We start from the raw sequence: 142,461 nt of genomic DNA on the forward strand, positions 1-142,461 counted from the left end.
ACTGTAAAGCAGTTGGTAAACATTTCTTGCTTTTGATACTTTGTTTCTTCCTTCTCCCTATAGCCTCACCATCGAGGCACGCATAGGAATGAGGACAGAGAAAACTGCTCAGATGCTGCTGTTGCTTGACTGCACCAGCCGTGAGATTGGTGTGACACTGCAGAAAAATGCTGCTGTTTGTTGTTGACAGAATCTGCCAGAGAGTGATTGCTTCTGCTTAGGGATTTGTGAGGGACGGCAGTAAGGGTAGACACACTCCTTTTATCAGCTTCAAGTAAGATAAGAGTGGAGCCAACCAAAGCTCGGGTCCTGAGCGTTTCAATCAAGCCCTGCATACACAGGAGATGGCTAACCATTAATTAGGGGTGTTCAGCACAGTTAGTTCTGACAACAGATCGGGCAGCCTGCATGGGTGCGTGCGGTAGGAAAATGTGGTGCTACTTCATTGGTGTACAGTATTCCTCTTGTGCTCATGCCAGGAGCTGTAGGTCTGTGGCCTGCATCTTCTGGCACTCTCCCAAAATGTAAGTGAACCACTACACTGGGAGCTGAAGTGTGGGTAATACATGCTGGATTTTGGTATAATAGTGTTTCATACCAGCTGTATTGCTGTGTAGATACTCTGTATTTCTGAAAACTTTGGGATAAATAGATGCCTAAAGACTGGAGGTAGCATTGGAACAGTCAGAAGTAAGGATGAAGAAAATGTGAGTGTCTCTGCTTTCCTGGGAGCACTTTGAAAACCTGCTCAGAGTCTGCCCAACTCTGGTCAGTGCAGCCAAAATATCTGCTGACTGGAAATTTTTGGATTCCAAAATTCCAGTTTTGGGTTAGGATTAGTTCTCTAACCACATTGGGCAATGTTAAATCATCTGTGCAGGATATTACGGAAAATAATGAAAACCAATTAAACTCCATGCACATTTATTGAAGTATTGGAATTATAGACTTCCGTGAAGCAAAACTCTCAGTCAGGGTGACGTACAGTCCTTTGAAGAAAGGGCAGACCCTTGGCAACCTAGACTGGGATGTCTCAGAGTGTGTTTAACTCATTAAATGTTGGAAAGACCTAATACTAGCCAGCCTGAGAGTTATTTGTTTATTTTTTTTAATGATCTTTGGCTTGCTACTAAGGCTTTTGACATCTACCATATATATATATATATATATATATATATATATATATATATATATATATATATATATATATATATATATATAAAATTTTCCTCTTCTAAAGGCTATGTAAAATTTCAACACAGTTGAACTGAACGAATTTTACAATATCACAGAACTTTCTTAATAAAGGCTGGTCAGACCAGCTCTTACTACTGTCATGAATTTCTTATAGGATCATGTAGAGGTTGCTGTTGTTGCCTCTGCATTTCTGTGTATGCATGCACAGTGTGAATGAACAGTATAAATTACCCAAACAGCTTTTTTCACTCCATGTTAAGAATGGCTTAGTTGGAATTGGCCACTAATTGACTTGAGAAAGTAATATGCAGGAAAGTTAGATAATCCATACTGTGACTGGCACCACTTAACTAGTGCCACAGGTCTGTGATGAACTTAAGCAGGATAAATGGCTGCTGCTGCTAAAAGGGTGAGCCCCACTTTGTCTTACACTATGGGCTGTTTGTACTGCCTCCCTCATGCCATCACTGCTGTTTGTGCAGCCATGAATGAGCTGAAGTCAGGAGTTTATCTGAAGGAAAACTCAACTCTGGGAAAAAAAAAAAAGAAAAAAAAGTTTTCTGCTGGATTTGTTCCCTGATGTGATTTGCCTGATGAACACGTGGACTGGCAGAAACAGAAGGCAGGGAGAAGCAGCTATTGCTGTGTGACAAGCAGCCCTTTTCTGTAGCTGTGCTGATTTATAGCAGCTTAAATTGACTATGGAATGTGTAAATAGATTTCAGTTCCTATATTTAAATTGTTCTTTCCTTCTCTAGGAAATAAATCATAGGTAATATATCCACTGATACCATGCTGCCTTCAATACTCTCATCCTATTAGCATTATATACAGAGGAGTAGAGCAGTCATCCCACGTTTCTTTGACAACATATGGATGAAGTTTAGTACAAATGAGATGGGAGCAATATTACCAAATGAAAGGAAACATCTACAGCTCTTCCTTGGAAAGGGAACCTTATACAGATTTCATGCAAAGATGTAATGCAATGTCACAGATTGACACTAAATTTATGGAATAAATCAAGTCTCAGAGCATTATGTAGCTTTTCCTTCCTTTGAGTCCAATGGTTAGTCATTTAAAAACACAATATGATTTTGTAAAGATTTTGTAATGAAAATAAATCTTGTTCATGTGTTCTGTGTAGAGAAAAAAAAAAAATAAAAGAAAATTTGCCAGTACACGTGGGGAGAGATTTAGAAGATCTGAGTTGTCCTCCTCAAAGGGAGAAGTTCTTTGGCAAATAAATCAACACCAACACTACGATACTGGAGACTGTTTGATGAGATGGTGCTTTTAGCCATCACAGGCTCTTCAGAGAAACAGAGTTTTTTTGTTGAATTCGTAGTGTTGTGCTCTAATTTCTGGCTGAGTACAATTCTCTCCTATATGCTGTCTGGTGCGTATCTCTTCTTGTTATCCGTTCAGGAGAATGTCTCAATATTTCAGTTTAAGAATGGGCTCTTTCTGTCTGACTTACAAGTCTTGTGGTATCTTGTTATGAGGCCATGTAGGGATACAGTTATTAGTGCAATCATGCACTTAAGCTATATTTATCTTGCAAAATTACCTGAAAATCTATCTTTATCATAGACAAAATACAATTGCTTAAGTTTAATGGCATATTTGACCTGGGTCTGCAGTCTTGTTTGGTGCTGTCAGCTGAAACTAGAGTGAAATTTTTACCTAGTGAATTGATTTACCCCAGAAAGTAAAGACAGAAACAATTTGAAGGTTGAGTATCAGTCAGTTTTCTCCCACTGTTTTCACTTGGAAGTATTTCCCTGTGGCTTAGCCTGCTGTTAACAGTGTTGCAGTAGGATATAACCCCAGAAAGCTTTCTGGGTTTATGGAGCAAGATACAAACTATGAATTTCATGGCAGCCTTGAAAGAATCCCTGAGGAAGTAGTGATCCCATAGCCTAATTCAGGGATGGAGATGCACCTCCCAGGCAGCCAATAGAAATCCCTGCATAGGTCTTGCATTTGTTCTTTAAACTAGTCAAATATGCTGGCATTTCTTTAAGATGAAGCTAACATTAAAGCTGAAACAATGTTAGACAGCTAATTTGCAAGTCAAGCATACACTGAGATTTGCATTAGCATTAGTGGCATTTGAGCTCTTATGGAGATTAATCAATTCGTTTATCTGGAATAAACCGATCTATCTCTCTCTTTTTTTTTTTTTTTTTTTTTTTTTTTTCCCCTGAGCCAGTTTTCTGGCTTACGAATTGAAGCATCTCAGCAAGAGATCCAGTGAGGAAATGGGGGATGAAGGAACAAGTGGCTGAGAGCTAGACATTGAAGGAAGGAGGTGGGCAGGACATATTTTCAGGTGTTATAAACTATCAGATTAGTCTAAAAAAATCCCCAGTGCCTTGCTTCATCCTTCTTTTTCCCTCTTTCTTGAATTCAAATCCAAAGTAGAAAACACCTTGTATGCATAGAGATACAAAAGCCACCTTGCATAAATGGGTATTGCTGATGTGATATGTGTAAGGAACAGGTGTGACAATTCTTGGACTTAGCCTTGTAACCAGGGCTAGCAGGCAAAAATGAGAGCTTCAGCAGTTACTTTAATCTATGATAACAGCACCTGAATGTTAGTGTCAATTTAAATGGAAACAAACCACTATATCATAATCCGTATGATATATGGAAGGCCAGCCCTTCCTTTTGTCTCCAGTCTATTGCTACACTCGAGAGATCCTGTCCTTTTGTGCTAGCTCTGGGTTCCAGCTTGGCCTTGGCCCAACAATCCAAAATGTGCTCTGCGTGACACTGTTTGCAGATGGCTCATGCTTGAAGTGAGAGGTGTGTGTTGAAGCTGAACTTCTGCCACTACAATGGCTTCATTTCTGCTCCATAATAGCTGAGGAACTGCAGGAATTGAACTGGAGCTGTGGAGGCCAACATCTCTAAACCCCATTTGTATGCAGCAGGCAGAGTACATATATAATATGTTTGGGAAAGTCTGCAAACCCAAATTTTAATATCTTCATCCAGGCATTCAGAATGGGCTCCTGTCTCGAAGTGCAATTTCAAAAGTTTCTAGGCTGTGGGTGTTAGGCACAGTCTGCAAACTGCTTCTGAGAACAAAAAAAATCCTATGGTAAAGAAAAAGCTATAAACCCCATGAGTGAAACCTAGAATATAAGGGCTGTTTTAAGGAATTAGATTATACATGGAGCTCCAAAAGGAAACAAGCTCTCTCTCTTTCAGCAATTGTTGACTCCAGCATGCCGGAGGACTCTATATTGGCAGTGGGATCAGTGTGGGAGAAAGCAAATACAAATGTGGGATCTGCTCAGATAGAGTCATGCTCTTAAGCATGGAGCACATCTCAACTACTGTTGGCTTGAGGATTAGTCTTCTGGCATCACTTTTCCCTTTTGGTTTGGGGAGAGTAATTACAGATTAAAAAAAAAAGTGAATGGTGTTCTCTCCATATGGTGAGAGAAAACAGCTATGAGTAACGTAACTAAGACAAACTCTGCCTGATGGCATTTGTTGGTTGAGTAAGGATAGATGGATGGTGAAAACCCAATTTTCTAGGTACTCTTCAGGTTAGGAACGTAAGATTGCCACTGTAAGCAGTCACTCTACCACAGAAACCAATGTTTTTGGCATGAACATTGTTAATACGATTCTCTGAAGACTGTAGGGTAGAAAAAGTCTGAGTCACCTAACATTGGTATATTGTGAACAGTTATGTTAATAATGTGATTGCTATAACATTAAACATTCTGAGGAGGTATTTCTTTAACCCAGGCATGGTAAATTAAGAAAACACAACTACTCTTGGTAATGAGGACTATAAAAGGCACAAGACAGGAAGCCCGCTGCAGTTTTACACTGTGATGTACACATATATTAGTGCAATTTTTTTTTTTTTTTCACACAGAAAAGCTGATTTTTATGAGCTCTCTGACTTACTTTTCCTCTCATAAACCCTGTCTCCTCAGCTGTCCTGCCAGATCAACATAGTCATCATTCACAGCAGAGTAAAGTTTCCAATTACATAATTTAAATTTGGTCCTTTTACAGGTCAAGCACAGAGGGCAGCACAAAAAATTTGAATTGACATGACTGTATTTAAAGGAATTCTTAGTCCATGTGCTCAGCTTGTTTGCTGAATGACTGAAGAGGAAAACACGACTACAGGAAATATGGTAACTTTCCAGTAGTGTTCACCTTAATCATCTTTATGGTTAAAACAAACAAACAAAAAAAAATTAAACATTGAGCCAGTTTAATAGATTACTTCAGTGTCCTGAGTCTCCAAGAGACATAGAGTCCTGAAATGAGAACTCAGAGAACTCAGTGTGTGTGCAGATAATGTAGTTTTGTGTGTCTGAAAATGAAAAAGAAATACCTGGGGAATTCTAGTGAGCAATAAAGTTTATCTTAGGCAATGACAGCTAGAAAGTATCTGCAAATTTGGGATGACTTGACAGTTTGAGTTGAGTGTGTGTTTAACATTTATGGTGAACCTTGGTCTGGCTTAATTCATTTCAACTGGTGCATAATGGTTGCTCTGGGAAGCGTTATGAATTTCATTTTAAAGTGAAAATCAAAATTTTCTCTGTTAAATCTTCCTGTGTTTTCAGAGACACAGGAAGATTTCCGGGAGGCTGTGGCAGTTCATCATTTGGAAAACTGCCCTTTATTTCTGCACATAAAAATTGACAAGACAAAAAAGGCTTTCTTTTTTTAGTAAATTGTGCTGATATTTATCTAGTGATATAAAATCTCTTTCTTGGCCCTTTCTCTGGTTATGTGTTAATTTGTAATAGATTAAATCTATTCAGTGGAACAGATTCTGCTCACAAGAGTAAAGTCACAAGCACTTGTGGGAGAGAAACACAATCCCTGATGTAGGTGAAGGAATCATATCATCATGATACACCCTCTGATATATGAAAGTGTTGTATTAGCTGGAGCTAATCTCACTGAAGCACTCCTGCCCACCAATTCCACACTGATAGATCTGTACTTGCATACATGTGTCTTGTGTGCTGTTGTCAAAATTATGGCTGCCTTCTATAAACTACTGCAAAACATTTGGCAAGAGAATTAGCAAATTAGATGCAGAGCTACATTAACAAATCTTTAGTCTAGCACTGCTTTCTGGGTCCTTTTAGCACCGCATCTGATCCAGTGCCTATATATTCATGCCTGACCTTGAGTGATTACGTCATGATAATTTTTATGTGTCTTGTCTTCACTGTCATTTTATTCTGGGGGATCTCTCTCCAGTTTTGCTTGTGTTTTCCCTAAAAATACCACAGCTGAGTACATAGATGCCTGCTGAGGTGAAGCCACATTGCTATGTTAACTATTTAGGCACTGGCTGGAGTTTTTCATTTTTCTGGGTGAAATCCTGAAGATAGGCCATTCCTCTTCTTTTGCCCTGTGTTAGGATTGGAGGCTAGTGTGTCTTCCTGCACACACTAAGGATCAAAGTGAGTAGTTTTGCTTTTTTTAACCCCTTCCTACACTGACTGTGCTGGCAGATTGGTCAACATTTATCACAGAGGCTGAAGGTTCATCAGGATGTCCTGAGGTCAACCTCTCAGCAGTCAATATAGTTTGCATTTTACATTTCTGCTGGGCATTACCACTTCTTCAGTTTGGCTGCTGTCAGCCAGGGCCCTGTCATTATCTAGGACCCTGTTGGTATAGATGCAGCCAGCTGTTGACAAGTAAGAAATTCTCTGCTCTATAAATGCTTATAGATCACTAGGTACTCAGAGCAACACCTAGCATCATGGTTTTAAGATGACAAGAGAGAATAATGTAAATAAATAGCTACTTTTCTAAACAATGATCTACCTGCTGATCCCAGTTCTTGATCTTCAGTTGTCTTGTTTTTCTTTCTCTTGGACTGAGTTCTCTCTATTCTCTCCCTCCAAAACTTGCCCCAGAGTGAACATTTTAGTGTAGCGGTGTGTATCCCTCACAGGCTTGTGCATGGGAAGATGCTGGTGAGTGCCTGTGCTTGCTGTCCTTCAGGCTGTGCAGAGGAGCACAGCCAAGCAGGGATCAGCAGAAGGTCTCAGAAGTGTACAGAGTTACTCTGTACAAAGTCAGTCCAGCTCTTCATTAGTGACTGAGAGTTTTGCAGCATTAGGAGCTTTGGGGAAGCATCTACAACCTTCTGCAGATCAAAGGACCAGAACAATATCTCGTTTTATATGAAACAGCTCTTTCAATGAGCCATGCGACTTCTGTTCCCCTACGTCCACTTTGTCACATTCCTGCTAACAAGAGACTTTTATATATATTTATGCTAACAAGACAAAAAGTAATTTGAGAGATTTGGTTTCACAGGGTTCCCCTTTACAGACTTTGAATATCTCCCTTCTCCAGCTATGAAATGCCTCTCTGTGCATAAGCTGACATCTCAGGAGGTCTCAGTCTAGCAATGCCTAGTACTAGGTAGCAATATTAGGCAAAACCCATCATCTAATGAAGAAATTACACTTAAAAAAAAAAAATAATGAATCATAGGGACTACTGGATTACTTCAGTGATACACAGAAAGAAAAGGGAAAATAATATATATTTCAAGGTGACAAAACCTGAAGTTTGTATGCTATGCTACTATATACACTGCATATAGTTAATTTGCCTGTTTTGTGTGAGTGATGCTTGAGGCTCAGACGACACAAGGCAATGCCAGTGGGTGTGGCATTAATGCTGCAGGCTTGCTTTTGCCACAGGATTCCACTATGCTTCAGTACAGTTCTGAGAAGCTAGGTTTGCAGGCCAGAGATCAGTGAAATCGTGAGCAGGAACTTCCTTGTTTCTATTCAACTTCATGTCTTGGAGAGAGTGACTTGTCTGTGAATTTTTTAGTGAAAAGAGTGAGGTAGATTGACAAAAGATTTTGGAACAGTTAATTTTCCAGTCTGATCACTTTCTCCCCTCTGGTTTACAATACAGATTCCCAAACACTTTGGTAGCCTGAGAGGAAGGTGAAGCATGCGGTGGAGATTGGAGGAAGGAGGAGAGGAAATGGGAATATTCATCTTTGTTATTGTTCCTGAAAGGGAAAATGAACCTCTAGTGGGGAGTAAGAGACAGAAAAATCACAACCAATTTGAAAACAGTCTGTTGCCAAAAATTCAAGTAAAGGTTTTGTTTTTTTAAAAACAGGGTCCTGCTGTCAATATAGCTTATTTTCTCTAAAGTTTTCATTCTGTGAGAAGTCATGTCCATTCCCAAGTGTCCATTTAACAAAAAGAAAACTCATCTTTGAAGGGAAAGATAAAAAACAAAATGCTCTGTGTTTATGACTGGTAGAATTTCTGGGCTTGCATAGAGGTATCTTTGGGCAGCCATTCCAAGAGTCTGACAATAAACATGCAGTCTGTAACTATGGTTGTTTGGAAAGGTGACAAATTGGAGAGAGCTTGTTTTCTAAATGAGATGCTGTGGAAATGTGTTGTTTTGACAGAGTATTGTTCAGGAAGAAGGACTCACCCTCAATAAAAGGAAAATAACCTGACAGTTGAAGTTCTCAGTTGGGATTTGTGAGGCCTAGGTTTGAATTCTTACTTTTTCTGATTTAGTCTAAGGAATGGACTCAGACTTTTCTAAAATCTAGTTTTAGTGACCTCTTTAATTTAAAGACTATCAGCTATTTCAAAACCTGTTTCTGTTTTCCTCTGTATTTTTTTTTCCAGATTTTTTTTCCATTTTACAATAATAATAGTAATTTTAAAAAGGAAGTAAATTGTTGGCTTTGTCCTGATGCAAGACAGGAACATGTTTTAAGTCTCAACATTTGCAGGACAGAGAATCAATTTTCTGCCCAGCTCTGTCTGGAATATAATTATGGCAATTTTAATATCTTTAATTCTTTTTATTGATCCTGTTATTGACCTGTGTCTACTTGTTACTGTGTAAATACTGGCAAAGAAACTGGTAAAAATGAACAGTTACCAGGTGGCATCAATTAATTTTTAAAATTTTTCAGGATGGAGGAGGAAAAAATGTTTTTTTTAGTGAAAATCCAAACCTTTCCTGTCCTCTTCAGTGTAATCTTCAATCTCCAGTGTAATTGTACCCTTTCTTAGTTGCAAGTACATTTTAACTCTACTCTCAGATTCACAATGGTGTCTAAAATTGTCTGTCATGGCCGAAAGAGTGAGAACTGGGGACATCATACAGAAAAAAAAAAAAAAATTCTATGTCCATTTTGAAATCATAGTATAGGGGAAAAAAGCCAGTAAAGGACACTGCACTGACTGCAGTGATTCCTATAGTGAGGTTTTTTGTTTGTTTGTTTGTTTGTTTGTTTTTTTCCAAATATTACAACAGAATTAACTGTTTTGCTGAAAGGCTGCAGAAATCAGGGGTGGAAAATAGAAAGGATATCCTCACTATGACTGTGAGTTTACACCAGATATAAGCTCTTGACTGCATCTGGACTATTTCTGAGCTTCCTCATTTCAGATGTCAGAGCATGTCTTGTATCCAGGCCATACACACCACAGTCCTTGGATTCCACCTGTTTAAGTATGCTTTGCGCATAGTTAAATGGGTTAAGGGTAGATTGTCTTTGTCAAGCAGCTTGGCAGATTGCTTCTCTTGCATGGTCAACACATGGAAAAATTTCTATGCCTATGTATGCAGTCATACAGACTGGCAGAAATGCACAGCTCAGCTTTTTTTATGAGATAGTCAAAGCCAGCTCTTCCCACAAAAACTACCACTGAACTGTTGGTTTTGAGCAGGATTATTTTTTATTAATTTTATTCTACTAGAATTCCCTCATGCAGGCAAAATGTATTATCTCTTTAATAACTTACAAGCCAACCTGTTTGTTTTCGTGATGGAAGTGAATGGCTTTGATACAAGCAGTGTGTTGCAATTACAAATGAATTAAACAAGTGAAGGCTAAATCATATCCAGGGACAAATCTTCAGAAGAGGTCTTTTTGTTTGTTGCTCTGAGCTTTTGTTGCTACTGCCAGTACTTTCTTCTGATTCCCATGCGCAGATGTAGGAAGGTGGAGGGAGGCAACTGCAGTGCAACATCGTATTTAAAGGATGTGCAGTTCTATCGTGTACTTGGTATGCATTAAGATGGCCAGGACTGTGCCCTCTGCATCTGGCCTTGGAGTTGTATTAGGCGGTGCTTTTGGGGAAAGCCAAGACCAATGCCTCAGCTGCGGGTAGTGGGACAGTCACGGGTCACAGCTCTAACGTGTGTCTGTAGTCAGTACAGGTCCAGCCTTCACTCACTGTACCAGGCAGGACACGGCAAATAGTAAAAACCAAAAAAAGGCTCTGAAATTTTGTGGTTAGAAATGTGGTTTTTCTGAGACCATGTGACAAAATGTAAGATAAAATAATAATGAAAACCAATGAAGCCTTCAGAGGAAACAAGGGATTAGGTTTGGTTGGAAGTTTAATAAAAGAAAGGCTAAAAGTAAAGCCTACAGACAATGAAATTAAATTTAATCTGTTTGCCTCTTTGCAGGACCTCTGGACTAGAGTGTAACCTCTGTTAACACCATGTTACTTTTCAAGGATGCAATTTTAAAATTAACCCTTGTTACTTATTTTGTTTATTTTACAAATATATTTTCCATTCTTTGCTCCCACTATGAAAAATTTGTGAGTTGTGCAGTTTGGTGTTTTTGCACATATGTTGTATTAGTTTTGTCATTATGGACAGTAAAAAGAAATTTTTGAAATCCAGATTCAGCTTACTTTTGCATTTAGATATTTGGAAAAGAGTGGGAGAGAAGAAAAAGGGCTTTCTTTAGGTTAGTTTTGTTTGTTTGTTTGTTTGTTTACATTTTGAAATTGTTGTTGGGACAAACCAAAACATGACAAATATAATGAAGAGAGGGGTAGGTAGAAAATTTAAGTATCTTAGAAATTTGAAAGGTTAAGTTTGAACACAGTAATGTAACTTTACCTTCACATTGTACAGATTACTTGGATATGTCCAGTGATATTTTGAGCCTGGTTTGTCCCACCAAACTTTATCCATAGAACTTGTCTTTTATAGTACTAATTTTCACACTCAATTTAAAAACCTGAATTCAGCAGGTTGTCTGATTCTGCACCCATGCAGCTCAATACAGACAATGACTTATAAAGCATTTTGCTCTAAGCAATGCTTTTTCTGAAAGTAGGAGCACCAAAATCTTCAGAGTTGATTAATAGTCTCTTCTTTTCCTGAGTTCAAATTAAATAGATATAAAATGCACACGGCCTTGGATATCTTAGTACATTTTGTGAAGCAGAGGCAGGGTCACATGAAAATATTACCTTATGGAATTGAAAATATCTCTTTTTTTCCATTGGAGGGCAGTGGACTTAATAATCTCTACATAAACAGAACAAGTATCTGTTCAATTACTGTGAAAGGGCTACCATGTGAATACTTACTTCAAGGCTTTCAGGACATTCCCACATCTTGGTGTGGGAAATTACTGTAAAAAATGTAACCACACTGAGTATAAAATGTGTGGGATGTGCTGATCAATCTATGTGAGGAGTGGAAAGTATAAGGAACAGAATTTCCCTACATCACACACAAATAAAAGAAAATGGATTTGAGGATATCCTGGATTTCCATAACTCATGGAATCCTGTCAATGCTTTGTCTCCAGCTGAGGTAACTATTAAGTATTGAACAAAAAGCTTGATGACTGTGACATCAGTTTATCCCTTCACAGACAAAGGTTCTCTTTGAATGTCTCTTGCATCCAATATCCCCTCAGCAGCTCACCTGTTGGGGCTATGAAGGTAGCTCCTGCCAGAGCCAGAGCTAATGCCCTGGCTAGTGACATGCTTAAAATTTCCTTGGTGCATGAAAAACTTAAATGGATTTCCGTAAATATTTGTGTAAAAAAAATCTGTGCTAACAATGAAAAAAACAAAAAACCCCACAAACAAACAAACAAACAAACCCCAAAACCACCCCAAACCAACCAACGAACCAAAAAACCCCCCCAAAACACCCCCCCCCCCAAAAAAAACCCACGAAAACAAAACAACAACAACAACCCAAAACACCAAAACCCAAAAACCAACCCAAAAATAAACCACTGGGTCTGAGATATGCCAGGGCTGGAAGAAGCAGAAGCTGTAGTAACAATATTTAAAGCTGCAGAAAAGTGAAATGTCTGTTTTCAAATTTTCTTTCTAGCCAGTGTTAGGCCATGATTGGGTTCTTTCTATTTCTGTGGGAATAGGATGAGACATTGAACAACTGTGAGACCAAAGGGTGAATAACTGTCTGTTCAAAATAATTGAGGATGATGAGGGACTTCCAATACTCTTCATCTTTATTTGCTCTTTTAAGTGACACAGCTTGAGAGTGCTTTCCTATCTTGACTCTGTTAGTGTCTCATGAGCTGTTGGCTTCAACATACTGTGTTGAACATGCACAATCTGTGGGACTTTTGTGCTCCTTTCATGACATTTTATTGATAAGAGTTATACCAGAATTTTGAACAGTAAGTGACTGGAGACATGTATTCCAGCCCAAGGCAATTTAAGCTCATGTCTCCTAGATCTGGTGAGAATCACCTTAACGCCTAACTAAACTCATAGCAGGGTGGATTATACTTGTAACCAATCCTTTGAAGCTATGTTCCTATGTATCAAAAAGCCCTATGAGCTATTAAGAACTGGAAGGATTAGTCTGTAGTCCTTGTGTGGTGACAAATGTAAGTATTTTTATCACAACTGTCTCTATGTAAATCAGGAAGAAATCTATAAATGAATACAGGCAACCCAGACCTCTGCTTTGAAAATGAGTGCACTTAGCACCAGAGTAAATCAAAAGTATAACTTCCTAGTTTCTCTCTCATCCAATGAGCTTGTGTTCTGGCACAGCTTCAGCAGCTGCAGTAAAGGATGCCCCTACTGATAACCTCTAACATGGTGCTTACAGCCCTCAGCTTGGGAATGAGAGAGAGGGACATGGGTTGCTCAGCTAAGAAACAGATTTTTCATTTCTCGATGAGCAGCAGTTTGTATAAAGAAAGATCAGGATAATAAAATCATTTAAATGCAATCAGCTGAGGAGGTATGATGACTCGATTCCCTGAAGAATGTTGTGCATTTTTGTTGGATGTGCGCGCCAGTGTACCAGAAAGAGAGGGAGAACCTCATTTTGACACAGATCTAGGCAATGTTTGCCTATGAATAATGACAAGGAAGTCAAGAACAGGTAGTCTACATTTTGAATTATAGCTCTTCTTTACACCTGTTTGATTTTTCAGAAGCACTATCTAATACCCAGGATGGATTATCTACAATTTCATTGTGGATAAATCTTTGTAGAAAGGAGTCTGTCTTCAGCTGGAGAGGCTAGCCATTTTTAACTAAAGTCTCTCGTGGTCTCAGCTCACTTGACTAACTTCTGAAGAAATGATTTAATTTCAAGCAGAGGTAAATACGTGGAATTACCCTTCCATTACCCGTGCACCTGATGAAACCTAGCCGGTACAAAAATACTTTTATCCTAATGATCAAAATGGATGGAAATACAGAATGAATTATTATTTTCACTCCTCGAAGAGGCTGGCTGAATCATACTGACATAACAGTACCAGTGGAAGCAGGTATTTGAGAGTGAATTTTTCACTAGTGGCCAGAGTGAAATAAAATTCTGCAGTAAGACTTTAATATGGCTTCATACAACATTTTTTAGAAAGTCTAAGAACAGATCAGGTATTACTGTAAATCTGGAATGTTCTTTCTGTATTGAATTCTGACACACACTCTGGGCTTAGTAAAACAGCACAAAATGTGTTGCTCTTTAATTCTGTACAAATTTTGCTGCTGAGGCAGACAATAGGTGCATCCACCTTCCGCTTCCCCCAGGCCTAAGCTGTGTGAATGACCTTAGGGAAAAACAAAAACAAACACAAACAAACAAACAAACAACCAACCAAACCAAACCAAAACAAAAAAACCCAAAAAACCCCAATCCCCAAACCAAAACACATCAATGGGTTCGTACCAGCCTCAGTAGGAGGGGTGTAGCATCTTCACACTGGGGTTGTCACTGCACGAGCTAATGCCTGGTGAATCCTAATTCCTTTATGTAGGTAGCTACCCAGTAGAAGTCTGCAGTCCTTGAGAAAACCTTGCTGCAGAGAAAAAATGTATGAGATATCTCAGCAAGATAATTAAACTGACCCAAACTTTAAAGTTGCAATTATTTTGGTGAAGGTTGTGATCACCCTATATAAATCCTTATGTACTTTTCACTTACAGTGCAGTTAAAATATTCAAATTATGGAATTGTTCAGGAATAATTATAAACACTTTTTTACTGCTATAATCTACTTTATGTTATTGGTACAGATTTAGTGTACCAGATTAGGTAACACATAAATATTAACAATGTAGGTAATATGGCACCTCTCTCAAAATCGGAGGATAAATTCTAATGACTTTCATGAGAAAGATTCATTTTTTGGAAAGGCTGAACCAATCCATAGAGAGGTATTTAGAGTGCTATAACTTGCAAAATCTCAGCATATATATTTTTTTCTCATTCTGAAGCAAAGGGTGAAAGGGGGGGGAAGCTTTCACTCCACTTACAAAAAATGTCAAGCAAACAATTTATGTTAAGTCTTTACACCAGCATCAGCAGCTCAAGATGATCACAGTCTTTTCGAAGAGACAATAAACTAATGAGATGGAAGTATTATCTGTAGGTGGATTCTGGGAAAAGTGCCACTCATCAACAAAACCCCTGAGACCCAAAAATAATAATAATAATTAAAAAACCCCAACAAATCAGACAAAACCCCAACCAAATAAAAAAAGGTAACTGCCCAGTTGAAAGAAAGATAACATGTTATTACATCAGCATATTATTCAGTTACAATGAAAAATTCAAAATTATGAAGCCAGTTGCCAAGATTTTGCAGAGAGCGAGTTAATTTTAAACATATGGGGAAAAAACAGACTTTGTCACAAAATATGTTGTGAGCTTGCAGCCTGGAACCAGCTCCTGCTGTGCACAGCAGGAATTTCCCCTGCAAACTAGAGCATATACTCACAAGACACTAAAGAGGATCAGAATTCCTCCTGATCCCTCCTTGAGGAAAACTTATTACCTCTGGCTTTGTCAAGAGGATATAGATCTATCCTGAAATAGGATTGAGAAAAACATTTATAAACAACAAGATACACATAGATTCAGTATTAAAGTTGCTTCTCCTGAGTTTTGCTAGCAAAAAAATTCACCCAAGCAATTTAAGTGAGGACAAATCAAAACATTCAAAGTTCTGTAAAGTCCTTCCTTCCTTCCTTCCTGCCTGCCTACCTGCCTGCCATAAATACTGCTGATACAGAGGTTTTCTGCAGAAATGTTGAAAAATCTACCATAGGTATAATCATATCTGCAAAATACCTTTTCTTTCCCCTTCAGAATCAGCAAAATCCATACTTATATTTTCAGCTACCTCGGAGGGAGATAAACCAGTAGAGTATGCATGTCATGGCTAGAGTTGCAGTGAAAAAGTTGATAGATACTGCTGAAGGTAATTTTGTCAGGCAACAAAAGTCACAGATCACAATGAGAAATGTATGAAAGGGTTGCTTCAGTGAGATCTGTGCTACCAAAATCCATCTAAGATCAGCTTTTTATTAGTGTAGAGGGTCTTTGCAGTCACTTATTGATGCTGGTGCTGCTGTATTTCTTGCTCGTTCTAGGTGTTTGTTTATATTATGTGTCTCTGTGATACTTTTTGGAGAAGCATAAATAGAATGGTTTTGATTTGGCCAGAACTTTGGCTTTAAACCTCTTTCGTACTGTTTTGTTTGTACCCTCACAAAGGGGTAGATTTGGTGTGAAGTGTTTTTGCTCCTCCAGGTTTTCCTCTAGTTTATCACAATGTAAGGAAGACGCTTCTGAAGTACATCTCCTGCTAAAGCTATATGTCCTTGAAGAAACGGCCAAAGAGAGGCTTACCTTGTCAGAGGAAGCTTCTTTGTCTTGGTTTATATCATGGATGCTATTAATTATCAGGTCGTTTCAGACAAGGCTCTCACATACCTCAATATTCATCAGTGTAAGCTGCTTGCTTAACTGTTGCTGTTTTCCACCTGCTACTATTGTACATCTGGAAGCCAAATCTAAACCTACAGTAATAATTGAATGCCTTGGTGTCAGTCTGTATGCTCCTTTTTTAGGGATGCCCACCATAAAAAAGGTGTCTAGGTATAAGAGGGGCAGCAAAGCCCCTTTTGTTTTCAAATTTCTGGCCTACTGTATTCTTTTACATGATTGTGGGATTACCCAAAGGCATGAACATGTTTTACTTTTTCTCCTGAACTGAAAGGAGACCAATGCCAAATCACCAAGGAGAACTGGGACCCAGTTATCCATGTGATGCATAGCTCATTGGACCTTTCAGTTCACCTACTGAAAAGATTAGGTCTGACATTAATTTAATCACTGGTGATTATTTCTATTTAACATAACTTTACTTGATTTTTTTTTTTTCGCTGTTCAAAACTCTTGGAAAAAAATGAGACTCTTGGAAAAAAATGAGAAACTCCCATTTCTGGATGCATGTGAAGCATGATATTGGAACAGCTCAGAAAAGAGCCACAAACCATGACCCTATATTCAGTTTGTCCCACTGGATAAAGGTACTTGGACCTAACGTTCTGATTCAGGCCCCATCTTTAAAGATTCACTTGACTGCTTTAAACAGAAAACTGATTGCCTAGATGGATTTTCAGCGCTCCACAGCAGCAGTCTATTAACCTATTTAGATGGTATCTAAAGTAGTAATGAGATTAGAAACGAGAAGGGAAACTGGGAAGGAGGGAGGAAAGGAGGGAGGGAGGGAAGAAAGGAGGGAGGGAGGGAGGAAGGGAAGTCAAGAAACTCAAAAGCAGGTTAAAATTTTGGTACTTTTTGATGAAAGCACCAGAAATAAGGGTCAAATTGTCTTGCAAGTGAGAGTGTTCAGTTGATAAGAGGTAATCCTTTAAAGACAGTCATGTACTAGCTATAATTCTGAAAGAGGCTAACGCCAAGATAACACAGAATTATTAGGAGATCTTATGCATTTCTCCCCAATGGCTTCTCAGAGACTAACTACAGCTCTTGGGACCACTCTGCAATAAAACAAGTTTTTCTGGATTACAAATCTGTATTTTCCAAACTTTCACTAAGGACATTAAGTGCAAAATTGCTTCAGCAATTAAAGTTTCATCAAACTCCCAATCTGACAGGCACTGCCCTAAGGCAGAGCCACCATTTTGGACTTCAGACAATCAAGAGCTACTTTCTCCAAGAGCAGGTTTTGTTTCAGAGCTATGTTGTCTTTGGATCCAGGTTTTACACCTTTAAAGCAGTAGTGAATTTTTATTAATACCTAATTTACCTGTATTGCCCAATAAAGGTTGCCATCTTCACAACAATAGGATCTAATTCTCCCTTTCTTTGTATTGGACACGTCTTTGTGAGATCTTGATGTTGTTTGTAAGTAAATGAGATGTTATTGTAAAGCAAGTTTAAACTTGTAGCTGCTAATTTTCAGAGAATACCTTCAGGTCAGCAGTTTGGGACCATACTGGAAGCTGGGGATCAGAGGCTTTCCACAATAGGTCATTGTAGCTATATTTTGCCACTGCTTTGCTTAAAACAAAGGCCAACCATTCTACAGCCCTGCAGCAGGAGGCAATTTTTTTTTTTTTTTTCATGGAAAACCGCAGCCTATTAGCAGTTGTGAGCACAAGCTATTGCCCATTATAGCCATTCTTAGAGAAGATTGCATGTATACACACATGGAAAATTCTTCTGTTTCACTTGGGCTATACAAATCAGGGAATGGCCATACTGAGATCGAAATCCATCTTGTTTAAAAATCCGCCACTCAGCAAAAAGTCCAGCAAGTGTTATGCTGTAAAAATAGTTTTACAGAGAAGATGCCCTTAAAGAACAATACCTGAAAACTAATACCGATAAGTAAGTATCAATTACAGAAAAATGAGAAGTTTGAAAACTGTAAACAATTCAAGGAGTAGCAGGGGAAACTTAACACTCCAAAACCACTCTTTTTAAATTTTATTTATTTATTTATTTATTTATTTATTTATTTAAAGTATAAGCTTCTAGTGAGAGGAAAATGATTTAAGGGAGGCCCTGGGACAGTATTATGAGCTTTGCTTATTTTGTCATGACTGAAGTACAGACTTTGAGATGTCTGAAACAACAGGTTACACAATTACATTTGTAAAGCTTCACGGAATTGGCACATGCATGGCAGGAACTGTTTCTGACCACAGAAGGAAACATGTATACACATAAAAGTCTAAAGTAAGCATGGCATTCAAATGAAACTTCCAGATGAGGCAGGAGAAGCAAAATTTTCAGAGTATGAGAAATAGTCACCTCAGTTATCTGGTGAAGATTCATATGAAAAGTAATCTTGTTGCCTAGGAAAATAGAGATTCAACAATGTTTTAAATGAGGAGACATACTTCTTTATTCAATTTCAAAATAAGCAATTTATTAATTTTGTGTTGGGCAAAAAGCCAGCAAGCCAGTGCTGGGGTATGTGGGGAGTCTGCACTCCACCAACACGTATGCCAAAATGTTAATTTTGCATGTATTTATACATGTTCATATTAGTAATTCCCTTCCAGTTTCTATTCTTCGTTGTGATGTCTAATCTCCATTCTTCGTGGTGATGTCTAGTTTCTATTTTTCATTGTTTCTGGTGGCCACTGGGGGAAGGCGGGGTTCTTAATTTATTTTTGCTGATTTTTAGATTCCCAGGCAATTTTGCTTGCATAAGCAGTTTATATGTTTGCACCATTTTCCACCTAATGTTTATTTTATTATTTATATCCTGTCCAGTTGTTTTCTCTCTAGCCTTATCTGGTAGTTTCTCAAAATTCATCTTGCCACAATACAATCTTATCAATGTATGTATTTTTATTTAACACAAATCATAGCTTATTTTTTCACAACAAGTAGTTTAAACTATGTAAGTGGGTACTCGTTGTTTAATTTACTATTTTAACTTTTGTATCAGTCATTGAAACCAATATATATCAAGCATAAATTCTTTCCTAAAAAAATATCTTTCAGTTCTTGTGAGGAAAAAACACTGCTTAGGAAATTTGATTCCTTTCAAGGAAGATAATTTGGGGAATTAGAGAGATATTAACAATCTTCTTAGATGTCCATGAAAAAAAACTGTAGATATTTAAGGGAACAACTATGTTCTCTACACACTGTGGAAAATGACATCCTGTGTAAAAATCTCAGTTTGTCAATCTCCCCATCCCCCTTCCCTGTTTGTTTTCCCCCCTCACAAAAGAGTGTGAAGATCCCCGGATAGCGACTTGAGGTATACTGACAATCAGCTTGATTTTTCTGTTACATCTTTCACGCTGGTAGAGGAACATCCCTGCAGGTACAGAAAAACACGGCTTTAGAAGAGATTTCTCATTTAATTTCTCAGGAGTGTTAAAACACCCGGAAGAAACTAATATTGCTAGTGAGGTACTACTAAAATTTTCCATTAAAAGAGGAAAAATCAACCTGAAATCACACTTTCAAGCCCAAAGAAAAGTGGGAACTTTCTCTTCTGCTTCCATTCCGGAAAGCAGAGTGCAAGTAGTGTGAAAATAACCACAAATGTTTTCTGTTGGCAAGAGACTGGGAAAGTATTTTGAGAATCTCCTCTTCATCCTCACTTTACTTGAGAAGCCGAAATCAAAAGGAGGAATTCTTTCTGCAGTGAACATGCACATTTCCCCCTGCTATGCAAAAACCTTTTCGAGCCATTGGAATGCATTTCTGGCGGGCACTCAGGAGCAGGAAATTTGAAAGGAGCTGTGAATAGCTGTTAACAGTTGCATTCAGAAGAGAGAAGATGGTGGAAGCTAGAAAAGCTAGAGCAGCAGTTTGTTCCTTACCTAGTAGTCAAAAGCCAGATTTTTGGCTTTCTACGTAGATTTCTAAAATAATCTTTTTTGTAAACCTAGATTTTCCCTGTTTCTTTGTTTTGACAATACAGACCTTGGACTTAGCATTTCTCCCCTCAATTAATTAGACAGTTGTCCTGTAGCATGAGGTTTCTCCAAGAGGCGTTTTTTGGCATGTTTGATGCCCTAGTTGTAATGTTGATGCCAGTAGCCTTCTACAATCTAGCAGCTTAGGGTCCTGCTTAGTGAGAAAATACGCACTATATTTCTGCTCCTAAAACTTATTTACTTACCACAGTCATCTTGAAATTCGTGCTACACTATGCACAGTCTTACAAACACACTTGTATGAAAAGGAACCAATTCCTTTTTACCATGGATAACAAGATCACAGTCTCTGTTAAGCACAGAGAAAATAGTATTTATTTTAAAACGAGCTATATGCAAATAGAATAGAATATTCCAGTAGAATAAATACTTCATTTGAAAATTTGCACTAGGTTTTTCATAATGTTTATATGTTTTCGTTGTGACTATGTCCAACAGACTGAGTACCAGACACAAAAGTGCTAAAACATTAAACCCTCCCCCAAAAACACATACCAAACCAACTCCCCAAGGTACAAGTTCTTCATTTTTGCAGAAAAGTTTAACAGCTTTAACAACTTGCTTGCTAAAGCTCTGTTAAAAACAGTGCTACCTACTCTCCTAAATCCTACCTTCACAAATATGTGTTTTGTGTTTGATCACCTGAAAGCTATAAAGAGTGAATTTCCTTCAACTGTATTAAAAAAATAATAAAGGAAAAAGTTTTAAAATAGAGAAATATTGCAAGTGTCCGTTGTACAAAAATTAGATTTCTTTTAGATATTTTTTATTCTGTCCTGGACCACAGGGCAGGACAATAAGATACCCTCTTAATGTCTTGTCTTCCCTTTTTCTGTAGCTCTGTAATTGCTTGATATTATTTCAGCAGAAACTGAGAAACAGGGTTGTCCTTCAGTATTGCTTTTTCCTCATGTTATTGCTTAACACAGATTGAAGTCAGAGTGACTTCAGGAGGAAATGGTTCTGTTACAACATGTTTAGTAAAAATTCACCTCTGCTGTGGTCAGGGAACCTCTGCTGTGGTCAGGGAACTGCATTAATTTATTGCCAGCAACACATTGGCAAGGATACAGAGAAAACTTGGGAGTGTTTTTCAAGAAAGAATGAAACTTTAAAAAATGATTTTAAGTGAAGAAATTTTGGGTATCACCAAAGTTTTAAAATACTTAAAAATATTTTAAAATCATAAAAGGCTGTTTCTCTCACCAGTGAGTGGCTTTTGCCTATCAAGACCAAGTCTCTTCTAGTACAAAAACTTTTTTTTTTTTTTAGGCCCAGCATGCATATTTCATCTTCCCTTAAAAAAAAATTTTCATCAAGTGGTTGGATAATCGGTTGTTTGAAAATAGCAAGCTTTAGCTGGTTTCCAACATGCAAAACTTTTAATAGCTTCAAGCAGACGTTAGTAGATACGCAGCAAGGTTACACATTTGTCATAACTGGTAGTACTCCTTTGTTTTAAATTTTCTAAAGTGAGAAAGCTTACTATCTGCAAAAATACATCTTACTATCTACAAAAATATATCTTAAAATAAGACAAATAATCTAAATTAAGGACTAGAAACACACAGAGTATTATGGAGGCCAAATAAAACTTAAGAAATTAGATAGAAATGGAGAGCTCAGTTTTTAAAGAACTAGTTGAAGAGTAAATAAATCTGTTCACAGTTAGGAAAAGACAAAGAGGCAAAAGTCACTAAGGTAATTAGTATGAGTTATTCAGCAAAGTTGACACCATTCTGATGGCAGAAAATTTCTCCAGTGCATAATCTTTAATTATGGGGTGGCGCAAGAATTTACTGTCTGTGAGGCCAAGAAGAGGTAGCTAGATTACATCTTTGAAAATATATTTGTTCCATTAATACCCTAAGGAGAATCCAAAATTTGTGTCCTGGTGAAACTGTTCTTTTCTGTGGATGCCTTCTGCTATGCTCTTAATTTTAAAAACTTGAAAATATATTACAGAATAGATATATATTTTTTTAAAAATCAATTATTTCCTAAACACTAGTCCCTGCTTCATCGTGTCAGAAAACTGAAGCAGAACACAAATGAATCCATGACACAAAAAGAGGTTCAGCAGAGGCAAAAAGGACAAGTCTAACTTGCAGAATAGGTGAGAAAGGTGGAGGGATTCCTCAAAAGTTGTATATATGATAAAAAAATTAGCAAAAGTTCATGTAAACAATTTAATCAATTAGAAAAGCATAGAAATCTTTCCCCTTCAGTTGCTAAAAAAGTAAGTCAAGAGCACTAACAGAGCTGTAAAGGGGATCTTGACCTTTTCAGCCTAGTAGGGAAGCTCCTTACTCATCACCCTTCCGTATATTTTCAAAAGCAAGGAAGAAATAACAGGACATTCTGTTGTCAAGTTCTTCTAGCCGTTGCTTACCAATGTCTGTTTTCAAGAACAAGTCGCTGTGAGAATTTGAAGCAGCTTTCCAAGTTGTGTCCTGTAAGGTTTAAATGCTGCCACATCTGCTTTCCTGCCTAGCAAGTTAGTCAATAAGCAATTGAAAGGCAATTATCACCTGTCTACCTCCCACTCCCAATATGGATATTTCCACTACAGTTCACCTGAGTGAATATATGTCAGAACTAATACAGGCTGCCAGTGTTTTAGGTACATACTGCCCCAGTACTGCACATATTTTGCAGCAGATGTCAGAGGCAGATGTATTTTCACTGATATTCGTGGGATGAACATTTATTTATACCTATACAGACATAGTTGCGCCAGAAACATTTTGGAAAGCCAGCAGGTAGTGCAGAAAGATTTTTGTGAATAAAAACTGCAACACATTCAAGGAAATATCCTTTTAAAAAACTGCAGCAATGAGTTGAATGATTTCTCATATTCGAAAGAATCCTAATTATATTAGATGTCTAATAGCGTTGAGTCATGCAGTAGCAGGACACTTTAATCCAATTCCTGCCTTTCCAAACAGGAGCCCTGGCCATTACTTGGGCATGGAACTGAAAGCTGTAACAATCGAAGTCTTTAGTCCTGTCAGAACTTCATGAAATCACAGGATCTCTAGGTAGGCTTAAGGATTTGCCAAGTCAATACAAAACAGAATGCCTTGTATGCTAACCTTGCCTTGTATGCAGATGGTGCCTGCCTCAAGGAAATTTGCACCTGTAAAGTTTAAATTTGAACAAATCATCAGGTGAATGTCAGGCAGGTGGCCAAGGCTCTTTAAGCCTAACACAAGTAATCAAAGCTTTGTAGACATTGTAAATGACATATAAATTGCCGTGTCAAATGGCCAGCCCTTTGGGAGAAATAGTTTGACAATACGGATTTATGCACTCATTTTGCAATACAAGGTCAAAACACAAAGTCAAGGCAATAGAGAATAAAGGACTAGAAGCCATACCTCCACTGCATTAAAGAAATTTCAAATGGGGTCTAATTAGCAGTCAATTCCACTACTGTTGAAATTAGCGTTGGCCCCTTGGGTAACTACTGCTTGTGGTTTGAGTACACCATCATCTGCAGCTACTTGGGATGGATCTCACAGGAGTTGTGCAGTTTACTGAGTGCCCAACAGAATGGCAGAACTGCAGTGCTTGGGGAAAAAAAAAAAAAAAATGCAGCTTCTTTTTCTCATGTGGCAAACTGAGAAAAATGTGTAATGATTTGCTAGGCAGCTTGGGGAAATGGAAGTTTAAAGGCCATGTATAAATAGGTGATAACTAAAATTTAACTTTGGAATTAATGACTCCAACATTCCTTGGATGCTTATAAGCACACACACACACACGCATATATATATATATATACACACACACATTAATGCATATAAAGCTGTGATAAACATTAACTATTTTTTGTTCACTGGAGATCAAATAACTCAAGATAACAGGAAGTTACTACGTTACTATCTAAGCTTATAGGCAAACAGACCCTTGCCCATTCCTTCTTTCTCTCTCTACTTGCTTAATCAGCTTTAAGTTTCAGGAATTCCAGCTTACAACTACAGCCTTCATCTCTGCGACCACCGAGGGACAGAAAGAGACCCTCCCAGCAACACGTCACACATACATCATCGGAGGAAAGAAGCAAGATAAAAGCAAGACTGAAAAACCTGCCAATTCACGGCAATTGGTGGAGCGAGACTCCCCTGCCGTCCAGCGCTGTATTTGCCTTTGCTTTGCCTGCTGTAATGTAATAAATTCCTATTGGAACTTTTCTTCGTGTTCATAGTCTATTACAAAGCAAAAAGAGAAATCTGCAGAAATGGAGGAGCAACGTGTCTTCCACGTTGTACTAAGAACTATCTTAAAGTCATGGACTCCCACGAAACACTTACACAGTTTTTTCAATACTTTAGTTTTCACTAGCTTCAGCTTCTTGGCGTTAAATTGAGCTGGCACTGTAGCAGGCCATTTTAAATTGATACTTGCAGAACACCAAGGAGTGTGAAGCTGCCAATGAAGAGTCAATGAGGAGCCAGTGATAGCAGTTATCAGCTTCTCCACAAAAATGTCCTGAGTTTTCCAGCTGTGTGAGCCTTTCCAAGTTTGATTAAAAAGGGATTAATTTTCTTTTATACACCCCCCCCCATACATATACGTGTATATACATATATATATATATACACATATGAACAGGTTTATGTGGGGTTGCAAGTTATAACCCTTCAGTCAGATTTACATTTGAATGTACCCTGTTTTCCCAGGGTGAGCTGTGATTTCAAGCAGCAGTGTAAATTTTTGATCAGACATGCTCATACAATTTTACAAGCAGTTTGCATTATTTCACTGTTAAGCCAGAACTGGGAGAGGCTATGGTTCAACAGGGAAGCCAGCGAGCTGGTAATGACATTATTCCTATCATGCTGAAAATACAGGAGGTTTCTGATGTCTGAGTAAGGCAGAGTTTTTCTAATTCCTTTGGTATTTGTCACTATTGATGGGAGGCAGGGTTTTCTGGATTAGGGAGGGGAGATCATGCCATTTAATATGGAATATATGAGCCGCTCGCATCCAGTGAGCTGTTACTTGTCATTTGCTGATCATCTTCTCATCCCTTCAGAGAGAAAACACACTGAATGACAAAACAAAGTGTTTTTTATTTCTCTGGACTTGAATTAGCTCATTTGATATTAGATTGGGTCTTCCTTGGTCAAAGGCAGGGGAAGTGGGAAAAGGATTTGGAAAAGAAGGAATGGGAACCATGAATTCTGTTGCTGTCAGTTTACACCATTCACCAGTCCCATTGAAATCAGCCTTGGGAGTAGAATTAGCTAAATATGTAGAGACAAAATGTTGAATAAAAAGACTGGGTCAGAAACACACAATCTCTATCATCTGCAATGTGATGAGAGTTCACAGTCGTTAAGATCTCTATGTGAATATGCTGGTACAAGGACTGGCCAGCATGACAACAGCATGTTTTTATTATGGATTGTTTCTGTCAAGATGTATTGCCATTTTGCTTCAGACTGGTCAGAAAACATAGGAGCGGTATGTGTTGAGGTTGCTGGAACTACAAACGTTAAGTTCTCAGTTGAGTAAACTGGAGTTTATTAAACTATGTTTTTCTCTGCATGTTTTCTGTATTCTTCAGGAAGAAGGGTGCCATGAACATATCAAACATAACTAGTAATTTACAGATCTTGCAAATCTATTTCTTCTTTTACCCCCTTACTTTAAACATATTTCATATCCTGGTGAACTGAATATATATAAATCACTGATGGTGTAAATCACATGCGGTGATTCTTGGGGTTGTCCTCTACAGGGCCAGGAGTTCAACTTTGATGACCCTTGTGGGCTCCTTCCAACTCAGGATAGTGTATGATTCTACCCTATGTTATGAAATCTCCCTCTGCCTCTCTGTTTTATTTCTCTTTCCACTCTCATCTGAGCAGCCCACTTCTGCTAGTACAAGTTAGATCCAGAAATCCTGTTATAAATGAATTGCTTTCTCAGAAAGCTGCTTATATATTTTGCCGGAACTCTTTCTTCTGAGTTAATTAGAAGCCACAGAGTGGATCTACTTACTGGCAGAGTTGGTACAGGGTAAAGGATGGAAGTATTCACCTGGGAGCAGAGAAGGAACAAGGACTTTCAAGGAATTTACATATAGCTTGCTGTGCTTTTCTACCAAGGGGTTGTCAGGCTGAAGTTTGCCTCTCCTCACCACTTGCTTGGACCTGAACATGTAAGGCAAAAAGGAACAAAAATCCCTTCTCTCTTTTGATGAAATTGAGCTCAGTTCACCCCATCTCATGGAATCATTAAAAACTATGTTCAGGCTTGGACTACATGCCATCATAGAGGACTAAGGTCTATATACATATGTATATGCTACCCAGACCTTTGTCTGAAGGCAGAAACTGCTATTGTTCACTTCCAGAATAAGTTATTGAAGGCATTGGGAAATTTTGGATTTGACTCCCAAAATCTTATACCATCAAATTGCTGCTTGTACGGACAGGGAAACAGCAGCTCCTAAGAGATACCTTGTATTCACTGGTCAGAAACAATTTAGAGTAATGCAAAAGTCTGATGCGTTCACTGACTGACTTTTAGCTGATGATCATTGCAGAGGACAAGCACAGCACAGAAAATGCTTCTCACTGTATTGGAAATTATTCAAGATACTGTCATCTGCACTTTAGCCAATCAACCCTATCCATATTTATAGTCAACATTCATTATTAAAAATATAAGATATTAAATACCTATGTACAATATCTTCATAGAAGACAGAAAGATCTTTGAGATCCCTAGAGATTTTCTGAACACCCTCGAATCTCCTAGAATCTGCTCAGTTGCAATACAGTCATTAGCTCTCTGGTCATTGGTCAAAAAAACTTGTGCTTTTTTGCCTGAGAGTGAGACTTCAGTTTCCCAAGTGCTGAGCTAATTTGGCTTTGCCACCGTCCTGCTTACCTAAAGCTGTGGCTATGTGGACTCCTCCCTTCTGCTGCAGGTCTCCCCACCGGCTGAGGTTTGCCACGTGTGGATTTCAGCCGACAGAAATTAACTCTGCTGAAAGAGATGGGGTGTTTTTCCTCTTATGCTTTAGCTCCCCAGACCTGCTGTGTCTGGAACAATACATGTACCAGTGCCAAAAGAAAAAAAGGGCAGACGGACGTGTCCAGGGCAGAGAAAAAGCTAAAATGACTGAATGTGGTCTATGAGGCTTTTTTTTTTTTTTTTTTTTTTCCCCCCCGGCAGATTTTATCCCAGCCTCTTCTGCCTCCTACTGGGGCCCTCCTCCAAGAGATTAAAAACAAACTTGAATCAGTCACAAAGCGTCTTTTCATCTTTTAAAAAAATCTCATTTTGGGGCTCCTCCATTACGTGCTTGAAATGCAGACCTCAAATCTCTGAAATACAGTCTTCCAGTTAGTCTTATTAGATTGAATTAAAAACTATTTAAAGCACTAACTACCTAGGAATCAATGACAGTTAGAAAACAACTTATCATCTCCAATTTTTTTTGGCACCCATTGCTTGTGGATACACAACGAACTGCTGCTTAAATCCTTTTTTTCTTCTCCAGTACTGAGAAACAGAGGCTTTAATTGTTCTGTTTTTCACAGTGTGTATTTTACTTAGTTCGTTTGGGTGGCATCCCACATGTTTTGTAATTATTGCAGCGGCAAGAAATCTGACTGAGGTATCCTTTATTCAGTTCCTGTGCTTTTGCAGGTCAAGGCTGTGTTAGCCTTTGCACAGCCAGCACAAACTGGCTGTGAGTAATTATGGGTAGACCACAAGGAGAGGGCTACTTGCCTCCAAACAAATGAGATGTAGGAGCCCCTTTTTCAATGGCACTGAAGGAGTTTGATCAGCTGGTGAAAAACACTGTCTGACTGGTGCCTGCAGTAGTAAGAAACTTAGTTCAAAAGATCCTGAAGTTAAAATGGCCTTTCTAAAAGATACTTTCACCATAGTGTCTAGAAAATGCTGTTTCAGTAATACCTCTTCTTTTTAGGATATTTTGTTATACTCATACTAAGTGCTAAGTACCTTAGCACTTCATAAGACTTTTTGAATCTGTGTTAGAAACCTGTGTCCTAGTATAAATGTACATTTATCTGTTGTTGGAAATAGTTGAAAACATAACAAAATATTTCCATCAAAATTATTCCCTGTGTCTCTCATTTTAAGCATTCTGAGAAATCATTACCAGTCCTACTGATGAGTTCATTGTACTAGGATCTGTTCCACCTCAGACATTCATCTATAAACCTGTAATACAATTATTAAAGCAGTGCTAAAGGCTGAGTTTATTAAAACTTCCGTTCCAAATCAAAATGATGAATTTGGGTGTTAATGGGATAGTTCATTTACACAAATTAAACATGATTTAAACAGTTTTTTAAAAAAATCATTACATTCTACTAGATTAATTATTGTAAAGTTATTGTTTAATCTGTACGAATTGCCCACACAGAACAAAGGTCCTTCATCCTTTCTTATGATTCATTTTCTGCTGTGATAAACTGCTTTGTCTCCACTTGTAATTACCTTTTGTAATTGCCACTGCCTCCTCTTGTAATATTTGCTTGACAGACTGAAAGCTAATATATATTTAACGATTGTAGCACCTTTAATATTTGCTGTTGTCAACAATATAAAGCTTAATTGTGTAAAGCTATACTGGTAACGGATAATGCTATCACTGTTGTGCTGCTAGTAGTGAATTGGTGTCATGCCTTTCATCTGCAAAGGCTGGAAAGGTCTTCAAGGGTGTCTTCCATTTGAGGACTATGGCACAGAAGACCTGATGATGGGTCTATGTGATCTATGTGATCAGGAATGATTAACTTATCTGACTAGGCTGCTAGAACCAGTGTCAGTAATCATCCCTGAATCAAAGCATCTGCCAAACCCAGACCTGGTTCTTCTGTAGGTGACTGGTGAGACTTCTGGAACAGAGTGCCACATCCGCCCTATGTTCTATATTCACAGAGTTTCCCAGACCCTCAGGCTCTCCATGGCATGAAGATATATATCCTGTGGCTTTTGGCTATATGAAGTTGCAGGGTCAGCACACTTGATGTCTTGTCCTTGCAGTATAGAGGTTCTTTTGCAAAGAGCCTGTACTCTGTTCCAGTTAAATATTTGATTCTGATAACTAGCCCCATGAGTCATGTGCAAAGGAGATGCCTGACTGTTTCTGGGTGAATTACCTTATCAATATTAATGTTTGCAAAGAATGCTCATAAAATTAAAACTTCTCCTTATCCACCTTCATATTCTATTCTTAGTCTTGTTCTTTGTATTTCTGTCCTATTAAATAAAAACCTTGTATTCTATATAAATGAAAACTATTAACAACCCATCAGACTGGCACAATTAAGCTATTTCTCTTCCTTTCAGGGCTCTTCCTGCCATCTTTACAATTGCAGTGTTATAATGGTGTGTTTTGAGGCTGAACTTCCATTCAGTGTAATTTCTTTCAGCTTATTTCATAGTATAGAGCATGAAATAAATTACGGAGAGAAGCACTACACAATTAGCTTAGCTCTGATGGCATAAGATCTGCAGTGACCACAAACTTTGCATTATTACCCTAGACTGAGCTTTATTGCTGCAGTTTGAACTAAATTCTTATGTGTCACTTTGAAACTAGAACTTCTCTTACTCCTATGGGCTCCAAGCATAAGAAATTCACTTGAACTCTTTTAGTACTTATGAGGTCATTCCAGTGTGATCTAAATTTAGCGTACCATCAGTAGCATGGCACTGAGTTGAGAAGTCACTTAGTGGTTTTTTGCTGTGTTTATCAGAAAGTTGCTTCTCTTGAAGGAGGTCATGTTCATTTTTACACTTCCTCTGCTTGACGTTTGTAGATATGGACCAAAACTTTTTCTCGTGGCTCTGTCTTCCATTGTAAAGTTATGACAAAAATTTTGAAAAAGCTCAAAAATATTGTACAAAAAGGGGCGGGAGAAGTGGCTGGCAGCACATGAGCAAGTAACAAGTTTTAAAAACTCTCAAGGCAATTTTTTTTCTTTAGGTCACCTGGGTTACACCTTTACAGTAATTAACTCTTTCTTTTGGCTCATGTGCCCTTTAAGAAGGGTCTCCTGAGTCAACAGAACATTTAAACTACCTCGCATTTCTGCTGCCAGCTGAAAATCCTGTTGGCAAACATGCTTTAGAGGCTCTTTATAGTCTGCTTGTACCTCAGCATGGGTGGTAGGGAGCAGGCAGTGGGCAATATAAGGGCATTATCCTGGCAGGCAATCCTTGGTCATGAGTCAGAACCCCAAAGTCCCTCTAAGCCTTTATCCCAGCCTCCTCTCATTAACTGTGTGTCAGAGTGGTGATATGAGGTCAGATTACACCTTCTTCCCTGTAAAGACAGGAGTAGGCACCTGACACTGCAGGCCAAATTTGCTTTCTGATGTCACAGTTTTTCCTCACTCACTAGCCTGACTTGTGACAGCCTCATGAGTTCTCAATGATATATATATATATATATAGGTGTATATTTGTTTGTAATTTTTTTTTTTTTAAATTCTTTGGTGCCTCTTTTCCCATATTTAATCAAATTCAAGATCATTGCCCTTAAATCAGGGGCTCTGAAAAGTTCAGTCCTATTTTCTTATTTTCTTTTTGTGTTTGATTGTGACAATTATCCCCAAGCATGAGATCGTTAAGGAATGCCTACAAGGCATCATGGGCTAAAAAAACCCCAAAACAAACAAACAAAAAACCCACAACAAAAAAACCCTGTTCTGTTGTTTATTGCTGAACCATTTAGTTCATTAGCAGCAGGTCATGAAAGAAAACCTTCTGGATTAGTAGACAGCTTCTCCTGTCTCTTTTCTATCTGTAGCTAGTATGCCTACATCCAGGAAAATTACTGTCTGTAGTCTAGTAATAGACATGGGAAGCCCTTTGAACTGAATATTGTACATGAATGGCTCTACAGTGGGACTGCTAGGACGAGGCAGTCACGCCAGAGGGTTACTCTGTGTTCTAGTAACATATTCTCGCATGTACCTGCACTCAGTAAAATAGACCGCTGAAGTAGATCTATCTCTGAGGCTTCATGTGGCACATAGGAATAAAGCAAAAAGCAAGTATTTCTATTCATGTCTCCGTAGCAGCAGTATAGCTGAAGGCAGAAGAACCTCAGAGTTCAATGCTTCAAGTGTAAGGAAGTGGGTCCCTGTAATTTGGACAATAGATGGCACCCTTTGTTTCTTTCTTAGAAACACGGTCTTCTGGCTGCGGTTTTATAAAGCAGCAAGTCTGCAGGAGGAGGGTGACAATAGTGTGTGTGCTGCTGCCTAGCCAGCACAGAATAGGAACCTTTCTTTGTTCTCTTTATTGTACCACAGCAGAAAGTAATGTGGCAAGAGCCATAAATCTGTGTTGATCCACAGTGTGCGGTGATTTTCACGGGGTAGGGAGTCGCTTTGTCCTCTCAGACACGTTACATGACTAGGCTGCTGTATTGAGTTTGTGTGACCAGGTTTTGGTAGTGGGGAGGGCTACAAGGGTGGCTTCTGTGAGAAGCTGCTGAAATCTTCCTCTGTGTCTGGCAGAGCCAGTTTCTGGCAAGTCCAAAGACTGATGTGCTGCTGGCCAAGGCTGGGCCAGTCAGAAATGGTGGTAACACCTCTGGGGTAACAGATTTAAGAGAAAAAATGTTATTGCACTGATGCAATTGTGGCAAGAGAAGAACAGAGTGAGAACAAGTCAGAGGAGCAACTCTGCAGATATCAAGGTCACTGGAGAAAGAGGGACAGGAGGTAGTGCAAGCACTGGAGCTGAGATTCTGCTGCAACCCATGGTGCAGAACATGGTGAAGCAGTTGTGGCCTTGCAGGCCATGGAGATCCACAGGGATTGAGAGATCCACCTGTAGCTGGTGGAGGAGCCCTGGGCTGGAGCAGGTGGATGCTTGAGAGGAGGCTGTGATGCCATGGGAGGTCTGTGCTGAGGCAGACTCCTGGCAGAGACCTGCAGACCCATGCAGAGAGAAATCTAGATTGGAGCAGGTTTCCTGGTAGGACTTGTAAACCCGTGTGGGACACACAGAGGATAAGCCTCTCCTTGAAATACTTCACGCATGGAAGAGTGACACATGTGAGAGCAGTTTGTGGAGGACTGTTGCCCGTGGGGTGGACTCAGATTGGAAACGTTTGTGAACAACTCTCTCCTCTGGTAGGGTCCCCACAGAGGAACAGGAGAAGGACTACTCCCCCTGAGCAGTGGGAGAAACAACTGTGATGAACTCACTGTAATCCCTGTTTTCTTGTACTGCCAGGATCAAGAAGGTAGAGCTGGAAAGGAGGAGGAGTAGGGGAGAGGTGTTTTTAAGATTTATTTTACTTCCCATTATCCTGCTCTGAATTTGTTACTAGTAAATTCAATTAACAACCCCAGCTAATGCCTGTTTTGCCCATGATGGTATTGGTGAGTGATGTCTCCCTGTCCTTATGTCAGTCCAGGAACCTTTTTTATATTTTCTCTCCCCTGTCCATTTGCAAAGGGGAGTGATAGAGAAGCTTTGGTCCATTTCTGGAATCCAGCCAGGATTAACCCACTACAGCTGCCTAGGCAGGGTGTTGCATTTGGTATCCCAGTGGTCTATTTTCTCCTGTGTTCCTGGCAGGCAAAGGTGCTGTAAACGGAATAGAGTTTTCCTGTCTTTCCCGTCCTTTTTCCAGGTTAAATTGCCCCTGGAAAGCTATGAGTTTTGTTCTTTGATAGTGCCCTGTTACATCTTGATGAAAATATGCACCCCCAAAAAGATCTTGTGGTACTTCACTGACTTGGTCAGGGCAGAGGAATAGCTGTGGTTGGCTCCCTTTAATGACACATCTAATTAGGCTGTCTCCTAAGCCTGTCTCCTACCAAAGCCTCCTGTTCTCAAAAATTACTGCTCAATCAAACATAACACACATCTAATTTCTGTTCATTCACACCAGTGGGCTCCTAGTGGGCTCTTGTGTCTTTAATTTGTTGCACAATTAAATGTAATGAGAGAGATCAATAGATGACACGGCCATTATTTAGTACAGAAAATGTTTCTTAAATTAGGTGATTCAGTTCAGATCAGGTACAAGTGTAAGTAGCTCTAAAAGGAATCTGTGGTTGAGTAAAACTGTGCTTCAACTTACAAATGTGTTCATCATTCACACATGTGAATTCTGACACATTTTCATCTTGGGAATCTTTACAACTTTGTTAACAACCTCCTGGGAGGACCTCAATAGATCACAGCCTTGTTGTCTGTAGTTTTCCCCATGAGACTAGACGGCCACTGATGGCAAAAGTAACAGAGTCTGCCCTCTGGCCTCAGATGGTATTTTACAGATTTTATTCTCAAGTCCTGCTCTGCTTAGCTGGACTGTCCCAATTGCTCACCTACGCCAGAGAGCCCTGGCCCCACCCCCATCAGGGCTTTTTCCCCCAGGGGGCAGGGCCCAGAGGCAGGGCCAAGAGGCACCACCCAATCAGGGAGAAGTGGGAGGGAACAGGGCTGGGTAACATTTCAGTGTGGGGGATGGGCAGATCCTAGGACAGATACATAGAAAAACCATTACAAATCCAATGAAATATAAACCTAATTAATGCATTACAACAGTTGTCTACTCAAAGTCCTGTGTCCTGTACAACTCTGGATTTTAAGTGCTATATTTCTTCCTCACAGGGTCTGCCCAGTCCTTCACGAACTCTTCCTGTCATGATTTGAATGTCCTTGCACATGTACTGGAGGCTGACTTACCTCTGGACAAACAGTTTTAATGAGTTGAAATTTTAAGGCATCTATGAAATTTTGGGGACAGATATACAGATGTCTTGTGGTTCTTTGAGAGTTTCTTATTCCCAGATCACTTGGGAGTTGCAGTTTTGAGGACTTCCGTATTCAGTCAACAAAGTCTCCAGTGAAGTCTGCCGCATGACTGAGAGAGGGACTTCAAAAGAGGGAGTGCAAAAGTAATCTAAACAGGGAGTGCAATAGTAATCTAAGTAGGGAGCCTTAAGTTAAAGCTTGAGCAAAAATGGGTTGGAGTTTGAGTTAAATTAAAGTTTATTGAAGTTTAAGCTTGTCCTAGGTTACAATGTAAGATGTGCCCAAAGTATGTATTCTATCACCATCTACATGAGCTGTTGAAACTAGGTTGGGCAGTGTTTCCCTTGCCCCCTCCCTCTGGACTATCTTCTGTTAAATGCTCATCAATGCCCTGCTGCATGACTCATAGATAACTCCCTCCAGGAGCTATCTCTGTTTAATGGGCAATCAAGGACCCATTGCAAGACTGATAAAATGATATCAGCCCATTGTGAGATGCTCCGCCCAGGGGGAGGAGCCAAGAATTCCCACCTGGATATAATCTGGCATTTGGGACAGCACAGGCAGCTTTACCCACTGGATTCCCAGAGGACAAGAGCTACCAGGCCTTTCTGCAGGAACACTGCTTCAACAAGACCACTCCATCTGGACTGCTACCACCACAATTTCAGGTTGTATTCTGACTCTGTCAGTGATCTCTTGTACTATTGCATGTATTTTATTTTATTTTATTTTACCTCTTTTCTCTCCTATTAAATTGTTTTTTCGGACTTGGAGTCTCTCACTGGTTTTGCCTTCAAGTCAGCACAAAGCTGAAGTCAGGGTAAAAAGGTGTTGAAGCCACTGAAGTCAGGGTAAGGGTTTGTTTTCAGAAGAGCTGTACAATTTCAGCAAAACAAAGCAAAACAAACCCCAAAACAAACAAAACAAAAAAAATCCAAAAAAACCCCACCCCACAACTTAAAAAACCCAAGATGAACCACAAGCCAAGCCTGCTGCAGCACCTGTGTGATGGCAGAGGTAAAACTACAGAAAAAGTCTCACAGCGCTGGTAGGACAGCAAAACAGTGTGACACAGAGCCTAGAACTATGTACATTGCCTGAGACTCAACTCATCATACTGATGCTCCAGGCACATTTCACAACAGTCATCTCTGGGCTGTAGCTTTGTCAGGAGTTATAAACTGGATCTTTTTTTGGTGCATACTGTGATTGCATCAGAAAGGACTGACCCTGTAATACTGAAAGGTCACAGATATAAGAATCTGAGTGCTGAAGTGATTTCTGTTGTAACTTATGGATTCTCCAGTATTAGTACATTTACTCAGCAGCTCTGACAGCTCAAGACTGAAAGCCATACGGATAATATGAAAACAAAGCAACAAGCAATTTTTTTTTTTTTTTTAAATTTTTGCTGAACAGTTTTGCTCAGTACATGGTAAGTTATTGTAGCAAGTTCTGTTCTTTATTCAGCCTGAGTTTTTGTAAGTCTTTGCATGGATTTTATTTTGTTGTATATTTGTGGGAAATATGTCCCTGAAAAGCTGTTACTTGTCAAGTGTTTCCTTCTAGTAGATGTTTTGATTACAGCTATGCTAAAACCACTCTTTTGTCAGTCTTTTAGGTCTGAAGGTCTGGTGTGAAGGTGCCTTGTCTACACTAAATGCTATTCCTACTTCTACCCCATGCTACTCCATGTCTTGGCTGTGCCTGTGTTACCCAGACACTGACCTTAATGTTTACAGTTTTATACTGACATTAATTTAATTTTATTATCCTTAGAATGAACAATGAAGATAGACCAGAAAAACAAACATAGATATGCTAATCTACAATTATTTATACAGCAGATTATGTTGCTAGTATCTTTGTTGTCTTTATTTTGTGAGTTTTCTGTAAAGAAGAGATTGAGTTAAGTAGGGAAGTTTTGCTACAGCTAATGCACAAGTGGAAAAAGATAATATCCCTTGATTTGTTTGTTTATAGTCAATTCTCATTTACATCATTTGGATTATCTGAGTGGTGGATTTGTCAGTTTCATGGGTAGAGGATCTGCTATCCTAGGATAGTACACTGATTCATAACAAGGGCTGTTTTGATTTCAGTGTGAATTCATCAGTGGAAGCAATATAGCTGCTGCCTCTGGAGCAGCTGTCTTCAAACTACAACAGCTTGGGCAGAATTGCAAGCTATTTCCAAGACTTGGATGTCAGGGTGTCCAGTGCTGGCCCCTTCTCTATTTCACAATAGCTCCAGTTTATGAGACTCATGAACTCTAGCAGCCAAAAGGGACCAGGCCTCTTTATGAATTGATTGGTTTTGTATCACTTCCCAGGCAATGGTCCTTGCCCAGAAGAATGATTCAGTAGACTACAGTGCCATATGAGTACATAGATGCTAATCAGTATACTGGATCACCTGGATGAGGAGCAATTCCTGTGGGAATGCTGTGGCAGTCATGCAGGTCTGTGTTTGAGCCAAGGTCAGTTGTCACTGACAGATGAATACTGCTGATGATGAACTGGGATGCAGGATGCAGCAGGCAAACACCTTTGAACAAACTAGCTTCTGTCTGACATGCCTTAAATAGATTCAAGCCTGCCAATAGGCTTTGTGGTTAGCAAGCAAGCCTTCTGTCTGTTCACTGGCCTGGGCAGTATGCTGTCTACTACTCCCTTGCTTGTGCTATTCTCATACTATACCAGCACTTACCGTTTTCCTGACTTACAGTATTTTTGTATTGACTTACAGTTTTCCTTTTCCTTAGTGTTTTTCTGTCAGGTAAACTGAGATCCACAGCTAAACAATATTATATATTCTCTCTCTCTTTTTCTCTCTTCCCAGTCAGTCACTTTTTAATACTCCTCTAAATCTTTCATGCCCTTCCTCAGTTGTTTTTCTATCCTTAATGCATTTTTCTTTAATAGGATAGCATCTTATTTATTTATTTATTTATTTAAATGTAGGTGATGACTAGTTCATCAGCTGATCTTTTTTCTCATTCCCTTTCCAGCAAACATCCCAAGCCTCTGCTTGTCATGAGTAAGCTATGATTGTAGTTGGAAGGTTTGCTGATCTATGTATCTTTGGCTAAGGCCAGGGAAATTACTTCAAGCTCAGCTTTCAGTTACTAAAACACATTTCAATATTTCAACTTTTATTGAAAGAACAAAAGACCTCTTACCTTCCTTTGCCAAAATCAACCCCTGTACAGCAAAGGATGGATCCTGAAAAGGTGAGATGAAGGTCACTTTTTTCTTAATATAATTGCTAATTAATTGTTATTTCATGTTGTCACATTCTGAACAAAAATATAGCAACATATTTTCCTAGGCAGTATGCACAAAAGCAGAATTATAGGCCATGCCTTGAATATAGATGAGATGCACTTTCACCGCTCCAAAGTATTGTCTCCCTCACTGATTTCTTCATCAGCTCTTGTGGCTAAAGTCTAATAATGCTCATGGAAATCCATTTAGCTATATGACAAAAAAACATGCAAATTTGTCAGTAGTTGTATCAGAAAATAAAAATGTATTAGAAAAATTGGATGTGTTGATCACTTTTTATTACTGATATTTTTGAAGACTAAGATGACTGAACAGTAAGGATATGTGATGAAGGAACCTCCAGGCATGTCACCATACCTTGAAATGAACTGCACCGAAAAAGATCAAACTGAATCCTTATACTACCTCCTTCAGTCTTGAAGACAAAATTGAACTTTAAACTCACAGCTCATGACTTTCCCTGACTTTCCCATTCCAATATAATGTGATTTCAGCAAGGTCACTGAAAGCACAGCAATGTAAAACTAGTATCTGAAGCTTAAGCCAAGCCTAGCTGCAGTAATTAATGCTTATTTTTACTGGAAGGAATGAAAAATAAGCAGAATTTGTTGAAAAAATTTAGGTGGTTTTTTAAAATTTAAAAATATAAAGATATTTTAATTGAAAAGCTGAATTTTAAAGGAAATTAAATTAAAATAAGTTTTTGAAAAGATTTCTGATGAAAAACTTTATTTTTTGAAAATTATTCTGCCTTCCTGCCTTCTCACTTTCCCACCTTCCCTCCTTCCCTCCCTCCAAAGTACAATCAGAAAATGTCAGCCATTCATGCTGAATTATCAGGGAGGGTCATGAGGGTCCTGGTGGGCTTCTGTGTCCATGTGCATCTTCCCTCTTGCATGTCCAGGACCCTTCCCTTTTGCCTGCAGCTCAGGACCCCACATCAGCCCATTAAGGTTATCAGCCCCTGCCCTGGCAATGCTGATTCTGCAGCAAGATGGTTTCTGGCTGCCCACAGCCCTGCACTTCTAGGTCCACTAACAATAAATGGGAATACTGCCATCACTGGCAATCACTGTAAAAAAAGTGAGCCACTATCAACGAGAAAAAGCAGAATTTGCTGTAAATCAACCAGTCATGCAAACTTCACGGTGGTAGTCTGTGTACATATGTGTATGTTTATTTCAGAATTGAATGGACGTGGGAAGGAAAAGATAGTCTGTACTAGACTAGGAATTCAGACTGTATATACATTTTTGCTTTATTCTCCTTGTCCTTTTCTGACAAATATACATAAGCATGAGTAACATTAGCTCTGTCACACTTTCCTTGAAGCAAATGAGATGCTGTCCTAGCACTGTTGTTTCCATCCTGTGTTGAGTCATGCAGTGCAGATACTTTATCCTGCCTGTGTTTCTGCTGTAAGACCACAGATCATGATATCACTTTACAAATATAGCATATTAGTGTATCTGGAAGGCTAGTCACGCTGCAGGGTTCAAACAGATCTGGCTGGCCATGAGCTATGCTATGCTATAAACAGCCTCAGTGTCCGACATTGAATAGCTGCAGAGTACACTCAGGAGCTCTGAACATTTGTGTTCTTTAGTAGTAGGTAAGTGACAGTTTTGCTGATTATCGCGTTTCTTCAGATGTGAGGGGTCAAGGTAGAAAATGGCAGGGAAAGTGAGATGTAGCTATCAGGTGGCTGCTATTGTGTTGTGGGTCTTTAAAAACCAATGTATATGGGAAAAATAGCTGAAACAGAGAGCATTTAGTCCAAGGCAGTATGTTTGGATGATGTCTTTAAAGAGAGTGAGATTCACCCTGTTCATAGTTCCTCTAAATAGATTTACACTTGTGACAAATCCAAACTTTATAATTTAGGAAACCTTTCAAGTTCCACTCTGTAACTCAGTTATAATAAACCACTACTATTACATCTCAAGGACATATGCTGGTGTGAGAATGGTTTTCGATTAAAAAAAAGGCTTGAGAGGTCAGTCATTTATCTTTGTTGTCTGTCAAAATTTAGAGTGGAATTTAAAAAGAGTTATAGAACTTCAATTTCTGAAGGCTACTTACAGTTAATCTAAGTGGCATAAGAAATACAACCTGCTACATCTTTTGTGAACACAGTCTATCATTTGAAGTCAAATATTGTCATTACTGTTGTTGCTACCACAAGTGTTTATGCGCTGTCATTGACATGTTACTCTCTGTAGGTTAAAAGGTACTGACTAGCCCTCTTCCTCTCAACTGCAGTTAACTGAGCACAGTTTCAAGGATAAGGGATGGATGATAATGCTTATTAACCAAAGAGGTAGATCATACCAAAGAGTTTCATTTACTTTGCTCTCTTCAGACATTAGAGCTAAAATAGCATGAGTGCTGGAGTAGTTGAAAACAGCATAATTTCTTGCTTATCTGAATTATCTGCCATCTTAAATCACAGAATTTAACATCTTTACAGCTGGCTATGACCATTTTACTCATTATACAACTAATGATCTTGTATCTAAAACTGGAAATAGGACTGCGCTAGGTCAGACATAGGTTTTTGTTTCCTTTCTGCAGCAGAGGTAGGTGACAGGATTGGATTCTTAGATCAATACATGTAAAATTGCCCCTGGGAAGCAAAAGAAAATGATAAGTTTTGAGGGTTTTTAATAATGTCAGTTAGGACAGAGTCCAAAATAACATTTATGATGTGGTCATTCACAGAGATAACTTCAGAGGCTGTATGTTCTAAATGTAAATGAAAATTAAATAATAGTGGCCTCAGTTCTGAGGAATTGTTTGGGAGGCTTAAAACAAGTAAGAAGTCAATGAAACATTTTGTTAAAAAACACAATGGACATGAAACAAGTTTGAGAAACCCAAGAGTTAATGTTATGCTTAAGTAAGATCATCTAATTGTATATGAAAGCCTCAGTGTTTTGCTCAGTGACAATGAATGCAAATTTATTTGCCATGAGTCTATGTATCAGAAGTTAAGGGGGAACTCTCTAATCAGTTCCTATAGGATGCTTTTGGTTTCCCAGAACTCTGTTGTATGCTACCTAAGACAATTGTTTACACCTGCTGACTACAGCTACATTCATAGATTCAACACCTTTACCAACATGTAATACACTTTTGAGCTGTTTTTGCTTTGATAAGAAACAACATGAAAATACATGCCCATTTCAAATATATCATCCTTCTCTCAGTCTTAAGAGAATTAGACCTCTCTTCTGATATACCTAGTGGAAAAAAAAAAAAAAAAAAAAAAAAAAAAAAAAAAAAAAAAAAAGAAGAAGAGGATTTTTGTCAGAGACATCAGTCCAGTTTTTCATTAGCTTCATTGTCAGTGGAAGAATAATTAGTCAGCTCACTGAAGTGCTAGGGGAATACATCTGTAATAAATCCCCTTGCATATGTAACATCTATCATGTTTGATGGCAAACATATCAGTGTTACAAGAGTTGAGAAAGTATAAGGAATATTGTAATTCAGCTGCTAATTAATCTGTAATTAAAGACCTAATTAATGAATAACCCTGTGAAAAATTGTCTAAAAATCAAGATGTGAAGACTGCAGTGATAAAGAGTACTCTTGTTTGTGAGACGTTAATTTACGTCTAGAATAGGAACTGATTAATGAAAATTGTCAGTAAAGCATTATGCTGCAGCACTGGACAAAGAGAAATATGCACATAAAAATGTGTGGAAACGAAGTTCAGCCCTTGCATACCCGTGTTTAATTTTATAGTGTTCATAGCTATTTTTACTTGAAATATAATAAGTAGGTTAATAAAAAGATGTATTTTCTCTTAGTTGTGATGTGGTAAACAATACAAAAGTAATTAATTTGTGTATGAAAGAGGCGAATGCCAGATTCTATTCATAAATGTCTCTTTCATGAAATGGCTAAAGAAGAAAGCTAAAAAAAAGACCTTAATTATCAAAACATTCATAATTAAGCTTCATAATACAGAAAGACACTAATTCTGAAATTAACATCACTGAAAGTTGGACTAATTAATAGCTTGAAAATGTCACTGTTTGTGTTTGTTTATGTAGGAGCCTGCTGGCTGAGACTGTACTCTTGAGAGAGCAGGAGGGAACATTTCAAACTCCCAAAACATCTGGGCTCATGTCCAGGTGTCAGGACTGCATTCTCTAGCCCTGGAGCAACTTGTCTCTTTCCTCTTATATTTATTCTGTGATGTTGCTACATTTATTGGACCTCTGGGGACCCAGGCCTTCAGGGAGACACCCACTGCGATCCTTTGCATTGCCCTGCCCACATATTCCCCAGGACCCAGCAATCATATGCATGCATGTGTATGTGTTCTGAAACACTATCTATCTTGGATCCCAGACCTCACACTCTCACTGTCAAATCTGCACTTTTGGCAAGACTAGTGACAGATAAACTCACCAAATTAGCAGGAAGGATAATTCTCTGCCGGTGTAGAACAGTTAGAAATTGTTAACTAGAAGCATAGCAATGTAGGGAAGAGGATCTTCCCACTTTGCAGTCCTCTCCCACTCCACAAGTGTCACAGAGAAGCACTACCACATTTACAAGCTGTGCTCAGTTGGCAAAATATAGTTGTATACGGCGAACATTGCCACAATCTCTATTGCTCTTTCAATCACAGCATGTTTCTCTAACTTAATCTTTTCCTGATAACATAAAAAATGTGTTCAGTTGCTTTCCAAATGTCAGGTTTCCTCTGAATTATTTAAAGACTTGAGAGATAAATTACTTGATAATTCTGAAGCACAGGGTGAATGAGCTTATTTCCTAAGAAATTATTTGCAGGATTGGTAGGAAATATTTCACTCATGTTTTCCCCCATGTAATCCTGTCAGTAATATTCATTGGAGTGTAGCAGATCTCCCACAGTGATTATCTGAAAGAAAAAGAACCCAAGTGAACCAGGTTGTTCAGCAAATTGAAGAAACAAAAACATTAATAATTTAATAACTCACGTAAAACAGCAGAGGAAAGTATACACAGTGCTGATTTTTAGGGCAATCAGGTGCCATGTGAAATCAGGAGAGCTGTTGGCAGAAACTGGTTGTATCTGTAGTATCAAAAATATGTTGGACACTTTCAAGAGAAGACACAGGTCTTGGTCTGCAGAATACTGCACACACACAAGTTGGCCAGCATTAACACTGATGCCAGCTATGTTCAGAGGACTTTAAACTCTACTATAATAAAGCCAATGTAATTTTAATTCACTGGCTGTATTCTACTCTCTGCAGATAATATTGGTAGATAATATATAAGATAAAATATAAGATAGATAATATTGGTAAACAGCAACTCATCATATCTAAGAATACTTCTCTTGTGCTCCACTATTTTTCTTCTCAAAGAAGACCTCGCCTTTTTTTTTTTTTTTTTTTTTTTTTTTTTTTTTTTTTTTTTTTTTTTTTTTTTGTGATATGCTTCTAAGGTATATATGCATTGATTATTATATCTCAGATACTAAGGTAAGTGCAGAAAGTCTGAAAACTTCTTTCAGGGAAGTTGCTGACTTGAAAAGCAGTTTTTCTCTGTGGAAAGCCTTCCATCCAGAATTAAGTGTTGCTTTCAGCTCATATATCCTTAAACTGTGTATTAAAGATTGGGTAGACCATGGCAACTCATGGGGCAAGTGCAGGTGACTGAGAGGAAACTCCTTTAGCATTAAACACCAGGAGCTGCCAAAAGGCATACGAATTTTGAAACCTAGTTGCCTCCAGTGGTCCTCCATATTCAGGCTGGTAACACTTCCAGTGGTATTGAAAGTAATTTTCCCCCTTTATATTAAGCCAAGGTGGGAAAAAAGAAAGGAAATAGGAAAAAAAACCCAGTAATCAAATGTCTGCTTAGGGTTCAGAGGTCAAATGGAAACAAATACAAGTTGTCATGAGACCACTGGCTGCTTTTAAAGATGGCTGTGGAAGCATCTGTGGCAGACCTGTAAACAAGGGCTGGAGACATTGGTAGCTGAAGGGAGCAAGGGCATTTAAGGCACAGCATACTAAACCTCTCTAGTCTTACTGAAGAGTTGACATCTAAAGTATGCACATATTTGTAACAACAACATGAATTGCACTTAATAAAAAAGAATAAAGATTATAGACATTATAAGGCAGTTATCTTCTTTTTCGTCCTATACATTTTCAACACCTTTCTGAAGAGGTTCTGTTTTAGAGTTTATGAGTACTCCTGCTATCTAAAAAAGAATGTCTGAAATAGATGCTAGAGACCAGTCTGCCTACTTGTTGGTGAATTTATGCAATAAAATAAAAGAAAATAAAAGATAATATAAATGTTAAAATAAAAACAATCCATGCAGATACTTAGGCAGATGCTTTTACTAGCAATAATATTTGGCATTAATATGATATAATTTAAATAAAAACATATGATGACTATCATCCCTAAGATTATGGGGTTTTGCCAGTTAATCCTGCGAATGCCTTAGAATATCAATATAATTATACACAGGAGGACAGTGTTTGATTTTAATAGGGCTATTTATAGATACATTTAAATGAATAAAGTTTCTGCAAGATTAAGGAAAGGTGTTTTCATCTTTCTGAGACCAGAATTTGCATACAAGTGTCTGTAAAGGTAGTGTTTATAAATGCCCTCAGTGTGTAGAGGGCAATATGGCACTCAAACCCAAATGTTGGCAGCAAAAGGGTTTCTGCTCACCTCAGCTGGCCCAGAGAAATGGCAGATTATTAAATTCACTTGGTAAAAAGATGGGTCTCAGTGTTCAGATGGGGTTTACAACAGGAAAATTAGTAGGAGAGGGGCTTGGAAACGTGTTCTAGTGAAAGCACAGGACTTTGGAACAATGAAATTGAGACTATTTTGCAGGTTATTGTATCTTGAACTGGAAGTACATCTGTGGGAGGGAAAGAATCTGTGGTTTATAATGGAGAAGGAAAATTCCATTTATACACATTCCTGTGATTTCCTTATTGATGAAAACAGGGACAAGGCTGACACAGCCTGCTGCTTGAGGAAGAGATATTGCAAAGGCCGTGGTGCTCTGAAGGATTTTTATTCCCCCTCTTCCTAAAAAAAGCATAAAGGACAGGAAGAAGTGAAGCCAAAGAAAATTTCTTTCCTCTGCCACTAATACAAGTTTCTGGTTACAAATTCTCATGTTGCCTTGCCAAGTAATGCAATGCTTACTTAAAAAAAAAGCACTATTTTTAAAATTTTGAGATAATTTATTTATTTGTTTGTTTATTTATTATAGTACCTAAAACTATTTCCTTAAATGTAATGTGTGGCTGCTTCGGAAGGGAAAGATATTAGAATACCTTATTTAAAAAAAAAAAAAAAAAAAAAAATCCTGAATGGCCAGCTTTGTTTCTGAGCTAATCATTACAAAGAAGACAAGATCAGCTCGAGAGACAAACCACAGTTGGAAGGAGTTTCCTCAGAGTCCCAAATGCCAGGAGGTGGCCGAGAACCTTTCCCTTAGCACGAGAGAGCGAGACCCCATTGAGAGCAGAGGAAGGAAGTCTGCACTTGATCCTGAGAGTGAAACCAGGGCTTTATTCAGCCTTCTGTGGTGCTGCCCCAGACCTAGCCTGGGACACAAACCCTGAGTCCAGAGCCCCAGATCAAGGGAGTGAGGGCCACATGGCCTGGGGCTTATATCTAGGGAAGGGGCTAAACGCGGGGACAACCCAGTACCCAATCAGCGAAAAAGTGGGAGTGGAACAGGGTTGGATTACATTCCAGGAAGGGGACTGGGAAGAATGTGTGAGATGGGCTGGGGGAAGGGAAGCGACAAACTTTGGGATATTACATTTTCCTGGGGAACAGGGGAGTACAGAACAAACCATTATAAAACCCAATGTAAAAATGAAATACAATATACAATATTACAATACAAATAACACACAGCAAAAATGCATGAGTAGGTATCCTGAGGAAGCTACACTTAGTATCAGTTAAGCCTACCTTCAGCCAGTTTTCATTTCTGGGCAGCATCTCATCATCAGGAAAATGGTGGTGTCAGAATTTTGGCAAATACATATTCTGCCATTGTGCTTGATACTTCATGCCCATTTTTTAGACAAGGATATAGGGTAAGCAACAGCCCTGTGAAGATTGCTAGGTGACTTTTCCAGAGTTGTAGACGTCAAAAAAACATTTCACATTTGTCCTGATGCATATTTCTAAAGCCTAAGTCACCCTGTAATCTGATCAGGATTTGTGGCTTTGCTCATTTTAAAGAGATTAATTCTGAGGCATTATGATGGACAGCTCTCATCCTCCACCCAAGTTCCTCCTCTCCTTGATTTTACCATAGAAGAAAATCCCCCAATGCCTTGCAGCTTAGTGTAATATGTGGATAAGGGCTGTATGTGGATAGAAGAAATACATGGATAAAATGAACTTTTCCAACCCAGTGTTTAATAAATCAGTGTCTCAGTAAAGAATGGACGACTTAACCTGTGAGACAGGAAGGTGAGAAACAAGTAAAGGAAAAAGAGCACTTTCACAGTCTATTCAGGCTCTGTGTTGATTAAGGCCATCTAGTTCCAGCAGAAGTCAAGTGTCCAGCTGCAAGTTCACTGTCTTGCAAAAATTCAGCTTCTGCAACAGCCTTTCTACCAAAACATACTTCTATGAATTGTTCTAATCAAATTAATTAGACCCTACAGAGTGACTGCTGGTCTGCAGTTACTGTGAGGGGTGAAGTCCTTGTCACTGGGTTTCTTTCTCCTGTAAGCAGAGGTGATTTTTATTTTATGAAATAAACAATTTCGGTAAATTAGTAGTGAATATGTTTCAGAAGGACAAACCTTTCCACAGAGAATAAGGTCACTGCTTTATTTACACAGTTTTAATGGGGTTTTGACTCAGCTGTTGTCAGCTGTTAGTTCCAGATAGGTTAGGAGCTATTTTTGCCTCATTTTTAGTGCTAGCAAAGATAAACAAGCAATAGGTGCAGCTTTATGAACAACAAAGACAACATTTTATATAAGCATCCTAAGAAACAGAAGACCATGCAAATAGAATGGTAGTGGTCAGTCACCAGTTTCTGAGCCAGTACTTGTTGGTATTTGAAAGGGCCTTTCTTACTGACTTGACTAACAAGGTGAGCAGGTAGGTACCTTTGCTTCGCATATACCTGTGCATAATTCTTTTTAGTCCATGCTGTGCTTTTCCCAGAGGACATGACGGTGTTTTCCAGGCTCAGAATAAATTATTCCTTTATGTGTTATGTTCTACAGAGGGATGTATAGGTGAAAGGGGGTGAAAGAGAAAAGGGACAATTGCAAAGTTACAAAGGAAAAAATATAGAGGGAAGAAAATTTTCCCCTTTGTCCTCAATCCTCAATATTATAACAGAAGGACAGATAATAAATAGCCCCAGCTGAAGGACACAGTGCTTAGAACAAATGATCACAGTAGCATCTGAGGAAAAAAATTATAGACATGAGCTTGAGAACACACAGGATAGGAAGGGGAGGATTTATCTTTAACTGATAAGTAGATGATCAAGCAGGGATTTCTTCTACTGTTTCTTCTACTGTTTTTTTTTTTTTTTTTTTTAATTTCCCTAAGCTTATAAATAGTATAATAAATGCATTCTTGAACAAAACCTCTCACAAAGTTTAAATAACTGACTTCCCCCTGTGTTGGTGATCTAGCTACATTTCATGAGAGTATATTGCGATGATTATACCCTCACCAGTGACTCTGAGCAAGAAAGTATAGCTTCACCTCTTTTATCAAGACTTTTTTGTGTACTTTCATTAGAGATTTACTAGGTGATTAGTTTCTTATGTTGGTACTGAACCACTGTAGGGAACACCATCTTGTAAGTCATGCTGTGTTTCATGCAGAGAATCATAGAATGGCTTGGGCTGGATAGGACTTTAAAGATCATCCAGTTCCAGGATAGGGATATGTCTCACTGAGCTGCTTTGCTCAGACCCCCATCCAGCCTCATCTTGAGCATGGATAGGTAATCCACAGCTTCTCTGGGCAACATGTTCCAGTGCCTCACCATCCTCACAGTAAAGAATATCTTCAGAATATGTAATCTAAACCATCTCTTTCAGTTTGAATCCATTCCCCCTGTCTTATCATTACATGTTCTCTCCATCTTTCTTGTAGGCCCCCTTCAGGTACTGGATGGTTGTAATTACCCCAAAGCCTTCTCTCTTCCGGGCTAAACAACCCCAATTATCCCAGTCTTTTTTCTTGAAGGAGAGGTTTTTAATCCCTCTAATTAAGTCCTTCTCTAGACTAGCTCCAACAGGTCCATGTCTTTCCTGTGCTGAGGAACATAATGGAGTATGCAGCACTCCAGGTTGAGTGGAGTAAAAGGGAAGAATCTGCTCCCTCACCCTGCTGACCATTCCTTTTGATGCACTCCAGGACACATTTGACTTTCTGGGTTGTGAATGCACATTGCCAGTCATGTCCAGCCTCTCCTCCACCAGCATCCCCAAGTCCTTCTCAGCAGGGTTGTTCTCCATCTTTTCATACCCCAACCTGTGTTTTAAGGTGTTGTCCTGAGCCAGGTACAGCACCTTGCTCTTGGTCTTGCAATTGCACCTAGTGCAGCAGGTGTCACTTGTGCCAAGTGGGAAAGTGGGAAAATAAGTGGGAAATTTCTATAAGCCCACTCCTCAAGCTTGTCCAGGTCCCTCTGGATGACATTGCATCTTGCAGGCATGTCAATAGCACCACTTAGCTTGATGTCTCTCCAAATTTGCTGAGAGTGCACTTTATCCTTTTGTAAATGTCATAAACAAAGATATTGACTAGATACCACTTGTCACTGATGTCCATCAAAACTCTGAGCTATTGACCACTACTCTCTGGGTGTGACTGTCCAGCCAATTCCTTATTCATCCAACACTCCAACTGTCAAATCCATGTCTCGCCAAACTAGAGAGAAAGATATTGTGGGGGATTGTGTCAAAGGCTTTCCACAAGTCCAGATAAGTGACATCTGTAGCCCTTCCCTTGTCCACCGGTGTAGTCACTCCATCATGGAAAGCCACTGGATTGGTCAGGCAGAACTTGCCCTCGGTGAAGTCCTACTGGCTATCCCAAATCATTTTCCTGTTCTATTTGTGCTTTAGCATAGTTTGTAGGACCTTCCAAGGCACAGAGGTGAGGCTGACAGTTTGGTAATGCACAAGGTCCTCCATTCTAACCTTTTTAAAGATGGGTGCAGTGTTTCCCTTTTTCAACTCACCAGGGGCACTTTCCTTGACTTCCATGACTCTTCAGATATCAGGGAGATTGGCTTGTCAACTACATCAGCAAATTCCCCCAGAACTCTGATATGCATCTCATCAGGCCCCCAAAACTTATGTATGTTCAGGTTCCTTAGATGGTCATGAACCTGATCTTGTGGGAGGGAGTTTTCTCTTCCAGGGCCTTCTCTTCACATCCTGAAGTCCACCCAGTCAAGAAGGGTGGGAGAAGAGGTTGCCATTAAAGAATGAGTAACTAAGCTTTCTCCTTGTCCATTGCTACCAGTTTTCCATCATTTTATGTATCAGAGGTACATATTCTTTGACCTTCCCTTTCTGCTGACATCAGTTCTTAACTGTATGGAAGCTGATACACTGATACCAAGCCTTTGACTGTTGAATGTGTTTCTATACATGTTGTGGCTTAGGAATGGTATTCCTCAATTTAGTGTTCCTTCTCAAAACATACTAGACAATGTGCTGCTCTCTCACTGCCTGCTTGCAGCAGGATCAAGAGAAGAATGAGAGGCACAAAAAGGTAAAGATCATGGGTTGAGATAAGAATGATTTAATAGAAACAGCAATGAAAAAAAAAATTAAGAATACTAATAGAAGTGTACAGGACAGGCAAATGATTAATGTGTGATTGCTCATTGTGACCTCAAGTTATCTGACTGTGCACTCCAGTAAACTGAAAAAGGCAGGTGTGCCTACCTCAGCATGTGCTGAGGTGAATAATCTCAGGGTCCTGCCCATGGCCCTCCTGGCTGCTGCCAAGTCAACTCTGTTGACTGGCCAGAACAAGGACATGTTAGTCAAGTGGGGACCATGACGTGTTCACAAAACTTTCTCCATGTCTCTGCCCTCAGTCTTTTTTTTTTTTTTTTTTTGTGTTATGGGGTTGCTCTTGCAATGCCTTCCATAGATAAGCACATACATATGGGAACACTGGAATTTCATTGGAATAGGATAGCTTGAGGTTATAAAGATCAATACACAATAACTCCCTATGAATTGTTTTTGTATGATGTAAAATGAATAAATTCTTTATGAGCATTCATTTTAATATTAATCACAGAAATTATTAAAAATGCAAAGCCTTTAAAGCTATTTTCATCAGTGTCACTTAGTCAAACCAGTATTTTTTGCAACTCTGTCTTTATCTTAAAAAAAAAAAAAGTAAGGAATACAAAAAATTCAGTGTGTTAGCTGTTACCATGGATTTTATGTAGAAGTCAACTGTGTGCCACATTAATTACTGCCAGCAAAAAACCCTAGATAAATTTGGTAAGATAAATTTGGAAAACATACTATGTTAATATTTCTTATTACTTCAGCTCTGTCCCCCTGACAATTTTAATGAAACATTGATAGTTTGGATCCTTATTTCTCTTATTATCCTTTTCTGAAGAGTTGACTTGTTCTTGCAGGAGAAGCTTAATGTCAACAATATGGGGCATCAGGTGGTAATATTTGACTTTTCTGTCATAAGAGGACTGTGGGAAACTCGAGTTAAGAAGAACAAAGAACGTCAGAGGAAGGAGAAAGAAAGATTAGAACAAAGTGCATTGGAGAAGTAAGACAACTTTTGTATTGTTCATTTTAACCAAATGGGTTCTTATTATCCACTAACATTGCCATATACCAAATATAATAGATAAATAAATATATATAATAAATATGATGAATAAACTAAATAATAATTGTTGATTATTAAAATTTTGGGGTTTGGGTTTGATTTCAATGACATCTTACTTCCTTTCCTCACATGATAGTAAGAGAAATACAGCATAAACAATACCTATGTTTCATTACTTTCTGCTCTTTCCTATGTAGATTGTGATATATTAATGATATATTTTATTGTTTACCATAGACATAAATTGAAGAGAAAAATAACATATATTTGTATCTTTCTGTTTCTCATATGCTGCCAGGGACTTCATGGTAGCTTATTATTAATTATAGAATTCGTGAACACATGCTCATAAGTTTCAGTACTAAGAAATACTTTAAATCTTTTGGTTGTATTGACAGGAGAAAGAAACAGAGTCAAATTACTGGACACATCCAGTTGCTTCTGAATAGGTAATAGCAAAAAGAATAAGAATTGTTAGGTTATTTTTTCTAGTCGAGCCTTGATTATGATGCTTATACCCAATGATAATTTTATTTTTTTATTATATTGAATTTATTTTTTCTTTAAGCAGTATTTTTCTTCCCATAAGACACTGTTAGATATTAAATTGTGTTGCCAAGTTTGGAAACATATGACATTAATTTCTTCCCTCTGAGAAGAGAAAAAAAATAGAAATCATGTTCTGTTTTAAAAATAAAATGCACAGGGTTAAACAGTGCACTTGTTTAAGAACATAATTGCGTTGAACCTCTGTGTGGTGTTTCAGTGCTCTCAGGATACCCTCACTAGTAGATTCTCACAGCCGGTGCAGCTACACTGACAACAGAGCAGCTGGTCCAACAGGAGACCAGGGTAATACAAAGTCTGACCGTCCTTTCTGTGGGACCATTGTCTTCGAAACAACCATAGCAGCAGTCTTGATTTTCCCATCTCCACCAAAGCTTACATTAAAAAATATAATCCTAACAAAGAAAGAAGAAAAAAAAGAAAAAAGAAGTTCAACCTTCAGATTGAATTCTCTAGCCAAGATACGCTTTCTTTTGGGTGTGAGCTGTGTCATGGTTTCAGCTAGGATAGAGTTAGTTGTCTTCTTAGTAACTGGTACAGTGCTGTGTTTTGGATTTAGTATGAGAATAATGTTGATAACACACTGTTGTTTGGATTGTTGCTAAGTGGTGCTTCTGCTAAGTCAAGGACTTTCCAGCGTCTCATTCCCTGCTAGTGAGGGGCTGAACAAAGAGCTGGCAGGGAACACAGCCAGGACAGCTGACCTGAATGTGATATTCCATACCACAGAACTTTTTAATCACTATATAAATTGGTGGAATTGGCCAGAAGTGAGTGATTGTTTCTCAGGAATCCACTAGGAGTGGGTCAGTAAGTTGTAAGCAGTTGGATCTGACATAACTTGTTTCTCTTGGGTTTTCTTTCTCTCTTTTCATTATTTTTATTGACATCAATATTGTTAGTATTATTTATTTTAATTTGTTTCTATTATTAAACAATTTGTAACTCAATGCAAAAGTGTTACCTTTTTTTTTTTTTTTTTTTTTTTTTTTTTTTTTTTTTTTTTTTTTTTTTTCCCCTGGTTTTCCTGCCCTTCCCACCAGGGGGTTGGGGAGTAAATGTCTGTGTGGTACTTGATTGCCATCTGGGATTAAACCATGACAGCTGAGAGATGGATGTTTGCCGTTTCCCTTATGATAGAAAACACAAGTGAAAGGATTTGGGATCAGACTTGATCAAACCTTATTTCTGTCCTAGTGTGGAAAACATGTCAAGACCCCCTGCCACTTTTCTTTTTTGGCTTTGTTTTTCTGTGGTGCAGAAGATAATTTTTGAGTTCACTAGTACAAAAGCAAATTATGCGTGGTAAGTCCTCTCTGTAAGAGGGAAAGAGGATAGCCTTATGTCTTCTGAGGTAGCTTATATGAGCTCCCCTGGCTTTTGTCAGTAGTTACGAATATGTTAAGATAAGTTCTTACAGTGAGTTGTCTTTTCCACAAAAGCAATGCTTTCTCCCTCTTTTTTCTGCCTGTAGTTAATTGTTGTAGACACACTTCCATCCAAAAGAGTGGAACTTCATCACTTTTTCTGTGGGTTTTTTTCCCACTAATGATGTCTAATTTCATTCTGTTATCTTCCTGAACCACTCAAAGATAGGAAATTTGAGATATAATTCACAGAAATAAAAGTTCCCAGGTGCAATTGCTGCATGCGCAAAAGGATTTTTGTTTTTTTTTCCTTTAAATTTCAATTTGCATATTGTACTTTGTATAGTTGTGTTTCTTCATGCACACAGATTGATTTCCAATTAGTTCTACTTGCAGAGCTCCTGGAAAAAAAGGAGGAAATACATTAGACTTTGTCTTCTGAATATGAGTGATCACTATTACACCCACTAAAACAAATGGCAAAGTTTGTGTTCATTCTCATGGTGCAGGCCTTATAGAATGGTCAAACTATATAGAATAATGGTCAAAGTAATAAGAATATTAGTAATAAAATGCCAAATTCAGTAAAAGAAAATCCTCTTTGTTTTATGAGGTGTGAAGTGACCATTGGCATTTAAGTCCTAAATGTCAGCTCACTAGCTGTTTAAGTGCTTTTCAGTGCTTTCAATGTTGGACCAAAAATATAAGAAGAGTTCACTTTTTTTTTTCCTTTTTTTTTTTTTTTAAACTTGAAAGTACAGGTAAAATTGTATTTCCAATTAAATAATAGAAATAATGTCTGCATGTATAAATAAATGTCATTATTTTATGGAGTTCTGCATTGACTAAATTCAGGTATCATATTCAGGGATTAAAATTTTACTATTGTCATGTAGGTCCACTGAAATCAATGCAAGTCCATACTGTGCCACAGTAAGAAAGTATTTTGAAAGTACTTTGATCCAAAATTATAATTCCCAAAAGATATTTAGAGAGGGCATTTCCCTGAAATGAGGACTGCATTCTAGTTTTTAAGATTCTATATACTTACTTTTGCCAGGAGTCAGAGTAAATTCCTATGTAGGGTTGAAATTAATATAGTTTCTCTGTAAATACACTCATGCAACAGAGTTTGGAATCTGGCCTTTGAGGCTGCTTTGGGTTGTGGTGTTTTTTTTTTTTTTTTTTTTTTTTTTTTTTCTGTTGTTTTATTTTATTTTAATTTAATTTTAAATTTTATTTTATTTTAACAAAATTCAGTTTTTCTCAAAGAAGTCATAATTTGCTAATACCTTTGAGATTCTGCATTTCCTTTACATGCTGTGTTACTATGTAAAATGACCTGATAATATGCATTTAAATGTAGCATGTACTACTCAAGGACATATTCCCAGTTAACCTCTAGGGAACTTTGTTTGCCTTAGGGCAAGGTAATTTAGTTCCTGCAACCTCATTAAACTGTTACTTGTAAGATAATTTTTGACTGAAGATTTTCGTAAGAGAAAAATCTCATGAATGAAAAGTTTCAGCTGTGCATTAATGGTGAGGTCTTGTAAAGATTTGTTTACAAGACAAATGTTTAAGCAACTGGCCAGTGAAAGCTGATTCTGGACAACCAGTTACTGAGAATACCAGCCTTCTGAGGTACTGGTATCAGATGCTGGTGTTTTTTTTTTTTTTTTTTTTTTTTTTTTTTTTTTTTTTTTTTTTTGTTTTGTTTTGTTTTGTTTTGTTTTGTTTTGTTTTTTTTTTTTAATTTAATTCAGTCCTCTGTTTCCTCTTTGGTTTTGTGGGACTGTGAAAGTATGGTAGTTTAAAGAACACATGTTAACCAGCACTGAAAAAGAAAAGAAAAAGAAATGGAATTGTGTTGGAGAGGCTTATTTTCATTTTATGTCATATTCTTGATCCCGTCAGACAAGCCCATTTGAAATCCCCCATAGGATATAAACCACAAACAGTTATGAAAAGTGTGCATTGTCCTCAGATTTCCCATATGTTTATGAAAGTGCATATTATGGAAAGAAATTTGTGTTTATAACAATGTTTTATATTTAAACTTCCAGATTCTGGCAGTGGTGAGCAATCTTTTATTTTTCCCCAGAATCCTGAATGCTGTCAGATGGTATGAGGATTTTCTGCATTCAGATTTCTTTTCTACTTGTTTTCTTTTCTCTCTCTTTTAATTTTTTTAAAGGAATAAAAGTTTACTGTTAAACTTCTTTTTTTGAGTGATTGTGACATGTTTGTCATTTGTGTGAAAAGGTAAGGTAAGATAAATCTGAAGGCTACCAATTTAAGCATTCAAGTGAGGAAATGCCGGAGCTGTTTGTCCAGATTAGCTATCTAAATCTTTGCTATGAAATGGCACAGCCTCCTCTGTCCACCAATAAACATGCAGCAAAAATAAAAAGTTTGTTCAGCTACCTCTTCCAGTGTCTCTTCTCCAAATTTTTTTTCTCAAAGTCTGGCTAATTAAACATGCATGTCTTATTTTTTGAGTTATATTCTTCCAAAATATTAAAAGTAAAAGCAACAAGAAAACTACCCTTTGCAGGCAGACTAATTTTTTTCACTGAGAGGTTACATGTTTGTTTAATAAAAAAGATTTGTCTCTATCTCCCTGCCAAACTTCAGTGTTATAAGCCGATTCGTGCCTGAACTAAGATTTTATTTGTTCTGTTTATTTTCCTACTCAATACCTAATGCAGAACTTTTTCCAGATTGTCTAAAACTGAAGCTGGGAGTTCCTTGTCCTCAAACACAAACTATAGTCAACAATTTTTGTTTTGATCTTCAGCACTAATAAATATACTAAGTTATTTACCTTTATTTGTAGGCACTTGTGCATACAGACCACGTGTCTAAAGTAGTGCAAAGTAAGCGCTCAGAAGTGCATTGTAAGATAAAAGCTGACGTTCAGCCACAATCTTTTAAAATACTTGGAAGAACCTAACAGTGATACTGAAATTGAATCAATCCAATTGAATTTGAAGCAAATGTTTCTCATCCATCTCATCCAAATATTTATTCTGGGCTGAGCTCCAGTTTTACTGTGATACTCTTCTAAAAATTCCATATGATTGATTCTGCATGGCTAGTGATTCTGATTTAAACATTGCGCAGGAGCTCTAAACTGGTGCCACCATGTAGTATCCCAGTCAATTCTTGTGTCCTGGTTTAGAGAAAATAGTGGCATCTAACAAAAATGCCTTTCCTTAGCTAGGAATCACAGTTTTCACCCAAGAGCTTCTAATCAGACACGGAGCAGAGAGTACCTGCTGAAGGAAGAGCAGTTGAAAGAAACCCAGTTACTCCTCATTTGCCTTCATGGCTCTGAAATCCCTACCAAGGCACACTCATTTCCAAGCTGATTGCTAATTTGAAGGGTCTAATCACTGAGTTTATTGTAGAGTAACTCTTTGCATCAGGTTGATTAGATTTGTAATTTTGCTGGAGAAAATAAAATTGTAAGCAGAGAACTCCCATGACCTTGAAAAGAATTATTTATAATAATAATAAATAATATATGCCATGAATATTTTTTCTGAAGGTATACTCCAATAGTGAAGTAGCATTTGGAAAATGATTACCTGAAGAGGAATACAGCACTAACCAAAATGAAAATACTTGATCTTGTTCCATAACTGTAGAGTATTGTCCTGAAAGCTCACTGTACAAAGGCAATATATTGGAAAACAATTTGCCAGAGTAAAATTCCTCTACATCTGCCTTAGTGACAGGTGTGCTTTTGTGTTACAGATATATAGGTATGAATTTTATCTTTTAATTTTTGACAAGCATAAGCAACATATAACTAGCCTTTTTTAAAAATTACTGGAACCATTTGTGTCATTGAAGAGCAAATACTGTAATAGTTCGCTGAGTAGGAACCTTAGATCTCATCTGGGCCTTTTGTCCAAGAAAAATATTTTTTGTGTTCATACTCCTTCCTGAATTAGGCTTGACTTTACTATCTTCAGTTTTCTTACTACTGAAAATAATTGTTTCTTTAATCTGACTTCAACTGTTTGATCAAGGTCTAGAGGAAGATAAAAATATTTTATTGTTAAATAGTATTAAAAAGACATAAACTTCAGGAGAGCCGTGGTTTTATAACTTATTTGTCACACGTGGAAATGTGTTTCTGGAATATCAGGAGTCTTTAAAGTGTCAAGACTAGAAATTTAATTTCTCTAAAAGTATGTTAGTATTTAAAAGATTATTTTATTTGTGTGGATTTTTTTTTCATTTTGCCTCACTGTTTTAGAGGCCTTTTCTTTTAGATATCTTTCCTCAGGATTCATGTAATAGCCTCCAGATATGACAAACATGGTGGAAATTCTGTCTAATTTGATGATTGTCACCAAATAAAGACTTAAAAATCTTCCTTTTCAAATGATCCCTTAAAAAGTACCATCATCTCAATCAGAGCAGAATGGCAACCATATAGCCAAATAAATCCCTTTGGTTTGATCTCAACTGAAACTCCAAATTTACAGCTTTGTCATCTTTTCTTCATGCTACACACTGGCTTGATATAAGTTGCAGCTCCAGGCCAGTAAGGCTCGTAGTGATTAATTTGGTTAGTGTGTAACTCAAGGGTACAGCCAGCTGTTGTAAATGATTAGACCCTTTGCCCCTGGGAAATAAAATGTTTTCATTCTGAGATGTACTGTACAAAATTATGCACCTTTGTTGCTCCATTATTAATTCACGTTCCATCTGTTCTAAATGTGATTGTACACAATACTTGTATTCTTTAAAAGCCTAACAGAGCACGTTACCATTATTTAATGTATGAGTAAAGAGGAAATTTGATACAGGATTTCCATATCAGTGTGCAATATATATGTTGAATTCCCTAGCAGGTTTAATTTTTAATCCCTTTCTTCTGAGGTAAATATTTCACTGACTGATTTGCTTAACAGACATTTTTATTGTATACATTTTTTTGTACTTGGCTAGCAATGGCCTTCTGGGTTTTGTTTTTTTGTACATGTTATATACATGTTATATACATGTACGTGAGATTGTCAGAGGGCAGTTTGTTTTTCAGCTTTAATATAAGTCCCTTCTTACAATTTTTTTATATTCACTGTTTTGAGAGAGTAAAATTTTAGATATGAACCCTCTAATCTAGTGGCCCTGGGGTCTACCTGACAGAGCCAGTGCTGATGTGTAGTAATGCAGCTTACATTTTATTGAGTCAGACTTTTTGACCTCTTCTTTCTGTTGTTTACATTTCTAACATCCTTAGAATTTATACTGTGAGGAATGAGTCAGTCATTTTTTGGGCTTGAAAGAGGAGCAATGAATACAAAAACTCACCACTTTGTGGGCAACGTTTTTTCAGTGCACTAAATTATGCACCAAATGAAATATTTATTCATTTGATAGAAAATGAAGGAATTCCATGGAAATGAGAGGGTAGTAATGCAGAGTTAACCTTCACAGAAGGACAGAAAAGCTCTGTGTGAAGGACTGGAGGATGTGAGAAAGAGCAGTACAGCAGCAGTAAGTAAAATTTGGAATATTTTAGGAAAAAAGAATTCTAGTTGTTTGATCCTATGGTCCTTATGGCTCCTGCCTCTTAATTGTTCAGATAATTTTGTTCTCTTCCTTGAAATTCAGTTAACACCTTCCCCATATCACTTCATTTCCTAGCTGTAGAGAGCTTTTATAGCTATATAGCTATACTCACTGGTACACAAGTTTTGGAAGAAAGTATGATTAAGTGGTTTGGGACTATTTATTTTTCCTTACTGTATATGAAACAATCCCAACAATCTCTTGCTATTACAATATCCACACTCTGTTATGTTGGCAGTTTCTGGGGTACAAATGACAGATTGAATAGTTAAGATCAACTCTAAAATTGAATTGGCTCATGTGTCAAACAAAGCATCTGAAAGGTTTTTGAACTATCATGTCTGCTGATATGGAAAACTCTGTCATCTGAGCACTTCTAGACTGCAGCTGGTGGGGATACCCTTAGTAGGGCTGCTAAGAGAAATCAGGTGTTTTGATATCTCTCCCTTTGTAATAGAAAATTTAGAAATATTAGCTACAGCTTGTTGACATATCACAGTGTGGGCTAGGAGCTGTATCTGCTTTAACCTATTTTCTTGTCTTCGTCATATCAAGTAAACTCAGACAAGATTTGTGGAGATATTGTGTGTGGTTGGTGGACTCTTCCTCAACTGTGTTAACATCTTTAGTCCACACTACAGACTCCCTTGAGCTGAATGTTTTTCTGTCCATCCAGTCTATTTTTTCTTAGCTCACATATCACAGCTTGCTGTGGTATGAAACGTTTCACAATGCAGCAGACACTGAGAGAAACTGGGAGATTTATTTCAGATATATTTTAGTATTCTCACATCTCCCCTAATTGATACTTTTAATACCAGAAATTCTTCTAGATGTTGACTTGTGAAGTGCGTTCTGATCTCTCTAAGAAAGCTGAAGCCAAGAATGAGTAACATTTCTGCAGCTATCAATAACTTCTATAATTATTCCTTTATTGCTCCTTTCATATTGTGAGAAGTTATTGTTCCTCTCATCTCTGTGAAGCTTCCTTCATCTGATATGCTACAAATTCTTTTCCTACTCATTTGTATACCTGCAGTAACGTAATTTGCCTTTTTGGTGTTTATCAGAGCTCATGTTTCCTTCTATTTTTTTCATTTGAAGATAAATACAATTTTATATTTCTAAAAGTATTTCTGTAATTTTTGAAATAAGGGATAGTTTGTGCTATCTTCATATAGTCTGCCAACAATTTATCCAGTGAACTACCTTTTAACCAATCTCACTGTAAATTCACCTCCTGAAATATTTGTAGAAGGTGCTTTTCTATACTTTCCCTTTAAAAGGTATCACTTAGGAATACATTGCAGTCAATATTACAGAAGGGGCTTTCTGCAGTTCTCTTGTGTTCCATGTGTAGTGTGCTGCTCTTTGAAACTTTCCTCTGGTTGTCCCTCAGGCTTGCTCCTCTGATAAATGGTTATATGTATTTTCCAAAAGGGTAGAAAGTGCCTGCAGTGTGCCCCTGTGCTCTGTGTCTTTGCTATTGCTGTGCTCTCTGCTTCCAAGTCTTTCTAAAACCCCCCAGAGATTTCTGCAAGTGCCACAATGTAAACAACAATCTCAGTATCTTTCTATCTAGGCATGAAGTTTTGCTTTCTAAAGACTGATTTCTGTAGCATTAAGTCAACTATGACTATACTACTGTATTTCCATAAGAGTGCTCTGTTCTGCAGTTTCATACCTTGTTATGGGTGTCCAAAAATTATTTATTTCAACAAGATTTTGGGACATGCTTCTTTTACCTAAGTTTGTAACTGGTTTCTTGTATGTGACTTAAAACTAGACATTCTGGTTTTAATCCTGACAAATCTTGGGGCCTTTTATGATGGAGCCACGGCATTGGTGGATAGAGGCAAAACAATTGACATCATCCACCCGGATTTAGTCAAAACATTCAGTGCTGTCTCGCATGGCATGTTTAACTCTAAATAGGCGGTCATGGATTTGTTGAGTGGAATGTCTGGTGGATGAAGATCTGGCTGGATGACTACATGTTACAGTGTGTTAATTGGGTTTATATTGTGTTTCATTTTTATATTGGATTTGTAATTCTTTCCCTTGTCCCCCTTGGAAACGGTATCACGTGGTTTGTCCTTGCTCGGCCGCACCCATCCCCCACAGTGGAATGTAACCCAACTCTGTTCCACTCCCACCTTGTCCCTGATGGGGCAGTGGCTTATCCCTGCCTCTGGGCCTGTCCCCCTTGGGAAAAAGCCCCGGGACGGCCGAGGGCTCGGTCTCTTTGGCATCAGAACAGGGACAGGGAAAGAGCTAAAGAGCTCTGGACCAAATAAAGCTATAATTCCCGCCCCCGGAACAAAGAGCAGGCTCTTGCCTTTTGCCATCGATGGTCGTCTGGGTCTCTCTAAATGACCACCACAACTACATGCAAAGTGTTGTGGCCAATGGATCAATGACCAAGTGCAGATCAGTGATGAGTGGTGTCCCTCAGAAGTCAGTGTCAGGGCCGATGCTGCTCAGCATTTTTGCTTTGGCAACATGGACACTGGGATCAAGCGCACCCTCAGCAATTCACTGACAACACCAAGCTGTGTGGCACAGTCATGCTGGAGGGAAGGGATGCCACCCAGAGGGACCTGGACAGACTTAAGAGGTGGGTTTGTGCAAAACTCATGAAATTCAACGAAGTGAAGTGCAAGGTCCTACACCTGGGTCGAGGCAATCCCAGACATGTCTATGGCTGGGCATAGAATTGACTGAGAGCAGCTCTAAGGACTTGTGGGTGATATTTGACAAAATACTAAACATGAGCCAGCAATGTGTGTTCACAGCCCAGAAAGCAACTGTGTCCTGGGCTGCATCAAAAGCAGGTCATGGGAGGTCATTCTGTCCCTCTGATATGCTCTTGTGAGATTCTATATGCTCTTGTGAGATTCTACATCCAGCTCTGGTGCCCCCAAAATAAAAAACAAAACAAAACAAACCCAAAAAACCAACAACTAAAAAAACCCCCAAACCAACCAAACAAAAAAACCCACCCAAAACCAAAACAACAACCCCAAAACACCAATGACAATAACAAAAAAACCCCAAACAAACAAACAAACAAACAAACCCCAATGGAATTATTTGAGCAAGCCCAGAAGAGGCCATGAAAAGCCCAGAAGAGGCCATGAAGTTGATAAGAGGACTGGAGCATCTCCCTTATGAAGACAGACTGAGAAAGTCTGGGTTGTTCATCCTGAAGAAGAGAAAGTTGCTTGGAGATCTCATAGCAACATTCCATTATCTGCAGAGGGGTTGCAAGGAAGCCAGAGAGAGTATCTTTGTCAGGAGCTATAATGACAAGACAAGGGAGAATGGCTTCAAACTGAAAGAGAGTAGGTTTAGATTAGATATTAGGAAGAAATTCTTTACTGTGAAGGTGATGAGACACTGGAACAAGTTGCTCAGAGAAGCTGTGGATGCCCCATCCTTGGAAGTATTCAAGGTTCATTTATGGCTGAGGGTAGAACTTGAGCAAACTGGTCTAGTGGAAGGTGTCCCCGCCTGTGCAATGGGGTTGGAACGAGATGATCTTCAACAAGCCTTCCAACCCAAATAATTCTGTGATTCTATTATTCTGTTTCATGTGACACTTTTTTTTTTTTTTTTTTTTTTTTTACATCCTAGCATTGTAGAGAAGAATTCCATGATTAAGTAGTATTATGTGCAAAGGTTTTGTTACTTCCTATTTGACCTTTATAAACTTGCATCTGTTTCTCTTTTGAGGACATGACATATTTACTTTCTCTAGGGGTACTTTATTCTGAACTTTGTGTCCTTAAGATCTCAGTTTTCTTCAGACCTTTAGATTAAGGTTTTTATCAGAAGATGGACATGACATAAACGAGTCTTATGTACCACAGGATATAGAATTCAAAGTGTGAGGTCAGATTTATGATACAAGGGGGTCTGCAGAGTCTTATTTTGGTGTAAGTAAGGCTTGCTTCTGTTGATCAACCAGTTCTTTAATTGACTAAGCTGAAATAAATCTCCCCTAACTAAAAGCATGAGCTTTTGACAATGCTGAATTATGTCAAATTGAATTTGCGTCTGAAGTTGTATGAGAAAAAGCTTGCCTTGGAGGTGATGTAGAAGTTACACTGAAATTGAATCTGAAATCAGTTGGCATGTGATAAGTTTGACCTTTACCTTCTAAGATATTGGTGTGAAAATTGAATCATTTTACTTGAACAAGAAAAGGCAGGGAAAAAAGGCACTTCTTGCCTTTTTTCCCCCAAAAATGTTTTCATACATCACCAGGTATTTGATTTTTTTTCTTTTTTATGCATAAATAACTAGTTCTGTGAGAATATTTTTCCTATCCTATCAAATTAAAGGGCATAATTTTTGCTTTTTTCTGTAACAGTTTGCTCAGTCTCCACTTTTCTATTATTCTCTGGCTGTCACTGTTTTCTCGAGAGTGAATGAAATCCTGATCACTTGAAATCTATAATCTATGTCTAGAAAATCTTAAAGTAACTCTAGGAAAGGCATATTTTCTTCATATATATATATATAGGCTATACCTTAGATAAATAATATTCTGTTAAGTACTTCTGCAAACACAGATTAAGCTTTAGAACTTACCTGCCGTATTTTTCAGCTGATTCCCATAAACATTTTTTGGCATTTCAGGATAAAACAGGAATGGAATTTGATACTAGAGTGCCGTAAGAAAGGTATTCCTCAATCAAAATACCTCAAGAATGGCTTTGTAGACATCAGTGAGAAGAATCTGGACACTTGTGGAAAGTCTCCGCAGCTCAAGAAGAGTCATGCCTTGTCAGATGGAGTAAATAAAGAACAAAACAAGTTTATTTTTCAGCTTTCTGGAGAGCAGTGGATGGTAAATATAATGGAAAATATGTTTCTGTTGGTGAAGAGTTTGAGTGTCTTAGACTGTATCTTTTAATCTGTCCCTTTTTTATGGCAAATGAATATCAAATTGATGCTTTTTCACAGTGTTAAAAGTGACCAAAGTATTTTCTACCTCAGCCTGAATCAGTGGTTTAGTGGTTTAGTGGTTTTATGTATTTTAAGTTCTCTGCTGATACATGTAATTTGTCCCTCTCAAAAATTTTGGTATGGGCAATAATATTGCAATAAGTTCTCTTTCTCTAAAATTCCCCAATGGGTGAAGAGAGGTGAAAATAATATTTGTTGACGAATTGCTGTCTTCTGCTAATCAGAGATCTGTACTCTTGCTCTAATGGTGTGATAACACTTTCTCAAGCTCTGCTCCATTTAACACTAATATTAGCATCAATCCACAAGGGTCTTACTGAAAAAAAGCACATTTGACTTGCTGATATACTTGATGTGAAATAGCAGTTTGCAGGTAAGATGTAAATTCGTGCTGGTTTGAAATTGAGCAAGTGGTGGCTTAGAGCTGGTCTGAAGTTTTCTGGAGTTGTAAAATATTTAATTGAAATGTATTTGGAGAAACACTACTTTATTAATGATAATGTGAAATTAAAATTTAGACTTTAATGTAGTATTTTCATTCCAAAAAATATAAATCAAAACCTTGATTAAAAATTTAGAATTATTTTTTGATTGACCTGAAGTGTAACTTTATCCTAGATTTGATCTTGAATCTGATGATGTTTTCTTTTTCAGTTTTCATAGGTTTTTTTTTTTTTTTCCCTTTCTTTAATTTCTTTCTGAATAAACATACAATATTTGAAATTTCTGGATTACAGAAAATCCTGGTTCCCATTCAGCTCTGTTAAGGAGATTCTTTCTTCAACTGATACCAATCATTGATCTGGTAGGACTGGTTGCTGAGGAGCTATCACATCTCTTCATTCAAGAATCTGGAATTTTGAAAGTGATGTTTAAGATGTGTAGTCAAATACTGCATTCTTTTGGGTATTGTAAACCTTAGTTTAGAGGCACTTTAGGAAAAAAAGAGAATACAGTTCCTTAGACACTGATACTGTAACAACTACAAATATCCTTAATGCATCAGGGTGCAGAGAGTTGCATAATTAAACATTTTTGTTGCTTATTCTCTTTTGCCAAACCATTAAAATTTTGCTTTGTCACCATAAGTTAGGCTTTACATTAGGAAGCAAAATCAAGCACATGCTTTGTTCTGTGTTCCAGAATATTTAATTTTAATTTGATGTTCTGAAAAATCCCATTTAAGAGAAACTAGTGTACTGTTACCTACATTATGCCATCTTGAGCAGTACATTCCTAACCACCATGGATTTTGATACCTTCTTATCAGATGCTCAGTGTGACCATGTCAAACAGCCATCAAGTCTCATTGTCCAGCTCTGGCCTAGCTAAAGTGGATTTCCTGTTTCAACAACAAACTGTGACATAGCTCAGATGGCTGCAAACAAAGATACAATCATAGCTGATTTATTTAGAGATCAAGACTCCTTCAAAACTGAAATGTCACTTTCTAGCAGCTGACAATTATTTTAAAATTGTGAAAACTCATTTGACAAAGTTCTAAAAGAAGTATATATCCACTTACAGTAGAAATTTTGTAAAGTTTTTATCTATTGTACAAATCATATAGCTTATTTTGCTTTTTAAAATCTGAACTGATGCTTCTGAACCAAAGACAGGATCTGATACTATAGTCTTTCCCCCTGTTACTTTGTCATAAAAAGAAAGTATTCACATTTAAACAAAATTTTCAGACTTGTCTCAGTTTGAAAGACAGGTAACTGCTAGGGAGGGGCAGGGCTTCTTTAGGAATGGGGAATTCCAATCCTTTCCCTCCAAGTTATTATAATTTAGAAGATTAAAGAGGCTTTTCAGTCAGAGCTATGGGGAAAGGAATAACAGTTCTTTACTAGTAAGTATAACAAGGCAAACAAACAACAACAACAGCATTAATAATAAACAGAACCAGGAACCTCGATGGGCTTTGTTTCATGAAGCCAGGCAGTCTGATCTCTTGGGACCTCAAGAAGCACCAAGCTGGAATGGTGGAAACCCCTGGGCTGGTGGATGGAATGGTGGGGGTCTCCAGCAGGCAAATGGTGAAATGTCCCAGCAGGCGAAGGCAGGGGTGTCCCAGCAAAGTGAGCAGCGCTGAAGAATCCGCGACGGCTGGGCAGGGCTGGCCCAGCTCCAGCAGGGCAGGCAAAGGGGGCTCCAAATTCCTGGGCACTCCAGCAGAAGATGGATGGTGGTAGAATTCCCAGGATGGGACCCTCCGTTAACAGTGGACTCCTCAAGCAGCAAGCAGCAGCCCGATCATCCTCTCTGATGCCGAGAACAGGAAAAAGGCACCCTCCGCTCCCGGAGCCCCTGAGCCTTTCCCTACCCCCCCTAAATTAAGTGATCTTCCCCCACCCTCGCCACTTCTTCTGTGTGGGTCAAGCACCCTTTAAGCATCAGTATTTAGTCTCTTAGCAACTTGTGGGGGCAAAAAATTCTATAAGGAAAGGAAAAAAAACCCAACTAAACTTAGCCCCCAACAAGACTATAAAACCAATGCTGCACAGTCTGGTAATCTGCATGTGAATAAAATCTGTGGACATACAGCAGTTTTCTCAGAGAAGGCTGTATGTTATATATCTGGGAGCTGTGGTGTCAATTGGTTTCGCTTTTTTTGATGTGTTTGGCGCACAAATACATCCATGAGTTGAAAGTTTCAGTGATTAAGCACTCAGGAACTTGAAGAAATCAGAGTTGGGATTACCTGTGCGGATTTATGGGCACATAACCAGCTGGATTTGCTGTCGACTAGCCACTTACCACTGGCAGCAGCAAACAGCACAGTCTTGTAAAGTATCCATCTGGGGACAAGCAGCTGAATTTTCTATCTTCCTTTTAGCTGATAAGTATTTCTATTATGTTTCCCCTTTTCTCTCATCAATGAAGCAGTAATATATCCTCTAGACAGTTGATAGCTAAATCTGAGTAGGTTGTTGGTGTGACTTAGGGGTTTAATTTTGAGAACAAGGCTTGCTGAGCTATACCATTTCTTTTTATGGATGCTGGGAAGCTAAGTCTCACAGAGCAGTAATCCCCAGCATAGGGATGTGGCTTTAACACATCTTTTTCATAAGACTCAATGTCAGATTGTCCAGGCTCTCCAGATGGTAAAAATGTAGCCTTGTTAGAAAGAAGCTGCTGCTTCATGCTCCATATTCATATAGATCTGGCTTACTGATTCTGCATTCTTGAGTGGAAGGTTAAAAGGGGGTTTTGTAAAACACTATGATGGAATCATAGAATTGTTTAGGCTGCAGAAGACCCTTAAATTCATTGAGACAAACCATTAGCCTAGCAGCTGAGGGATGTAGTCCATGCCCTTGGTCATGCTTCAGCAGAGGCACCATGAGGCTATCTGGCATCTAGAGAACATGGTCGCTCCATATTTCAGAGGATACCAGAGGATAGCCAGAGTGCTTGTGGATAGGTAACAATATTCAGCCAGCCACAAGAGTTTAGGATAGCTTGGATAGATACTTTGAAAATAATCTGGGTAAAGCTTTTTGAAAATAATGTCAGACCTTCTTACAAGAACCTTAGTAAAGATGAAAGTCAGAGCAGATGGCATATTTTGAATTCAAAATAGGAATTCCTTCCTTGAGACCTCATGCCACCTTTTTTCCACCTCTCAAGTATCATTGATATGGTAATGTATTGTCATTAGGTGGAGACCCAGTGTCCCTTGTACTTGTAACTATTTTAAAACATCTGAGAATAGATAAAGCTCTTTGGCAACAACAAAGTAGTGAGGGGAAAAACGGTAATAATTTTGTCATAATTAGCCTTTAACATTTTGGGCATATTTCTACTTTTAGTGTTCATGACTATGGACCTCCTTAAAGGCATGTATTTCTGTGAAGAAGATGAATACAGTGAGTGATTTATGGATTTAAAGGCAAGGAATTATGACACAGTGTTACAGTAGACAAGGGAGCAGTACAGTTTGTGCTTTTAACAAAGCTAGAGTGACAGCGAGATCCGTGAAAAGAGACTGGAAATAAGAAGAATAAAGTACAAATCAGGTTTTCTTAGAAGCAGGAATAACATGATACAGCTACCACTGGGCATGACTTGCAAGGGATAAGTACAGAAATGAAAACTATTTTGATGCCAGGAAAACAAAAGGAGAAAATGTTAGACTACATCAGTGGATGACACACTACAGTGTTCTTTGTAGCTCACATGAAAGTAAAAAGCTCACAGAAAAAATACTAGGTTAGACAAGTAGGCACAAAGTAGCAGCTAAAGAGACTTGAACTTAATTTTACAGTATATGAATTCTGAAAAATTTGTATTCTATTTATTCAGATCCATATATCCTTGTACATCAACAGCACTGTAAGTAGAATTAGTTTTTGTGCTTGAAAAACAAGTACTCAGCAAGTTCCTCTGAATCTGAAAGACATTTTGTAACTTGGTTCTGGTTTAGCCATGCCTGTCCACGTATTTAGCTTCAGCCTTTGGGCAGTGGTTGATAGATACACCTATGAGATAGTCCTACCTTTCGTCAAAGCTCCATCTGGCTGGGGCTGTTTGACAACACCTTTAAGGTTCAGGGTTCCTGTCTCCCTTTTACATACCAGACAAATATTTTAGGCTGGACATTAGAGAAGAGTTCTTTACAGGAAGAGTGATTGGGCATTAGAATGGGTTGCCCAGGGAGATGGTGGAATCACCGTCCTTGGAGGTGTTTAAGAAAAGTGTGGAGGTGGCACTTGGTGCCATGGTTTGACAAGGTGATGTTAGGTCATAGGTTGGACTTGAAGATCTCAAAGATCTTTTTTGAGTTAGTTAATTCTGTGATTTTGTGATTCTGTAGTTCTGTGACTCAAGTGTCTACCTCCCATGGGTGTGTGTTTCTGCTGGCTGGGCACAGTACTGAATTAGTATTTGCAGTTAGGAAAGAAAAGAACATAAATTAAAAAAAGGGCTGGTATTATAATAATTATAGAATCACAATCTGATCTTTAGAATGAAACCAGACACTTTTTCTCTTCTTTTTATTTTTTAATAAAAAAGGGACAGAATCCAGTTGTATTGCCCCAGCAGTGAGTCTCCCAAATCTTCCTGTGTTTGCAAAACACTTGGGACTTTGAAAGCATGAGAATGGTATTTTGTAACACAAGTAATTTCAAATTCCCAAGGTATGTTTCAGAAAAAGAAAATTATTTATTTGAGAGTTTTACAGGCAAACGCACTGTGAGATATATACATATAAAATGGATCTTTGAATTATGTGTTTGAATTGGATGCCAAGGGAAAAAAAAAAAAAAGCAGAATTGATGCAACACTTGAGAACCTCTATACACAAAAACATGTAGCTACTCAATTAAATTAGTTCTTCAGAGAAACAGCACCATTAGAACAGAAACTGAGGCAAAATAATGCCATGAATATTCATATGATTTTTTAAATTAAATCACTTTAACTCTGTTTTTCACCTCTGAGTGTTTACTTTCTGCTGTTAATGAATGTTTATTCTCTAGCAAATCAGTGAATTTTAAATGTTTTTCACAAAATAGTCAAGATAAACAAACTTTTTAATGTTGTGATATCAATATTGGCAGAGGAAAGCTGATGATGCTCCTCAAGTAGGGAGTAGGATTGTTCTTGGCTATGCTACTTTATCTAAGTAGAAGGTTTGGATTCATACTTAAAAAACTTTAATGTCAAATATTCAAGCATGTGGTGGTAAAATTCTTTACTTATATATCATTATTTTCTTGCATTTAATTTCCTCACAGAGCAAGGCAACAAATTACTATATTTGTATTTATTCTCATGGTTTTATTGTCTAACATAATATGTAACAATTTATTGTCTAACATAATATGTTCTCAGTGAAACTGAGAACAGAAAATTTCCATTTTTTATTCCAAACTGTTTCTCACAGTGATGTATTTATTTCCTACAAAGGGTCAAGAAGCATTGCTGTATTGAATAGACAGGGAAATTCTCTCTTGTGCTTATGTAAATTCCAGGGATCTTCCCAGAGATTCCACCCCCCCTCCCCACCCCACTCCCACCCGCCCCGCCCCCCCCCCCAAAAAAAAACCAACAAACAACAAACCAAACCAAAACCAAGTTCCAAAACAGTTCCTGACTCAGTCATGACCACTTTTAATATTAAAGGTTGTCCCACAACATACTACATTTCACAGAACCAGTAAGGTTTGAAAAAATATCTAAGATCACTTAGTCCAGCCACTAACCTAACTCTGCTTGGTGCACCACTAACCCGTGACCCTGAATGCCTGGGGAATTCTTAGCCTAGTGGCACTGCCAAGATACAGCCCCTCTTTGCTGCTAGGCCCCAGCTGGTCAGGAACTGGAGTGAGAGTAGCATGGAAGAAGCTAAGGACAGGGTCTCTGCTTAGCCCATGGAAGAGAGGCATGGGGGCTCTCCTGCTCTGCCTGTTGGCATGGGCCTTGCCTGCGCTCCACTTTCTCTCAAGAAGCAACAGGCACAAGTGAGTATGGCTGGCAAATCATCCTGCCTTATTGACATGCCCACAACAAAGCCCCCCATGCTGCTCCTTTGGGACTGTGATATCCCACCACAGATTTGTACATGCTCATGGTTGAAAGGAATGACAAGAATCAGAGGGTCCAAAAATCCTCATGAAATTTTATCAGTAAATTAATATTACAATTCAATATTAAATTCTTCTGCCCAAATGAAGGTACAAATGAGACCAAATGCTGGTACAAGAACACTACTTTTACTTTGTGTACCAACTTTATTATGAGTATAGGGAAAAGGAGTGAGGTGGTGTCCTAGAGTGACTTTATGATGCTGGTATCCCCAGTCATCTGTTCTGTTTATTCTGGATATTAAGTTCTGCACCTACAGGACTGGTTCTGAGAGCAAATGGTGGGGAAAAGAAGTGAGCAGTTTGTTCTCAGGAGCTGTGCTTGCTCCTGTGCATTCCTTCTCACAGACTGTGTTGCCTGCAGCACAGACAGTGTGGAGAGAACTCTCCTTTGTTCTTAGTTAGTTTTTAGCTAGCTGAGGCAAAGAAGTTCCCCAGACTGTGGCTCTTCTTTTTCTTGGAATTGATCAGCCTGCTCTGGACTGAAAGCCCAGAAAAACACTGGGAACCCACACCTGTGGCCCACCAGGGCCCAGGATGCAGCATTTTCCAGCGTAGGAGGGACTGATAAGAGACTGAGCAAATTGAGCTACACCCATGAAAGGATTTTCTGAATTTGCCATTTCTTCAGAGCAGCAAGGGGGTTTATTGTTTAATACTATTATTTTTTATGCTTGTGAATACTTTGATTGTTAAATAAACAAGTTTTTTCCACTTTTCTCCAAGGAAATCTTTTCTCGATCTGGTAGGGAGAGGGGCCACTTGAATCTGCTTTCTAGAGGGACCCCTTTGGAAGCTTTCTATCAAATTTGCCCTAAACCAGGACAGGTGGGGAGGACAGAGAGAGAGACAGAGAGATAGAGGAGGTAGTACAAGCAGAAGATAGATACCAGTGAGTGTTTGTTAAAAGTATATGCTGCAAATGTTATTAAGCATTTCCTTACACCACCTTGCTACTTAAATTTTGATGGGTGGTCATAGTCCTTGATCATAGCCATCATCCATGGTGGTGATGGGAGCATACCAAACAGAGGTAGAAAATAAGGATGAAGCAGAAGAGATAATGCAATAAATCTTGTATAAAACAAATGCCATTCCAATAATTCAGAAAATAAACCCAGTTAAAAACACCATTACAAATTGCAGTAACCATGAGTCCCACTCTACGAGTTCTAATGATCAGAGTGTATACATCAACCAGGAACTGGGGCTCCAACCATTAAACCAGTCATTTGGCTTCATAGATTGAAACTATTCTGCAGTTTAGCCAATTATTTCTTTCATCTTAACTCACACTTCCTTAACGGAAGTAGAGGCATAATGAATGGTAATATAACATTCTGTATTGATTATATTTAACATTCCACATACATTTTGCTCTCTAAGTATTTGATTTTGTAAAGCCTTCTTTTGATACTTGTTGGACCTGAAATTTTAGTTCTCCAGAGACATACTTTGTCCAATTGCTTGATGTATGCATTCACCATGTGATATTTCCTACTGCCTGTTGATGTGGTCTGATAACTAATAAGGTGTATCTTAAATCTCAAAGCTAATCAAAATGGTACAAGACAGTTCCTCATCTTACGAATCCAGGTATCATTATAGTCCATGAAATATATTTAGGGAGATGATGGGAGAAAAAGAGTCTTTAATAGGTAGTGGCTGTGAGGGGTTTCACAAATACTGCCTGTTGCATATGGGCCCAGTGCATCTTGATTTTCAGGAACTGGGCCCAATGTCAAGCCACCGGGTGAAAAAGTCTCAAGTTAGGCCTATGGGGTATGTGTTTGGGTGTGGTAACCTCCCTCAGTGCTTTGTCAAAGGGTACCATATTGGGATAGAAGTACAGGGACAACAGGTTATGGGCAGAGTTTCTCAGGTGGCCTTGCTCCTTTTTTATTTGTGGCACAGCTACTTGCTACAGTGAGGTTAACGTCTCAGCAGGGACACAAACAGCACCTTCCTCCCCAAGATTTTTTTTCTCCGAAGCAGGACACTAAATTTTGTCCTCTGGGATCTTTAACCCTGCACCTTCAAGGTGCTCAATAATACAGTTTTGAATATTTCCCATTTCATTTGTGTTCAGACCCCCAATCAATTCATCATCAATATGTTGGGTAGGTCCTTATCTCCTCATCTACTGAAATGTAGATATTTTTTGGGCTCAGGTAAAATATGGTAGCATGGAAGAATCCTAGAATCCCTGCAGTATTTGGTGAAAGTGTATTGCATCTCCTTCCATGTGAAAGCAAAACAATTCCAATGTCTCTCCTGAAATGGAACCATAAGGTACATATCTTTCATGTCATGGTAGTTAAACCTGGATGAACTTCCTGTATATACGGCAATTAACTCAGCAGTGTCAGGCACTGCTGCTGTTAAAGGTAAAGTATTAGCATTTAATTTTCCATAATCCATGATCAATCACCATTTTCTGTTTGTCTTTTTTACTGGTCAGATTGGTTACAAGGAGAGTTGGTGGGAAAGATGAAAGTTTGACAGAAAAGTTTCACGGATATATATGCTTAGCAGAAGGCTCTCTAAATGTGGAACCTGAGAGTGGAATAGAGATGGAAGCAAATTTTGATATAGAAGAATGAAGGATGTCTAAATTAAGAACTGCTGTCCAGTTGTTACTGGACAACTAAGAAAGCGAAGGTTAAGTCGAACTGGAAGGAGGTTTTATGGCTAGAGCAAAGGATATCTTAATCACAAAAAAAGAAGGTGCTTTTACCAAGCAGAAATAGGTCTTAGAGAAAAGCATAAGATACCACAGGCAAACACACATGCCGATCTAGCAAATAGAAAAAAGGTCTAAGAATTTTCCACTCCAAGAAAACAGAAAAACAACTTTAAGCTTAAACCGTAACATATTGAACTTGATATGATTGAATAGTAATGACCATAATGTGGTAATGTTGATAGTTATGATAGGCTAGAAGTAATGGTAAAAGTAATGTGTATAATGCTGATTGGTTATTATGTATTAAGGTGCTCGGCAACGAACACTATATAATGCATTGCAACCAGAACTAATGTGGCTTCAGGCTTGCCTATAGGCTGTGGTTGGCAGCTTTAGGTATGGCTCTGCTACCCATGAGCCATTACTGCTGTGGCATCTTCTATACAATAAACAGCATTCTGAAGACCCACCTGTTGTCCCACATCTCTCAGTTCAGGCTCCTACAGAGGATGAATGGAAACAATTATCTCCTTCTTCTGCAAGTCCAATATCACAGGGGAAATTCCTCCTGGACTTGACTGAAGGTGTGTTTTATAGAGAGGTTTTCCTGCCCTGAAGAAAGATTTCTCACTTGTGAAGTAAACTTGGCATTATGCCCAGTTTATTCTTTCAGATATTTCTGGAAATGGGTTGGAAGCCTTTGAGGGTTTTGGGTAGTCTTGGTATCCCCCTACAGTCCAAGACCACATCTTGGCCTTGCTCCTATGCTTAGGTGGTACTGCATTGTACTTATCTTTGAAAGCTACAACAAGCATGTTTGTCCTGGAAAAGCACTGCTCTACATGGACCAGCACAGCCTACTGCATGGCTGCCTTCTCCAGCCACATCCTGTTCTTTTTCAGGGCATGTTATTATCAGAAATCCTTGGGTATTATCAACAAGCCTTGTTGATAATCTTTTATTACCAAAATACTTGGCGGTATCTGCAGCCATACATCTGTATGTTGTTGCTTGAGACATACATGTTAGCCTCTTATCTTCTGGGATTTCACAGGAATTCTGCACAGGCTTAGGGCCAGCTGCCATCTCCAGAGCTGCCAGCAGGATGCTATAGCTCTGGCTGTCCCGTGATGCAAGGACACAGAACACCCTCCACAGAGCACCAAGTGCCCTCCTGAAGAGGGAGGCCTGTTGTGTGGGGACAGCACTAGGTGTGGACCTGCGTAGGACACACTCAAATAACTTCTTATTCCATGCCACCAACTCTTCCTCCCAGAAAGTGGACTCTCCAAAAGCGATTCTTTCCCTCATATCCCACATGCCATCACCTTCAAGGCTGAAAAAACATTTGTCCTCCCAAACCATGTTTTTGTTTGAGCAGGACAGCAGATCCCGGCTATAAGAAGGTCTGTTACGGACCCACCTTGGCAGATCCAATTCAGTGCTTGTGGGTGTTTGTAGCTGACTGTCCCAGTCCTTCTTCCCATGCCTCATGTGGGAGGGGCATGAGAAGACTCTTCCTCAGTACTCCAATTTTTGTGTCTGTGCTGTCCTCTTCTTGGGACAGCTCTTGGTCTATGTTATCTTCCCAGTCTTTGTCCCTCTTAGCCTCTGCCTCTGCCTCAGTCGCTGACGCTGACAGGAGTGCCCCTGATGCCAGTTCTACTTGCTGCCTGCTGAGGGCACGGGCTTCCGCCTGGCTTGATGGGGAGGAGCTGGGGGGGTGACCAGCAGGGCCTGCGAATTTCAGCTTCCTGGCTCTCGCTGTCTGCTGGTCTGGATGGTGCTGTCATCCTCATATCCATCAATCAGCCACACAGGGGAGCTCATAAAATAAGGTCAAAGTTGAGCCCATTTCTCTACTGCTTAGAGGTGGGCTACTCCATTGTTAAAGCCTCAGTACACTGACCGTGCCTGACATGTGAGGGGCAAGGGAGGCTTCTCTTTTCCAGCACTCCAGATTTGGTTCCCGTCATGTTCCACTTGAGAGAGCTCTTGGGGGTTGTAGAGTTTCAAGCATTCCCTCTACTCTACCAAGACATTCTTCTTGGTCTCTGGTACTTCCAGGGCTGCTCCTGCTGCTCTCCCTGCCCTTTGCCCACTGAGGGTGTGGGCTTCCAGAGGGCTTGGCGGGGAGCTGGGGAATAGGCAGCAGGGGCTGTTTGTAGCAGCTCCCTGGCTCTCTGTCTCTGCTGCTGTAACCTGTTTGATGAAGTCAGAAGTTGCTGCTTTAGCCATCTCTTGAGCTTCAGCAGTGAGAGGCACAGAATGCTACTCTATCTGCAGTGCTGCTTATGGCTGTCTGTGGCCCACCTATGGGCAGGAGGAGAAAGATGATGAGGATAAGGAGGAGGATGATGAGGATAAGGAGGATGAAGAGGATGAGGATGAGGAGGAGGAGGAGGAGCAGGAGGAGGAGGAGGTGGTGGTTGTCCCATCTGCTCAGTTCTTCACTTTGTGCCCCTTTGGCAACCTCTGTCACTGAGGCATCCAGGGGAGATGCTACCTCCTGAGGGAAGTGTTCTGGGATTGGACACTCCAGGTCTCAGTGCTCTTTAAGTAGCCTCAACCTCAGGGCACGGCCCTTCCTAACAGTGGTCTCTAGGCACCATGAGACCCCTGCATCACAAAGGGCCCTGGAATGTGCTGCTGTGACCATGGGCCACACCCAAGCACCCTTATAACAGCAAGGTGAGACATGCAGAGCTGGCTGGGACTAGGTGGACCCAGCTGGAAGCAGCTACACCCAGGCACACCCTGCTCTTCCACACAGAGGCTCCAGCTGACCTAAGCCACCAACCACCCCCTTCCACATAGCCCCAGTGCTTGTGGCCCTGCTGAGCTCAGCTCTGTCTGCCGTCAGCCACTTGGGGTGCCACCACCCTGGGCAGCCAGTGACGGCAGAGTGGTGTCCAGATGTCAGAAGGATAAATTATTTGTTGATAGAATTCCCTTGTTAAGGTTTAGGGCTTGCCCACTCAGAAACCCTTTCTGTGCAGAACAGTAAATTAATCAAAGAACACTTGTGTGTGGATCAGCCTTTTACACACTGGGTGAAAGACAACACATACTTGTGTTGGGAGAATGGGGCGGGGGGGGGGGTGGGGGGTGGTGCAGACAGTGCCAGTGTTGTTCTGGGGACCTGCTGCAGGGAGTGCCTGGAACTAGCTTCAAATTATTTTAAAAGAGCGGGAGATTTGGATCCAAAATTTTATTTTGGCCCATGACAGATAAAAGTATAGAGCTGGAAATGAAACCAAATTTAAACTTAGAGCTTTGATCACAGTTTTAGTTCAAGCTCAGGTCTAGCCGGTGAATTCTCTCCTAATTAAAAATATTATTATTAGCATTGGTTGTATGTTGGTTATTTATTCGTTTTAAAAACTTTTTTCTCTTCTAAAAATCAAACAGGTTTGAGGTATTGTTTTGCTGTTAAAGGCAAAAGGCTGGCTATCCTCCAAGTGTCAGTCTTCATGCAGCAAATTATCAGCAGCTTCCAGCTTTAGCATGGTAGTAGAAGATTACAAAAGAACAAAAGAGAATCAGAGAGTAAAGCAAACATAAAGCTTGTGAAAGTTTCAATTCCCATCCCTATCTAGTTTGTAATGAAGCAAAATATCACATCAATTTATGTTTCAACAACACAAATATAAATGAATTTTAAAATGGAAAATATTGAAAAAGCACAAAGTAGCAAAGTATTTGCATGCTTGCATTTGCAAATTGTAAATATGATTATGTGATATAAAGAAATATTTGCAAAAAATAAGAGCAAGTTAACAGTTGGTAGAAATATGGAATCTACTTCCATTCTTTGGAAGTCTTGTCTAAATGTAGTTCTGTTGCTGCACAGGAATATCTTGGTGCTCTAAACAAGTCTTAATGCAGACATAAACATTTAAAAAAATCTTTATGCATTAACATTTTTTTTTTTGTATTTTGGCTTAATTTCTTTTTAAATGGTAAATGAGTTTGATCTTGATCTGGTAGAGAGCCTTGTGTGCTGCACTGTTTTCAATGTATCAAGGAGAATTTTGTGGAGTACTCCCTTCAGTGTGGGAGAACAGCATGGTTGCTGGCTTCAGAGGAGAAAGGGCTGTATTTGTCACCAAAGAGCTGGAAATGATGTGTTGTGACAATAAAAAAAAAAAACCAAAAACAATGGGTCAACAGGCAAAGACTGACCTGCACTGTGGAGAAATAGAGTGAAAAATAATGTCTGTTAACATAGACATCTTTTCCTCTCCAATATGATAATTCATCTCTCTCTCTGAATCATGGTTCTTCCCTACAGAGAGATCTATGACCTTCCAGCTAAATACTATCCCTTGTGTGCTGAATTTTCCTTTCTTTACAGGTAGGGAAAACAATACTAATTGAATTTTCTGTTGTCCTCTATTATTTTATTTTGCTGAAGAAAAAAGTGCAGCACTGAAGATGAAAAATAGTAACTAATTCCACAAAGCTGGAGACATTTCTCGCTACTAGTCCTGAGGCATGTGGGGCATTTTATTTTTTAATTGTCATAAACTGACAGACACAGAAGATGGATCACAATGTAATACACACACACACACCTAATCAAAAAATGAAGTAAGAAATGAAATTATCTGTATCAAATATGGAAGGGAAGATAGCAAGGCAGAACAACAAAGTGTGGTACTTCTCCACATGACTAGATGACCGCTGATGGCAAAAAGAAAGAGCCTGCTCTTTGTCTTTGTTTTATTTTCCAGTCCTGCCCTGCTTGGCTGGAGATCTTCCCAATAGCTTGTCGGTGCCAGAGAGAGCTCACTCCTCCCCTGTCGGGGCATTTTCCCCAAGGGGCCCAGAGGCAGGGACACGACACTACCCAATCAGGGAGAAGTGGCAGTGGAAGAGAGTTGGGTTACAGCTGATTAAGGACAAACCACGTGATACAGATTTCAAATCTGATGAAACACTATATAAACCCAATTAATGCATTACAGCAACAAAGCATACGTTTTATGTCTGCATGTGTAAATTTGAAAAGAATTGAAATGAGAGGCAGTAACAACCAACAAATGGGATCTGATCAACAGTACAGTATATCTATAATTATAATTAGATGTTTTAATTTAACTGAGAGTTAAGTAGAACAATTGCTAATCCAGAAGTTCAGCATTAATTAAAAAAAAAAAAAAATTAAAATGCATCATTCTTACAAATGTGTTGGGAGATCTGTGAAATCTAGAAGAAAATAGAAAAGGATAATATCCTTTTTATAAAATCCAATAATTCCTACTGTGTCGTATTCTGTGTCACACAGGAAACAAATCTGAAATTTATAAAAGAATCAAAGGCTGAAACTCTCACATCTCTTCTTATGGAGCAAAGTCAGTGGTAGAATCTCTTCCAGATTATTTATTCCACATGTTACGAGTGCACAGTGTTATAAAACCTAGGAAAGAGCGCTAAATTATGTGATGCTTGAGAAAGTGGAGTTTAAATTATCTGACCTTCAACTTCTGGCACTGACTTTTGTTTAAGTTCAAAGAATTTGGTGACATAATTCAAACAAAGGCATGTACACTTAAAGTGAATACCAATTAATTAAAGCAATTTTGTAAGAATCAAAGGCTTACAAATTTCTTTAATTCATGTATTGAAGACTTTTGTTAAATAGACTAATCTGAAAATTACTCAGAAATTACAGGAAATTTCAAAATTACTGGAATTTTGAAAACAAAAATAAATGAATGAATCATGAATAAATCAAAAATTTCTTGCAAATAAATCAATGAATAAAGCATAAATAAATCAAAAATTACTTGCAAATTTGGACTGATTTAAAAATGAAATTAATTTTTAATTTAAAAATCAATTTTATTCTTTCTCTAAATTTTTTTAATAGAAGTTAAGCCAGATGATATGTGTGCATAATTTCTGAAATGGTTTCTGCTCCCTCTTGGAAAACAAGTTGTGAAGCAATGGCAGGTATTTGGAACAAAATCACACCTTTTTTCTTTTATTTTAGCAAACCCTATTTAGATATTCTCTATGCACTCTTCTGTTCTGTGCTCCATTTTACTGCATCTTGATGTGTGAATTAAAGTACTGTATTGTGTTTTAAAGAAATCCTCCATCTGGAAAAAGGAAATAATGTGTGAGACAGCAAACAGATTGATTTCTTCAGATCGGTTTCTGGTTTAGAGCAAATAATTGCATTAGGAGTTAAAAAAAATGAATATGTGAAAAAAGCAGCTAAAATGCTCTTCAAAAGCAGACAGCTTTGGTAAGGCTTTGGCAAACTACTATTCTACATCAAGATAATTAAGGCAAAATGCTCTTTTCTCCCTATTTGGAAACAGAGTCACAAAATTCTAATGTCATGCTTTCTGTTTACTTATTCTTATTTCATTTACAGGAACTCCCAGATTCTCTGAAAGAGCAGGTCTATCTGAAAGAATGGCATGTGTACAATACGTTGATACAAACCATTCCAACCTACATTGCACTATTTCAAGATCTGATAGTACTGGAATTGTCAAAAAATCAAATCAACCATCTTCCAGCAGAGATTGGTGAGTTGATCCAAGATATTCAGGTATTTATACTCATACCATTTAACTCTATTTCAGAGAAAAGACCATCCATGGATATTCTTGTTAATTTACAGATAATCGTCTTCCTTGTTTACACTGAACAGTAAACACTATGTTTTTATGTCTTTCTGGCTTTAATTATACTTATCAAATTGTATTGAAAACCATGAATATAATATGGGAAAAAGTTAGCCCATTTTTCACTCTGATTGTAAGCAGTTATTGCTTGTATTCAAGTGATGGAGGGTTGTTTATGGGAACAAGTGGTGTTTTATATTCCTTACAGATTAAGAAAAAGAGAAGTATTACAGAATTTTAAACCTCAAACAAGATGAATTGAAACATAACATTGTGGGAAAAAGGGACCAAACCCAGAACCCTGCAAAAAAATACACATTTTAATTTTTTAAGACTTCAGTAGTGATCTTAATTTATTAAAGAGATATGTCATCATAGAGTAATTGATTCATAGAAAAATTTGGATTGGAAGGGACCTTAAAAGTCATCTAGTTCCAACCCCACTGCTGTGGGCAGGGACACCTTTCATTAGACTGAGTTGGTCAGAGCCCTTTCCAACATGGCCTTGAATATTTCCAGGGATGTTGCTTCCACTGCCTTTCTGGGCAACCTGTGCTAGTGCCTCAACACCCTTACAGTGAAGAATTTCTTCATAACATCTAATTTAAATCTACTCAACCTGGTGTTACAAGTTTTTGAAAAAGAAATTCTTAATGCTTGAATGCTTTGGCTCTTGCCATTTTAAGCTACATAACAATAATTTTAATACTTGCCTCTCCTATATTTTTGGATCTTACGATAGAAAAGCTTGTTTGGCAGATTGTATTGGTTTTGAGAGGGATTTACTGCTCTTACAAGGAAAAATATAAGTGTAATGTGTGGCATCTTTGAGAGCTGAAGAAACTGGGCCCATTGTGGACTCTCCAGTGTCGAGCTCATGCACCCAGGTGTACCAATATCTCAGCCTTTGATTTTAAATACAGTAGTAGTAAACTTTCCCCATGAGTGCCATTCCTTATGTACACTAAGAGATAACAGCTTAAAGAGTAAAAGCTCCATCTCCCTTGATATCATAAATTTAACTAAGAAAAACAGAAAGAGGGAGAGCATCCTGAAACACAGAAATCTGAGCTAGAACTCTCTACTCTTTTGTCATTCTATTAATCAAGTAACACTCATACTTTTGATTTATTTACTAGCACTATATCTTAGAAATACAATTTTACATAGACATTGAGATCTATTTTAGTTTCAGCCTGGCATCTAAGCACACTAACAGATCATAAACAAGAAGCAAGCAGATAATGGACATAAAATGAACACTAACTGTTTTATCAGCACTTTGACTGCAAAACTCAAATTGACCAGTGAGTTTAATGGACAAACACCTTATAAGATGTAGTTTGGAAGAAAGGGGAAATAGCATGGGAGAAAGGAGAAAGGCTACAAGTCTCCTGACAGTGGCTACCCTAAACCATTAAACAGAGGGTTTTAAGGGGTTGTTGCTTAACAATTGAGGCAGATTGAGGCTGACTTTTTTTTTTTTTTTTTTTTTATTCTCATAATATTATGCGATGTTAATGAAAATGATCCCTAAGGAAAAAAAGTCACTAATGTTATTAAAATCTCTTTCCACAATAAAGGCATGAACACAGATCTCAGAATCACAGAACTGTTAAGATTGGAAATGGCCTCTAAGATCATTGAGGCCAACCATAAACCTATCCCCACTGTGTTCATCTCTAAACCATGTTCCTAAGTGACACATACACACCATTTTTTTACCATTTTCGAGGATGGTAATTTTACCTGATATTTGGGTGGCCAGTTCCAATGCCTGGACAACGTCTCAGTGAAGAATGTTTTCTCTAGTATCCAATCTAGACCTCTGTTTGTGCAACCTGAAGTAACTTCCTCTCATCCTTTCATTTCTCCCACTTTTCACATGGGAGAGGAGACTGACTCTCACCTTGCTACACCCTCCTTTTCAGGCAGATGTAGAGGGCGATAAGGTCACCTTCCTTTTCTCCGGGGTCAGCAACACCAGCTCCCTCACTGCTCCTCATAAAATTTGTGCTCCAGACCCTTCAGCAGCTCTGTTGCCCTTCTCTGGACACTCTGTAGCACCTGGTGTCTGGGGCTGTTGTGGATTAGAAATGGTATTCCCCAATTTAATGTTCCCACTGAAGCACTCCAAACCACGTGACACTCACTCATTCCCGTCTCCATCCCCCCTCGCGGTGAGAAGGTGTGGAGAGGAAAATTCAAGGCACAAAAGGTAAAGATCATGGGTTGAGATAAGAACAATTTACTGGAAACAGCTATAACATCAGTTACAAAGCAAAGCAATGATGGCCAGCCACACTTACTTGATCAGCAGGGACCCTTTCTCCCACCCCTGAACAATGCTGGAAGGTGGTATAGGATAACCTCTGGGTATTAGCAATGCCCCTTCCTGAATGCTGCAAAATTTAGCCCTGTTCTGGACAAAACCAGGACAGGGGCCCAGAACTGAACACAGGGTTTGAGGACTGGTCTCACAAGTACAGCAGGACTATAATTTCCCTGGTCCTGCTGGCCACACTGTTTTTGATACAGGCCAGGATGTCTTCGGCCTTCTCGGCCAGCTGGGCACACTGCTGGATCATGTTTGACTGGCTTTCAGCCAGCACCCCCAGGTCCTTTTCTGCCAGGCAGTTTTCCTTCTTTTCCCCAAGCCTGTAGTGCCGTATGGGGCTGTTGTGACCCAAGGACAGTATCTGGCTCTTTGTGTTATTGAAACTCATACAAATGCCTTTGGACCATTGATCTAGCTGATCCAGATGACTCTGAACATCTTTCCTACCCTCTAGTAGATCAATCCTCCCACCCAACTTAGTGTTGTTTGAAAAGTGACTTAGGGGACGCTCGATCTCCACATCCAGATCAAAAATAAAGACTCTAAAGAGGGCTGGCCCCAACACCGAGCCTTGGGGAACACCACTGGTGGCTGGGGAACCAATACTTTGTTCTGTTAGAGTGTAATGTAGAGCCTGTATCACACCTTTTCTGGGAAACAAGGGAAAAAGTCTCATTGTTTCTAGTAACACTTCTTTCAATTGCATTAAAATGATGGTATTTCTGCCTATCAGTAGCTTTTATGTTACTCTCATTTATTCACTTTCCCTCTACTTATTTATGCTTATCCTGCTGGCTTATACCCATGATTTCTTTCTTCTAATGTTTTTGTTGCTGGTTTTCTTTATGTAAATGTTTGCCTGGAAGGGTAAGAGTATGTTTGAAAATGCTTTGTTGTAAGGCTTCCCTCAGACAGGGTGTTATAGCATTAACCATCCTCCTCTTACCCAGGAAATTTTGTTCAGAAATTTTATTTTTCAAGATTCATTAAATCTAAGCACTCCTCTGTGGAAACATAGATTTGAACATTAGACACTGCATAACAAAATTAACGTATTTTCTAAGCCATAGATACTACTTATACATACATATATATATGTAATATATATATGTAATTTATTTACATCACAGTAGTAATTCTAGCCTATCCAGAAATGATGCATAATCACTGATGTAATGCAAAAACAAATAATACAAAAAAACACTCCAATACTGTGTACCTGAACTGTTCAGAACTTTTTTTGTCAAAACTTCCTGATGTTTTTCAGTCTTACTGAATGTTATGTATTGATAGGCTACCTATTAGGAAGGTAGTGGAACTGCCCTTTTTATTATGACATAACTTTCAGAGGAACTTTGTCTCAATTTGTGTAATGCTCTCTTTATTTACATGTAAAGGCAAAGGCTTGCAAAGAGATGTGCTTTTATTTCACTTACTATATATGCATAGAGTGATGGATATTAATGTGTATTGGAAATGTTAGTTATTTTCATTAGACAATATTATGAAAGGTCTTGGATATTTTGAAGTTTTTGAACATTATCTGTAAATGAAACATATTTTAAGTATACTTATATATGTCAACTTATCTACTTAATTTTCAGAAGGAAAATTATTGATGTGGGTTTGATTTGGGAGCTTTATGTAAGCAAAGAGTGAGGACTGAGTCTTAAATCAGAAGGTAAGGTGTCTGGAGAGGTTAAGTGCTAAGAGGTTCATAATTTTGTCTTCTGCTTACAAAACAGAAATAACTAGGTAAATATCACTGCTAAAATGTACTTGAGAGCAAATACAGGTATTTGATGTTGGTAGTGACATGCATCTTGTTGAGTTTTTAATCCTCAGAGAGAATTGAAGTCAAGTGTAGATCAACAGATCACCTGGCAGAGAGTAACCTGGTGAGCCATATTATGACAACTTTTGATTCTCACAAGAGGTAAAGGTATGTGAGAACATTAGCTGATGAAAATATTTTCAATGAAAAAAAATATTGGTGAAGTAGAAGTTTCTGGAATTCTGGAATAATGAAGTTTATATTCCTGTTTTTCCAGATTTAGGAGATAATGCTCCACTGTGAATCAGATAGAGGAAAGAGTTGAATTCATGATCAGATATTTCAAATCACATTTTTATAGTCACATATGTACATGAATAAGAACAAATTTGTAACAGAAGACAGCTGAGAATACTTTTGATTTGATAGTTTTTATGTAATAGCAAATATTTTAATGAGAATTGTTAAAAATAAAAAAGAAAAGAAACTGCAGAATGGAGTTCTGTCTTAAAATGGTTTGTCTAGGAATAATAGAGAAAAAAAATAATGAATGGGGTGTAGCCAGGGGATTTTCTTTGTCTTCTGAGTGAGATTAGAGATCTAGTTTTTACTCTGTGGCTGCAGTGCAGTTGCTGTATATAAAGTGGTGCTGATATATTAGTAATTGCTGTTACTGAAAATATCCAACAATATATTCTCATATTCACATAGGAAATAGTGAACTGAAGTTTCGTATGTTTCCAAAGCCTTAGTGCTGGCACGGAACTGTAAGGTTACATTGGGATATTTTTGTCCCACATGTTATCCATTATACCTTTCAAAGAGCTGTTAATAAAATATTTGTACTGTGTCCTCTCCCATTTTTGATTTTCCAAATATTTAGGATTAAAAATAACTGCTTTTGAGACATAATTTATTAAGAAAACATAAGGGAATTTTGTCTCTTTTTCCTTGCACAGTATAAAATTTCCTTTGTGCATATCATTAATCCAATTTTCTAGAACTCAGATGGGAAAACTATTAGTAATAGAATTTTAAGTGACTTCTTGATACCTAAAATAGGTTTTTCTATTAATAGGATTCCCAATGTATTTTGTGAGTTTCCAAGAAGAAAATACATCTCATCTTAAAGGCCTATTCTGAGAACTGCAAACTCATCTCTTACCTTTGTCATTTATTCAGTATTCAGTGTTATTTGTCCAACAGCTCAGTCTTGTATGAAACAGAGGAAAATTTTGTTTGCATCCCCTCTTTGAAGAGGCAGTATTAAACACTGGTGTTGCAAGTTGACTGTTTTTATCAGAACATTTTTGACTCAGTTTTCAATGGCATCCATTCTCTTCCCACCTCCTGAGCAGATGGCACTGATGGCAAGGACAGGGGGAGTTAAGTCACTTGCACTGTAAGCAAAGATCAGGTTCATGATGACCTGAGGAACCTGAATATAGGTGTGTCTATGGGAACTGATGAGATACATCCCAGAGGCTTGAAGGAACTGCCTGATGTAGCCACTAAGCCACTCTGTGACATTTGAAAAGACATAGCAGTCAGGTAAAGTCCCAGGCGACTGAAAGATGGAAAACATACCCATTTTAGAAGAAAGTAGAAAAGTGGACCTTGGGATCTGCTGACCTCTCAGCATTATCTCTGTCCCTGGGAAAATCATGGAAGAGATCCTCCTGAAAGCTATGCTAAGGCACACAAAGACCAGGAGGGTAGTTTGAGAAAACCAACGTGGTTTCACTAAGGAAAAATCCTTCCTGAACAACTTGTTGGCCTTTTACAATGGAGTGACTTTATCCATGGACAAGAAAAGGCTCTCATCTGTCTGGATTTTGGTATGGTCTTTGACATGGCCACCACATCCTCCTCGCTAAAGTGCAGAGGCATGGACGTGATATGTGCACTATTCAGTGGATTCAGAGGAGCTGGCTCATCCAGAGCATCCTGGTCAAGAATTCAGCATCTGGATGGATGTTTGTGAGATGTGGTGGGCGTCAAGAGACTGTATAGGAAACAGTGCTATTCAGTGTCTTAATCAATGATTTAGGCAGTGGGTTTGAGTGCGCCCTCAGGAAATTTGCTGACAACACCCAGCTGAGTGGTGCTATCAAACTGTTTGAAGGATAGGTTATCTTGTCTGTTATACAGAGGGACCTGGACAAGCTCTGGAACTGGGCTCGTGAATCTCATGAGGTTTAACAAGACCAAGTACAAGGTCCTGTGCTTGGGTTGAAGCACACGCTGGTATCAGCACACGCTGAGGGATGAACAGATGGAAAGCAGCCCTGCTGAGAAGGGCTTGGTGGGTGAGAGGCTGGACATGACCCAGTGACGAGCACCCCCAGCCCAGAAAGCCAAATGTGTCCTGGGCTGCATCCAAAGCAGCGTGGGCAGCAGGGGAGGGAAGGGACTCTGCCCCTCTGCTCTGGTGAGACCCCACCTGGAACCCTGTATCCAGCCCTGAGTTCCCAGCACAGAAAGGATGTGGACCTGTTGGCATGATATGAGAGGAGAGACACAAAGGCGATTAGAGGGATGGAAGGCCTCTCCTATATGACAAGCTGAGAGAAATGGGCTTGTTCAACCTGTAGGAAAGAAGGCTCTGAGGTGGCCTTACTGGGGCTTTTCAGTACCTGAAGGAGACCTGTAAAAAACCTGGGTAGGAACTGTTTATGAGGGCATGTAGAAACAGGACAAAGGGTAAGGGCCATAAACTGAAAGAGGATAGGTTTAGTTTACATATTATTCTTTCCTCTGAGGGTGATGAGGCAATTAAACAGGTTGTCCAGATAAGCTGTGGAAGACCCATCCCTCGAAGTGTTCAAGACCAGGTTGGATGAGGCTTTGAGAACCTTGGTCTCGTGAAAGGTGACCTTGTCCATGGCAGTGGGGCTGGAACTAGATCTTTAAGATCCCTTCCAACCCGAGCCATTCCATAATTCAATGATTTTATGCTTGCAGATTAACGTAAAAAGTTGTCTAACATTTTACTCGAGTTTGCACAAGTGGATCTACATTTGTATTGAATGGGATCCTTAGATAATAAAGGCATTCTGTAACCTCATCTGTATTTTTTCTCTGACACCTTGTTAGGACCACTAATGTAGGCTTGTGTGGAAGGCGAATTTGTGCTACAGTTATTAAAATGCCGCATTTTTTATAAGAAATTAGAGAATTTCCAATTCAGGTTTTTTTAAATGAATGAAAAATTTAAACTAAGAATAAATGCAACAACTATGACACTGGGTCTCCCATTGCAAAACAAAAACAAAAACAAAAACAAACAAACAGACAAAGAAACAAACAAAAAACTTAACTGAGAAACTTTCAGGAAGGCCACGGATTTAATTTTGGCTTTTACTGCTTCTCCATGGAAAACACAGAGATGTTAGCGGTTTAATTCCAGAATTTACATATTTTATAGAATGGAAATTCAGTGACATTAAGCATAGTTAAAAGCAGTACTGTACAGCAATGATTTTACTCTTACTACTTTTAATTCAGCAGTTGTGCTTGAATAATATTTGAATGTATATGTAATGTGTGTGGGAGTTAAATCCTGCTTTATATTTGTGCAGTGATGGAAAGGATGTCACCTTCTTCCTTCCCTCCTAAAGTTGCCTCAATGGCTGTATTACATGCTTATTAAGCCTGACGTTGACTGGACACCATACCAAAGATGGAGGAGAACTTCCGCACTAAGAAGACATAGATAAACCCCTCAATGCAGATTTCAGAGTTGTGAAAGTCATACATACTGCCTTTCCTCCCTTCTTATTCCACCTTCTCCAAATGACAACGTCTGTGGTATTTGAAGACTATTTCGGGATTCATCCCTCCACTATTTTGTGCACCTTCAGTCAAGACACAGGATCTGAGAATCTTTAGTTTTCATGGATGTTTTTTATAATCACATATTTGTGCTCTCTCTCTGACAAAGTTAGCCTAGCAGATTTCACTCTATAATCTGGATTACCATTCTGGCAGCTCATATAGTCTAACTATATCCTTATCTACATTGTTGGTTGTAAAAATTTTAAACAGTTATTTAGAGGAAGGAGTCATTAGAGATGTGGTGCTGAATGGAACCAGGTTGAAATAATAATAATAAAAAAAATATAAAGGAAAAGCAAGTTGTTCTCCACTAATTTGGTTTCCATCTTTCAAGAAAATGATTGAGCTTCAAGTAGTAGATCTTGTCTAGCTGGTATGCCATGATGTATTTGATACAGACAGCTATGGAACATGAATGTTTGACTCTAACAGAATGGACTTGATGCCACAATTGTAAAAATGTGCAAAAGACTTGTTAAACAGAGACAAAAATGTGTTTATTTGGAAAGAGAAGGTGTTGGTCATGAAGAAGGTAATTAGTGGATTTTCTCAAGGATTAGTCTTGACTTTATCACTTAGTAATTTTCGGGAACAGGGTTACTGAAATTTTCTGACACAGTTTGTCTATGTGTTGTCTCTGCAAAACTCATGGAAATATGGCAAGGCTGATGAGCAGATAGGCTTCTGACAAAATACATAGATTAAATTCACAGTTGCAGAGCTCAAGGTCATGTATTCGGTTTTAGTGCAGTGTGTCAGAGATCATTAAATGGAAAAAACTGAAGAAATGAAGTTCCAAATCTAACAGTCACAGGAGTACTATCCAGTAATTTTAGATGAGAACAGAGGCAAAATAAGTCTATTAGGACCATTTAAGGAGGGGATTTTTTATTTTGTTAGCAGAGACTAGAAAAAAGGCTTATTCAGGCTAGTAAAATAAATTCCAAGATGTCTGCTACCTATGAAAACATCAGAAATAAACTCCAAGGAAGAAAAAAACCCTATTTAAAGATGAACTAGACAAAAGAATGAATGGTTACAAAACTTCTACAAATAAGTTTAGGCTAGCAATCTGAAGATTATTCCAAAATAGAGAAAATTATGAAGTTCAGTAATTTGTTATAATAGCAGCAGATGTAAAAAGTGAACTACTTTTCAAGGGGAATGTGAGAAATAAAAAAATGTGAGTATATAAAGTGGTCATGCAAGGACTTTATCCACGAGATTCTGGTTAGTCTTATCACCCTGGGAGGTGTGTTAATGCTTGACTACTACTCACTTGTCAGGTGGCATAACTTAATCTGCTGAAGAACCCAGAGGTGAAAAATAGCTCCTATAGAATTCTAAGAGATTGCTACCTGAAGGCAGATCTTGGCAAGCTTCATCCAATTCATCTATGTTGTCCTGAGTTTGTTATGGAAATAAAACTCAGTTGCATGACTCATGCCTTTTCCCGGTAATTTTCATAATCTTAGTCACAGCTGTTACTGTAAATTGACTGTAGAATCTGTAGTGCCCTTCTGTTGTGTTAGAGAGAGATTATATATCAGAAGAAAAAATGTGATGCATTTTTTACTTATCTTTTTTCTCATACCTGCAAACCATACTGGGAGCATTGACATACATGTTAAGTGCCATGAAAATCAGGCAGAGAAGCTGTGCTTGAGTCCATCACAGTATCCAGAAAGGCTGCTGTATTTTTGGGATTTCTTTTTCATAAATGGTTCTGCTCCATGTCTCTAATCATCAGAAATGACCTTCTGCACAGAGTTAGACAAGACAGTGATATGACAGTGGCAAGACGTTGGTAGGAGCACATGCCTTGCTTAGTAGTCCATTAGTAGTTAATTCTCCAATTACTAATGAAACTGAGAGGTAGAAATTTCTCTAGAGGTAGAAATGAGGTGACCAAGAAATTGGCAACTACATCTGTTGTGGCTTAACATTTATAGGCAGCTAAGCCTCATACAGTTTGCTCAGTCCCCTGCAGTCAGGTCTCCCACAGCAGGATGAGGAGAGAATGGGAAAGGCAAAAGTGAGAATGCTCATGCATCAGGATAATTTAAAAAGAAGATGTAAACAAACCATTGATGCAAAGGAACTCACTCACCACAAATTGATCCACATTCAGTCCCTAAGCAATTGGGACCTTGGAAAACTCGCTCCCATTCCATTCCTGTCTCCAGATTTTATTGATGAATATGACATTATATGCTACAGCATATTCCTTTGGTCAGTTTGGATCAAGCCCTGTCCCCTCTCAGCCTCTTGTCCACTTCAAGCTGACTCACTGGGGCAGCTGAGTGAGAAACAAATTTTTTTTGCTGTGTTAGCACTGTTCAGCTACTACATTATTTGGTCATAAATCCAAAACATAATACCATATGACTTGCTATGAGAAACACATTCCAGCTAGAACCAGTACAATATCCCAGCGCTGAAAGAACAGGCAAAAAATTCCAGGGCTGTTGAATAAATGGTTCTTTTTTCATTCCAATAGGATTAGCTCTCCTTTAACAAGGGATTAATTGATTGGGGAAGTAAACTGTGATTTTATGAATCTCTAATTTTAAGGCATTTCTGTTTCAATGATTATTTTGTTGTAATGAAGTGGTAAATCCATGGTTATGACACTTATAATATAATATATTCATCTACATTATGATACTAAACCTGCTGAGGCTTCCTGATCAGTAAACTGAACTTCTATTATTTTTAGGTGTTTAAAAATATGGAAATAAGGCAGTTCAAAATTTGACACAATTTAATTAGTTTTATTGCTCCAACAACCTTTGTCAGATAGTAGTGTACTGGCAAAACAATGCCTGTTATAGTCTTACAGAAATGTTTTCTTCTATTTTAACTAAACCAGCAGATCACATAAAGGAAAACAAGGTCACCGTCCTAAACGGACAGATGAATTTTGAAACATATCTCAGTTTATGGCAGAGCTAAAACTGGAAGGAGGCTGGGTGGAAGACCCTATGTTTTTCTTGGTTGCAACCTGTAGAAATTAATATAACAGAGTTCTCATGATTTATGCCTTGTCTGCTACATGTGAGACTATCTGGGTGGTCCAAATTTGGTGGTCTTCCATTTGAAGACAATATTGTGTCCAAGGGAAACTACTGAGTTTATGTAAAATGCAGTGTGATCTGGTGGCTGCTAGTGCTGGCAATCAAACTGCATATCTCTGGCTCTGACAACAGCAATTTCTCAGAGAAAGAATGTAGGACTTGCTACTCCCTATGCTTCTTCTCTGTTCTTTTCTGTAGAAGCACCAAATAGCTTCCTGTGAGGATTTTCACAGATTGCAAAAGGTGAGCAACTTTAAGCCCACACTTGCTTTGGAAGAAGTCTAATTAAGTGTTAATGTCTTAAGGATATGATCATTATTGTAACACTGACTTGAGGACACTTTGTACTCTGCAATGTCAACCAAATCTAATTAAACCCCCAGATTCTCAAAAGAAAGAAAGAAAAAAATCTCTATATAAGACTGTTTGTTGTGATTTAGGAATGGTACCCACCAATTCAGTGCCCCCCCCCCCCCCCCCCCCCCCGACTCTTCAAACTATGCACCACTCCATCTTGCTCCCTGGCTTTCCTCTTACCCTCTCCCTGCAGCACTCAGTGGAGAGGAGAATGTGAGGAAAAAAAGGCAAAGATTACACACGGAGAGAAGAAAAATTTACCAGAAGCAGAAATAAGTTAATAAAAAGCACATTAACAACCACAATATTAATGACAGAAGTTACAAGAAAAGATGTGATTCACACAGAAAACCCCTGATAATAGAAAACTAATAAATCAGATGGCTCTCTCCACCATGTTTACTTGACTGAACCAGAACTCCCACCTGGAAGAAAGTTTCTTTCTCCCACTCCTGACAATAATGTGAGCTGGTATAGAATAACTTCTGGGTCCTGGCCATGCCCTTTATCAGCTATTGGAAAAATTATCCCTCTCCTGGCCAGATCTATGACTGTTATTAATATAAGTCTTTGGTTGCTGTACGTCTTGCTTGCTTTAGAAATATCTAGTCTACTTTGAGGCCTTGTTGGTGATAATACTGTTCTCTCCCCTTTTCCAACTTCTGAATTGCAGTTGTGTTTCTTACTTTTGCACTTCCTTCTGAATGCTGTGTTCTGTCACTGGGTAGAAGGGAATACTACAGGAAAATAAATGAGTGGAGGGAAATACTGTAGATGGTAACAGAGTACACACAGTTGATATCCTTACGGGAAGGGATGCCATCCAGGGCCACCTTGACAAGCTTGAGAGGTGGGTTCATGTGAACTTCATGGAAGTCAACAAGGGAAAGTACATGATCCTGCATATACGCTGGGACAATTTCTAATATCAATGCAGACTGGGGGTGAATGGATTGAGAAGAGTCCTGTAGAGAAGGACTTGAGAGCACTGGTGAATGAGAATTGGATACGAGCTGGCAGTGCATTTGCTTCCCAGAAAGCCAACAGTATCCTGAGTTGCAGCAAAAGAAGTGTAACTGGTATGTTGAAGGGTGGGGTGTGACTGTGAGACTCCACCTGGGCTTCCAGTATAAGAATGCTGGAATGGCTTTAGTGAAGGGCTGTGAAGATTGTCAGAGGTTTGGACCACTTCTATGAAGGAAAGCTGAGACAGCTGGAAGTGTTCAGACTGGAGAAGAGAAAGTTCTGTTGGCACCATATTGCCACATTTCAGTATATAAAGTGGATTTATGAGAAAGGCAGGGGGAGACTTTTTACCAGTGCCTGTACTGACAGGACAAGGCACAGTGGCTTTAAATAGAAAGACAGTAGGTGTAGATTGGATGTAATAAATTTTGTATGATGAAGGTGATGTGAATTTGGAACAGTGTGCCTGGAGAAAATGTGCATGACTCATCATAGGAAATATTCAATTAGGTTGGACAGGGCTTTGTACTAGATGATTTTTGAAGGTTCCTTCTAAATCAAACCATATGTGATTCTGCAGTTCTGTGACCATTCATGTAATACGACAACCAGGCCTTCCATAAAACATTCTCATCTTGTTATGTATTTAATAGTTCCTTTGCATCAGTTATTTGATATATTCAAATTTCTTCCAATTAGATTATATCACAGAATAACTTGTATTTTTTTCAGGATATTGTGTTTTAATTATGTTTCTAACCCTCCTTTTGCTGACAATTATGTAATGTTATAATGTGAAGAAACAAAAATTTTTGTTACTCAATGTAGCATAGAATATTACAATGAACTTTACATTAAGGCAGTATATATGATAAATCACAATAAAGAAAATAATGAAACACACACACACACATCCATTATAGAATCAAAATGTGCAATGCAGTTTACTAAAGATAGAATTCTTGATGTAATATGTTTAGTAGGAGTGATTGTTCCCAATGAAGAGGTTGTATATAAGTTGCTAACAGTTGGCAGGCAAATTTTCTACAGTGGCCAAGCCAAAAGCCACCTCCTCTAGTTTCAGCTGAGGTCAAGAGGTATCTCATTGTTGGAAGAAAAAAGATATTTGAAAGTCTTTGCTGTCTCCTTTCAAACTCTCTCCAAAATCATTGCTGATTAAGGGGCATTATTACCCCTCAAAATGTTAGTGATCACTGCAAAAATATTTATTATTCTTACTCATGATCACAATAAGGAGCTTTTTCTTTGCTTAACTGAGTATACTTTTTTTTTTTTTTTTTTTTCCTTTGCTTTCTCTCTCTCTCTCTCTTTTTTTTTTCTTTTTCTTTTTTTTTTTTTAAGCACACTGATTTGAATTATCTTACCCTCACAGGCCGCTTAAAAAACCTCAAAGTGCTCAATGTGAGTTTCAATAATTTGAAGTCAGTTCCTCCAGAATTGGGTGATTGTGAAAATCTAGAAAAACTGGATTTGTCTGGAAATATGGAAATAACAGAGCTCCCATTTGAAGTAAGATAACAATATATATTAATTTCCATCTTTTTTATTTGGCTTAAAAGGTATTTTATCACAGTGTTCAAATATTTTCTTAACAGATTAAATCACATTCCTTGCCGTTTTTAACAATAATGTTTTTGTAGTAATATCATTGAAAATGCCTTAGAAGCACTTAAACAGGCCAAGATATTTTGTTTTGGTTTCCAAGTCACTCATTTTTACTTGTACTCATGCTGATATATGAAGGAGGACAGGATCCTAAAGGAGATTTTGCTGTGATCATAAGCAAAAGGCTGCAAAATGCTGTTTTCTGTAAAAATGAAGTGCATCTTGATAGTCAAATTCATACACACACTTTGTTCCCGCTCTCTGTTTTCCTTTAAAAACTGTATGGAGTATTCTATAAACAGTACTGCCTTTTGCTAAAAGCACAGATACCTCTCTGGAAAGGATATTACATGTGATGAATGGCATGAATGTAAAATAGACTGAGAAAAGAACTCCCAGGCATGCACCAATATTATTGTTTTTTCTGTTGGCTGTAAAACTGTTCTCTGCCACAGCTGCTCTGAGACTTATTGTCAGGGAGAAATAAAATCATTGGCTGTTACCTAACCACACGTTAGCTGTCATCTGTATTTCTCAGGTTCTTAACATCCTGATTTCTGGGGGGTGAATAGAGGGATCTTTAGGGAAAAGTGAGGCTCATCTTTACTGATTCTTACTTTTTCTCTAAACATCTGTTACTGGTGATTCACAGGCAATGTTGGAATGGATTAAACTTATGTGAAATCTGATTTAGCCCTGTTTATGTTCTTTTCTGAGGAAAGTAATCGTAATTAATTTTCTCTGCTGACTTTTCTTAGTAAAGTACTTTATCTCAAAAGAATTGCTAAAAAAAGTTGTGTGAATGAAACAGAAACAAAGAGTAAACCTTGTTACTATAAATGGACATGAGAAAGAGACGCTAGCAAGAGAATATGCATTGTAGGTCTCCTTTCTCCTGCCTCCTCTCCTTTGGACAGCAAAATCAGGGAACAAAACAGATAGAATTTAACTAGTAAAAAAGGAACCATAATGGAATCAGAAAATCATATGTCCTGAGTAGGCGAAGGAATTAAATAAAATTATCTTAGAATAGTGAGTATATTCAAATTATGGATTGTAAATTTATCCCCAGTCATTTTTAATTTAAAATAACTAAATATTTTCCCAGTTGTCTAAAGAGGACTTGTAGTGCAAAGATTTACCCATGTTTCTGCATTATGGGTAGCATTTACATGCTACAGGTAAACCTGCTTTGCATGTGCATCTTTTTAGGGCTGAGCCTGAGAGACTGGTGTTTCTTTTGGAGAGCTCAAAAATATTATTTCTTTTAAATGTCTCCTATTCAATGAGATCGAAAGGCACAAAACTGAGTGCAGGTTATCGCCTAATGGTTCACTTAGAACCTATGGAAAGAAAAAGGAGTTGTGCAAATAACTTTATATAACAGTAAAAACTGCAAGCAACATCATGTTAGTATGTACAAAAGGTCAAGAAGAAAAATATTTGCATTATCTATTGTGTTTCTCTGGAGGCTGAAACTTAATTTATATTTGTAGTGATCTGAGAGGTAGGCTACACAAACTCTTCTGATTTAGATTATAAACTCAGTTTCTCAGAATCATCATTTCAAGGGCAGCTTTGGAATTTGAACATACAAATAAAGGAACAGTTTTGTTGAATGATGTGAAATGCTGCAAAGTGTTTGGCCTTTGGCGTACTCACTCTGGCTCATGTTATTCAGAATGATTGCATCAGTATCCTTGCTAACATAATAGATGTCTAATGCTGACTCTCAGACAAATACTTGTAGTGATTAGCAGGTTAATTATTTAATGAATTAAAATATTAAATTAGTCTAAACAGCCTAAAAAAGGAAAACAGAAAGGCAGTACTGGGCCAGCTTTGGATAATAGCCAAATGCCCACCTGTCTGATTACTTCATTCCCCTCTTCAGAAAGACATAAGGAGAAAACAGTTTGAGAAATCACATGGTTCAAGATAAAAGGGAGATTGTTTCTCATTTACTTTTGTAGGCAAAAGAGACTGTACTTTGCGAAGATTAATTTAATATTTGTCAATATATATTTCAGCAGTAAGAAATAATGACACTAAAAAAAAAATCTTTCCTCCCCTCTCTCCCAAGGTCTACTTCATTTCAGATTCCTCTTTCAACCCTGAATAGTTCAGGGTGGCAAGGGAAGTTACAGCCTGTAAACCGTGGTTATAGCTGCTTCTTCTTCATCCTCACACTTTTGTTTTCCCCTTGTGTGGGGTCCCCATGGGCTGAGCTTTTTTTAGGGATATCTATCTGCAGTAGTATGAGTCCCCATGAGCTGTGGTGTGGAGATCTACTCCACCATGCAGCACCTATGCCCTTTCCTTCTTTGACTTGGTATTCCTTCTGTTCTTTCTCACTCTTTTTTCCCCCACTTCTCTGGCGGACTTTTTCCTCTTTCTTAAATCAGTTTTTAGAGTGGCACCACACGCTTTGATGAGGAACTTTGCTGTGTCCCATGCTGGGTCCATTGGAGCCAACTGAAATTGTTGGTATCCAACTGGGGCACCATCTGATGTCCTCCTGCGGAACTCCCCATGCTTCCCCTGAACTCCCTATGCTGCCAGCACCTTGTCATGGACAAGCAATGCAAGTATTTATGACCACAAGTTAGATTCTTCATTTATTTTCCAATACAATTGTTGGTAACATCCATTAATCCAGTGAAATTCTCATAAGCGTTGGTCTTGTCTCTTATGTGGAGCCAGTATTGGGAACTGGAGATTATAAGCAAGAAAATATGTGCAAGCTCTGTTTTGGTAGGAGAATGGCTTCCATTTACAATATAAGGAAGAAAGAGAAAACTTGGCAACTAATAGAAAAATAACAGAATGTTGCTAAAAATGTTTCCTGTTTATCCTCTGTTAGGAAGACAAATTTTTATTTGACTTTCAAATCCTTAAAAGTTTCTTCTGGTAAGATTAAAGGAGCGTGCCAGAATGGCATCAGTATTCTTCAGTGTAAAACTTAGTCAAAAGTAATAAAGGCCAACTGCATCCCAACAGAAATTATAAAAGTCTAATTTTGCCTTTTTTTTTTTTTTTTTTTTTTTTTACATATAGTAATGGCTAGAGAGATACCCCATCTGAAGCCATAACATTATTCTTGTCCATATGCACCTCATGGAGAAGCTGTATCAGCCTAATCAGCCTATTGGGAACATGTATGTCGTGCCTGGACTTTTTCAGTATTTCCGTTTGGGTGTGCTTTGGAACAGTTCCTTGTGGGACGTACTTGTGCCATAATGTCAGGAGGAAAGCACATTGCTCACTTGTCTGTTCATTTCTATCAGAAAGCTCTTTCTCTGTTTGTAAAGGCCACTTTTAGCACTCTGTAAGTCATCTCACTAAATCTTAAAATGACATAATCTGATGCTACATGAAAAAAAATGGAGGATGTGTGCTCTAATCTTTTACTTTTTCAAGGCTTAGGACTTCTTATACCATTCTACCATTCTATATCATGTCCAAGAAAGAGTAATCTGTTTCAATACCTAATTTTCAATTTTTATAAATTTATTCTCTTGCTGGATGTCTAACATGTTTAGATATTAAAAAGTTACAGTTTAGATCAATATTTCATTAGTATCAATTGAAACTAAAATTTGATGGAGAAAGTTTATGGAACTGCAGTGGTGTTCAGATCCATATTAGTCACATTTGCAAATTAATACTGTCTTCTTCTGGACTTGAGTGAAAATATAAATTGAAATAAAATATAGATGTACATAGAAGTCAGCCTACATGACATTTATGTAGTCAGCTTGTAACAGATACTTCTAGACGTCAGTAGCCAAGTTTAGTAGGGGAAGGTACACTTTGAGGCTTACGGCATCATCCTCCCTGATATGACACATAGCTCATAAGATTCTTAGGTGGAGAGGACTTTGTTCTTCTAGCTAGGATGCTCAGGAGAGGAATGCCTTGTACCTTATCCAGTCCCTCTCTTACTGTAGTGTGATTAGACTGGATATATATTAGTACCATGGTGTGATTACACTGGATTAATTACTGATATTATGTATTAGTAGTTATAGGGAGAAGGAGATGGATGGGTTTATTTCCAAATTTCTTGTATATTTTGCATGCCAATTTCAGAATTGGTATGATGCTGGTATTTGCATTTTACTTGTTAGATAGTTTCTCTCACTAATATCATACACGTTATGTAAAAAATGTCTTCTTCCAGGAAAAACCCCTGTATTATAAATAGTATATTTTCTGATAACAGTAGAAAAAATGCTTTGACCTTATTTTCTGGTATGCTTTCTTCAGAAAGTATTACTTTCTACAGTTATTTACTGAATCAAACAATTAGTTTCCTGTGCATGATATTTCAAAGAGACAGCTTTGTTATGGATTTCTTTTTTCCCTTCCAATAATGTTGCTGCAGCCAACTGTATCTATGTGACCCAAAGAACTTCAATGAGAAGAGAGGGAATATGAAGAAGTTCTAATTTTCTCCATCCATACCATGTGGTATGGCATAGCTGTCAGTCACATGACAGGCTAGTCATACCACAGTACTAGGAACAAGAAAGAAGTGCTTTCAGTAGATGTTCTGATACAGAAAACTTTTTTTTTCCAAAATTATTCTGCCTTTAACAGTGTTCAATACTACATCTGAGCAGTACTAACAAGTGATCAGAATTTTTTCTGTATCCTCTGGGTAGCACAAAGTGAAGGAATTACAGACTGTTAAAGCATATGAATAATTTTTCAAGCAGAGTGAGTATCTATGAATGCCTGCATTTTCATGTCAGCCTGGTATAAACTGATCTTTGAAATTCAGAGAAATTAAAAGCAGCTTCATGGCTGCTTTAATACACTGTGTTTTCTAAAGATCAAATTAAATCTTGTTTTGTATTTCCGATGCACATTTTCAGCTAAGCCCTAATATAAGCAAGCACAGACATGAAGACCTTTCAAAATCATAGAATTGTAGGATAGTTTGAGGTGGAAAGGATCCCTAAAGATCATCTAGTGCAAGCCCCCTGCCATGGGCAGGAACATCTTTATCTAAAACACATTTCTCAAGGCCCTGTCCAATCTGACTTAAAATGTTTCCAGGAATGGGATATCTACCACCTCTCTGGGGAACCTGTACCTGTGTTTCACCACCTTCATTATTAAAAATGCTTTCCTTACATAATCTAATTCTAAACTCTTCTAATTTGAAAGGGTTACCCATTGTCCTATCACAGTAGTCCCTACTAAAAACAGTCTCTACCTTTATTGGAAGCCCACTTTAAGAACTGAAAGGTCACAGCAAGGTCTCCCCTGAAGCCTTCTCTTTTCCAGGTTAAACAACCCCAGCTCTCCCAGCCTGTCCTCATGAGCGGTTATTCCATTACTGATAATTTCTGTTCTCCTCTGGACTCACTCCCACAGGCCCATGTCCTTCCTGTAAGAGAGCTGGATGCAGGCTCACCAGAGCAAAGCAGAGCAGAGGGGCAGAATCTTCTCCCTTTCCTTGCTGCTCAGGCTGCTTTGGATGCAACCCAGGACACATTTGGCTTTCTGGGCTGGGAGTGCCTGTGGCTGGGTCATGTCCAGCCTCTCACGCACCAGCAACCTCAAGTCCTCCCCCCAGGGCTGCTCTCCATCTGTTCATCCCCCAGCCTGTGTTGGTACTGGGGTTGTCCTGACCCAGGTGCAGCGCCTTGAACTTGATTTTACTAAATCTCATGATGCTCAAGTGGACCCAGTTCCCTAGTTAGTCCAGGTCACTTTGGATGACAATGCATTCCTCCAGATGACATCATGTCACATAACCACATCACATCGTCACATCACATCATCACATCACATCATCGCATTGTATCGCATCATCACATCACATCACATCATCACATCACATCACACACATCACTTAAACAGGTCAGCTACACCATTCTGTGTCCTGGAAATTTGTTGAGGGTTCATTTGATCTCACTGCTTACATTATTGATGAAGAAATTGATTAGTACTGTTCCAATATAGACCCCTGAGGCACATCACTTCTCACCATCTCCTGTCCAGATACTGATCAGTATGCTGGGGATGACACCATCCAGCCAATTCCCCATTCACTGACCAATCCAGCCATCAAATCCCTGCCTCCCCACCTCAGTGGGAAGTATGTTGTGGGGTACCATGTCAAAGGCTTTACAGAAATCCATGCTGATGACTTGTGTATCTCTTTCCTTATCTGTTGATGGAATCATTCCACCTTAGAAGGCCACTAGGCTGAGCAGGCAGAATCCTTGGTGAAGATCTGCTGGCTGTCTTGAATCACCTTCCAATCTTCTGTGTGCCTTAGCACACTGTATTTGGGTTATGTGGCCAGGTTTTGGTAGTTTGAGTGCTACAAAGAGTGACTTCTATGAGAAGTTGCTAGAAGCTTCCTCCAAGTCTGGGAGAGCCAGTGCCAAGCCTGGGCTGGTCAGAAATGGTAGCAATGCTTCAGTTATATTTAAGAATGAAATGAAAGTTATTGTGCAGATGTAGTTGCAACCAGGGAAGAGTAGAGTGAGAACATTTGAGAGTAACAACTCTGCAGACACCTAGGTCAGTGCAGAAGGAAGGGAATGAGATGGTCCAGGTGCCAGAGGTGAGGTTCTGCTGCAGCCCCATGTGCAGACCATGGTAAGACAACTGTGCCCCTGCAGCCCATGGAAGTCCACAGGGATGCAGAGATCCACTTATAGCTTCACCTTGGTCTTCCTCACCCCATCCCTGTACAAATAGACTGCATTCCTACAGTCTCCTCAGGTTACCGGTCCTTGCTTCTGTTATGTATTTGCTTCTACCCCTTTAGTTTGACAAGCAGCTTCCTGCTTAGCCATTTCAGTCCCTTGTCATCCTTGCTTGATCATTTACGCCTGGGGATAGAAAGATCTTGTGCACTATGGAAGGCATCCTTATATACCTGCCAGCTCTGTTTTTCACCCTTATCCCTGAAATAAGTTTTCCAAAGGATTGCTATTGTCTAAGCCCTTGAGGAACTTGAAATTTGCTTTCCTAAAGCTCCTGACTTTACCCTTCAACTGACTCCTATCCGTCAGGACTGTGAATTCTATCAGTGTATGCTAACTGCAGCCCAGGCTGCTTCTAATCTTTATGTCACCAATTAGCTTACTTGCATTGATGATCTACTGGTCCAGTGTCCTGGTTTGGGACAAATTTGGGAGAAAACCCCTGTATAGGATCCCTCTAAGGAAGCAAACTCACGTGGCCCTTCCCTCTAACTGGTCCGGAAAAAAAAACCAAAACCCTCTTTGGAGAAAAGTGGAAAAAACTATTTTACTAAACAAATGAAGTGCATACAAGTATAAAGAATGAATTGTATGAAACAATAAAACTTCTCCTTCTGAAGTGAGATGGCAAACTGAGAAAGTCCTTGCCGTGGGTGTAGCTCAGCTCTCTCTCTCAGTCTCTCCTCAGTCCCAGTCTCTCCGGCGCTGCTGGAAAATGCCGAGGTCCAGGCCCCGGTGGGCCGCAGGTGCAGCCCCCAGTGCTCCCCTGGGTTTTCAGTCCAGAGCAGGTTTAAACAGTTCCAAGAAAAAGGAAAAAAAACAGTCCAGGGAAATTCTCTGCCCTAGCTAGCTGAAACTAACTAAAAGCAAAACAAGATCTCTGTCCTGCAGTCTCTCCAAGCCTCCGCCGGACACGCCGTCCGCAGAAGAATGTGGAGGAGTCGGGCAGTTTTCTCAAAACAAACTCCGCGCTTCTCCTTGCTCTTAGAACCAGTCTTAAAGGCACAGGACTCCATATACAGCACAAACAGAACAGACGATTGGGGATACAGGCATCATAAAGTTACCCTAGGACATCCAGGAATGCAACCCCTCTGGAAAGGTTTTCTAGGGTCACAGGAGTCATAACTGGCACGGCTTCTCTTCTTTGCTTACCTGAAAAATATAAATAGTTGTCTCTTAAATAGTTTAATAATGCTAACAGGTGTGACCCCTAAATCCCCAGGGATTTATTAGGCACTAACATTAGTCACCTATTATTTTCAAACACAACAGTTTACAGAGTAGACATAAATAACTTTATATTTATAAATTAATGTGATTCCAATTGATATCTTAAAACTGATGTTCAACAACTGGAAAATTTTCAGTCTCTTTTGTCCTCTTTTTGTTTGTCTGTCCAGTCCTCTTATCAAAGCCACAGGTTTAGGAGGAGGAACAGAGGCACAAGCTCTATGTGTGTGTAGAGCCTTTAAGTAAGTTCCCTCTGGCCATTTTCATGTAACTTCTTGTCTTTGTTTTCAGTTATCACACATCTTAAAGCCATTACCTGGTAGGTGGGTCACAAGCTGTCTCTATAGAAATGTAAAATATTAGGTTGTTTTACCCGTACATTATTCTTCAAATCCATATGCTTCCAAACCTATCTTGTTTGATTGTTATTATTATTGTAATTATTTTTAATGTGTGTGACAATTATAAATAAAAAATGCAATCACATGTGCAGGACATCAACATCCCAGAGGTTTCACTATCTGATAAGGCACTGGAAGAACTCACCTGTAGATTGTTCCTGTCTTAAAATGGGACTACAAAGAATCTGTTAAATCTTTACTTCTGCAAGATTTTTGTAGGTTGCGAAGGAGCCATGTATAATATTTGTTAAAAATGGAATTGTAAGTTGCAAAGGAGTCACGTATAAGATTTGTTAAAAATGGCATTTTATTTGTGGGGTTTTTCAGGGCCATGAAGCAGAGAGGAGTGCTGTAATAAAGTTGGTACTGGGAAATCAGCCTCTGGTAAATTTCTCACTTTAAATCACTAGGAAGAGTCCAATTGACTGTAATTGGGCCAGCATTTCTCTACATACATTTTTCAGTTTCAGAAGTGGTTTTCCAACTGCTTGGCTTGGTTGCATCTCCATTAGACAGGATTTCATCTTGTTCTTGTTTGCTCAGGGCTTATATTCTCTTTGAATTTTCTTAAAGCTCATGATGAGTTGCTTTCCAGTGCAGTTCACCAAAGTGTCCTGCCTTGCAAAACAACAGCTGTGTTATGGAACTGTTATAAGATGCAATATCAAACATTAGCAGGAGGGGTGTGAAACCCAAAAAAGCAGGTGCAAAGGTGTTAGGTGTCAGAAGAGATTCTCAGAGGCCTTACTGCTGCAGGCGTTCTCATAAATGTTTTAATAGTTGAGGGGCTAATGAAGGACATGGATCTATGTTAGGAAATAGGATTATGCAGTAAGGCATGGGAAAATGTGTTAGTTGATCCCATTCTTGACACTATGCTTCCAAAGCCTTCTAATTAATATAGCATCAGTTTAAAACCACTTCACTATCAGAATAAGACAGCAGCTAATAATAACAGTCCACTTCACTGGAGATCTGACCCATGCTTACCTCCATGCTGTGGTGCCAGTGACCTTTCCTCTACCTTTCACATTAGTTCAGTAAAAGTAATACCACCTTTCACAGTATAAAATGTTTTTGTAATAGGGAATGAGAGACAATTAGTTTTACAGCATAAGAGAAGACTTAACAATGACCAAAGGGGCATAATGTGAACATTAAAACATGGCTATATTATTACAAAAAGCACGAATAAAACTGTAGAAGAATTTAGTGGTAGGAAAGAGTATTTAGTACTGTTCCAGCTCTGCTTTCTCTCCAAACAGTTCCAAATCTATTTGAAAGCAAAATAGGCTTTCAAAATTCTAATAATATATCCTTCATTCATCTGTAAAATAATCTGAGGCAGATTTTATATAGTTACTTGTTGCTGTGTGTTATTTGTTTTCATATTGTATTTCATTTTGATACTGGGTTTTATGTTATAATGTTTTGTTCTGTACTCCCCTGTTCCCCTGGAAAATGTTATATCCTGAGGATTGTCCCTGCCCTTTCTTCCCTGTCCATCCTCTCACACTCCTCCCAGTCCCCTCCTACGGGCCCTGTCTGTCATCCAGCTGTTCCTCCCCGCTTCTAGAGAGTTCTGGTAAAGGACATCGAATGATAAGGAAAGGGCTGAGGAGGTTCCTCCCTTTATGTTCCCATTGGTTTCTTTGAATGTCCCTCCAACCCTGTTCCCCTCCCACCTTATCCCTCATTGGGTGTTGGTTTGTCTGCTCCTTTAGCCCCACCCCTGCATATAAGCCTGGACCATGAGGCTTCAGCTTGACTTAATTCAATCTGCAGTCTGAGGCAGACGTCCAAACTGGATGGGACAAAGACTGGGATAAAGACCTTGGATTCGCCCTCTCATCAAGTCTAACCCCTTTCCTCCATCACCAATGGGCTCTCTCTCTCATGATAAGGGGAAAAAGCCCCTCACCGCTCCCCAGGTTTTTAGGACCCAGGGGAGTTTTCTTGTCTTGTCACAGTCTCAATCTAGCTTGGGCAAAACGGAGCCGGTAGCTCTGTTAGAGGTGAGCGACAGTGGCTGAATAGAAGCAAAGAGTCGAGCAAATACATAGCACAATCAGATTTGCATGTTTTGTGTTGCAAAAAAATGTCTCTGGTGCCAACATACATGGATTGATGAGAATCAAAACAGAGGGAAGGGAGAGAAAAGTATGCTATTTATTTTTCTGTAAAGTGCAGATAATGAGAAGTATTATTTATTCATTAAGAATAGAGTAGGAGAGTAGAACTGAAATTAATGTGTTTAATTTATTACTGAATATATTTCTATCAGTTGTTAGCTAATTACAGGTAGTTACATGATTGATCAACTTTTCAGAGCTGTAAAAAACACTTGGTAAGGCTGACTGTCATTTTTATTCATCATCATTTATCAGTGGGAAAGAGATAGAGAAGAGATGTAAGGATATAAAGACAGAGATTGCCTGAGCAGTTGAAAGTAGATAGCATTACGGGATTTTTTAATCTCATATAGAACTGCAGTCAGATTTTGTCTTTACTACTCCTGGATAAAAGAGCATGGAATTATACCTGATGTGAAGTGGAAGAGATGTCAAATTTTTGAGGGAATTCAAAGAAGGATATGTCCCAGTTGTTCCTGCTTTACTTATTGAAGAGATGACATTTCACAAGCCTGGACTTCTGTCATTCTAACCTGCAGTACAAAGCAGGATGAGCTCAGGTTAAGAAATGAATGGCTAGAAGCTCAGAACAAATGAAAAAAATGGAGACATTTCTTCATTTGGTGTTTAGATAATTAAGCTAATTCACTATTTTGACTTGTCATAGAGCTGTTTACTACTGATGGAGTTTAAAAGATGTGCAATTTTATGAACAATAAAGGCAAATGTTATGGCAGTCGTGGAAAGGTCATTTGTAAAACTAAGATTTCCAGACTTATCTTTTACTTTGCAAAATCAAAATCAACATTTTTTTTTTTTTCTCCCTATCTATTTTTAATTGACTTGAGTTTCATTAGATTCCCCATCACCTGCATTATTGTAGCCACATCAAACTGTTTCTTTCCGGACTAATCTGAGATGATACTGATAATCTTGGTTTGCCAAATTTCTGTGACTCAAAATTTGAGGTTCCAGATGCCAGTTTACATGTCCAATGTGGATGTTCTCACATATAAAGCACTCTTTGAAACAGTATTTAGATGCAACAAAAAAGTCATCAAAATCAGATGACCTATTGTGATACTTCAGAACTGTAGAATGTTGGACTACAATTTTCAAAAAAAGGGAAAAAGTGAGGAGGTTCTAAATATATAAGTCATCTTAAATCTCAGTTAATTTCATTGCCATAATTAAGGTCTTGATATACTTGTTATATTACATACCTGGAGTTGTCCTCAACATCTCAAGACTAGAAATCAGGAAACCTACGTCATACTTTTTCTGATGTACATTTCCCACCTTGGTAAGTGACTTCCTGCCACTGTGTTTCTGTTTGCTTTTTCCCATTTGCTTGTAGTAACTATTAATGGTATTGAAACAGCGCTACTGAGAACTCTTACCATGAGTTTTTTACAGCATTGCATCACAGATATTTATTTGCAGGTTTTTGTGCTGTAGTAACAATAATATCAGTACAGTAATAAACCCTAAATTGCCTTAAATTGCAGATCTGCTTTAAAAAAACCCTAAACTTTTAGATGTTTTGACATTTGAAATCTCAATAAGCAATATTATTCTACAAGAACAGTGGTGTTTGTGCAGTATTCTGAGGTTGAAAAAATTCGACCTCTTGTTCTTTGGACTGTGACAAAGAAATAGAGGTTCTCATTATTTGTGTAAATGTCAGTTTCATCAGAATTCTGCAAAGTTATTAAAAAACATATTGCAAATTCTAGAATCTAATTGTGTAGATGTTTCATTTTATCAAGAGGTGCAATATTTCTTGTTTATGTTGCTCTTCTGAGGAACATTGTGAAGGAAAAATATGTCATGAATTACCAATTTCTTGCTCAATTGTTCTAACCTTTACAGTTTTTCCTAATTTTTATTTAGGTCTTTCAGAACTACGGCAAACCAAAAATGTAAAGAAAATAACAAAGTATTTCCATTCTGTTATTATCTATTGTTCATCTCCAAATTCCATATCTTACTATTATTTACCTAGAGAAAAATTGGGAAATGTGGTGCTTTGTGTATAGTGTTGTTTTACTTAGTGGGGAATAATTTGGGATTAATTATTGTATATCACATTACATATATATCCAATGATTTATTTGCTTTTTTGACCACTAATGCATAGTCAGCACAAGACTTTAATGAAGTTACTTTTTTCATTTTTCCACCTTTTCCCAGGTTTCAGTCACTTTAAGAAATGTTCTTGCATTAGCTTGTACTTTTTGGTATTAGGTTTTATTTGCAGTTGTGAAAATCTTGACAGCTTCAGATGCATGCTGTTAATAATAAATGTTACTCCTATGTATTTGCTCAGGAGTTATACTTTCTTTTGTTATATTCATGTTTTTATATGCTCAAAGGATTATATAGATATTTGTAAAATGCCATGGTCATAGAAAATATTATCTGATATTGCATACAATATACACAAATATGTCAAAGTTTTTTTGTTTATTATTAAAAAAATACTGGAGCTGTATATACCTCTAGCAGCAATATGTAGCTAGACAAAGATAAGTAGCTTGGACACAATCTGAAGGGAATCAAGTAGTAAAACATCTGTTTGTAAGCTACTTATATTGATATAGGGCATAGAAATAAAAGCGTAAAATGTATCTGAGCTTATACCATTTCAGTACCATGAAACCTGATTCTACACAATTTGTCTTCTGAACAACTATGCTGGGACAGGCTAGATGACTGATTTTGTTAGCCATTTTTTCCTTGTTGTTTAAGAGACTGGACAATATTTAGCCGTCCAAGGAGCTTATGGAGCAAGCCTTCAGCTGCATTCATGCCTGTAGCTTCCTGAGGTACTCTGAGCCAATGGAAGAGGTCTTGATATCATTTAGACCTAGCAGCTTCCCTGAAACACAATAGCCTCTTGGCTACACTGAAGACCTGGCTAGGTGTATTCTATGCATGCAGATGCTTTTTTTTTTTTTTTTTTTTCCCTTTTTTTTTTCTTTTTAGGACTATTTCAGCAAATGCTTCATTAGTGTATAATGGAAAAAGATCAATCAACCAACCAACCAAAAAATCCAAGAAAAAGATAATTTCTAGACTTTCTATTAAAAAGAAGATGATGTTTGTAGGCTTGCTATGTTATCATCCTTACCAAAGATTACACGGCTGAGCGGTATTACTAGAGAGCTGATTTCCAGAACCTGTGCCACATCTCTGTAAATTTTACATTAGGGGAGTTCTACTTCTAAAATGCATCTCTAAAGTCCAGCTTCATTGCAAGCTTTTGAAAGTATGTATACGAATAAGTATTTATTTTTATATTTATCAGACACCTAATAAGAACAACATCATTCAGTGGATATCCTAAGATTATCTGGTCACAGACTGGATGGAGTATTGCAAAATAGCACTGAAGCAAGAAGAACTATAACAATCTAAATCCTCATTTCCAGATTCTTAGAAAGTAGCCAGATATCTATTTGTACAAAAAACTGCTCAATTGACACACAATGTATGTGTCATTCCTTAGCTTTCTTCTCTGAGGAAAAAAATGTTTGTATATCTGATTATTTTACTAATATTAGCTTTATTTTCAATTTGTTTTTGCATATTTGTGTCAAAGCAAGACATAAAACTTCCTAGAATACCAATATAAAGTAAGGAGAACAGAATCCTTTTTGGAGGAGATATAATCAAAATTTTTGCTGTTGGCTTTGTCATTAAATGAAAGAAAGTATACAAAAAACCCATATGTGTCTAGCAGCAGTATAAGAAAGGAAGGAAGAGGAGGGAGAGAAAATTTGCTGTAATCCTGTCAAGCAACAAAGCAGGGCCCTGTTTCGTTAAATTGTTGACAGTGTCCTCAGTTGTAGGTTTGTGTACTCTCAGTGTCATATACATGTAGTCTGCGGAGTTGGTTTTTTTTTTTTTTTTAAAAAGGATCTTTTACAACAATATGCTGGACTACATAAGATTTAATTCCAGACCAGATATGTCACAGTGTACAAAGTAGTCTTATCTCCGTCATGAATTTCACAAATCTGCGGATATTCTTTATGAAATTCCTCCTGAGAGAAAAGACAAATCCAGATCCAAGTTGCAGGGTTCTCCTGATATTAAATAATTATTCACAACTGAAGTAGTTCTCAGCACCACAAATGTCAAGAATCTGGTGCATTTTGGTGAAGTTACTCTGTGCCATAACAAAAAGAATTTCCACCATTTCTGTTTGCAAAGTGAAAAAACCATAGAGGTGCTTATTCTTGATATCATAAAGATGGCTCACAAATTACAAATCTTCTGACCTCTGCTGCTGAGGTAGAAGTGGGTTTTTTGCCATAACATTTTGTCTTCCCCTTAATTTATTAGGAAGCTTATTTCTGGCTGACATTTAATGAGTCTTTTCTCCAAGCTTATCAAGCTATCTCTTCTTGACCTGGTGTAGAATGCAGATTATTATTTTTGCACAGCCCCAGTATATATATGAGGCAAAATAATTTAATCATCAGTCATCAAAATTGTGTGATTATAACAAATTAGAACTGCAGTACCACATTCTTAGTTTTATTTCTATGATTTTTCTCTCACAATTTTCCTAACTATTTATTTTTCAGCTGTCAATATTACATCATTACTTGGTTCTCTTCTGCTGATATTATCTCTTTAAACATCCTTGATAATATTTTTCTTTGATGTGAATGGTTACTATTTTATCAATGTAAAACAAAATAGCCAATGTATTGTAATTCTTTATTTGACCTGTTATATTTTTTATAATATATTTTTTAAGTTGCTACACAATAGTGTCTTTTGGATGTTTTTCCCACGCCCCATTTTGGAAAACAGTGGTTTATTCTCAGAATGAGCTTGAATGAAAATGCTAATTTTTTTTGAAGCAGAAGAGTAACTTCACAGGGTGCATTGTGTTGTCACAGCAAACCAGAATCATTGTACATGCTTAAATCATAATTAAGAGGCACCATCTGAATAGTATTACTTCAATTGCTATGCACCTTGAAGCAGAAATGAAAAAATTATTTTGGCTTTGTCTCTGTTCTGTTGTGAGAGTAAGCAATATTCATCATCCCTTGGTGAAAGAAGAGAATATGTCTTTAATGAGTATTTTGATAGGTTCAAAGACACTTTGTCTCCAAACATGCTGGATAGGTCAGTTAATACCCATATGCTACTGCCACCGCTTTTCTTCCTCTCCTAATGATTTTAATTGAAACATATGAAGTGTACACTCCCAAAGTGAGCTACTGGACCTATTTAAGTTGATGAAAAATCATTAATTGACTTTTGGAAGAGCCTAGTTTTCCTTTCTTCCTTAATTTTAAGTTTTGGAAATTTGAATATGAGATGACTTTATGGTGGCAATGCTCAATAATATATGCAGATTTTGTGTAGCTGCAACATCAAAGCTATGAAAATTTAATATAAGTAATCAACATAAATTTACTTTTTGAGAAAGAAGACTTGTTTTGACTTTAGCCCAGGAAATCATTAATTGGATACTTAATTTCATACGTGTGATTCTTCTGTTGGCTTGGAAAAACTCCCATACTTAGCCTTAAACACACAATCCACATTCTTAGGGATTTTAACTCTATGACCTGTGATTAATCAATACCTGATACTTTTGTGAACATTGCACATGTGGCATGTACTGAATATATTTTGTGAATATTGAATAAAACTGATTTCCTATTTTTTTTTTTGTAGAGCTAATGAAAGATTTGTGCATACAAAAAATCTGTTTTACTAATAAACAACGTCCCTTTCTATGAACTTTTAATGCTAAAATCATCATTACTATATTTACTCTATTAGACACTAAACTTCTGTTGTTTGGATGATGAAATGATGAACAGAGAAAGAGGACAATGTTAAACTATCAAGTAAATGGTTTGGCATAAGAATAACAGTGTCGGTGGATTAACTCTACAAAAGTCTTAGCATTTTAGCATTTCAAAATCAGAATGATGCCATCACAGTGAATGCTGTCTTTCACTTACATTTCTTGGGTGTCTTACCAAGATGCCACAATCCAATCAGTGAAAAATGCCTCTGCCCTAATTAAGGTGCAAACAACACCATATGCTGAAGTCAGCAACACAGATGTTATTTAACAATCAATATGAAGTAGAAAGAAAGAAATAGAAAAGGCAGAGAGGAGAGAGAGACATAAAGTAGAAGATTATTTGCCACTCGTGAATCCAGCAGAGTCCTGTTGGTCCTTAATCATGCTGGGCTTTTTGGTGGTGGGGTTCCTAAGGTCTTTTAAAACTCCTCAATATTTGTACATTTTAGCAAACGAAGGTATTAATGCCCATTGGCTACACTGTTCTCTTATTCTACTGGTCACCTCACTTTTAATGATAGTAAGTCCACATCCTTAGTTTTTCTCTTCTTTTGAGTTGGTGGGTTTCTTTGGTTGGTGGGCTGTGAGTCAGCGCTCGTGATCTTCCTCTGCAGAAATTACCTTTTACCCAGATGGAGATTATTTCAACACAGTTGCTGAGTTGGCTTTCCTTGAGGCCCATAAGTTCTGCATTCTTTGTGGCCATTATCAGTGACTGATTCTTCTCCCCAAGCTTTGCTAACCTCCCCCGTGAGATAACACTCAGACAGTACCATCAACAGCTCCATATTCATCTTATCTCAAGCCCCTGATGTGGTGGCTTAATTTGCTCTCCAAGTTACAGGTATCCACAGTAGCCTCTTCAGAGGGGATTCCGTGGTTATGGATGCTATCCATACCATTGCTTGGGATGAGCTTTGTTTGACTGGTGATAAGCATATGAGCTGTTACTTCTTTACAGAGTTGAGCAGAGTGTGATTTTTTTTCTGGATGCATTGTCCAGGATATACTACCCAGATCTCACCTTCACCAGGCCAGGAGTTAGTGCCATCCTGTCACTCCACTCTGTGCTTATCTTATCTCATCTCACGGCAGAGTCCCTCTCCTTAACACTGGTCTTAAGGGTGTTTGAGACAGACAGCTGTGCTCTTTAAGACACTGCATAAGATACAACCAAGTGAAGTGTTTGATTTCATGTATTTTTGGGCTTCAGAGGGCTTAGTTACAAAACACATGAAATTTTTACTCCTAAATTGCTGGATTGACTGTTGAATGCTTTTGCTTTATCAAGTTTAAGAGTCTAGTTTAGCAGTCTGATGGTGAACTGGGCTACAAATATACTACCATATCTTCATGAAAGATATCTTCTGCCTCTAAAGATTCTTGTAATAAGTTTCTGTAATGGTTGCTTTTATCAGGAATATCAATGAGATTGTAGAAGAGGTTACGCTTGCAGCTCAGTGAAAGAAAATATAGGTGCTCGGTTTGAAGTTGCGACATCTAAGTGGACAACTGTGCAGTTTACTCCTAGGATTTTTTTTTTTTTTTCCCCATATATATCCTGTTGTGTTAAGTAGGTTTAGTAATAAGTGTCAATCTATGGGAAACAATATATGTGATAGCTTGTACTACTGAAGTGGTACAAATTGTTTTTTACTTAACTTCTGAAATCTATGGGCAAAAGTGCATTTGTAAAGCATGGATAGACATTTTTAGGTTAAACCTTTGCATGTCTTATCATGTAGTGACTTTGATGGGTTACGGTTTCTGTTATTTACATGTCACTGAAAAAACATGGTATTTTAACAAAACATTACACCTTTTAATGTGTTGATTCTAAGTGGTAGGCAATTCATGGTAAATAAGCATGCAACCTTATGTGCAAATCCCTTTCACAGCAAAAAAGTTTAAAAAAGCAAAAGAAAACTAAAACCACATCCATTAATCAAATAATATTTCAGTGCAGGACATGTTGTCCTTTTCTTTCAACTGAAGGTTTAACTCCCAGAGAGAAAAAGAAGCACTTGACCTCTACAATGTTTTTTGGATTAATTCTATGAACAAAATTATGAAGAAAAGATAAATGGTGCAGTTTGTCAAAGAAAAATGACAAGAATGATTAAACATAAATACCAAAAGAAGTCTGTCCAGGTAGCTAGACTATTAAATATGGCTTTTTTTTTTTTTTTTTTAATGGGACTTGAATAAAGCCTATATAGTGATTAATTAAAATTTGCATCATAAAGGAAAATAGTAAAAGTCAACATCAAACATAATGAATGATAATTTAAAAATTATATGGCAGCCATGCCTGTTTGAAAATGAAATGTTGTAAAAGGTGCAAAAATACATCACTCCTTTAAGAAGAAATAAAATACAGAGTGTTTTCTCTAGAAATATAATACACAGCTGGCATAATTTGCAATGCATCAACTATCACAGGCATTTGTTGGTAACATATCATGAAGATATTAAATTAAAAATTCCATTAGATTTCAACTTACTCTAAAAATGGACAGCTTTGTAAAGTATTACCCTAAAAGTAAAAGTACTGAAGACTTGCATCATATACAATATAACCATGGGTCCAAATGTTCTGTGGCAATCTGAAACAAAATTTGTATTGATAGAGGAAGCGTTGGTTTTTTGTACATTTTTATGGGAATACAAACTCCTGAAAAGGTATATTTTAATCTAACCAAGTATTGAAGTATTAAACCAATCTATATACCATACTATTTGAAAAATGGAAGAAACACATATATTTCTCAAAAAGGTAGTACTGATATATTAAGATTGGTTATAATATTTAATACAATAAAGCAATTTCAGGGAAGAAATATAAATTTGCCATCTAATCTTAATGTTACCAAGTTGTTTCAGTGTGACAGGTGACTGTATGTAAAAACAAAGTGTTTACGAACTTGAGCGAACAGTAAAGAAAGTATATTTAACCATATATCTGCTACTCTGTATTTAGAGGTTATGGCTTTTCTTCTTTGATGATAGTTTGAGAACATTTTGGGTGACATTTAAACCTGTGGGATAGTATTTTAACTCTGTACTTGATAAATTTTTGGGAGGACAGTGTCTTGAAAAACATGTATCAGCAGTTTTAGTAAGCTTTGTGAGTTTAGAGAAACTTAAAATATTTGCTTGGGATTTGAAATCATGATGATAATTTGAAACCACAAAGTAATTGTAGGAAAAAGACAGTGCCAGTTATTTTCTATGCTGTCTTGTTGCTAAAACCAAGAAGAGTCACTGTACTTTCCTTGTTCGAAGAGAGATTTTGTTTTTCTGGAAAAAAGATTCAGCATCTGGAAAATTTACAGAGTATGACTGAGTGTTCATTGCTTCTAGTCAGTCCCCAAAAAGACGAAATGTTTGGAAAGTAAAAATTGTCACAATAAAATGTGTTTGCTTGCTCTGAATGTGTAGTGAGACATATTCATGGTGATGAGTCACCAGGACTGTTTTAAGAAGGTGGGGGGGAAGAGATTTTGAAATTATACCTTTGACTTCAGGAACTCTGAAACACTATTTTTGAAAGATAGACTTCATTGTGCAGTCATTTGTAATAGGACAGCTTCCATAAATCTTCCTGAAAATATTTCCCAAGATTATAAGATTTTGCAGCTTATGAGGTTATAACTAAAAAGAAGAAACAGCAAGCAAATAAAACCCACAAAACCCCAAACCAAACAAGAAACCTACATCCCACAAAACAAAACAAAACAAACAACAACCCAAAAAAACCCCAGAAAGAAAAACAAAACCAAAACCAAAAGAAAAACCCAAGCACAAAATCTCAAAGCTACCATCAAAAAGTCTCTAAAGAAACTGTCTCTGTCACAGTATCATGCTGTGAGTGTGAGGATTTTAAACAGCAAAGGTCAAACTCAGATGAAAGTCTGGCAGTATAGCAATAAAAAGAAGCTTGGGTATATAATTAAAAAAACCCCAGGTCTTTATTTGTAATAATTAAAAAATAATTGTCAAGGTTTCAGAATGTATTTATTATTTCATAAATTTTTCATATGTTATTCTTTGCATGTCTTCTGCTCTCCTTGGAAGTGGAAGATATGTTTAGTTTGAGGGTTTTTTTCTATATTCTAAAGTACCTTCAGGCAAAAGCCAAGGAAATTTTTTTGCTGCTTTTTATTCCGTATCATGATCTGTAGAGTTTGATTTGATGGTGAGTGATACTAGAATCTCAGAAATACAATTTCAATTCTAAAATACTTTTTTGGTTAACATTTGACTCCTTTGACATTCACTTTAGCTGGCTGCATGGTTATATGAACGCTGGTAGAGTGAATAATTGATTCACTACACAGAGACCGCTACTCAAAACAATTTCTTTAACAAGTATATTTTATGTTTGTACTTAATCTTCATTGCATTTAGTATTTATTACTTAAAAATAGAATTCCTTTGAAAATTATTTACATAAAAATATCTACTGTACTTTATTATATATTTGGTTTGCAGTATGGAAGATATGTTTTTAAAGATATTTGAAAAATATTGGACCTAATTATATGTTGGCTTAAATTGATAGTTTAATTTTCTAATCGTGTCCTAGTATTACACTCTCAGTGCACAGTAAAGTTACAGTGAAGGGAATTTTTGTAATTTTGATTTGGCTTATCAGTTATCTGATTTTGAGAATGGTAACCTGGTATCTATTAGTTATAAAAATTGTCTTTTGCTGCCTCAGAACTGAGAAATTTTCTGGTTTCAGATTTGTCATCTAAACCTATAGGGTTTTAAAGGGTAAAAAATTCATTCAATCTCCTGATGCTGTTAGAAAGGTGATGAACAATTTGGGGGGTAGGCATTTCTGAACTATTTTTTTATAAAATGATGACTAAGAGACAAGTCTGGCAAAATGGTTGAATAAAAAAATAATTCATTCTTATCTTTCTAAGTGTTTTTAGAGGAATAAAAACTGTTGATGAATGAAATGTCTTCTTGTATTTGCAAAAAGTAACTAAAATAAACCACCACTTCTTTCTAGCTAAGTAACCTGAAACAACTCACATTTGTGGATGTGTCAGCAAACAAGTTCCATTCTATTCCAATTTGTGTACTCCGGATGTCTAATTTGCAGTGGTTGGATATTAGCAGCAACAGCCTGAAAGATCTCCCTGAAGACATAGACAGGTAGCTTATCTTTTAATTCAATGATAGGTATAGGAACTCTTAAGTGAATTTAGAAAGTAACAAGCTTCCAATGGACACTGTTGATGGAAAGTCACATTTGGAAACGTAGAAGCTATTTTTGAATGTAAACATTTCTGTTATTATTGATGGACTGAGCTCAAGAACAAAAACTACTTTTACTAGCTCACTGGTGGCAGTCAGTTAACAAAATATATTTTCTGCTGCTTTCATAATAATTTGTCATTTTATCTAGACATTGTTTTTTGGGAGGTTCACCGGATATACTCTGCCCCAATTCCAGCAAAAGGGACTCACCACATGGAATTGGCCAGTAACTCTCTGGAGAGTGGATGTGTAGGAGGAGAAGGTGAACTAAAGCATATTTAAGTTACTCAAAGAGCCTGGTAACTTTAGGAAAGAAGAAAAGAATTGATTCAAGATTCAAAAACCCCACTGACAATCCTCCTCTTCTACTCTGACGTATATATGAATGTATGCGCATATACTCACTCTCCCCGTTTACATAACCACTTTGAACTAGTTTTACAAAAAATCATGTTGATCCTTTTATAGGATTTGCTGGCCCGAGAAAGAACTTTTCTTATCCCTGAACTTCATCTATTCACTTTAGAGAGCTGTGGTGACTGGGTTTACAAAAATTTACCTAGCCTTAAGTGAAAAAACCCAAACATATTAACTGAAGTTTGTTAAAAATATATTCTGTATTATTTATTTGTCTGGGAATAGAAATCCCTGAGGCAGAAGAAACTTCACAGAAAACTCATTCACTCCTAACTTTCACAAGGCCTCTTTTGCTGGGCAAAAAGACATTTCTGCGATATTTTGTAATCACATATTATTCTGACAGCAGCACTGGTCTTAACTTGTGTCAGTAATTCACAATAAACAACATAAATTTGCCCTTTTTTTCCCCCAAGGGATCTGTCCAGAGATTCAACTAACTTCAAAGAGTTTCTAAGAGGATTTTTTCTTTTAGGGAAGGTTACCCTCTCAACTTAAACAACTTTTTTTCCCTGTAACCTATATTCTCTTAGCTTCAAATTATTCCCTTTCTACATTTCATCTTCTCTGTTTGGTACTGATTTGCCAGATTTGATGCTAGAATATCATAACCAGACACCAAAAAATAAGGTTTTCATTGTTTGATTTTGGGCTCATATGCATTCATAAGAATAAAAAATGTCAGGATGACCCTCGCATCAGTAAACTTACACTCATTTAGACTCATTATTTCAATGCCTGTGGTTTCAAAGAACCTTAGTGAGTTATTATTGTCTGTAATGCCGTAACAATAGCCTGTGATTAATAAAGATGATTTGACAGTAAACTGGAGCCTTACTTAATATTTTTACCTGAATTCAAACAAACCACATGGGGCTGATAAGCATAGCCTGCCAACACTGTTTTAGGAACAAACCCTTCCAGTCAAATAAGACAATTTTTTTTCATCAATTTGCTATGCTTTTTGTCTTCTACCTAATAGAAGGAATAAAGGCTCAGACACAAATTTCTACTGCATTAGGAAAAGCCAGGGGAAATAAAAGTTCCTCCACAAAACACTGTCATTAAATTGATTTCATTGGGACAACTTGCAAGAAGCTTTTGATGAGGAGCTGGTCTTTCTCTTGCTCCCCACAGTATTAATTACTAGTGAAAAACAATAGACGGATATGTACTGCCTACCACAGAAAAACCTAATTCATAGAAACCAGCATATAGGCAGAAGTGTGAGCTGGTGGCCTGTATTTTTCTTTAGTTGCAGGATGCACATGTTGAGGCTTTATATCATGTTCTGTCAACATTTTCTGTATGAAAACACAGTAAAACCTTTTATCTTCAGCATGCTTTTGATTATTTGCCAGAGGTATGTTATTAATACCATAATGCTGAACCAGTACTGGAGATTCCCATTAAAGCTGATGAAATTTTGTGGAAGTAGAGTTTGAGTGGCTTTTTAGGAAGACAAAGATGTTGCATGCAATTGCTCTTATTATACACAAGATTAAGTAAGTATTACTATCTTAGACAGATGCTTCTGTTTTAAATAAATATTTCATGTCACCTCTGTCTTTGATGTCTTTACAGGTTAGATGAATTGCAGACACTTCTCCTACAGAAAAACAAGTTGACTTATCTTCCACGAGCTCTTGTCAATATGCCAAAGCTCAGTTTGCTAGTTGTCAGTGGTGATGACCTGGTTGAGATGCCCACAGCCATCTGTGAGTCAACCACAGGGTTAAAGTAAGTAAAAGTGAGAGAGAAAGGGAAATATTCTTAAGAATAAGATAAGGTAAGATACACCCAAGAGAAATGTTTTCACCAGCACCAGTTTCTACAAATTCTGACCCAATTTATATCAGAGTGGTAAAGGAGGCACTAAAAAGATCAAAAATTACAGAGGATCTGCATTTTCATGATTTTCATCTACCTGTTACCCACATTGTGCACCTGTATGTCTAAACTGCTGTTTCTGGGTAGACTGGGTCATAGTAGCTCTAACTCTGGAGTTGCAAAGCTCTGCTTCAGAGTGGGACCAGTAGCCTGAAAGCTAGCTGCTGACAAACTCAGTGCTGACAGAACCATCTTGCTGAGAGAGAGAGACGTGGCTAATAAAATGTTAAGTCACATGGGTTTAGTAGTTCTTTGCTGTGAAATACCACCTTATTGCTGCATGCAGGATAAGACTAAAAGACCTTTTAGTCTGCAGTTAGAGATACTGCATTTCTGCAGGCAATGTTCATGTTTTTGATTATGGAACCATTTCAGACTCTATAGTGGGTTTGGCTCAGAGTGGGCTTAGCTATGGATGAAATTTCTTTCCCTCTCTTAGAGCTATTCCTTGCACTGGTAGATAGAAAGGTGTTGATAACACATCAGTGTTTTTAGCAATTGCTGAACAGCGAGGGCACAGCATCAAGGCTGTCTCTCCAACCCTCCCCTAAGAAAGCACCATAGGCTAAGGGTGAGCCGGAGTTTGGGAGTGGACATAGCCAGAGCAGTTAACCCAAATTGACCAAAGGGATATATCATACCATATGGTCTCATGTTCAGCGTATAAAGCTATAAAAAAGAGAGGGGTGGTAGATCATGTGTTCTTGAAGCTTTTGTCTTCCAGAGAAACCAGCTACATAAACTGGATCTTTGCTTCCCAGGAAGTTGCTAGACATTACCTGTTGAGAAGCAGAGAATATTTTTTTCTTTTGCTTTGCTTTTCTTCTGCGCATAGGTTTTGCTTTCCTCAGGCTTATCTACAATTTTTTTCATCTGCTATTATCCCTTGTCTAGTTGAGGAGAGGGGCAGAAAGAGGTGCTTGGGGGGCACCTGAGCCAAACAAGTCAGCTGATCACAGACTCACAGTAATTCATCATATTTTTAGAAAGCCATAAGATTTGTGGAACATCTGTTCTTCTGAAACTAACAACTTTATTTTTTTCCCCTTCTTGGAGTGAAAATCAGAGATTTTCAGAATGCTATGCACTTATTTGCACATTATATAAGTTGTTTATGTAACCACCTAGTTTTTCACTTGCAAAGTGTAGCTTTACGAACTTTGCAACAAAGCAATGCATGTCGTCATGTATTGTAAAAGACAAGTAATGTAATAACCAAAAAATGGAGATACATATTGTCAGCCAAATGATTCTGGCAAAATTCTAGATTGCTAGGCAGTATTGTTAGGATGAAGTTCATATTGCTTATTAACAGATGGGGAAATTACAGTGTAGTTGGTCAGAAGTTCTGTAATAAAGAACTATACCTATTATTGCAAAGAATGACTTATGTAAATAGATGGGAAAAAAATTGGATAATTTTTATATGGAAAGTGGATTATAGAGAAAGTTCCACTTGAAATCTGAATTTCTAATAATAGATGTATCCTAACTAGGCCATAATGCAAAATTGAGATAATGTTCTTCACATTTCTGCTTCTGGTTCTGGTAGCAATTTCTAAAATGTCATTCATGATGGCCAGGGATGTTAAGATGCCTGTACATATATTTGTGTGTTAATCTCTCTCTAGATTTGTAAGTCTCAAAGACAGTCCAGTTGAAACAATTGTATGTGAAGACACTGAAGAAATTATAGAAAATGAACGTGAACGTGAACAAGTTGAAAAAGAGTTTATGAAAGCATACATTGAAGACCTAAGGGAAAGGGGTATGTGTAAATTTGCAGTAAGCCCCCTGCTCTCTTGGATACAAATGCAGAAATATATTGTGATCATTCATTTTTAAGAGAACAAGCAATATACCCTTAAACCCTAGTTGACTTTTAAGGTATTAAATAAGACTAATATTGAAATGCCAAATCTGCTTTGTTAAAAGTTTGGACCCTAGTTAACACCTTTGATATTGAACAAATTTATACAAAATTAATTGTGTTTGTATATGCCTTAATCTTAATTGATGGATGATGTACACAGAGAATATCCTTAATCTCTAGATTTACTACCTTCTCTTGGTATTAGGGATTTTGAATTCCTGGAGAAGTACTTCTCCTCAAAAAAAAGCACAGTGTATATATGAAAGCTTTATTTTATTTATTATTAATATTCTTTGACAATATTATCTGCTTCAAGGTACTATTTAACCACTACACAATTTTAGAAAAATACCTGCTTTTATCTTTTTTTACATAACACCTGAAACTTTACATATTACTTCATGTTGCTATTCTGTTTTATATTTACCATTGTTGAGAAATCCTTACTCTCCTGAGTAAGGAGTTACTCTCCTGAGTTCTTTAATAAGATTTGTTAGGAAAAAATGGTAAAGCTTCCTGTGAGACAGAATACCCCAACAGACTCATTTTAATTCCTTTAATAGTTTGTGTGTAGAAAGGACTTTTGGAATGAATATTACAATAGAGTTTCATTGCTTGCATTTAATTTAGGTGGTCTATATAGTGGTCCTACAAAAACTGTTAAAAGAGAAATATAAAGAAATGCCACAGGGTGTGACTTCTGTTTGTCAGAAGCTGTGCATATTGATATCCATTCTGTCTATTTCTAAATTGAAGTCTGCTATAAAAGTGCTGGAATCTGATAATGGTAACAAGAGCAGTTAAAATGGAGAGAAGAAAGCAATTGAGGAAAAACTAAGGTCATAATTTGGCTTTAGAAACAGCCATAAAATACATAGTGTGGCAGTTGCATCTACAGTCTTAGGAACCTTGGAAGGCTTTCGACTGCCTGAAACCTGCATTTGACCCTATTTAGAATAGGCCGACTTTATGCTTTTCTGGGGCAAAGCAACTCAGGGATACAGTTTTGCTCCTTCCCAGCCAGAACTTACCTCCCTGCTTTTTATGAAGAGTTTGGATCATGAATCACATTTATATTTCCTGCTTCTGAACTTTTGTGCTATAAATAACGCCAATACTTATGAAAAACAGACTTCAGAAGGAATATCTTCTATAAAATATGAACCAGCAGAATTTCTGAAAGATAGCACAGAGATAATTTGCAGAGTACCTTTGAAACAAGACCAAACCAAGCTGTTTCTAGCTAAAGGCTCCATTTATTTGTGCTGGATTACATAGCTAAAGTCTGAGATTTATTTCTTTTTTCTCTTTTTGCAGAGTCCACTCCTTCCTACACTACAAAAGTAATGCTCAGTCTCCAGCTCTGAAGATTAAAAATCTCTAGATGTCTACTGAATATCTGAATACTCTCTTTTTATCCACCTTAATAGTAAACACCTGAAAATACAGATGGCCAGAATGACATCAAAATCATGTTGAATTATTTATTTGCTTCTGTAGTCTTTTCAAGTAACTACAGATAAAACAAGGAGCAGTAGAACCTGCATAAGATGATGTTTCACATTTTAAGTCAACACATTTGTTTTCAAGTTCACAGCAGCAGCCACTAATTTGCATGTAGATCTGCTGAAAGTAAATATTCACTGTAACTAAGTACACAAAGGCATAGCTGAAGAATGAAGATGTTGTGTGTTGTAGTTGAAACAGTGAAATACAAAATGTGATCTTAGGAAGAGGTTTGATTTTAAAAAGGGGATTGACAGATTTAGAAAATTAATGTGATCTGTTGTTTTAAGACCAAACACATATTTCGGTATTTATAATATTCAAATGAGAACACACCCATAGTTTGCATTTACATTTTGTTCTGCAAGAAAATTGTCCTCGGAACTTTTAGTTTAGATTAGTTTCAACAACTTTATATATACAAACTGTAGCAATTCTTTTTTTCAAGCATATTTTAAGCTTTTACCTGTTTGCAAATTCAAGTACCAATGTGATTGAAATTTCTGTGCTAAGCAGTCTTATAATACAGTAGTGTACTAAGTAAGATTATAAGGCACTAAGCAGTGTCAGCTAATACTATCAGCAAAATGATGATACAGGTCTTATATTAATGGTTTCAGATCACAGGATTTTGTGGACATATGTTGGAATTTTCCAAGTTGTGTAAGAATGAGTTTGCTAGTAAAATTTTTGCTTGCTATTTAATAATCTGTTAATATAAAATTATTTAAGTGTATATAGAATAGAGTTTCAGAAACCTAGTTTTACATGTACTTTTTTGTTTAATAAAGCAATCTTTTTAATCCAAAAAGACTTGAGACTTTGAGAATTTAGATTCAAATTAGACTCAAAATGTAGAATTTAAATGGTCCTAAACGTCTGGGTGCAGTTGGATGAGACAATATTTACATATTTGGTTTTTGTTATGGATGAGCTATTTCCAGTTCTGTGCAGTAGAATGTCACTTAACTAGCCATATTTGAAAAGCAAAGCAATGAAGGATATACTCCTCAGGCTTCCATATTAAAAAAGAACTTTATATTTTTCTTTTCTTTTTAACATTCTAGCATTCAATCTTTTAAAAGAAAAAAAAAATAGGTGTGCTATTTATTCGACTTACAGTCTTCTGCAGCTATATTGCTATCAAAATGCAACCCATTCAAATATTGGTCTCTAGGTGTTAATGCAGATTTTAAGCAAGTTCCGATCCAGGGAGAAGTGTTTTTTTTTTTTTTTTTTTTTTAAAAAAAAAAAATTGGCCTTGATCTGAAGCAGAATAGAAGACATTTTTTTATTATTAGGAAGAAATTGAAATAGGATAAAAGAGTGTCAAGGTGATATTTGAGAAATTAGGCTATGTGAAACTATCTTACCAAACTTTCTTTAATTGAAATGATAAATTTAGTTAAGTATTGATATTGATGTAATAATCTTCTGTAAGACATCTGTTCTGATATTGCTTGAAATTCCATTTCTAGAATTCTGTCATAGTCTAATATGATCCACTGAAAATTATAGGAATGGAAATCGCAAAGGCTGTGTTTATAGAATGGAGTTGTAACTACAAAAATCTAGGGATGCAAACACAGTTAACAAAACAAAAGTGCCAGTGCAAATTCTAATATCAGCAGTATTGGATATATAAACAGAAAATAGTGAATAGAGAAGTTGTATTAGTCCTTAGCATTGCTGCTAATCTTACTCAAAATTTTTTTTTGCTGATCACAGATAAGAGTGTTACAATTAATTTGGGGACAAATTGGAAACAAAAAATTACCATAAATAAAACCCATGCATTTTTAAGTTCATTGAACAGCATTATTCACAAATCCATTTGCTTGTCAATATTTATAAATGGAAGATCACTGTCTAGAAGCAGGATTTTTTCAGGTGGTAGGCAAACATAAGGCAGAAGTCTAAAACTTGAATCCACATGTCTGAATTAGGAAAAAAGGTCTGTTTTTCTGAAAAAAAGCAACCATGGGATGACTTCTAAACCACAAATTATCAATCACTAGCAATCTTTAAGTTCATATTAACCTTTCCTGAAACAAATCTATAACAATTAAGTCACAGAAAATGCAAGGTCAGTAGTATGAGGGAGGTCCAAATAGTGTTCTCCAACTTGACTTCAGACATCTGTCAATCCAATTTTCACGGAATCACAGACTGATTTCAATTAGAACTGACATTCAGAGATCATCTATCCCAAACCCTCTCTCATAGACAGGGCCATCTTTCATTAGATCACGTTTTTCAAAGTCCAGTCCAAGCTGATTGCAAATATTTCCCTTGATGGGGCTCCCACAATATCCAGTGACTCACCATTTTTGTCATAAAAATTTTCTTCCTTAGATCCAATCTAAAACGAAATCTACACCATTTTAGTTTCTTACTGAAACTTACCCTTTGTCCTGTTAAAAATATCTGTTAAAAATATCTTTCTCCAACATCCTCATAAGCCTATTTGCTGCAATAGCTGCAATAAGATTTCTCCAGGCTGAACAACCTCAGCTCTCTCAGCCTTTCCTCAAAGGAGAGGTGTTTCAGCACTTCCCTCAAAGAAGAGGTGTTTCAGTGATGTTTGTGGCCCTCCCCTGGATCTACTCTAATAGGGCTATATCTTTCTTGTGCTAAGAATGATCCAGTACTTCAGGTAGAGTCATAGGAGAGCAGAGCAGAGACTCATCTCCCTCTACCTGCTGGTCTTGTTCCTTTTGTTGCAGGATAGGGCTGGTTTTCTGGGCTGCTAGAACATATGACTAGCTCATGGTTTATTTTATATTCATTAGTACTCCCAAGTCCTCCACAGGGCTGAGAACTTTTATTCCTAACTCTTGTAGAACATTACTTCCTCAAATGTTATCCATAGGTAAGAATTTTTTTTGTCACCATTGTAAATAGAATTTGTTGAGTACTTTTGCTTAAAGGGAAGATGGTGTACAATGGTCTCTGTCACACCTAAGCCATGCAGGAGGTATGACAGCTGCCAGCTGTTACTGGAATACATAATTTCAGAATAATTTCATTTGAGTCATATTTCTATGTCCTTTACAGGAAGTCATACTTGTAAGTACTTTACATATTTATCATATGATGTTAAATATAACTTTATTAGAGTCCTCCACTGTAGTAAAATATATGCATATCAAAAGGCACCTCATTTTGAATTAGATCTATTGCTTTCTACCTCAACTGTTTTACTAGCAATTATGATTAAAACTTTTATCTGTCACTAGAAAACAACACTACCAAAGAGAATTCTGCTATTGCCATGTTTAATACTTTTTCAATTTTTGTAAGTGAATAATTTTACGAATAACAGGAATTTTGTGTATAATGGCGCTTTTTTGTTTTTTTTTTTTTTTTTTTTTTTTTTTACAATCTTCGGATGTCAGGTACTTAGATACCTTAAGGAAAATAATGTGGTTTTTCTTTCACACTGCATTTTCTACAGCTGCCAAATACTACATCTCCTAAAATTCAATACTTTTTTCTACTTTACAAGTAGCTGCTATTTCAAAGCAGCAAGCCTAAGAGGAATTGAAAGGTGTCTTCTAGAATACTCATGGGCTCAATGTGTAAAAGTAAATTAGAAAATCACATTTAATTTTGTTCTTTTCCCTTATTCTGTATTGTGGCCGTGTTTCTAAGGATAGCATATTATAAGCCAGGAAGACAAACTTATAAGGATAGCAAATAACTTTATATTTAATTAACAAATGTCTAGGAATAACATAGTCTTGCATCCGATATCAGCTTAATTTACATAACACTGTACATACAATATATTCTTTTTTTCCTCCCTTGAGCATTTATGAAATATCAGAACAGATTTACTGTGTTTACTTCCTGCAAAGGAAGCACCAAGCAAAATGTAAAAGGGAATGATCTTTTCCTGCTTTTGTAGGCTCTTGGTCCTGGTTTGTGGAAGATTTCATAGAATCATAGAATGGCTTGAGTTGGAAAAGACCTTGTAGGCTACCTAGTTTCACGTCCCCTTGCCATGGGTAGGGTCAACCCAGCACATCCAACCCTGCCCTGCTACTACCAACAGTCCGGGTGCTGGCTGCCTCGGATCACTTCCTTGTCTTTTATGTGCCTTGAAACATCTTCTAGGAGGATCTGCTGCATGATCTTCCCAGGCACAGAAGAGAGACTCCCCAGTCTGCAGTTCTCTGGGTCTTCTTTTCTCCCCTTCTTAAAAATAGGAGGGATCTTTCCTTTTTTCCAAGCATTGGAGATTTCACCTGACCACTATGACTCTTCAAACAGGATGGAGAAGTGCTTGGCAACAACATCACCACTCAGGACCCTGGATGTATGTCATCAGGCCCTGTAAACTTGTGGTTATTTGTTGTATTCTGTTGGAATGATTTATTCTTTCTTCCCCTGTATTTCATGTGTTAATGGTCTACCCCAAATTTTGTATACTCCCTTTTGTTCCATATACAGTTATTCCACACCCTTTGTTCCAGCACCTTCCTTATCCATCACCTAAATCCTGCCTAAACTCCCTGTCAGTTACTGTAAAACCTACCCCTTTTATCCAGAAAGTTCTACGTCTGCTATGTACCCTCTGAAATCCCACTGGACTCTGTAACACAATCCCTCCCACAGAGTAACCCTATTGGTTTCCCATGCTCCTCCCCAGTTGTATCCCATTGGTTAATTGTTTGTGTCTGCCCCCTATACAAAATCCCATGAACCGAAGTGCTCCAAACCTTTTTCCCTCGTGGACCCATTCACGATAAACACGTGGATTTCCCCAAGAGAAGACGGTCTCTTCGAATCCTTTGTTCTGGTCCTCGTGGACTCCAAAGGCTCAAGGAGTGTGCCTCTGCTCCTACAGGTTCCGTGCGTCCGAAGGCTTTGCCGTGGGAGCACGGGTTCCCCACTCCTGTGCAAACCTGGGGTGCTGAGCTAGCCTATTCACCCCTGTTGAGGATTAGATTTGTGCCTTTTTGTCTTAAAGAATTTTTCCCCATAAATTACTAGGAAACAAAGTGCTGGTACTTAGAGGGTACTTGACTAACATAAAAAGAGAGATGATCACACAAAGTTTGGGAGAGGGAAAAAGGACAGGGTTGGGGGGAGCGGGGTTTTCTTTTTTTTCCCTGCTCTCGGCATTGGAGAGGCATAGTTGGGCGGCTGTTTGCTGCGTGAAGAGTCCACTGTTAACAGAGGGTCCAGTCCTGGGAATTCTACCACCAACTATCACCTGCTGGTGTGCCCACAAATTCAGAGCCCCTTTGCCTCCCCTGCTGGAGCTGGGCCAGCCCTGTCCAGCCATCGTGGCTTCTTCAGCAATGCTCACTTTGCTGGGACACCACAACCCCTCCCCTTTGCCTGCCAGGACACCCCCCTGCCTGCTGGGGACCCTTGTCTTTCCATTCACCAGCCCGGGAGTTTCCACCATTCCAGCTTGGTGCTCTCAGGGTCCCAAGGGATCAGACTGCCCCGGACTTTGCCTCAAGGTTCCTGTGTCTGTTTATTATTATTGCTGTTGTTGTTTGTTTGCCTTGTTATACTTACTAGTAAAGGACTGTTATTCCTTTCCCCACAGCTCTGACTGAAAAGCCTCTTTAATCTTCTAAATTATAATAACTTGGAGGGAATAGATTGGAATTCCCCATTCCTAGAGAAGCCCCACCCCTCCCTAACAGATACCTTTCAAACCTAGACGACCCCAAAAGCCAAAAAGGTATCCACAGTTATTCAGCTTCATCAAGTGATCTCAAGCCTGCTTCTCATTGACAGTGGGAGGGAACTTCTCCATCCCACCTAGATGTTCAGGGACTTGAGAGACATGGGATTCCTGGTGGGTGACGACTGAGACAAAGAGCTTTTTGAGTAGTCCATCTTTCTCCATATCTGTTGATACCAGATTTCCCTTCTCATCTACCAGAGATGGGAGTACACTCTCCTTGGAATTTATTTGCTGACCTAAGTACATAATAGCCTCTTCTGGGCTGGAGATCTCTTCACCTTCTGGGAGAATCCTTCCCTAATTCCTTGGCGATGATTTACAGGTACTTCCTTGCTGTTTCCTGAAAGTGCTGCTGTTTCCTCGTTCCTCTCTGACACTTGGAAATATATCCCTTTCCCTTGCTGAGTATGGTTTAAAGCTCTGCAAGAAGTCCAGCCAGTTTCCTTCCCAGAACAAGCTCACCTCACCCAGTCAGGTGAGCCCCATTAGACTGTCAGCTGCTTCTCAAGGTTGCATCCTAGATCATAGAAGCCAAAACTCTCAGCATTGCACCAGCCACGCAGTCAACCATTCGTCTGATCCATTAATCTTCTTTCTGTGTTCCTAGTTTCCAGCTAGGGGTATAGAGGAGAACACTACCCATGTTTCTGATCCCTTCAATATTTTTCTGAAGGATGTTTTTTTGAAGGATATTTTTCTGAAGGCTGTTTTGATACTTTGCAAACTCCTTGTTGCAGCCTAATTAGACCCTGTGTGGAAGAGTAGGAGTGCATGATAGTCCTCAGGTGTGGCAGCCTCTTCGTGACATTGCAAATGTGAACCCCAGTAGACAGCTAACCTCTCTAGAGAGGTCCAGATGGCAAATGAGTACTTCAGCCACCATCAGTGAGAAGTCAGCAATTACTACAATGTTCATGCTTTTTGGTGTCACTCTTTGTGTACAGGTGAACCCTGCTTCATAATGGATGGGAGGAGAATGAAACATGAGGATTTTTTCCCCTGATTTTTCAGACCTCATATGAACTTGTCCTAATAAATAGAACTATAACTCAGCATAACTTTGGTTCTGTTCTTCTAGAGTAACTACTATATACTGAGCAGTTCAGGAAGAGTCTGCTTTCTTTTCAGTAGCTGAATCTGCTACTTGGGCTGATTCCAGCTGTGACTACATTCTCTCCCACAGCTTGCTGTCTTCTTCCCTTCACTGATCCATTAACAGCTGCGCTATTGCTGAGTGTAAATAGGAGATTTTCATGGTGTTTTCATTGTCTGCTGACTGTCATTAATATGAAAGGCTCATTACTGTGTCTTACTGCTCCCTGGAACTTTCTGGTTTCTTGCTGCCAGCTGCAACATAACCACTCAAGATTCAGCAAAATCTTAGTAAAGATGCTTTTTTAATCTAAAATGCAATTGTATCTTAAACATATGGCCTTGGCTATGTTCAGAGTTTTATTTTTCATTAATGCTTCCAGCCTTTTCCTAAAATCAACAGTGACATTTATAAAGTAATTAAATTAGCTGTCAAATGCTGGTGAATAGATCTATAAAGAAGAATATCAGCTTAGAGCACTGAAAATCAGCTTTAGTCTATACGAGAGCAATATTTGAGTTGAAATTTACATACACAACATTGCATTTTCTTTTTTATTTGTTGCATAGGTTCAGACGATTTGAAGCACAATCAGCCTTTGAGCCTGTGTATTATGTAACGACATACAATAATACATTTGCAAAAATCAATTTGTTATACTATAGGGCTCTAAGTTGATAAAATGTTATTCAGTGTTTTGGTCTTATTCTGTGTTTGCTGATTTTAAAACTGTAATGGTCTGCCTGTCACCTGTAGTATCTGTACAACTTTCTGTCAAGATAAAAAAAAATTAAAATAAGTTGATCCCAAGCTTGTGGTGCTGCCCTGGCCCCAGGGAAGTAGGACAGGTCATCTGTTTGCTTTGAGGGTATTTGGAGAAGATGAGTTCAGTGGTCACTGAGTTGGCAACTTCAGGAATCACTACTGGCAACACTTGATACAACCAGGCAACTGAAGGAGATTAAGCCAAAAAAAACCTCAAGCCAAAACAACAACAACAACAATGACAACAACAACTACTTTCTTTTTACATTTTAAAGAGGTCCGTAATGCCAGGTTTACTTTCGCTATAGTTAAGGAAGCTGTCAGTCAAAGAACATGTTGGCATATTATGGTAGCTCATCATTCAGGAATGAAAGTTTAAAGAAAGCAATAGTATTTTCATTGCATTGAAGTGATCTTTGATGACATCTTGATATGGATAAAAATATATATCTGTTTTTATGCTATAAGTAGACCTTGAATATGTTAGAAAGTCTTGCTATAGGAAAATATCTGCTCAGAAGATGTCCCATGGTCCCTTTTCCCCTTTAGTTTAAGGATGTATTTAATTAAGCCAAAATACTCAGAGCTTTCAGTTTCAGAGTAATTGAGAAAAGACTTCAGGACCCTGTTTACCCTTCCCTTCCCTTCCCTTCCCTTCCCTTCCCTTCCTTCCCTTCCCTTCCCTTCCCTTCCCTTCCCTTCCCTTCCCTTCCCTTCCCTTCCCTTCCCTTCCCTTCCCTTCCCTTCCCTTCCCTTCCCTTCCCTTCCCTTCCCTTCCCTTCCCTTCCCTTCCCTTCCCACACCTTCCCACACCTTCCCACACCTTCCCACACCTTCCCACACCTTCCCACACCTTCCCACACCTTCCCTTCCCTTCCCTTCCCTTCCCACACCTTCCCTTCCCTTCCCTTCCCACACCTTCCCTTCCCACACCTTCCCTTCCCACACCTTCCCTTCCCACACCTTCCCTTCCCACACCTTCCCACACCTTCCCACACCTTCCCGCACCTTCCCACACCTTCTCACACCTTCCCTTCCCTGCCCTGCCCTGCCCTGCCCTGCCCTGCCCTGCCCTGATTGTTTGTGGTGTCTGGGAGAAATGTCTCATTACTGACAGAAGGCAAATGTCACTTTATTACCTGGAAACTATTTCTAGGCACACTGACAAGAACATCATGGAAGCTGTTTTTATGGCTTCATCAGGAGCCATTCATGCCTGGCCAGCTTGATAAGCTTCCACATTGAAACACTTGGCGTGGTGGAAGGCGGGCCAGGCCCAGAGTGACGTGGTCAGTTGCTCAAAGTCTAATTCGAGGCCAGTATCAATTGGTGATGCCCAAGGACAATACTGAGTCCAAGCCTGTTTAATATCTTCATTAGTAATCAATTAGTAACTAATTATTATCATTATGATGGGGCAGAGTGTACCTTTGACAAATGTGCTGATGTCTTAAAACTGGCAGAAGTAGCTGAGACCTAAAACTGGCAGGAGTAGTTGATGTATTAGAAGGCTGTGCTGCCATTCAGGGATTGTGCTCTCATCCTGGAGAAACCTCTAGAAATGGGCTGACAGGAAGCTCAGAAAGTTCAGTGAGGCAAAGTGTAAAGCTCTGCACTTGTGGATAAATAACACCAGGAATTAGTGCATGCTGGGGGCTGCCCAGCTGGAAAATACCTTTGCAGAAACTGCTCTGGGGGTCCTGGTAGACACCAGGTTGTACATGAGTCAGCAATGTGCCCTTGCTATAATGGTATCCTGGGCTACATAAAGACGAGTCTTGCCAACAGGCTGATGGAAGTGACCATTCACATCTCCTCAGCACTGGTGAGGTCACATCTGTATCCAGGTCCGTGCTTCCTGCTACAGGTGATGTATTGACATACTGGAAAAAGTCCAATGAAGGGTCATGAAAATGATTAAGGGACTGAAGCATCTCTCCTACAAGGAAAGGCTGAGAGAGTTGAGACTGTTCCACTTGGAAAAGAGAATGCTCAGAGGGACCTTATCAATGTATATAAGTACCTGAAGGGAGAGTGCAAAGAATATGGAATCAGGCTGTCCTCAGTGGTGCTCAGTGACAGGACAAGATACAGTGGGCATAAATTAAAACACAGGAGGCATTTCATGAAAATCAGGAAACATAATTTTACAATGACTGTTACTAAACACTGGCACAGATTTCCAGGGAGGTGAGTCTTCATTCTTAGAGAATAAAAAAACCCAACCCAAACCAAAGAATGCAAACCAAAACCAAACAAAAGTTCTCTGGAAATAGTCCAGGACCATCTACTCTAGATGACCACTCCTGAGCATGGGGTGTTAGACCAGGTGATGCCTAGAGATCCCTTTCATCTTCCACTGTTCTGTAACCCAAGGTCAGAATGCGTGTCCTGAAAACAGTTTTACTTCATGTGGCTAATTCCAGCTGTAATGTTTCAGCACTACAAAAAGTTTATTTGCATGTCCTGATGTGCAGGTTCATTACGGCAGATTTATTGGAAGGGTGTTATCTGCTGTGTTGTCAACTCTGAGATTGGTATTTCTATAATGCAGTAATGTTCAGAAGAGAGAAAAAGAAATAACATCTTAAGTCATGGGTGAATACGCCTGACATTCATCAGCACTTGTGGATATTGCAAGAAACTTCAGTAAACTGAGAAATTTGGTCTGTGCAGATCTAGGACTGCTTCACTGTCTTATGGAATGAGTATTGCTGTACTGTGCATCAGATATTTTGACTAATAGATGTGAATATTATAAAGAAATTCAGCAGATGTTTGCAACCATGCCATTTTGCACACTTGTGGGAAGTTTCCTCTGTTATGTATCCTCTCCTGCTATATGCTGAGAATCACAGAATTACTATGGTTAGAAAGGACCTGTGGAGTTCATCCAATCCAATCCCACTGCCAAGCTAACGGTCACCTAGGGCAGGCAATACAGGAACTCATCCAGGTGGATTTTGAATGTCTTCTGGGAGGCAGTCTCCATGACCTCCCTGTGCAGCCTGTTCCAGTGTTCTTCCACCCTCAGTGTATCCTGCCACCAACATGAGAAGTTCTTCCTCATGTTGGTGTGGAACTTGTGTATCTAGTTTATGGCCATGGATACTCATTGTGTTGCTGGGCACCACTGGCACCATTTTCCTGACACCTTACCCTTTGAGATATTTCTATGTGTAAATAAGATCCCCTCTCAGTTTTCTTGTCTCCAGACCAAACAGACCAACCTCCTGCAGTCTCTCCTCATAAGAACCTGACCCTGAATCAACTTTGTGACCCTTTGCTGGATCCTCTCCAGTAACTCCTTGTCTCTTGTCCTGAGGAGCCCAGAAATGGATACAGTACTCCAGACGCAGCCTCACCAGGGCCAGATAGAGGAACAGTAACATTCAACCCTCAACATTCTGGCAGTGCTTATCCTGATCTAACACAGGATACCGTTGACCTTCTTGGGCACAAGGGCACTGATGGCTTATGGACAACTTGTGATCCACCAAGAGTCCCAAGTCCTTCTGTGCAGAGCTGCTCTGTTTGTCTGTACCCCCAATCTGTGCTGACACTTGAGGCTGTTCCTCCCCAGGTGCAGGAGGAATTGCCCGTAAGGAAGATCTGTATAGCCTGTTAGTAGGATTTTATGTTAAAAGTATGATCTTTGGACTACATGTCATTTGCTATTAACCTAGAATTGTGGAAACGGCATGGTAAATATCCTGTGTTTTATAGTACTACCTTTTTTATCTTTAGTTCTAGAAGGATTTGCAGTAAAACTAGACAGTTTTTTCTCTAAGTAAACAATTGGATTGGTACTTTGGATGCTACAGTTTTGTTAGAGGTGTTTTGTTTTTGATACTAAAAAAAAATTTCTTTGTTTAAAATCAAATCAGAAATACGAGTAGCTCTGAGAAGCTCAGAGTCACAAATAAAATAGTTTTGAATATATAATATCAAGTGAAGGTGAGAAGAGTTTCAGATGAAACCACCAGTAAGCTATCATGGTCAGAGTTTGACAGTCATTTCTTTTTGTAGTGTTATGTTAGCATAATTAAGTTTTCATATTGCTTTTGGCCCCCTCAGGGAACCCATGTAGATTAAGTTTTTTGGGTGTTTTAATTCTGATAAATTCTCTGTCTGCTTGACTATTTCTACTTTCACAAAGCGGTTTAGTAAAGCATTTCCTATGAAATAAATGTTCACCAAGCTACAGCCTTGCCTCATTAGCAACCAGCTTGTGAAGAAGTTGTAGGTTATCCATTGTGAGTTATCCAGTTGTTGGCTCCTGACATTTTCTGGTCTATTTAAAATCAATGCAGCAGATACACATGGGAAGGGCCACGGTGAACTATCAGAATAACAATTGTAAGGGGCACCTCTGTAATATCGGAATATGAATGAGCTCTGGAAAACAAAATGTCACCCATGTTCTTGATACTTAAGTATTGCATTTTACATACCATCTTCTGGGAATTGTAGTCTATTCCTCATGCACTGTCCGGTTCCTAATTTCAACAGCTTTCATTTCTGTCTGATGGTTTCAATTTCCTCCTCAAAAGCTCCCAAAGAATTCTTTATGATCTATTTCTATATTTTATTTGAAAACCCTATAGACATAAAAATGTGAGAAACAAAGAAAACCCAAGGCAAACTAACCACTGACTGAGAATTCACCGATCATTCTGATACTTATTTTGGAGGGAGATAAACATTTCTGCACAAGTTTTCCATTGAAATGTTTAATTTAACCAAGCCACATAGATTATTTAAAGGGAAAACAGGTGAATATTATTATAATCTCAACATTAAAAAAAAATTAATGCTTTATTTTTTTGTACAGCATCAAAAGTCAGCTGATTGGAAGTAAATACTGATGTATATGCACTTTGAAATATAGTTCAATGTGTTACTGCAATCCAAAGTGCAAGGCTCAGATTTTTTAAGGCCTTTCAGTTTTGCGGCATTTTTCTACTATTTAATTTTTTAAATTTATAGAAGGCAATATAGGGCATTTTCATGATAAATGGTGTGAATGGAGGGAAAAGCTTGAGACTTTAGTAAAGGCAAAGTTCAAAAAGGTTACAAACCAGATTTCTCTAGGTGTTTCCAAATTAAATGAGTAGTCTTCTATTGTCTGAGAGGCATGATTGGAAACTAGAGAATTTTGGAAAGGTTTTAATTTATATTGCTGCATGGATCTGAAGCTTCGAAGTTTTCACTTGTTTTTTGGCTAGTTATTGTTTTAGGTGGCTGTAAATACTAATATTTACTAATAGAGAGAACAGTTGCATTGTACATGAGAGAGAAGTTTTGGAAAGCATCAGAAATGCACATCTTCAGCCAGGAATACCTTTTAATTTCAAAATGTATTGTGACTTCTATTCACTCTGTGTTAATGTTGCAATATATAAACAGGTCTGTTCTTCTAAGTCTGAAGGGTTTTCAGACTGTACTAGAATACCTCAAGAAGCTTTTTAATTTCAAAGGTACTGCAACTTGTGTGTGGATTATGCACTTCTTCCTTCCTATAACCGCTCTGGCTATCTTGTCAAATTGCTATTTAGAAATGGATTCTCTCCAGATTCATGTCTTTTGTAGGTCTTTTGAAATGTGAGCACAATTTTTATCTAAACTGCAAATACAGGTAGTTTTAATGGAAATGAAATCAAACAATAACAGAGCAAAATCAACAGATTAATGAAGACTAGGTTAGTACTGTGTATTTTGAAATTGTGTTCACTATTACTGTCATGGTTACTTCTTTCCAAACACCTCTATCGGTATGATTTTTCCTTGTTTTACCTTTTCATCTTGTCTCACCCTACATTTCACCCTTAATACTTTATTTTTTATGTATTACACAGCTTTAAAGTGCATATGTATTTAAGAACCCACTTTTTGTCTTCATTTTCATCAAAAGGAGCATTCTGGAAGCTTGTGTCCAGATACAGCAATGACTGTGGGCAAAAAGTAATGTACAGACAGCTAATGAGAATTTAGCTTTATCTGTCTAGTCCTGCCGGTAAAATTTCAGCATCTGTTAGCAAAAAAATCTGTTAGCATCTGTTAGCAAAAAGACTGGCTAGCTAGCAGAAATTCTGTAATACAGTAGAGGGCGTAGGACTTTTTTTAGTAAGCAAATTGTAGAATTTCACAGTCACAGAGATGGTCTCTTTCAAGTAAAGAAGACCATATACTGTCTGCTCTAGTCCTTGTAGTCCTATGTTCAACATGAAAAACTTCTAATAACTTATCATTTACCAGTGGTCTATAAAAGACAAGTATGCCTCCAGACTTGTATGAGCTTGGCTTTCTGAAGTTTCAGAAAGATTGTTAGCCCAGAAGGTTTAGCTGCTCCTCATTTGTGTCACTTCAAATACAAATTAGCCAGCTCTCTTTCAAAAAATCTGTATACTAAGAAGTACTACACTGTGGGAAGCAGAAAGGTATTTTTTTTCTGAATCTCCATGGTCCTCTGTTTGTGGGAAAGAAATTTTCATTTTCATTTTAGAGAGGCTGTACTTGTACGTAGAAAGCATAGCAATTACACCTGTTGGTGGAAATTGCCATGGCTTAGTATTGTTCTTCTGTCCTTCGTAAAGTGTGTAAATAATTTACTATTGTAAATAGCAGCCATGTTACACATACAGATGGAGAGTGAGGAATTTAAAGGTAAACACAAGGCCATTTCCAACTCAGCCAGATGCACGCTGCTCCCAGTTTATAGGCAATGTGGGGGACCTTGGAGGTTGTCTGTAAAGGCAGATAGTGAGACAACTGGTGTATCTGGATGATTTTTGTGGTGACAAGCAAGTTACCTGCTCATATGCCTCCTGCCTGACAGCAGAGTGCTGAGGAAATGGCAGCTAAGTGCAGGAGAGACTTGCTTTCTAGTCTCGTTGAGATTCAAAATGTGACATATTTTTGGCACCACAAGTGGTATGAACAAAGAAGATGTGAGAGCAGCTGGAGCTGACAGATACTGTCAAATATGGGAGACAGGTGGCAGCCTCAAGTCCCTTCTCCCCACTCTTGCTCAATACCTTAATCTTACTCTTAATCCTGGGGGAATATGGCTAACTTATGTGTTAGCCACACAAATCCCCATATTTACAAAGCACAGCTCCCACCCATCTAGTAATCTTAAATTCTCTTATTTAACTCTGCTTATTGTGGTTCTGCAAAATGCACTGGTGGTAGGGCAAGATGGGGAGAGCACCTTGGTTCATTGGCATTTCATGTCCTTCCCTTGCCCAGCTGGAGAAAGGATCCATGCTCAGGATTAGCATGCAGCTGCTGAAAGTGGCTTGTCCACTACAAATGCTACACGTATCACTGTTTGCCTTATGCCTGGGATTGCAGTTATGGCATAGAGGCACAAATATATGCGTTACACATTTCTGTTATTTCCATTTCACAACCACTTTAGAGAGACCTTGATCAAATTATTAGGAATCATGTTTCATAAGTGTACTTTAGAATACAAAGATTTTGCTCCCCAATTTAGTGCTACTGAAGATTACTTCAGTAATATCTAGCACTTTGATATAAAACCTTGCCATACATTAGATGTAGAAAGGTTTTTTAGAAGGGAAGCTATCCCGTGTTGGAGTGATTGATTCTATATAATTCATGCCTTGGAGATCAGTGGCATTTTGCCAGGGGAAAAACATTCCCATGATCTGCTTTGATTTTTGATGTCATAGTAGAAATATTCAGGAAATTACGTACACTCATAGACATCAAGTCTTAGGCTAGACTCTTGCCTGCATTTTAGTGTCTGTCCAGATCAGTTTAGTTAAAGAAAGTAGCATGAATTTTATGTTCACATAGTTTTTGTTTTAATCAGGTGTTTGAATAGATCTGTTGAAGTGAGAAGACTACAGCAGTGAGTGCATTGTAGCAATGAATGATTGAAAGGGATTATTTTGCACAATAAATAAGTTTAAGTAATCTAGATGAAACTTCCAGCACTGTGGAAAAGACTGTCAAGTGCACTGCAAGTCTTTCCTCTACATCCAGTATCCTTGTATAAAAAGACAAAAATAAAAAGTAAATGTGAATTCACAGTATCATCATCATCATTATATTGCATGCAACTTTTTGAATAGTCCTGGGGCAGCACACATTTCATTTTGCCTGCAGTTCACACATTTCCTGCTACTGTCTCCTCCATTTCTATGTGGCAACATCTTTAGATTCATAAGCTGTAAATATCCTATGGATTCTATGTACTACTTCTGCTTGTGGTGACTGTAACTCTTCATGTAAGTACTCCGTGACTGATTTCTAGCCAAATTACCTTACAGACCCCACTGTCCCACAAATAGCCATCCTCTGTGTTTTCTCACTTCTGTGGAGTGTCTCACTCTGTATCACTGAATCCAACTTTCATTAGAATACTTGAAGAACTATTCTTTGTAACTTTTCTTCTGTGAGGTTTCAGAAACTTGATTCAGCTTGAAAGCTGAGATTTGTTTCCAGAAATGTGAGCAATCCCCTACTCTCTCTCTCTTCCACACCAATTACATGGAGAGACCTGCAGAAACTATTGTGTAACAGGAAAAAACAGGGGAGAACTGTGAGGTTATTACCACAGCTTTAATGTCACGCAAGTCAGGATGTAACTTGACTTATGTAATGGATGCATAAATTTCACAAGTTATTTTATTGTTTTTCTTGACAATTAAAAAAAACCCCAAGCATTGATATTTTATTTGTTTCAACCATGCTGTTTAGACCATATCTATTTTCTTTTTTTCTCCCCTAAGTTAACAGATATCTTCAGCTGTTTTAGAAAACTACTATTTTCTTTTCATTTTTGATGTTGTGAATGTTGTTCTTTCTCATAAAAGAAGTTATAATTTGATACTACTAATAAAATTAGTGACAAATTCTGAAGATACAGCCACAGAATTTAGATTGATATAGATGGATATACAGTAGCAGAACAAATGCTCTATTTATCTGAAGTCAGTAGTTGCTAATTTGTTCTTTAAAAGGCTATTGGAAGTATTTTTATCTTCACTGTTTTTGTAAACCAACCTTGGTGTTAATGCCACATGCCAAGTGATTTTTGTACTTAACAAAAATCCTCTAAGATGTCATACCAAACTTACAAATCATTAAGAGAATGTACTGATTTGTAGTTGATTCACCACTTTCTTCATTGTATTTCTTGACTTGATTGTCTGGTCTTGACTGAATGTTGAATAAGTTGGCTACTCATTATTATTTTAAAATTGCCCAGCCTTATAGTTTTATAGTACAAAATTATCTTATGCTAACATCTAAGTATATTTTTTTAAATTACATTTATTGTTCTTGTGGGAAGACTCATATATCTTATTGCAAAAAATGCTCCATCAACCTACCTTCTGATAGATATAACTTTTTTCAAAATCTATGAGTGCATGTATTCCTTGTCAAACAGAACGGGAAATGTCATAACATCCTTTCCCCAAGTTCATACTATCGGTGTTCTCAAATGTTGTTGTCAAGCCTCATATTCTGACAATTAGAAACTTCCTACTCCCTTTTTTATATTTGTTAAGTCAGTATTTGTTTTGTTCTGTACCAAGGTTGCCCTTAAATATATTTTTTCTCTGTCCTTATACGTAAATCTCTGATGCATACTGTCAGCAACACTGTTCATTCCTAAAAAATTCTCATCTACTCTGCAAGATCTGCAGCCCTCTCTCCATGGTATTTGCTTTGATTCTAGGATGTCTATTCTTATTGTTCTGAGTAACAGCCACCTCCTTCCTTCCTTCCTTCCTTCCTTCCTTCCTTCTTCCTTCCTTCCTTCCTTCCTTCCTTCCTTCCTTCCTTCCTTCCTTCCTTCCTTCCTTCCTTCCTTCCTTCCTTCCTTCCTTCCTTCCTTCCTTCCTTCCTTCCTTCCTTCCTTCCTTCCTGCCTTCCTGCCTTCCTGCCTTCCTGCCTTCCTGCCTGCCTGCCTGCCTGCCTGCCTGCCTTCCTGCCTTCCTGCCTGCCTTCCTGCCTGCCTTCCTGCCTTCCTTCCTGCCTGCCTGCCTGCCTGCCTGCCTGCCTGCCTGCCTTCCTTCCTGCCTTCCTTCCTGCCTTCCTGCCTTCCTTCCTGCCTTCCTTCCTGCCTTCCTGCCTTCCTGCCTTCCTGCCTTCCTGCCTGCCTGCCTTCCTGCCTGCCTGCCTGCCTGCCTTCCTGCCTGCCTTCCTTCCTGCCTGCCTGCCTTCCTTCCTGCCTTCCTTCCTGCCTGCCTTCCTTCCTGCCTTCCTTCCTGCCTTCCTTCCTGCCTTCCTTCCTTCCTGCCTGCCTTCCTTCCTGCCTTCCTGCCTTCCTTCCTTCCTTCCTTCCTTCCTTCCTTCCTTCCTTCCTTCCTTCCTTCCTTCCTTCCTTCCTTCCTTCCTTCCTTCCTTCCTTCCATTCATTTATTGTTGGTGAATATGTGGCATAGAGCACGCTGAACTATGTATGTATGTGTTTCAGCACTGTTGTGTGGTGCAACATTCGTTTTGTCACATACTCAAGCATGTACAAAAAATGTGCTGGTTTTCTGTGGATGCCAACACTGGTGATTTTTCATCATGTTGCTTACTGACAAATCCTGATTCTTCTCATCATATTAGAAGCAATCAAGGGGAAGTCACATGATCCACATTTTAACCAATTTCTTACTGCACAGAACTTTTAGGGGTTGTCATATTCTGATTTCAGTTTTCCACAAGTACTTCATTCACTTATTTGCAATGAAGAAAAAGGAATGTGCTTCATTTTGAAGGAGCTTTTTTTGCATCAGGGAATTTTTTATATAAAAGCCCATGGGATACTTCTGCAATGTCTCAAAATATTCTTCATGTTTACTATGTTGCCATCACGAAATATTCCACCTTAAAATCAGGTGATATTTTGGGAAATTTTGAGTTAGGCTCAAAGATAAGTCCTTGCGCTGGTTTATAAGATTGTGAAGGGATATCTATATGGATACTCTTAAGTATTTCTCAAACCTTAAACATATGCCTTCTCCCACCCTCAGGATAGTGACCAGTGGCAAGACTCAAGGAAATTGAATGAAACTGAGCCAGAGGAGGTTTAGGTCGGATATCAGGAGAAGGTTTATGACCCACAAGGTGTTTGCACACTGGCACAAGCTCCCCAACGGAAGTTGGTCACAGCACCAAGCCTGATAGAGTTCAAGAAGCATTTGGACAATACTCTCAGGCACGTGGTGTGACCCTTGAGGTGTCCTGTGCAGGGCCAGGACTTGTACTTAATGATTCTGATGGGTCCCTTGCAACCCAGCAAGTTCTATGGTTCTATGAAAGTTAAATGTCTTAAAATTCTGTTTAAGAATCTTAATTTTGTGTCACTCGGTCTGCTCAGAGACTGAGATGAGAGAGAGAGAAGGGAGAAGAGAGAAAGCTTTAATGCTTAATGTAAGCATGCATGTTCAGCAATAAACAAAACACAGGTGTGCTACCAGCAGTGTTCTAGCCATGAATGCAGAGCATAGCACCAAAGGGTTGCTGTGTAGAAAGTAAATTTCATCCTGGCCAAATCCAGTGCAATGATAAATATAAATCTCAGAAACATTAATTTTATGAAATCTTTACATTTCAGAGTGAATTTAATTAGTCAGTCGAATATTAGACTGTTTTCGTTTTGAATAGAAAAATAAAAAGCACATACAGTGAAGTGTGGGCCTGAGATTTCTAAGTCTGAAGAGATTTTAACCTGCTAGCAGTGCTAACTCTTTCCCAAGCTTTCTCAAGAAAGCTTCTTCTCAAAACAATCTTGGCAAAACCACTATCCCTTCTCAAAACAATCTTTCTCCAGGTGGTGTTTTGCGTTTCTCTAATTTCACCAATGGAATTAGAGAGTTTGTGCTCTTGGTCACCAATCATGTTAAATCTGTATTGGAACACCTTATAAAAGATGGTAAGAATGAGACAATAACACCTTCTTTACTCTTTGTCTTCTGAAATACTTGGAGTATTTTGTCTTTCTTTCGTGTCCTACAGCAACACAGTGAAGCTTTCCACTTCTCAGAAATTAATCTGTTTGTTACAGAAGTGCATTTTGGAGCAAAAGAATCAAATGTTTTCTTAAGATCAGTATCATTATTTTGCTGGGAGTTGTCACCAAAATGGAAAATTAAATCTGTTGCTAAACTATGCCTTCCTAATTCACCTTATACTCCACCTGTTTGACTAATGTAAGCTTGTTAAAGCACAGTAAACCTCAACCACACATCTTGCTTATCTTAAAAAATTTAGCCAGGAGGAGCCATCAAAAAGTAAAAAACTTGCTTGGCCTTTTAATTAAAAAACTTACAATGTATAATTTAAAATCCCTTTTTAGTGTTAATTTCCAGCACTTTCACTGTCTTTGCTATAAGTTACTGTCAAGGTGTTGATTGCTACTACTGTTGGAGCTGTGGAGGTTTTTCCTTTTGTTCAGCAGCCTGGTACTGCTGCTGATGCCATGTAGCTATAAAGGAGGTGTGCGAAATCTACAGCGATATGAAAAGCAAGGTAAGAAAAATATTTACATATTTATTTTAATTAGTGTAGAAGTTAAGTCATGTTTTTATGTTGCCATTGTTAGTGCGAATATCAGAAATAGTGTGTCAAGCATGACTAGGAAGGGATCCTTTCCCTGTATTCAGCACCAGTGTACATTGAACCCTGTATTCAGTTTTTGATTCCTCACTACAATAAAGACTTTGAAGTGCTGAAGCAAGTTTGGAGAAGGTCATCAAAGCTGGGGAAGGGTAGGGAGCACACGTTCTATGATGTCTTGGTTTGAAAGACGGGTATCTGCTAGGGAAAGGTGGGGCCTCGCTAGGAATGGGGAATTCCAATCCCTTCCCTCCAAGTTATTATAATTTGGAAGATTAAAGAAGTTTTTCAGTCAGTGCTATGGGGAAAGGAATAACAGTCCTCTACTAGTAAATATAGCAGGACAAACAAACAACAACAGTAATAATAATAATAATAATAATAATAATAATAAACAGAACCAAGAACCCCGAGGGGCTTTGTTTCACAAGCCCCGGGCAGTCTGATCTCTTGGGACCCCGTGAGCACCAAACCGAAATGGTGGAAACTCCGGGCTGATGGCTGGAAACGGTGGGTTGTTCCCAGCAGGCAGGGGGTGTCCTGGCAGGCAAAGTGAGCAGTGCTGAAGAAGTCACGATGGCTGGACTGGGGCTGACCCAGCTCCAGCAGGGCAGGTGAGGAGCTCCAAATTCCTGGGCACTCCAGCAGAAGATGGATGGTGATAGAATTCCCAGGACTGGACCCTCCGTTAACAGTGGACTCTTCACGCAGCCAACAGTCGCCTGCCTGTCCTCTCCCAAGCTGAGAGCAGAAGAGAGCACCCTCAGCTCCCTGAGCCCCCGAGCCTTTTCCTCCCCCCCGCAAGACTAAGTGATCTACTTCTTTTGTGTGGGTCAAGTACCCTTTAAAGCATCAATATTTAGTCTCTTAGCAACTTATGGTGGGAAAAATTCTACAGGAAAACTTAACCCCCAACATATGAGTGTTCCCAAAAGCAGCAAAAAAGCAAATTTTCTAAGATTTTTGTATTTGGGCATTCTTCATCGTGACACCAGATACATAGGGGATATCTCCACCTGTTTTACATGCTGAATATGGAAAAAGCTCCTGTTTGCATACTATATTTTACATACATATTCATGGGTTTCCCCCGAATAAACATATGTGTGACAATAATTCCCCAAAGCATACAGGTTCTTCTCTCTTGGAAGTGTTAGTGATCTCTGGGGGTCAGCCACCTCACAGTTGTGTCTGACCACAAAATGAACTGGTGTTATTCTTCCAAATTAGGAGAAAAGTTAACATATCTGGTCTAGTTCATTATTTTGGGAGTCCTTAGGTCACTGAAGTGTAGTTTCCTATTCCTCTCCTTGGTTAATATTTATTGTAACTTTTGATTGTGTAGCTCCACAGATTAATGATTTTGTAAAGTTATCATTGTATTAGCCCATTAGGGGCAACCAATTCTTTACGTAGCAACATAAGGAGCAGTTGAAGGAGCTGGAATTGTTAGGTCTGGAGAAAAGAAGGGTCCACAAAAGGAGTTCCTTAAACATTTGCCATTAATGATCTTAGAGATCTTTTCCAACCTTAACCTTAAAAATTCCATGATTTTATGAATATATGAACTGCAGGTTGCCAGGATCACTGCGTATAAGTTGTGCAACTAAGGATCACTACATGTAAGTTGTGTAGCTAAGGAGAAGAGGGATATTTTGGACTCAGTTCTGGATTATATTTTGTTTTCAAAACACCTTGAATGAATGAAACACAAATGCTTGTGTTTTAGATGAGCTTTCAGATAAGAGTATATATTATAGTTTCTGCTAAAATAAATAATAGCTTCTGCTAAATTTACTGCAGAAACATTCAACTTTGTAAGATCAAGTTGTATAAAGATGAGGCAGAAAACACTAGTATAAGGCCAGTGGGAAGTCACTGAATATCACAGGCATTAAAATATAATTCTTGTATTTAAACTCTTTTGTTTATTAAAAAAAAGACAAACCCACCTGTCTCAATTTAAAAAGAGAAAATACCTTCCTTTCACAATCAATGCTGATATAAAGACTAACTCATATGTTGTATGGTACATATTCTCGTTCTAATGTGGTACTTTGAGTAATTTCTTTGTTTTATATTTGTTATATTTTTTGAGTCTGCCTTATATAAATATTTTGATATATCAGACTTTAATTAAAATCAGCAGTTTATTATTAGGAAGTATATGTTTCATATTGACAAATGAGAATACACACATTTTGGTTGGATTTTTTAATCAAGTGTTGTTTCTGTGATACTTTTGTGTTGTGCTTTTCTAACTGCTTGTGAAATAACAATTGAAACTGGACTGAGGAAAACAAAGATTTTCAAGAAAATTTCTTGTAACCTAACAGGTAGGAAACAGACTGCACGCAGCAAAAAACCCAGTATGAACCTGACACTATCTGTTCCCTTTAGATATA

At 38.2% G+C, this 142,461-nt stretch overlaps 1 protein-coding gene across 2 annotated transcripts; it reads left to right on the forward strand.

Moving 5' to 3' along the window:
* Positions 1 to 38,821: 38,821 nt before the first annotated feature.
* Positions 38,822 to 121,107, forward strand: LRRC2 (leucine rich repeat containing 2). Of its 2 annotated transcripts, XM_040089785.2 has the most exons (9): positions 38,822 to 38,936; positions 49,989 to 50,134; positions 62,368 to 62,578; positions 78,365 to 78,521; positions 92,363 to 92,499; positions 113,961 to 114,106; positions 116,213 to 116,368; positions 118,150 to 118,286; positions 119,709 to 121,107. In XM_040089785.2, exons 2-9 carry the CDS (start codon positions 50,010 to 50,012, stop codon positions 119,756 to 119,758), a joined length of 1,119 nt encoding a protein of 372 aa, XP_039945719.1. In that variant the 5' UTR covers positions 38,822 to 38,936; positions 49,989 to 50,009; the 3' UTR covers positions 119,759 to 121,107. The 2 variants fall into 2 exon arrangements, with proteins under 2 accessions (XP_039945719.1, XP_039945720.1); XM_040089786.2 differs by lacking the exon at positions 92,363 to 92,499 and having other exon boundaries at positions 78,365 to 78,544.
* The last annotated feature ends 21,354 nt before the right edge of the window (positions 121,108 to 142,461 follow it).

The sequence above is a fragment of the Hirundo rustica genome, chromosome Z (genome assembly GCF_015227805.2).
Source record: "Hirundo rustica isolate bHirRus1 chromosome Z, bHirRus1.pri.v3, whole genome shotgun sequence".
Lineage (NCBI taxonomy): Eukaryota > Metazoa > Chordata > Aves > Passeriformes > Hirundinidae > Hirundo > Hirundo rustica.

Bases quoted from the DNA above. Each gene is read 5' to 3' on its own strand.
- LRRC2 (XM_040089785.2), top strand. From the start codon at position 50,010: ATGGGGCATCAGGTGGTAATATTTGACTTTTCTGTCATAAGAGGACTG. The intron at 92,500-113,960 runs GTAAGATAACAA...ACTTCTTTCTAG, and splicing joins TAACAGAGCTCCCATTTGAA to CTAAGTAACCTGAAACAACT. The intron at 116,369-118,149 runs GTAAGTAAAAGT...ATCTCTCTCTAG, and splicing joins GAGTCAACCACAGGGTTAAA to ATTTGTAAGTCTCAAAGACA.